Here is a 121,896-nt window from a genome sequence, read left to right as displayed (position 1 = left end):
TATCAACCCTTGAAGACCCTACACGTCTGTAGAGAGAAAGGAGCTGCAAATATAATATCATATTAGTTGGTTTAGGAAGAAAGGCAATAGGACTTCCAAACCAGTCTCTGACCATTGGGCAATTTGCTGTTATTTCGAATGAGTGGTGACTAGAATTACCAGATTTGAAAACTGAGAAAGGAGGACTTTTACACGGGTACTCTCTTGATGGCGTCACTTTTTCAGATTTACACAACAGATGACGCCACTATACTGAGAGAAAACATCATCACAATAATTTTTCCTTACTAAAACAGAACCGCTAAAATATCGACCCGTCTCTCTCGCTTATAAAGATTGTTCACAGAGTCTGGTCAGTTTTATTACTTTGCCCGGAGCAAGAGGGCGCGAGAGGTTTTTTTCTTTCTCTATCCCTTCTTTTTTGTTTTGGGAGCGTTGGTTGTTGTTCCGGAGGCAAATTCGAAACAGGAATCAGCATTGATTGTCGTTTGCATCTCTCCTGTAGTGCTGCCATCTACCATAATTTTTTTTAAAATTATGCATGAAAAGTAGCGATTGAATAGTATACCGTTGCAGGTCTGTTGCTCTCTGCGGCAGGACCTTTTCAACTGGAAGATCGGCTAACATTTGTGCCTCGAAGTTGGGAACCACAGAAAAACCAACTTCAGCCGTCGTCCACTGTGGCGACGGTGAGGTTCGGACCCGGATCCTCGCGATGCGAGTTCGTCAATATGACCACTCGACCACCACAGCGACTAATTGCGTGACTATATTTTTAGCCGCTCAAAGTTTAACATGCAAAGTTTTTTTAACAGGCTCAAACTTTTCCTTGTGGAAAGTAGCCATTTCCTGCGAAAGTATTGAGCACTCAAGGGTGCTCGTGCTCGAGATAAACAGGTCGAAAGAATGAACCTTGTGTACGTGATCCTCAATGGATATTTTTCATGAACTCCAAGCAAAGATTCTCGATCAACAGTCTATGTGTTGTCTTTACAGAAACACCTTGTATAGTTTAATGAATATTACGACCTATAACATTAGATTGGCACGTCACGAATGCGCATGCGTGTAAGTCCTCTCCGTCGAGTTATCGTCACATTATTCACACAGTATTCAGACATTTGACTAACTGCCACACGAATGATAAGCTTTGGCATACAACACATATATGTCGACCTCATACGCGAGGTCCCGTCATAAATATACACAAAATATATATATATATTTAATGAAATAATAAAAAGCGACGTCAATGGTTAAATATCACAACTATAAACATTATCGTAACTAATTAAGCAAATATATAAATGACTGATAATTAACAAATATAGGAAATTTTACGGGTTTTTTTTTTCCTTTGAAGTATAATCACAGTCTTTTTTGTTTACCCGATACAACGAGTCATTACGTATATTATTGTATTGAAGGTAGGGCGTGATTCCCACGGGGTGTGTCACGGCATTTCATGGGGGCAGGGGGGAAGTGCCTTCAAAGTTCCTCTAGATATGGCAGGGTGAAGTACTCTCAAAGTGACTGGGAGCAAAAAACATATTATGGAAAAATAAATACTTGAATTAATAAAGGAAATAATTAATAACAAAACAAATAATTCTGGATTTGATTGAAAGAAATGATTCTGGATTTGATTGTTGAAAGAAATTATTCTGGATTTGATTGTTGAAAGAAATTATTCTGGATTTGATTGTTGAAAGAAATGATTCTGGATTTGATTGTTGAAAGAAATGATTCTGGATTTGATTGAAAGAAATGATTCTGGATTTGATTGAAAGAAATGATTCTGGATTTGATTGAAAGAAATGATTCTGGATTTGATTGTTGAAAGAAATTATTCTGGATTTGATTGTTGAAAGAAATGATTCTGGATTTGATTGTTGAAAGAAATGATTCTGGATTTGATTGAAAGAAATGATTCTGGATTTGATTGAAAGAAATGATTCTGGATTTGATTGTTGAAAGAAATGATTCTGGATTTGATTGAAAGAAATGATTTTGGATTTAATTGAAAGAAATGATTCTGGATTTGATCAAAATTCGCTATTGATTTAGGAAATTGTATCAATATTATCGAAAGAAATAATTTCAGAATCAATGGATGAAAGAAGTGATTTGACAATTAATGAAGGAAAAATAATTATAGAATCAATGAAGGAAAAATAATTCCATAAATGGAAAAATAATTCCAGAATTAATAAAGATGATAATTTCGAATTTAATAAAAATTTTAATTAATAATAATTCTAACACTATCGAAAAAAATGATTTTATTAATTGATGAAGGAAAAATAATTCTATAATCAATGAAGGGGAAAATAATGCCAGAATTAATAAAGATGATGATTTCAGATTTAATGAAAATTGGAATTAACGAAAGAAATAATTCAAAGAAGAGATTTTTAAATTAACGCGCGAGGGAAAAATAACTAAAATTATTTGAAGGGGAAAAAAATAATTTCAAAATCAATGAAAATTCGAGTTAAAATGAAGGAATTAATTTCAGAATCAACAAAAATCCAGAATTAATGGAAAAACTAACAAATCTCAGAGATAATTAAAACTATGAACTAAAGAAAATCATTTCAGAACTATTCAAGATTCAGAATTGTTATCCACAGTTCCCAATCAGTGAGAGTCTTCAATGTATCTGCCGGGTTCCTGTTCAATACAGGGTCCCAGAACCGGTTTCGCCAATCCTCAGGACACCACTAATCATTGTTATTTCTGCCCAGCGCTGTCTGGAATCAGCTCTAAAAGTTTCAGTCTCAGTCTAAATAGACTCTTGTAGCAAAAAGGCGTGAGAGTTACACGAGGTGACACTTGAATACTTTTAATGGAATAAAATCGATTGGGGATTTTTTTCTATATTTTTGCTTCTCAAAGCTGATATTTATCAGATTAATCTCTTAAGAGTGGAAAAGTCCTCAGAACGGCATCATGGTAAAGCTGGAGAATAGGGAGTTATATCAGTTGAATCTAGTACCACCAGAATACGCCAGAATTGCTCACGACAGCATTTTTCTTTTCAGCCAATCTTACACGGGGAGTTCTGTTCCAGTTTACTCCGTTTTAGTACGTTATCTCTTATCATTACAGAAGAAGTCTTCACCCCCACCCCCCAGAACAAACTGCGGACGTAGGCTTTTTTTGCCCATCCATCTCTCTCCTGTTGAAACTTGTCTAGAAACGCATGGTGAAGATTTTGTCTCTTTTGAAGCGTGTTGCAGCAAATGTAAAGGCAAGGTATGATCTAAGTCTAAGATATCCGGGAAAAGCGGGCATTAGCGGAGCGAAATGCTTCGCTTGTCCATGCGGAAGTTAGAACCAGGTAGGGGGATAATGGCTCCTGCCAATGTAAAGCGTTTTGGAAGCTTATACCCCTCCGATATAAGGCCAATGTTATAAATCCCATTTTTGGAATAGCATGCGGCTTTTCTCAAAGGAAATTAATTAGCATTGCGTACATACAAGCATGCATTATACAGGGTGCCCATAAATTCGTAAACAGTTCGAATTTTCATCGACAGAGAGCAATGCGCGAAAGCAAACCACAGAAGTCAAAACCCAAACCTTTCTTCAATCTCCTCTGTGTCTAAAATGTTCGTAAAGCTTCAGCCAGTGATTCGTAGTTGAGGTTAAACAACTTTACCGACAGTGCTTTCTCCACCAATGCCAACATCGCGATGAAAAATTTATGTAAGCACCAGTAACCGGAAAATTCGGAAATGAGCTGTTTATCGTACACTCTGCATTTTGTAGGACTCTGATTTGCATTCCAGTGATTTCCTTTCTTTCAGCGGCCTCTATCAACAAAAATTTGAATTAATTATTTTCTATGTCCAAAAAAAAACAACTCACTCTTCGTGAGAATATCTTAACTTAATTAACTCTTCGTAAACCGCATTGGAATTCTTTAAATTACAACATTCAATCCCTTCCCTCATTCAATTCCTTTCAATTTTTGCGGTTTTTAAACTATTTACGAATTTATGTGACACCCTGTACATTGTTATGGGTGTCACAGAACTATACCGTCACAATGAGAGTTGCAAATGTTACGATAAACAATTTTTGGAATGGAACTTGGGGTCACAAATGACTATTTTTGGTCAGTGGGTGTTCACATGCAATTTAAGCCAATGGCGACAAAAAAAAGAGAGGAAAAGGTCTTAAAGTAGCTCTTCGAGTGAGAGAGACGGGGGAAAATATTTCCACCCACATACATATAGTATAATACCGTTGGAGATACAGCTCCTTCAGACCCCAGGCAGACTCATCCACCATCTTTGAGCGAAGCGTGACGTCAGTGTTATTACGCTCCCTTTTCTAGGCGCCTTAGAGATAAAAAGAAGGGACATTGTTTCTTTTATGTAATTGGTGAGGCTGGAAGGAAGAAATATCCCTGTCGCCCTTCATAGTGTGAGCAGGGTTGTCAGTTTTGGCAACTTCTGAAGTATGGCTATGCACGTAATCACCGAATAAGTGGGTTGTGACCTTAGGTTCCATTGGTAGTTTGTTTGTCTTGGAGTGTGTGCATTATTATCATCCCCCTCTCATTTTATCGGTAGAGTTCTGGGACACCTACCTATATATTTAGCGTGATACAGCTTCCTTATCCAGTCCACAGATACCTTCGAGAACAGTATAAAAGTACAAAAACCTATTCGAGATATACGTCTGTGGAATCACGAATCAAGTTCCTTGAAGGAGCGCGTCATTATTCCTGAACTTTTCACTGGATTTCCTACATGCTCTGTACTTGCGTGAGTGTATGGCTTGCCGATCTAAAGATCGACGTCGCAAATGTCGAACCATTTAGAAGGTACCAGGAAAGGACCGATGATTCTATTCGTTTTCCTCCTGTCCATCGGATTGAAGGCGACGTTTTCCCAGTACTTGTCGCCCTTGAAGAAGTACATCACTTTGTCCGTGTACGAGAAGTACGCCGCGTCTAGATGCGATGGGAGAGCCGATTTCTCGTTCACGCTGGGATACTCCTCGGTTATCGGCCTCGGGTACCCGGGCAGGCAACATCCTTGGGGCCCGAGAGACACGTCGTATGCGTAAACCTGTCGAGATACAATTAACGATATTATTTTAGTTGTATGATTCGGAATACAAAAAAAACTACATGAACCTCAACGTTTGACTTACGTGATTATTGTTTTCTTCAACAGTGACAACATTGTTGCAGAGACGCCACGCAAAGGTTTATAACACAGGTTATTTACATACCTCCCCTACGCTTCAGAGCAAATGGACATTCCCTTCTCACTATTTGCTCATGCGCAATGACGACCAGAATGAAGACTTCTGAGGGAATGCGGTCATGACATTTTCAGAGTAGAAGTGCCAGAGCTGAATAAAAATTGAATTTTCGAGAGGTTGTGCAGCCCTGCAGTGTCCAGCCCCACAGTATAAAGGACTTCTATAGATTTTCGGGAGTATCTGCATCACCTGGATAGTAACAAGTTGGGTGAAAGACATCAATGGAGTGGATTTACGGAAAATTCACAGCCAACAATTCACAACTAGGAAGATTCACCCAGTGGTAATCTAGTGAGTGACAGAATGAGTGACCTAGTGAGTAAGTTCTTGACCTGGTGATTGAGTATGTGTGACAGAGTGAAGGGCCTAGTTAGTGAGTGACAGAGTGAAGGGCCTAGTTAGTGAGTGAAAGAGTGAGTGATCGAGTGAGTGAGTGACCAAGTGATTGAGTGAGCAACTTAGTGAGTTGATGATAGAATAAGTGATCTAGCGAGTGAATGACAAAGTGAGTGAGTAAGTGAGTGACCTAGAGATCTAGTGAGAGTAAATGAACGACCTAGAGATCAAGTGAGTGATCGACCTACTAAGAGAGTGATTGAGTGACATGGTGAGCAACATTTTGAGTGAGTGGCCTGTGAGTGAGTGAGTGAACTCATTCACTCGTTCACTTGCTCACTCTACCATTCATTCAGCGGTTCACTCGACAATTCATTCACTCGTTCATTCATGCACTCAAGCACTCAATGGCTTATTCATTCACTCATTGGTTCAGTTGCTCACTAGATCATTAATTCACTCATGTCGAACTGTTGTCAATGAATTTTCCATTCGGTGAATTTTACTGGTGGTAAATTGTTGTTGGTGAATTTTCCGACTAAGCAACGGAGGACACTCGAAAAATCTCGGGTGCATGCAGCACTCTGGGGTTGGGAAATGCTCCATCACCTCTCGTACTCCCCGAACTCACGTCCATGTGATTTTAATCCTTCAAATAGTTTTGATGTGCCTTGGAAGTACTCGCCCGACACCTACTTTAAGCTCTTAAGATGGAGGAACCACATCGTGGTGGCCTCCTCAGAATAATTTTCACCAATCTTGCTGTTTTTTTAAGGTAATACAGTTGCACCCACAATCATTCTAGAGTCCTTGAAGCAAGGCCGGCCTAAGGAGCGAGTACCAAGTGTAACTGCGCGCGCACACACAGTAAAATACCACAAAGGCAGCAAAAATGAATATGGTGGGGGGGGGGAGGGGTTGCATAAAAGGTCAAAGAGAAGAGTCGTCTGAAGAGTTTAGGAATAGAAAGAATATTCAGCCCCAGCGCCATAATGTGAATAAAAATTTAATTTTACTTCCTTTCACATGCATCCCAAACTATGAATTTTGGCATTCGCTCCACGAATGTGATGAACAATCGGAAAAGGGAAGGCAGGGTGGGTTTTTGGTGCGCTCTGGTCTGGCACGCAAAGCACCAGGTCTATTTCACCAAAAATTAAAACAGGTTAAAAAGTCATTCACGGGGGTATTTCAGAAAGGACTCCCCTAACTTCAAAATGACATAACAGTGAGGGGGGACAGAAAGATGAAGCAAGTAGGAGTACGTTGAAAGAGCAGGTCTGTGGAATTTAAACCACGCCGGTTTGCGGAATTAGTTGCTGCTTTGGCTAACAGATGGCGCCTCAGTCCCCCGCAAAGTCTTTTAAACATTGGGAGATATTAGCCATTCTCAAGCATGGGTCAAATCACAAAACGATGGATTCGCAATAGTTAGCAATTGCATGACAAAATTGAAGGGTGGAGTTTGAAGCCACTTCCCCGCAATGTATCAAACGGACAATGGCTAATAGATAAACTATTCAAGCTGATAAAGCGTTTGAGGACTTATTGTATGGCTTCATAGAAAAAAAAGTAGTGAAATAAAACGACAGTGTCACTATCTATAAGCTCATATAGTAATTAATATTGCATATCTCCGTAGGTAAAATTCCAGGCCTACCCATTATGAATGGTGGTGGAGAGCTCCAAATCATGGTTTTTCATGCACACAAAAATTGGGACATAGACTGGCTCTGTCTTGGAGACACTGTAATGAGCAACGGAGTATTTATGGTCGGGGGGTTAGCGGGCTATAGATAATAACTCATAAATCCACTTCGACCTATGGAGTTTTGTATTCATGTGAGTAACTAAAAGAGTGTGCAGGCATGTGAGTGAGCAAAATAGTGACCCAGATTATCTGCGAGAACGTGAATGACAAAACAGTGACCTAGAGCATATGCAAGCACGTGAATGACCAAAAAGAGGGCCCGCAGATCGAGGGAATAGATCAGTGAGTGACTAATAGTGTGACCGAAAGCATGTGCATGCATGTGAATGATCAGAGAGATTGACCTATAAAGCAGGAGACCATATCAGTGAGTGAATAAAAGAGTGACCTCGAGAGTCTGTAAGCATGGGAACGCTGCAAGCGTGTAATTGGACAAACAGAGCGAGTGACCAGATCATTGAGTGACCAAACGTATGACCTAGAGCATGTGCAAGTATGTGAATGATCATAGAGTTTGGCATATAAAGCGAAAAAACTTGCCAGTGAGTGGCCGAAAGAGTGACCTTGGGAGTGAGTGCGTGTGTGCTTGGGAATGACCGAAAGAATGACCTAGAGCTTGTGCAATCATGTGAATGATCATGGAGATCGACCTATAAAGCCAGGGACCATATCAGTGAACGAGCAAAAGAGTGAATTGGAGAGTGTGTGAGCATGTGAATGTCCAAAAGAATAAAAGCATAAAAACGCCTTAAAATTCCTTTGCTGTGCAAGCAAGGGAATGACCAAAAGAGTACACAAGCGTGTGAGTGACCAAAAGAGTGACTTGAACACGCAGTCGTATTTGCAAGAGTGGGGGGCAAAGCGTTTTATAACACAAGGCGGCGAATTCGAGAAATTTGTGGTGAAGGAAATCAGACCAGAATGGGAGAATGGCGGCAAAATTCGCGTAGCCCACGGGAGGAAGAATCGTAAATCCACCTCTGGTAATGAGCCCTCCTCCCCCCCCCCCCATGCAATGGAAGGTTTCCTGGTAGCCCCCGTATGATCCCATGCGTTATGGCGAGTCTGGCAAGCTATGTAACTAACCTGTTGTATAAGCAACTTCGTTGCAGCGTTTCTGCAGCATTGTGTTGCCATTTCTGAAAAAAACAAGATAAATTGTACGAGTGACGGCCTTACCAAATCTTTCTTGAAGAAGTACAGGTTACCGTCTCGCTTATCGAAGAAAACGGTATCTATATGTCCCGGAATACTCGGGTAGTGTGAGCCAGGAACAGACCCGAACATTTCTGAAATATTCTTCGGAAAATCTGTATCGACCCTGTCCTCATTACTGTCGTACATCCAGACACGATCTCCTACGAAGGGTCATCAAATGAGATGATTGTCAGAATACACATACAATCGTAATCAAATGTGAATTCGCGTACAGATGTAAAGGTAAATGCGATAAATCGGTTATTATGCGTAATTACTAATCGTCTCGGTAAATTTAATAAATTTATCTCTTTTACCGGCGAATATGTATAACACCCAAGCGTCATTGGTAAAAATGAATGCTAAACAAACAGAGCTTTTACATACGGTCATGCATAATACCTAAACGTCATTGGTAAATCAGATAAGTACTTGAAATTTATCGCCTTTATCTGCGATTATGCATAATACCCTAGAGTAATTGGTGAAGTAAATAAATATGACAAAATTACAAATGAGTTTAGTATAAGGGATAAATATAGTCGAACCCCCGATATAATGATAAAAAATTTCACGATCGCGCCGCGATGGAATGATACAAAACATGCATGAATTATCATGTGTAGTATAATAAAGCAAGAGACCATGTCAGTGAGCGACTAAAAGAGTGACCTGGAGAATCTGTAAGCATGGGAACGACGCAAGCGTGTGAGTGGGGACCAACAGAGCGAGGGACCAGGGTCATTGAGTGACCAAAAGTGTGGCCTAGAGCATGTGCAAGCATGTGAATGATCATAGAGATTGGTCTATAAAGTGAGAAAACATGTGAGTGTCATGACCAAAAGAGTGACCTTGAGAGTGTGTGTGCTTGGGAATGATCATAGAGATTGGTCTATAAAGTGAGAAAACATGTCAGTGTCATGACCAAAAGAGTGACCTTGAGAGTGTGTGTGCTTGGGAATGACCGAAAGAATGACCTAGAGCTTCTGCAATCATGTGAATGATCATGGAGATTGACCTATTGAGCGAGGAACCATATCAGTGAACGACCAAAAGAGTGAATTGAAGAGTGTGTGAACATGTGAATGTCCAAAAGAGTGTGCAAGCATGGGAATGACCATATGTTGTACGATTTATAATGTTCACCAACGACGCGACGCTTGGGTATTATGCATAATCACCACTAAAAGTGGCAATTTTTTATAACTTATTAAATTTACCAACGACACTTATGTAATGTGCATAATCGCCGGTAAAAGTGATAAATTTAGTAAAATGTAATCAAACTTACCAAAATGCTCGGCGATTATATGCGTAACTACCGGTTAATATGTAAAATAACCGGATTTATCACATTTGTACCGTAACATGGATACTATACACGTACCTTTAAAGAAGAACGCCATGTCATGTATGTGGTCCCACACGTGCACGTAACCGTCGACGTTGTCGGGGACCCCTCTCCATTCTGGAGCGATGACTAGAGGGTCACCATACCGCGTACGATTCGCCCTGTTCTCGTACATCCAATAGTGGTGGCGCCGGAAGAAGTAAGTGTTGTATATGTTCTTGCCGTCTGGTCTTCTTCGTACCCAGTCGAAAACTGTATTGAATCGGAGCCTGCAGACACCTGAGAGAGAGAATACAGGCTCCATAAAAATAATAGAAGACGGATGGATAGACCGTATATTAACGCACAGTAAAATCCCTGTTTTACGGATAAATAAAAATACAACAGGGAAAAATCCTATTTAAATAATGTATTTCCAACCCCCCTGTTTAGCGGTCACTCCTCAGATGTGGCCACGGACACAATTTTCACCATTCGTTCCATTGGACTGAAACCCCTGTGCGGACACCAACAGCTAATATTGTGGTTCGAATTACGCTCACTAGATGGCAGCAAAACTTTTAATATTTGATCAACTTTTTTTAATATTTGGCTACTTTTTAATGAAATTCTGCTTTGGTGCTTATTAATGATCGGCAATTCTGATGTCAGTTTACAATCTGAAACTAAGTGTTTGTGCTCGTATATTTTACACATGATTCCACGCTGTTCAATATGGCCAGCTCTAGAAATCGTCACTCAGAGAAAAAAACTGATGTCTCGAATACGGGAAAAAATGTACAATTGAAATTCGTGCACTTGCAAATGAATTCAATGTGTTGATTGAATTTTCCAGTTTCAAATACTTTTCTGCGTTCTGTGATCAAGTTTTTTTTTAAAACTATACCAGATGTATTTTTTTAGCAGATTTGGATATAAACTGCTTTCAGGCATTATATATGCTCATATTTTACATTAATATGCTCTTTTCTCAAAACTGAGTTTTTTTGGCAGATTAGGAAAATTTTTTACAATGCCATTTGTCCAAATGTCTTGAAACTTGATGTGTGTGTCTCTCAACACTAAGTACTGGTGCAAGTACAACACACCTACTACCGGTGTTATGTATTAAACGAGAAAATTTCTCATAAAACAAATGACTCAAATAAATTTTACGGCGCAGTAGGAGAAAATTGCGGTGGATTTTTGAAAAAGCTGCATGTGGTTGAAGTTAGGGAAAAGAATACCCAACAGTTAAAATCCTAAACGCTCTTGTTAAATTGTATAAAAATATTGATACGTAGTATCTGAGGGAAAAACAAATTGTGAGTACCCAAGTGAATAGAAAATTTTTAAATGTTCCTTAAAGAAAGAAGATTTTTCCCTATAGGAAAGCATGGGAAGCCAAGATCGTGCACCAACCATCTTAAACCGGGTTTTCCTAGGAATAGGTTTGTTGCGAAACGTGAACCGAATTAAACTATTTCGCGCCGACAGAAACGTGCTACATAATCACGCTACGCGTTTGTGTTTTCCTAGCGAGGCGCATCAGATCAGGGCGGCTATATGAAGTATATGGCTTTGGCATCAGCTACTCTGTCGTCTGCATGCTCCGGTTTGAAGGGAAGGAAAAGAAAACACACAAGAGTGAAGAGAATATCGGCAAAATCGCGGCGCACGACGCATTTGACTCCTCCAGAAGGAGTCAGCCAATAACGCCCAACGTAAAGCGCTGTCGTGAGCCGTATTGCGCTGTGTAGGAAAACAGCCATGCTGCTTTTTTTACTGGTGAGTGGACGGCGTGTCGCGCTGGGTGAATCACGTTGCGCGCGGCACAGGAAACCTGCTCCTAGGAAAACCCGGCTTTAAATACATTTTCTTGTAAGCACGGTGACGGGAAGTCATTAGGTTCAGTCTCACAGCTTAAAATACATTTTGAAGGATTTGAAAGTAATACCCACCGAACACTGATTGGTCAATTTTAATAAAAGATGCAAGTTTTCAGCATGTAAACTTTGTTTAATGTATTTCTTTTGTAATTTTAATTTCGTAACTATGCAATAATTATTGTATTTCCAATGACTTTAAACGCATCTCATATTGTCAGAATTTGTATTCAAATAAAGAACCATTTCAGTTATTGCGCAAATACTATGTAATACATTTTAAACAGGAACCCCCGTCTGATACGGTCACCCCTACTTTACGGACTATTTTTAGTGTCCGCAGAAGAAGGGTGTTACTGTGCATAGGAGAAACAACGTCAGTAAACCCAAAATATGATTTCTTTCTTTACCGTATATGTCTTGAACAAGTTTCCTGTCTTCCCAACCAAGTTCAAAATTGCTCTTCGGAGCGACCTGGGAATAGATAGCGTACATGATAGAGTAATTCCTGGAAGTATGGTAAAGGCCCAAGGCGTGTCCAACTTCGTGGACAGCAACCTTCACTAGATTGGTGCCCTGGTCCGAACCGACGGTTAGATGCTCGTCATCGTCGACGTGTATCTCTGCGCTGGCCGCCATCTTGATCGCGTGTGAAAGCTGGCCTCCGAAACCATCGAAATGGTTCGGGCAGTTCATGTGCTCTCCTGTAATACACAAAAAGGGAAAAAAATATTTTATCCATGTAAACATGAACTCGTGTTAACTCTTTAACATTACTAAAAACTAAAAAAACTAAAATTGATATTAGACGAAACTATTGGTACTGTTCTATCGGAACACCTTTCACGGGCCGGCGGTGATCGGAACACCCTTCACCACCTTCCTTGGTGGGTCGCATTTGACCCGTATGTCGAAGGTTGTGAACCCGTGCCCTAGGGTGCGCAATCCTCCCTGTTCCTATGAAAGCGGACGTTTTTTTTTCATACGGGAACCATACGATACAATTTATTGTTTAGGCTAATGCGGAATGTCGGCAGGAATCAGAGCAGGACGAGGCAGTTCAGTTATGAAATAAATTCCACACGAACCGTCAAGCCATAAAGATTTGCAAAGAATGCAATAATTTCAACCAGGATTTGGCGCTATGAGATCAGATAACTAAACACCCCCAATAGAGTGAAAGAATGAATTCTCATTTGATTTGAGATCAGTACACTTCGCATTGACGTTGCTTGCCGCAGTTACAGCTGTACGTCTGCGGCTGTGTATACATAACCTCTGAACCACGGCCAAGAAGAAGGACTACGCAGCCTCTCTGGCGAAGGCCGTGGAAGATTACGCACGTCATTATTCGACGGGGACCATAAAAACTCATTGTATATACCGTCACTCAGACGAGCATGTCGCAGTACGTACGCAAGGGTGAAAATAGAACAATCATGCGAAAGATAAGTTCTTGAGAAGAACAGGAATCTCGCTTTATCTGTCTGCTTTTATAAAATAAACACGCACCTCAAAAAGATAATTGAGTCTTTTTTTTCTCTCCTTCCGTCTTAAGAAGTTGTGGTAGAAGAGACTTTGAAGTAATATTTTCAGAAGATGTTGCTAAAACATCTCGCCTTGTTGATGTTGGGAGTCGAGGGAAACAAAAAGGAGAGGTAAAAGAGGAAAAAAAAACCCTACTTCAAGGAGTTTTTGCACTTCCGTGTCAAGATACAACAAGAAGTGTCAAAGAATTCCGATATAGGAGTTGGTGAGAAGAGAAGAAGATAGAAGCAGAGAGAAGTGGGGCCAAATACATACTAAATCTAAAGAAAAGAAGCACGAAAGAAAGCTGAGGAAAAAAAAGAATATATTCCTTTGGAAAAGAAAAAAAAAATAGGAGGACAGAAAAGAGACATGGGACCATGCGACACACCACACGCTCTTGAGAACACCGAAATATTTACGCCTAGTATGCAAGTGCTTTTACCCCAAAAATGAAAAGGACGTTATTAGCATTTGGTTGATAGATTCGGCTGTGAAGCGTAGTTTTGGCGACGGTTTTAAAATTTACAACAATTGAACATGAAGTTGTGTTCACTCAACTTGACTGCGACAGTTTTATACAGATGCACACAATATCTAAAGCCACAACAGGCGAATAGCCCAAGGTGGCTGGGGGGGGGGGGGATGGAAAGAGAAAAGGTAAAACAAAACAAGACAGGTAAGAAAAAATTAGAATATAATAGGTAATACAGTAGAACCTCTCGATAACAAACACCCATGGGACAGAAAATTTTGTCCGCTAACAAAGAGTGCCTATTGATGGCTGATGGTAAAATACGTAGAGGCCCGTCGACATAATTAAAAAAATAAATAAATTTCCGTCAACGGAAGGTGTCCGTTATGGGAGGTTCCACTGTGCAAGTTTTATTACGAAATAAAATTGGAAAAAAACCCAATAAAAATATGGTTGTTGTAGCCGAAATACATCAACCTAAAGTTAGGAATAATTCAGACAAATCAGCTGATCGGAAATAACTACAGTCAACTAATAAACTCCAATTACGCTTATATTTTGTTTAAGAGATGTTTATCGTGGGGAAGGGGGTAGGGTTCACGGCAACCGAAGGTAAGTTATTGCATGCATCTACAACTCCGTTAGAAACTAACTCTGCGAACGACCTTTAGTTGTCCCTCACCAACCAAAACTGGCATCCCTGAGTCAGAGCATTTAAATGTCGACGTAACAATATTTTATGATTCATCATATCCATCCCATTGAAAACCTTAAGTATTTCGATCATATCATCCAACTCCTACGTCGTTCCAAAGACAACATATTCAATGAATCTCAAATCTCTCTTCAAAGCTAATGCCCTGCATGCCCATGTTCTAGTGGCCCTATCTGTACTCATTCAACTATGTCTATATATTTCTGAATACATGGTCTCCAAAACCGTACATCATATTCTAGGACAGGATGGACTAAGCCTCCGAAGAGTAGAAGGATAACTCTGTGGAAAAATGCAAAGGGAGCTTTTTGAGTGGAATGTGAGTTGTTCGAACCAAAATAAGCAACCATGCACTTGTCAGCACTGAAAGTCTATTCGTTAATCCATGCTGCAATCGTATTAAGAACGTCATCTGATAATCTGCTAACAATCCCATCAAAAGGATAATTCGAGATAAAAAGCGGAAAACAACATGGGACCTAAGATACTCAATTAAAGGACTCCACCTCTGACAATTAACGATCGTCGCCAAATGCCATGAAGAAACCAATTGTATATGTCGCCAAAAAAAAAAAGTGTTATCTAATAACGCTTGTTGTTACAACCCTAAACGTCTTTTGTTTTCTTTTTACACTCTTTCTCCCACAACAGCTAAAGTTAGTATATTTTAATTCGTGGAACTCACTAGATCTCTCAAGTGAATAACTTTGGCGTGTTAGATGACACAACACAACAACGAGACGCCCTAAGGGACTAACACTTGAAGCCATAAGCGTTAAGCCTCTAAAAAAAAACCACCCCGTGCCAAGCGTAACAACAACAAATACATGAGAAAAGAGATACGTTCTATAAATAAAAGAAACTGCGAAATAACCCGTTGCAATATGTAAAACACAAGAATAAAATGCAAACATCGGTAAAAAAGGTAATAAACATGTTTAAAAACATGTAATAAACCTTGTTTTTTCATTGATTCTAAAATTGCAAAAAAGTATTTATGCCAAAGTATTTCTCTGCGCAGAAGTATCGGAAAAAATACTCATATCACGAAAAATATGGGATTCCCTCTTGGTATAAGGTAACAAGTAAAATGGTAACAAGCTTGTTTACCTTTCTTTTTAGAAATGAATTTCTTTGAAATGGGCATCCAAAGGATGGCAACACCTAGGCAAGCGTGAACCCAGAGGAGGCCGATCGTCCCTCCAGAGAGGCAGATAGAAATAATGGGGAAATAACGGCACACTGTCCTGCACAAAATACTGGGCATGTGGTCATCTGACGACCTTTTCGTGTTCTCTGGCACAAAACCTAGTATAAATTATGTTGCCCCGAACATAACGTATCGATATGACTCCTGCTGCCACCTTTTAAATAAAAACAGCACTGTTTGCGAGGCCGTAGCCGGGGGCGGGGGGGGGGGGACGTGGAATGGGGACTTGGAGATCTGGTCCTCTGCCGAAATGTGAGAAAATGACTGGGAAAAAGGGGGGGGGGGAGGAAAGATGGCCAAATCTATTGTTGTATACGAAATGCAAGTGGTCCCCCCTCGAACGAAATTTCCGGCTACGGGCCTGACAATTTGCTTTAATTCATCAAGTAAAATTTATTGTGTTGGTTTTAACTGGTGTGCAACTTAAAAATCTTAAAAATGAGCAATACGTTGTTAGGATATCCATTGTATAATTTTAATTTCTATGCTCATTGTGCCGGTGTAATTCTAGTGTAATACCAGCTAATATGTTTTTACGTTGCCACCAAATGACTTTCTTTAAGTAACAGGAAAAACACATTAACTGCTGATATATGGCGCATAAAATTGCCACTAGTATAAACATAAAAATATTAGTATCACATCACATATTGTTAATTTTTCATGCTGTAAAGCGGTTTAATACCAACAAACAATTTTACTTCATGATTCATGCAGATCATTTTATTTTTATGTGTTAGGTGGCAGCACCTATCTTCTTTTTATTTTATATTTTCGTCATTTCACGAACTATTTATCTCATTTATGCTGGCCCGTGAAATTGTTCAAGTAACTTCACCGGTCCGCAGGTAATGAGAGGTTGAAGAGCATTGGCCGTATAAATTTTGTATCTTCCAAAAGATGTTGGTTTTTATTCACAGTTCTCTCTCTAAACTATGAAATAAACGTTTATATTTAAAAGCAGGGGGGGAGTTAGTTTGTCGAATTTGCGTGCAAATACGCTTTCACGATCACGTACTTAGGATGTTCTTATGGACATTAATCATTGATAACATTCTAATCCTAGAAACTTATGGAGTAAGGACTCATGGTACACGTACCTCTTCCAAAGGCGATCAAGATGTCCACGTCATCAACAGGTGACAAAGTGTCTTCTTGGAAGATCAGAGGAATCACTTCGCTCCACATCCGGAAGGCTAGGTACAGGGCAGTTCTCTGCGCGTTGATCGTCAACTGATTGCTGTAAGCTGATCCTATCAACCTCCACGTGACAACGTTCTGTAAAACCATGCATGAAACAAGTCTTTATGGAAATTGTCGCATCGATCAATCACTCAATCAGTTTCGAAAAGTATACAGGTAGTCTTAGAACTCTACCACCAAAATGAAGGAGATGATATATGTGCAATGATAAACAGTTTTCAGAACTTGGGGTTGAAAATGATTTTACTGTTTATCGGGTGTTAACAAGCAGTTTAAGCCACTAGCGCCAGAAAGAGAGGAGGAGGAGGAGGAGGAAAGAAGGTCATAAAGTAATCCTGGGAGTGAAAATAATCTTTTCCCTCTCCCCATGCCAACATAAGCCCCGTTTACATGTGCAATAAAATATCCCGGGAAGTTCCCGGTAACAGGGATTTTCGCTACAACCCGTTTACCTGCCGTTAAGTTTATGCCGGTATTCCCCCCCCCCCACCTTCTTTTCGAAACTCGTCACTGGTTACGTGGATTGAACGGAAGTGGTTGATTCAAGATGGCTGACGAAGGAGCTTACAGTAGTTTTCGCGAAAGCCCCGTTTACATGTGCAAGATTGGGGGTCGCTTTTTTGACTATTATGCATAACAACTTTTTTTCCTTATGGGGACGAAAGAGCTTACAGTAGTTTTCGGGGCACAAAGGATTATGGGAGAGGAGGTCGGATTCACCCACCGTTATTCCGCAACAAAGATCTAAACAAGATTCCTCAACAAGACTCTTTGACGGATCTTCGTCCCTCCTTTTTTTCCAGGTCTAGTCACCAAAGCGACCCCCCAATCTTGCACATGTAAACGGGGCTTTAGAGGGCGACTTTTCTCTCTCTGTAATTGCCCGTGACTGTAAGGAAGATAGTTCTGTGTCGCTACTGTGAAGATGAACTAGCGACGCAAATGACTTTGTTGGTCAACGGCATAGGCGGAGATAGACTTGGAAGTCTGGGGGGGAATGGCCATTATTTCTGGGGGGGGCACGATGCTAATGATGTCAATTCATATATGCATATATGTATTAGATCAGTCAATTTCACCTTTGACGCTGGGGGGGGGCAATGCCCCCCACGCCCCCTCCCGTATCTTCGCCCATGGTTCCCCCTGCTATTTTCTGTTATTGCCTGTGACTGGAAGGGAGAAGACGCTCCTCATAAAGTGAACAAGGGTGCTGTGTTTTGGCGACTTTTGAAGTGGAGTAACTCTTATGTCACCAAAATGTGTTTGTTGTGACCCTGTGTACCATTATAGAAAATTTATCTGTCTAGACGTCTACTATCACTCCTGTAATTTTGGTGGTGGAATTCCGGGATACCCCTGTTGAGTTGGATTCGGAGAGATAATAATAAAATCTGAATTCATGAAGGGACTCACCGCAACAAAAGCATGCCCTTCCACTCCATTGGCCGTCGAGCGCTTCTTCTTCCTCTTCTTCTTGCGGTGCCTGTAACGTCGACTTTTGGCGATCTCGTGGTACTTCTCGCGTTTCCTGTCGTGTTCGCCGCTCTCCAGATTGCCCTTGTGCATGTCGTACAGCTTGGCTCGTCTATCGATCGAAACTTCTTCTGGCGTCTGTTCCTCGACGATGGCTCTCTCATCGAACAGCACGTAGTCCGTCAGTCTGTTGGGATCTGCGGATTTTGCTGCGTATCTGTACCTGGAACTTCTACGTTGGCGACGGAGATTTTGATATTCACGATTCTTGCGCCAATCTAGAGTGGCAAGAATGGTCAGAGTCATGTGGAGAATTTTAAATGGAGACATTAATCGAAATGGGCAAAGATTTATTTCCAACAAATGAACCATGAACTGCTAGAAACAAATTGAATTTTTATGTTAATCATCAGTTATGTTGATGATAGTAATAACAGTGCTAAAAGAAACCGCATTCAAATATACAAGTTCCTTCAATTTCAAGGAATTTTCTGAGTATTTATGAATGTATTGGGCACCCTGTGTGTACTACATTCACGTTTCCCCAATCGCGTAGAGCAGGGGTGCCCAACATTTCTCCAACTAGTTCCAATTTTTAGCCGCCTTAAACCTTAGGCCGGTATTACACTATAAAAGTTTGATAAAAGATCTTTTAGGAAACTTGGGGAAAAAAAACCAACCAATAAGCGTATTGCTTACATTTTCTAGTATGTATCAAATAGGATTATTGGTTGAAATTTTCTCAGGATTGCAAAAGACCTTTTGCTTAAACTTTTACAGTGCAATCCTGGCCTTGAGGATGATACTTTAAAATGTATGTTACGGTAAATGTGATAAATCGGTTATTATGCATACTTGCTATTAATAATCTTCGTAAGTTTCATAAATTTATCTCTTTTACCCGCGAGTATGCATAATACCCAAGCGTCTTTGATAAATTTTATTACTACGGAAAAAATTACCTTTTTACCGTCGATTATGTATAATTACCAAGTGGCGTTGGTAAATTTGATAAACACTTGAAATTTATCTCCTTTATTTGTGATTATGCGTAACTCCCTAATGCAATGGTTCTCAAACTTGATTTTTCTACCCGCGGCGCCCTTTTTCCCAATTCAATGTTCATCTGCAAGCCTCTCATATATATTGGTTCAATCCAATTACAGTGTTTTACAGACGAAATTTAAAATGGAATTTCAAAAAATTCCCACGTACATTAACAGATTTGAGTGTAACTTATGAGCAGACCATAATCCTTTATATCTTAGTTCACAACCTGCATTATTAACAGCTGAACGTACTGTAAAAATAACAAAACATTCCATTCATAGAATTTTTTTGCAATCGCGTTTGGAATATCGCATGAAATTTGCTCAAAATGTGACTTAAAAATGACTTTTTTCATATAAAATGACACAGTTAGCCCAAAATTTATTATTGTTTTCATCACTTTGGAACACTTTCTGCCAAAAAATTTAATTAAAGTTCGCTCCGGAACCATTTTATGAAATTATGAATTTTTTTAGGAAAATTTGACCATCACTTGAAATACACACATGGGTATCAAATTAATGTTTTAGTTGCCATTTTAAGAAATGTTTTGCCCACAAAAAGTTGTCTTGAGGTATCATAATCAGTTTATGGAGCACATGCTTTTAGACACTCGAAGACTCGGAGTACAGATGGCAACAAGTGAAATTAGTTTACGGTGTTTTAACCCTTTATAGGGCAAAATACCAAGAAATAGGTATTTATCATTTTTATAGTGGAAAAAGATCCACGAATGCATGTTATTTTTTATCCTATTTAAAAAAAAAGTGGGAAATTATAATCCAGGAGACCTATAACGGGTTAACAGATGGGCCAATAGATCCCGAAGCCAGGGACCCCAAAGGGAGCTTGCCCAAATTAAAATTTCAAATTCTCATCAAGCCTGAACTTCAAATAATAGTTATTTAATGTCAAATTTTACTGAGATAATTTTCAGAATTTCTGTGTATTCTGCAATAATATGTCATGTTGGATGCCGAATTCTATTCGAAAATCCTGTACCTAAAATCATGGCGCAAGTGGACCGTGTCTGGGTCCTAACCCAGGCCACAGAAATCTTTGAGCCCCCCCCCCCCGAAACCAGTGGTGCGATACATTCCCCTCCCATATACACAAGGGTAGGGATGATGTGGGGCCCATGGTGAAACAAAAGGATAGAAAATTATATTCTTAGCAGAGTCGTACGACACATCTCAGAAGATGTGATAAATGCGAAATTTGTCATTTTAGTTGAACAAATGCAAAGATTATGATAACAAATTTTTCATTCGTAAATTTTTTTTGCGAAACAATCACAAAATTTTTGATTTGAAAAATGTCTTCGTGGATGAATGTTATATATTTTTGATTTGAAAAATGCCTTCGCGGATGAATGTAATATATTTTTGATTTAAAAAATGTCTTCGCGGATGAATGTAATATATTTTTGATTTGAAAAATGTCTTCGCGGATGAATGTAATATATTTTTGATTTGAAAAATGTCTTCGCGGATGAATGTAATATATTTTTGATTTGAAAAATGTCTTCGCGGATGAATGTAATATATTTTTGATTTGAAAAATGTCTTCGCGGATGAATGTAATATATTTTTGATTTGAAAAATGTCTTCGCGGATGAATGTAATATATTTTTGATTTGAAAAATGTCTTCGCGGATGAATGTAATATATTTTTGATTTGAAAAATGTCTTCGCGGATGAATGTAATATATTTTTGATTTGAAAAATGTCTTCGCGGATGAATGTAATATATTTTTGATTTGAAAAATGTCTTCGCGGATGAATGTTATATATTTTTGATTTGAAAAATGCCTTCGCGGATGAATGTAATATATTTTTGATTTCAAAAATGTCTTCGCGGATGAATGTAATATATTTTTGATTTCAAAAATGTCTTCGCGGATGAATGTAATATATTTTTGATTTGAAAAATGTCTTCGCGGATGAATGTAATATATTTTTGATTTGAAAAATGTCTTCGCGGATGAATGTAATATATTTTTGATTTGAAAAATGACTTCGCGGATGAATGTAATATATTTTTGATTTGAAAAATGACTTCGTGGATGAATGTAATATATTTTTGATTTGAAAAATGTCTTCGCGGATGAATGTAAAATTTTTGATTTGAAAAATGTCTTCGGATGAATGTAATATATTTTTGATTTGAAAAATGTCTTCGGATGAATGTAAAATTTTTGATTTGAAAAATGTCTTCGGATGAATGTAAAATTTTTGATTTGAAAAATGTCTTCGTGGATGAATGCAATATATTTTTGATTTGAAAAATGTCTTCGCGGATGAATGTAATATATTTTTGATTTGAAAAATGTCTTCGCGGATGAATGTAATATATTTTTGATTTGAAAAATGTCTTCGCGGATGAATGTAATATATTTTTGATTTGGAAAATGTCTTCGCACAGTGAATAAATGCGGAATTTACGACTTGGAATTTTTTATTTTGTGAAATTTGGACTTTTTATTCCAGAAATTTACCGTATTACTTAATATTGATCCAACTTACGCCTTTTGCGGACGTTAATCATCGACTTGAACGGTACAGCCCCGGTTTCGTCATCCGGATTACCGCACCTGGATTCACTCATGATCTTCAACGTCGGCACGTCAAGTCGTCCAGTTATCGGCATGTTATACGTGTGCTGATACTTCTTGATAGCCTTCCGGACTTCCTCATCACCGCAGCCCCTACGGCCGTGACGTCCGTGACGCTGGTGTGACGGGCCGCGTCTCCTGTGATGGTTGTTGTGACCGTTACCAGAGCACCTCAGATATCCATACCTCTTTAGCAGTTCCTGGTAAGGGGAAAATAATCGTGGACATCACACAAAACATATTCGACATAAAAAGCCATTAGTGACATACGTCCATAGGGTTACCATATATATATGGCAACCCTACATAATAAATACACGTCCCATATTTTAGAGGATATTCCCATATTTTCACGTAATTTTGGCCATCCTGACTTTCTTTAAAATAAAAATATCCTGTTTTTTATCCTGTCCACGTATTTTTAACGAAGTTAACTTGAATTTTTATTCAAGGGATGAATCTTCCAACTCATAAACTAAACTAAGGTAAGAAAATTCAGCCACATATTTTCCATGGCAAACATTTTATTCGGTGGAATTCATTTTAATCCACTGCAATTTGCAGTAATGTTTCATTTCTTGCCATTGGCGACTTTTCAGTGAGCAATATTTGGCAACCTTGCTTACGATTGGCGATAATTGGCAGTGTCGCGTATTTTGAATCTAAATGTCTCATATTTTTCTCGAGAAAATATGGTCAGCTCAGAAATGACCGGCAGTTATTATGACCTCTTATTTAACTACGACCTCTTATACATATAGGTTGTATAGGAGGTCGTGGTTATATACGCCACATGTAAAGGGTGATCATTCGTTTCGTATTCCCGTTTTTCACGTAATTTTGGACATCCCTACTAGTTTTTATCAAGATGTCCTTTTTTTTCATGCATTTACAACAAAGCCACCTTTAATTTTTATTCTCCGTTGAAATCAGGATTAATGTTACCAAAAACTATTTGTATTTGTAGTCTGACCATATTTTCGTGGGAAAAATACAAGACATTGGTACTCCAAACATGGGACATCGTCAATTATCGCCAAAAATGATGTTGAAAGTGAACAATGTTGCTAACAATTGCTGAAATCACTGAAAAAACGCTAAAGGCGGATAATTAAGTACTACCAGCGCTGTTTTAAGGCATCTGCCCACCCGAGCACGGCCCAGGGGCCTCAAGAGAAAAGGAGTTTCACAAAAATGAGATATGGTTGAAATTTTCGAAAATTTGTCTGGTAGGGCCTGAGAAAAATCACTTGGGCCGGGGGCCCATGATGCTCTTAAGACGGCTCTGAGCACTACTGCAAATTGCATTGGTTTAAACTGTATTTTACGAAATAAAACGTTTAAATGAGAAATATATGGGATGAATATTATAATTTTAGTCGTAATATAAAGTTCGTAAGCAGGGAAGATAATTTCATTCCTTGATTTCAATAAAAAAAAAACAATTCAAGTAGACTTATTTTCGTTCAAAATACGTGAAAAAAAAACGGGACATTGCTAAAAATGGTCGAGATGGCTAAAATTACGGGGAAATACGGGAATAACCATGAATAAGAGTACATATATATACTTACATATATTTCATGTTAAACGTTTTAGTTCGTAAAATTGATTATAAGCCACTGAAATTTGTAATGGTGTTTCATTCCCCGCCATTGGCGATTTTTCAAGAGATAGTTGGCAACTTTGCTTAGTTTTGGGCAAAATTTTTAGCTATGTCGAGTTTTTACCATATTTCTAATTTCAATTTCCCGTATTTTTATCGAGACAGTATGGTCAGCCTCATAGGCGTACGCAGAATTCTCAAGAGAGGGGGTTAGAACCCCAAACCCCCCCCCCTTTGCGTACGCCAATGGTCAGCCTACACGTGCACACTTCCCCGCGAGACATCTCGAGAACATATTACACATCCTTGAAATATATGAATATGATTATGCAAATGATGCGCATGGTATACATATATGTGAATTGCAAATATTTTTCAATCTTTTCCCCGAGTTTTTTCTACAAACAAACTGGAATAGGAAAAGTGTTTTCCTGAAATGTTTCGGGAATTTCGCGTTTCCAGGAAAAAAAAAAAAATTCTGCTCAAATCAAATTTTCAGTTCCGCTCACTTTGTTTCAAACAGAGTCCGGGAGAAAAATGGAATTTCCATGTTTTCATCTGGATCCTATTCATGAGGTAATATACTTTTTTAAAACTGTTTCAGATTTTATATTCCAAGTTCCGGGACGGGAAAATAAGAAATGGGAGGCAATGCCCTGGAAATATGTGTTGAAATCAGTTTTTTTTGGTTGGGAAGAATAGATATGGAGCCCATCCGTTCGATGGATAGAAATTACGGTTTTGTTTTGTTCGTGCGTTGTAAGCTGCGTGAGAATGCATTCTACTTTATTCCTTTCTTTCACTGATGAAAACCCCGTTTTTGCATGTGTTACGGTGGACACAAACCCACACACGCACACGCACCCATCGTTGGTGAATTTGATGATTACCAGAAGAATTAACACTTTTATCCGCGATTGCGCGTAATACTCAAGCTTAGCGCGTAAATTTGATAAATACTGGAAATTTATCGTTTTTACCGGTGATTATGGGTAATACCCTAGTCCAGTGTGATTAGTGAATTTGATAAATACTTAGAAAAAATCCGAAAGAGTCTAGTGTGTTGATAAGTATAGCTGGATCCCGATATAACGAATTCCCATTTAATGAATTTCATGATTAAAATCATGATTTTATGGTTAAAAATTCGTTAAATCAAAGCGTTTGTTTGTTAGGCGAGAGTTCGTTATATCGGGGTGTGATCGTAGAATTTACCAGATAGGAGTGATTAGTGATTATTAGAGTTATTTCGGGGATGTTCGGAAAAATTCGTTAAAACAGAGTTCATTTTATCCGGTTCAGACTCTGGCTCACAAGTGCGGTCATCTGATTGATAAATACTATCACGGCAATGAAACCAATTTATCACATTCGCTAACAGAAAATGGTGATTATGAATAGCAACCGGCAAATGTCATGAATTTAGGAAGATTTATCATGTTTATACCAACGACGCTTGGGTATTATACATAATCACCGGTTAAAGTGATCAATTCAGAGAAATTTATCAAACTCACTATAGTGATCGGCGATTATGCATAACAACCCAGATTTATCACATTCACCGTAACATATACAGTATGATATTCAGGACTTTTCGCCCCGACTGAGTAAGTGAGCGATTGAGAAAGTGACTGCATGAGTGAGTAAGTGGCAATATGGGCGACCAAGTGAGTGTATAACCGTGTGAGTGACGAAGTGGGTGGATGAGTGATAGTATGGGTGGCCAAGTGAGTGAGTGAGATAACGGGTGATCAAGTGAGTGAGTGAGATAACGGGTGATCAAGTGGGTGAGTGACATAACGGGTGATCAAGCGAGTAGTGGAGTGAACGTGTGATTAACTCACTCGCTCGTTTGTTCATCATTCACGAACTTCCTGAGTCGTTCGTCCTCCAACAAAACGCTGTTGCTCATTCACCCACGCGCTTGGTCACTCAGCCATTCACTTGGTTCGGTCAGGGGACGAAACGTACCGGAGACACAACGTACCAGGGGTGAAATGTCGAGGACCAAGTTTCCATAAACCTCATAATACATGGAATGCTTACAGGTTAGCATACCTCTAGATATCCTTGAGTCTTTCGTACATAAAAATGGCACAGAAGGCCAGTGCCGTCTTAAGGCATGGGCCCACCCGGGCACGGCCCGGGGGCCTCAAGTGAAGAGGGGCCTAAGAAAAATTAGACCTGGTTGAAATTTTCAAGAATTTGTTCAGTAGGGCCTCAGAAAAATCAATTGGCCCGGGGGTCCATCATACTCTTAAGGCGGCCCTGTGCAGAAGGCACGTAAAGCTTTAGGTATGTGTTGAAACTTCCCAAAAAGTGCGCAAGAGGAGTGTGCACTCGCTAAAAATGAATTCATGGTTGATAGGTTTGAAAGATAGATAATTACAAAGTAAAACATATTCTATTTGCAAGGCTTGACAAATGAAACCAATCAACTGATCAGTTGCAATCGCTCGAGTGTGACCGATGTGTCGCATTATTCAAGTTTTATAAAATAACTTTTATGAGACTTTTATAGCGTAATCCCCAGTTTGATAAAATTCCTTCTATAAAACTTGAAAAATTCAACCAATAAAACTCATAGGTTACATTTGTGCAAATGCAACCGATAATCTTATTGGTTGAATTTTTCAAATTCTATAAAATAACTTTTAGAAAACTTTTATATTGTAATCCCGGCCTAAGGCTGGCATTACACTATAAAATTCCTTTTTATAAAACTTGAAATCTGCTACAAATAAGATCATCGGTTGCATTTTCTAGAATGTAGCCAATAATCTTATTAGTGACATTTTTCAAGTTGACCTTCATCAAACTTTTATAGTGTAATCCCATGCTAAGACACTGGTTAAGAATTTCTTGAAGACCATCGGATATTATTCTGAGCATTCTGTATAAAAGTTCGGTTAGGCCGACTTTTCCAACACTTCTCCCAAGAAGAACAGCAATGATTCAAGATATGAATAAAAAAAAATGTCTTCAGAGAAAATTACATGCGTTTGAACATCTCTTGTTATATAGTAGAACTGTTCACAAAAGAGGATTAGGAGGCCCGTGTACAGTGTGCTCGAAAGTAGAGGATGTCCCGACCACTATATTCGAGAGCTCGGAATATGAAGATTACAGTTCGATAAAAAGTGCTTAATTTTTGAAGGGAGGATAAGCGTTTGAAATTTTATATAGTCTTTATATTTTAGTTTGGCCGGAATTACATTGTAAAAATTTTATAAAAGTTTTTTTTTCATACAAAACTTGAAAAATGTAACTGATAAACGTATCGGTTACATTGGAGGGAAGAATTTCAGAAAAATTTAGAATTAGTGAGAAAAATAGCATATTAATCAATGAGAGAAATAATTCAGTAATTTCTAATAGAAATATTATTTCAAAATCAATGAAAGAGTAACTCTTCATAATTATTGAAAGAAATAATTTCAAGATAAATTGAGTGGGAAAATAATTCCAGAATTCTGAAATAAATAATTACAGAATCATCTAAAGCGATTTCAGATTGAGATTAATCAGTAATCAATCAAAAACTTGATAACAAATTAACTTGATCAATTAAATTTTATCTTGAAATCAATTTCGAGAATTGGAGGAAAATATTATTTCGGAACTAAGCAAAATTGATTAAATCTGAAAAAAAAAATCATTCTTAAACTAATGTAAAATTATTTTAAAATAATGCAAAATTATTTTAGAACTAATAACAAAATTATTTTAGAACTAATAACAAAATTATTAGTTTTAACAAAACTAACAAAACAAAACTAATGCAAAATTATTTTAAAACTAATGGGAAATTTTTCTAAAACTAATGGGAAATTTTTCTAAAACTAATGGGAAATTTTTCTAAAACTAATGGGAAATTTTTCTAAAACTAATGGAAAATTTTTCTACAACTAATGGAAAATTTTTCTAAAAAATAATGGAAAATTATTTTAAAATTAGGAAAAGAGGAGAGAGAGAGAGTTATATTAAAATTAATGAAATAAACATAAATTCAGAATTAATGGAAAAACTCAGTATTTTTATGATAGAAATAATTTCAGAATTAGTGGAAGGTTTCGATAGTTTGGGGCCCTGGGCTCCGATGACCCCAACTTTGATTAAAGTCAGCGTGGGCTGGTGTGAAACAAGTTTCGTAAAATATACATTTTGTTAATCAGAAATATTTGATAAAAATTTTTAAATTAAAAATAGACCGATAGGCCTCCGAGTTGTTCCTGTTGACGATTTTGGGTCGCAGCTGAAAAAAGTTAAGAAGTCCTGGTTTATAGACATGAGCTATTGGACACGAATGAACTATTGGACAATAATTAGACACGAACGTTAAGTTCGTTATATCGGGATCCGATTGTGATAATACGGGGGTGTGTGTCTTTTCCCAAACCAACTCCCGTATAACGAGTTATTTCAGAAGTACGAGTATTTGTCTTGATCTTAATCCCGATGTAACGATTTTCCTCGATTTAATGAATAAAAATGTCGGTTTTTCTTGGATCGTTAAATCGGGTATTTATTTCGTATATAGTAAAATTTTGTTTGAATGGTGTAAATAAATATTGGATTAGAATACCCACCTCAGCTTTTTCCTTGGAGGTGACGAGATTCCTGTCATTGAGATCCCTGAACTCGACGTTGTCGCTGCGATCCCTCGTATGGAAGAACTGCTCCGAAGCGACCAAGGGTCCCAACAACAGTAGACAAACCACGGTGACGTAGTTCGTCGATGGATCAAGTCTCATGTTGGCATCTCCTTGATGAAGTTTCTAAAAAAGAAATAAAAATACAAATAACATTAGCTGTCCATGTGTTGTTTCCATGGCCCTAATGTTTTAAGTCGTTGATACTCCAATGATTATCAACATTTCATAATTCAGGATTGGAAAATTTATCCGATGGTTTTTCCTCCGGCATTTCGTACCCAGGATGTTTCCTATCACTACTGGCACTTTTCCACTCTAACCTCCACCCCCCCCCCTTCCCCCGAGCGGACATTTCGCCCCCTAACGTTTGTCTACCGACACTTTGTCCCCATGGGCGTTTCACTCCTGGTATTTTCGATCTTTACCTTCGGCTCCTGACGTTTCGTTCTCAGACATTTCACTCCTGACGTTTACCCGCCGGCATTTCGTCCTCAAAGACGTTTCACCCTTGGTATTTCTGCCCCCAACGGACTTTTCGCCCCTGACAATTGTTCTCCGACATTTCATTCCCAGGATGTTTCACTCCTGTCCCTTTTTGCCCCTGAAATTTCACCCCCAGAAATCTTTCAAGTTCCCTGACCATAGATGTGGCTCATCAGGGGTAAGTTCTCGACTTTTTCAACTGCCTCATGCCACTGTGCTGTATCTATTCTAATCCCATTGATATTGCCCAAATTTTGGGGCTTCGCAGGCTTGCGGGAAATGCTCACGATGACAAAGGGAGGGATCTCGAAACCTTTGCGGGAAGTTTCTTTCCCTGGATTCGAGCTCAATATGATGCAGGCAATGATGGTCTTGTTGAGGACTATGAAGTTATTGGACAGTTATTGGATGTAATTTCAGTGTATGTCGAGTATCTGGTAGAGCAATCGAATAGAGAAATATGCCGTTTTCTAGTAATTGAAGCTGTCCGATTTTTTAATAATTTGGATGGTTTTGATTGTATACATAAACATTCGCTTTGAAACAGATGGTAAATTGCTAGTAATTAGTAAAAAAGGTAGGCCTATACATAAAGCAAAATGTGTTAAGGAAAGTCAAAATTTTTTGGATGAAAATAGTGTTTTCTTAGTACCAAATTCAAATAGTGATACTAATGGTTGCCATTTGGTATGTCATGCTCAAACCTCAGTTTTTACTAACGGTTGTGTCTCTGTGGAGGATACTAAATCTTTGGATAAACATGGTATTTCTTCTATTAATGACACTAATAAATATAGTGATGCTAATGATCGTCAGTGTGTAATGCTCATATTTCTGAAGGTATAATTAGTGATGGTGCCACCTTGAATGTCACAAAATGTTTTGATGAAAATAGTGTTTCTATTGGTGATAATTGACATATATTGTGGCACAAATGTTTATAATTTAATGTGTGATGCTCGAACTTAGAAGATGTTCCTCAGGTCGGGATTACACTATAAAAGTTTGATCAAATCCCTTTTATAAAACTTGAAAAATCCAGCCAATAAATCTCATAGGTTACATTGGAGCAAATGCAAACGATTTTCTTACAGGTTGAATTTTTCAAATTTTGTAAAAGAACTTTTAGAAAACTTTTATAGTGTAATACCGGCGTAATAATAGTGCCACTCTGAATGGAAAAAGAAATTTGGATGTAAATTGTGTCTCTACTACTAATGATACTGATATATATGGCTGCTCTACTGATTTTCTCTCAGAGTGTAATGCTCAAACCACTGAAATTATTCTTAATGGTGTGGTATCACTTCGCACGATAAAACTGATGTTGTAAATGATTCATTGCATTCTAACAAAGATTTGTTGAAATATAATGTTTGTGCACATGTTGATATACGTGCTTCTGTGCACACTAATGCTCCACAGCACTGCGTTCATAGGCGGAGATAGACTTGGAAGTCTGGGGGGAGGCACGATGATGATGATGTCAATTAATCTATACGTATATACATTAGATCAGTTGACTTCACCTTTGATGCTGGGGGGAAATGCCCCCCCCCCGTATCTCCACCCATGATTGCGTTGCTGGCGTTGGCGGTACTGATTATGCTAAAATTCATAAAAGACTCCTAGAGTGAAATAATCACTGAATGTAATGTTCTTTTGAAAAAAAAAACTCATGTTGACAGTATACAATTGTCAGCTGACTCGAGAATTAGTGGCTATAACACAGTCTGCCACTTCAAACTGTTTCTAGAACAAGAATACGTACGCTAATGACAGGTTAGCTACAGCGAAAAGAGGTGGCCCCTCTGTCATAGCCGTTCTCAATATATCTGATTACCTTATTAGTCCTGATTCCCTGAGCAGTGGTTGCGGTTTGGACTGTTTAATATCTTTGGTATTAGAATTTCTAATGTCTTCTACTCCTCTGAGTACTTCTGATCCCATGAATGTTACAGAGAATGATGACGACATGGTGGGAACTCCTAAAAATTCTGATGCTAATGTCAATAATATCATAAGTGATGTTGAGTGTAAATCCTTCTCTGAGATGCAAAATAGTGTGTTAAAAAATAAAACGAGTGAAACTAGAAAAAATAGGAAATATCTAAGAAAAAAGTCTAAAAATAATTATTGTGATGAAAATCTTGTTAATGAATCTGTAATTGATTTTATGAACAGTGAAGATGCAAACGCTGACATTGTTGGTGATAATGCGACATTTAAAGCAAATAGAAAGAAAAAAGGGAAGAATATAAAAAGAAAAAGATCCCTACTTATATGATGCTGCTACTAGTGGACTTTCAGCAGCTGAGTTAAAAGGACAGATGGAACCTGTAAATTTTCCAAAAAGATGACAATAAGAATAAACTCTGACAAGCTCAAGTGAAGTTTTCCAAAAAAACTACGACCCATCAGCTTGGCAAAAGACATTTCTGGTGTCAAAGTGGACCCAAATCAACCCAGACAAAGTGGTTCTGGGTTCGAGTGGCGCCGTGGTAAGATGCTCGTCTTCCGCTGTGAAGGTTACCATCAAGGTATATGGGTTCGAATCCGGGCACATAGAACGTTAGAAGCAAGTTCTTTAACTACCGAGCCTAGGGCGACCACCGATAGATGGAGCCTTCATTTCCCACCCAACTCCTCCGGTTGGAAAGTGCCTTATGGCGATATATGACCGGAGTTGGTGTGCGTAAAGCAGTATGGGTGGTTCGCAAGCAGACTTTATTAGAATTAATTTTTTTTTAATCAATGTTTTTTCTTATGAAATATATTTTTTTTTTTGCTGTGGCTTTCAACAGTCCCTCATCCCCGACCCCCTCTCGCTCGGCAATTTCAGCAGTAATTATGAAATTGAATTTTTTGACTAAATTTAGCGATACCTCGTATTTTATCTCCATCCCGTAGGATCGCGATTTCCGGGGATTTTCCACGATGGTGTATGTTCAACCCATGTATGAAGGTATAATTTTTATTTGAATCCATGTGGACATTACTAAAACCAATTACAAAGGTTGAGTAATTTTATATTGTCGGAATTGCTTTTTATTAGAATTAATTTTATCAAGCAATTCTAACTCAATGAAAACTTACTCAACATTTGTAATGGATTTTAGTAATCCACGTGGATTAAAATAAAAATTATACCTTCATACTTGGGTTGAACATACATCATCGGGGAAAATGTCGGGGATGGCGATAAAATACGGAGTATCACTAAATTTAGTCAAAATATGTAATTTATTAACTTAAATGCAATTCCCTAATTACTAACTGAAATTGGTGAGCGGGCGGGGGGGGGGGATGAGGGACTGTTACAAGGCGCAGTAAAAAAATGTATTTCGCAGGAAAAAAATATTCAAATGGTCAGATGGCAATATTTCATTAGAAGAGTACTATCACGGCGTACTATAATGGGTAAAGTACTATCGGGGTTTAGCGGGCTATAGCCCAGGACGGCAAGTTCAGAGGGGTGACAAATTTGAGGAATGAATTGTCAAAAAAACTAGGAGAATGTCGGCGAAATTTGTATAATCCTCAATAAATCCGCTTCTGCCCAGACAGCAAGTAACTAGGTCAGTGAGTGACTTAGAGAGTGAGCAAGCGTGTGAATGACCAAAAGAGTGACCTACAGAGAGAGAGGGACCATGTTAGTCACTGATTTATAGAGCGTGTGCAAGTATGTGAATGGACTAGAACACATGTAAACGTGATCAAAAGAGCGACCTATAAAGCAAGAAGCCATGTCAGTGAGCGACCAAGAGCGTGAGCAAGTACCTGAGCGACAAAAGCAGTGTACAATCATGAGAGTAACTAAAACAATGTGCAAGCACGTGAATGACCAAAGGGTGACTTAGAGAGTGTGTGAGCGTGGGAATGACCAAAAGAGTGACTTAGAAACACCGGTGTACTAGCGGGGGGGGGGGGAAAGAGGGAAAGCGGGTTAGCACATGGTGGTGAACTCAAGGAAAGAGTAGTCGAGAAAGTTATACCAGAATGGGAGAAGGGCGGCAAAATTCGTTTAACCAGCAGGCGGAAAAACTAGAAACGTCTGAGTTAAGTTAAACTGGGATCTTAAATACGTTCAACGTTGAATTGAATACATTAAACGTTGAATACGTTAAACTGGGATCTTAAACAGGGTAAAATACGGGACATCACCGATTGTCATCAAGAACGTTGGAAGAAATAAGGATAATCACCAGTGTTATTAAATTTGCTGAAAAATCGCGAAAAAATGTTGAACCTAAAAAATATGTGAGATGAATATTTATTGTCATAATTGTCATAATATAATTTACATATTATGAAACCGCTGTACATTCATGACCTTAGAAAATGTTACAAATTCAATATTTATTGTATAAAAAAAAATGGGAACAACTAAAATTAAAGGAATGTCCTGTAATACGGGACACAAGAGAGAGTGGCCCGTCAAATTATTTCAGACATTCTACTAGACCAGTGATTCTCAACGTAGGCGTTAACGCCCCCCTGTCGGCGATGGAAAGTTCCAGGGGCAGTAGAAGCTACGGGTATAACATAGGATCCTATGGGTTTGATTGCGTTGGGGAGCGATGGGAGGAAAAATTTCTGAAGGGGCCGAGAGATTGGACAAAAAAAGTTGGGAAACTATGTACTAGACCAGCGGTTCTCAACCTTTCTTGACTCGCGGAGCCTATTCAGTTCATAATTTTTATGTCGGAGCCCTGTTTGATTCGAGGAGCCCTTTTTGTATATAATTTTGTACCCTGTAGGCCTCTTTTTTTTTCATTTATCTATCAAATTTACTTATTTATTTCATTTTCCTTGAGTCACCGTGGAGCCCCTGGGAAGTGCACACGGAGCACCGGTTGAGAACCGCTCTACTAGACCATAGTTTCCCAAAATTTTTCGTTCCAACGCCCCCTTCTTCATAAAAGTGTTCTTCTCATCGCCCCCCCCCCCAAACCCAAGCATAGGATCCTAAACTAAACCCAAAAATTATACTTCCCCCGGACCTTTCCATCACCCCCTAAAGGGATGATATTGCCCACTTTGGGAAACATCGTACTAGACCTCGGGTTCAGAGACGTTGAGGAAACGTTTCATCAGTGATTCGAAAGTAATCTTTTAAGATTGTGAATCGATCAGCGCTAAGTTTTGTTTGGTGGCCAACAGCTGATTATAACTTCGGGTAATCTCTGGTAGGGATTCGGATACACTCGCGGGCTTTGGAGACCCCCTGAATCCGCCCGAGGCCGTACTGGAAAAGGTACGCTTGACGCAGGTGTTCGAATAATAGGTTTTTGAGACGTTGAAACAGCCGATATAATTCTTCAAAAAAAAGAGGAGAGTTATACATGCATATGCATATAATGAGGGAGTGACAAAATCGGAAACACTGCATGAAAGAAAAATCACACGTGGTTATTTTTTTTTAACGTTCCATCTACCCTCGAAGCAATTCTCACATTTGCATCCGAAAACAGGTGCGTGGGAATATTTCTTTGAATATAATCCCTTGTGGGGTTGCTTACGGAAATGGGAATCGTGTTATTCAGATACACATGCCATACAGGCCGTCACAGATTTTTTGCCTGTCAAGGAGATCATTTTAGACTTTGAAAACACGTAATTCTAATTACAAAGCATTTTCAGTGCCTCCGTTTTAAAATATGGTACTTTTTTTAAGGGTTTATATGCGTAAGGAAATTACATGGAAGGCTTTTCGTGCAGTCGTTCTATGCGGAAACACCCAATTAATAAAATGTGGATCCTGTTTTGAAGAGTAATTAAAGAGAATATTTTCTTTAATGAAATATGTATTCTTTAGGGGGAATGAAGGTATAGACTTTTTTGGTGAGTTGCTATTGACTTGAAAACTCGATTTTGAAGTGTGGTGAGATGAAAGGAAGTTTTAGTAAATTGTTTTATATTACTGGATTTACATCATTTTATTATTTAGGTATTATTGTTGATTAGCATTCAGTTTTTTGTATTCTATTTCCTTCATTTGTGTGCATTTTATTTACTTCATTTTAAATACATTTTGCTTCCTTCATTTCATTCCTTTCATTTGTATACGTTATTTCCTTCTTTTGTATATTTTATTTATGTATATATAATTTGTATATTTTAATATTTTATTTCCTTGTGTTTATTTAATTTGTATATTATATTTCTACCATTTGTATATTTTATTTCTTTGATTTGAATATTTTTTCATTTCCTTCATTTATTCTGTTACTTCAGTTTGCTAATTTTTGTTTTGACTTGCTGGACCTTCCTATTTCAAGAGATGATACGCGAAAAAAGCTTATTGTACCTTAACCAGATCAAAATCAAGGGCACGAACATAGTGAACGCTGGTTTCCGATTTCCGGAATCATCAGAGTTATCGATTGGTTAAAAACCTGAATTTCAAGTTTTTCTAACCAATCGGCATCGACTTTGCAGAATTGAAAACCAGCGTGCACACTATATACATAAATATATATGTGTATTTGTGCCCTAATATGCGTATGAAGCTTGTTTAGCTTAGAAATGCGTATAAAGTATAAAGCTTGTAGAGAGAACATGGACAGGCGTATGAAGCTTGTTTAACCTAGGTATACGTAGAAACTTGCGTGTCTTAGAAAAGCGTCCGAGCGTACATGCAGAGTACCCACAGAAGTGCGTAAAAGGGGCACGTACCCTCTCTTAGAAGGCGTAGAATGCTTGCCTATTCTTGGAGGTTTAGTATGCCAGTTTAGTCCTAGACATGCGTATGAAGTTTGTGTATACCTTTAAATGTTTAGGAAGCTTCGACATCACTCGAAATGCGTACGAGGTTCGTCTAGTCCGAGAAATGCATGTAAGAAAGTGTTGCGTATCACACAAAAGTACGTAGAAGGAGCACATATCCCTTTTGATGAGTTATAACCTAACAACGGTCCAATCAATATTGCAAGAAATTTCTGATATAGGTCGCCATCTACCCCTTGATACCCCTTGACAGCGTAGGAAACTTGTCTATTGCTAGAGATGAGATGGGTAGAATGCTTGTTTAACGCTAGGCATGTGTATGAAGCTTGCGTGCTACCCAGAAATGCGTAGAAAACTTGCGTACCCCGAGAAATGTGTTGCGTACTTTCAAAAATGCGTAAAAGGAATTTTTATGCGCAAGAGACTTGCCTTTTCTCTGTATGCGTAGAAAGCCACTTAACCCAAGAGACGAGATGCGTAGGATGCAAGTTTACCAGACATGCATATGACGCACGCATACCCTTTTAGAATAGCGTCGAAGTCATGCGTACTCCTCAAATTTGCGTAGGAGGCTTTCGCATCCCGTTGAAACGTAGAAATTTGAGTATTGCTAGAGATACGCAGGAAGCTTGCTTATCCCTACAAATCTGTCAGAGGAATGTATTGCCCCCCCCCCTCCCCCAGAAGTGCGTAGAAGGCATTGAAATGCATATGAGATTCACCTGAACTTGGAAATGCATAGAGGGCTTACTTAGCCTAGATTTGAGACGCGTAGGACTCTGGTTTACTTAAGACATACGTATGAAGCATACGTGCCCCTAAAAGTACATACGTCGAGTCGATCTCGTGGGTACCTCTTGGAATGCGTAGGAAGCTCAAATATGTATTTAGAATTGCGTGGAAGTTCGTATTTCTCTCAAACGCCTTGCATATATGCATACAACAACCCCCCCCCGGCCCCCGAGGGACCGACATGCGTATGAGGCTCGCTTACCCTCAGGAAATGCGTGAAAGGTGAGCGCGTACCCACTCGATATGTTTAGGAAATGAGCAAGAGACTTCCACGCCGTGGAAGTGTGTGAACTCTTAGAAATTGCGAGCGAAGCTTGATTATATATTTTGCACGTTTTTACTACTTTGCTAGTTGTTTCCCGCTAATGATTATCATTTTTCACTTAACCGTCAGGGGGGTAGCGCGTACCATTTTCGGACAAAAATACGTTTCGAATCTTCAATTAATGATTATTAACTCAAAGCTCCTTCAAAAAAGTTTATAATAATTGTTTTCCGACATCTGTTAATTACTTTTGTAACCATTTTTTCTAAGGTTTTGATAGAATTGCTTGCCGTTTTTAAGCAAGTGTGAAAGTTAAAAGTTTTTATCTTTCTACGTACATTATTCAGTGACTTATTAAACTTTTAAATGTCAACTAACTTTAGGATCACTCCGTACCTGTTGACAGAAGAGTTAAGTACATGTTTATCTATCCAATAATACAATAAATTTAATTGATGTATCTACTCTGAAATTTCACATCTCACGGAGATTTCCTCATATGACAGCAGAGACAAAGCACGTCTCAAAAGACAAAAAAATTTTCTTCATATGCCCAGGCCTGCACTGCCAGGTCTGTGAACATTGTACTTTCACCCACCTCGTTGATCTTTATTTTCTTTTTCATTTGCAAAGCGCACTACTGCAACAGCAATTGGCAGAGTCATGATGAAGGGGGTTTGATGGGTTATAAGTACCGATTGGAACCCTGTCTCACCAATTATGGCTTTCGGTTAATTGACGTATCCCTATTCAGGACTCGAACTAGCGTACGGCTCCGTTAATAAGATGGGCTGTTACCTTACCAAAATACGATCTGCTAGCGGCCGCAAGAATCAGATAATGCAAATGAAATTCGAGATACTGTATAGGTGTTTCTTCGAATGTGCGCTCTCGAGAACGAGAAAAAAATTGGAGTAAGCTGTCATAGGCCAGGATTACACTATAAAAGTTTGATCAAATCCTCAACCAATAAAGTTCATAGATTACATTTGTGCGAACGCAACCGATAATCTTATTGGTTGAATTTTTCAAATTTAAAAAAAAACTTTCATAGTGTAATCCCGGCCATAGACACGGCCGCCAGATATGACGTGAATACATTTTTGTGCCTAGCCTCTCGTGGTAGGTAATGATTTCATGCCCCCACTCCCCACACAAGGGTGGGGCTGACAGGGTTCCGACCTGGGAGTCAGGGATAATTCTTGGATAATTCTTTTTTCCCACACTATAAATTACGAATCAAGGCAAACCATTAATATATATTATGGCGTTAAAACAGAACCAGCAACAACATAAACCCCGGCGAAGGATGCAGACAACGAAAGAAGATCTCAAGGGGTAAGTTAGTGCGCTAAAGCCGGGTTTTCCTATATAGAAGTAGAATTTCTGCGCCGTGTGCAGCGTAAAAACGCTGATTGGTTAAAATCTTGCAAATTCAGGTTTTTTTTGACCAATCACAGTTTTCACGCTGGACTCGCAGCAGAAAGCCTGCTCCTAGAAAAACCCGGCTTAACGGATCAGTCGGGAGGATTCCTGAAGATTTGCGGATGTTAGCGCACCAACCCCTTCGTGTGGCATCTTCTTTCCTCGTATGCGTCCTGCATCGGCGTTTATGGTGCTCCTGGTTCTTTTATAACGCCATTAATGGGTTTTCTACTGTTCCGATAATTTTGCAATGCATAAAAGGTAGTGTTGCCCTCCGAATTTTATAAAATTTTGTTGCCGTAACCGCATGGCGTTGGTGGTGGTTAGCTGTTGACTACCCCCCCTCTACTTTGTTTCATTTGCATTAGTTGATAATTTGCTTTAAGCTATTTTATGACCACCCAGTGTATTAAATAAAGATAAATTTATCATTCGCATTCCAAATTGCAAATACTCTGGTATCAATAATGCATATTTTCATGGCCAATGTCCACCGAATGGCTAGTTAAAATATTGGTTGATCAAACCCCGAAGTAATCCAGATTACGGTCAACTTCGGACTCTTAACCAAGACTTCACTGGCCTGATTTCGAACATTGGCCGTAACATGCAAATTGTTTGAACAATGAGGGATGACAATGCAGCAGCTTTTAGTCATTCATATCCTTGCACACTGTTTCGATCACTCACATGCTTGCAAACGCTCTAGGTCAATCTTTTGATGATTCGCATGCTTGCCCACGCTCCAAGGCATTCTTTTTCCTCACTCATGTGCTTGAACACTCTCTCGGTCACTCACTGACGTAACCTTCCCCTCTCTGACTCACTGTTTTGGTCACTCACTGACGTGACCTTTCCCCTCTCTGACTCACTGTTTTGGTCACTCACCAACGTGTCCCCTCGATCTCTGGTTCAAAGTTGTGGTCACTCACTGACCTGGCCACTCTTTGGTCATTCCCATGCCTAAAAATTTTCTCTAGGCTACTCCCATGCTTGCAAACTCTCTAGGTCACTGATTTGGTCACTCATTGACGTGACCCATTGCTCTTTAGTTCAATCTTTTTGTCATTCACATGCTTGCAAACACTCTAGTTCGCTCACTGATGTGACCCATTGCTCATTAGCTCACTCTTTTGGTCATTCACATGCTTTCAAATTCTCTAGGTCACTCTTTCGGTCATTCAGTGTCCAAGTCTCTCGCTCTCTGAGTAGAGGGGGATTTATTTTGTTGGCTAAACAAATTTCACGGCCATTCTTCCCTTTTACTAATTTTCTTGGCCACATTCATTCCTCGAATTCTCCGCCCTGGACTGCTTCCCCCGTAACTACACAATTGCATGGACTGGCCTGATTTCGGACATTGGCCGTGACATACACAATTTGTTTGAACGACGTTCGATGACCCTAATGTACCAGATATTGAAGATTCACAGGCCGTATTCACCGTGAGTAATGATCGGAAATTTCTAGAACGCGACGACGTGTTCCTGTCTATATATAACCTACATCTGTCGATATTTACTTATAGGTTTCGGATCATTCTGTGTAGCACAGGAAAGCGGTTATTTAAGAGCTGTGAACAATATCCTACCTTACAACATGAACAGCCGATAATCAACGGCTGTACATGGCCTGGCTCTTTCGGTTATCGCATACGACGAGGTGTCTCTTACAACGAACGCTATGTCAAGAAACATAGTCAAACGTCACGGAAACGTTTGTTGTAATGAACCGGGGGGGGGGGGTTGTGTTTGCGATTAGCATGATCGATTATTGGGATGACATCCCTCTCGTCGATCATCGAGATCGATCTTGTTGGAGCCCGCGAGGTTCGCCTAATTACGTTACCGTCCGATGGTGAGCGCGGGATACTTGAATGGATTTGTAAGCGATCGGAAGCCGCTTAAATAATTTTCAATTTATCGTAGGCCACAATGAAATTAAATGGTTCAAAAATCTCGAATACCACGATGAAAATTTCGAATGCAGAAACCACATGCCCACTTACTCATAAGTACACTGAACGGCTAGGCTCGCATGCTCAGAATAGGACGCGGGGAGGGGATAAGAGGGGAATTGAAATAGACCATCTCAGCTGCTGACAACATGATTTTCTTCATTATTTGGGGTCTCAGGATTACGAATCCGAGAATAGTTGCCGGTCCTCCACTTCTTCATGAACACAAATTGTATATCTGCTTATGTTTTTCACAGCTAGATTCAATGCATCAAAAATTACACTGTTTCTCCACTGCAAATTATTCCATCCAATACATTATTATCATAGTTTGAATTTTACAGACAAAACATCTTTGGATTTTTCTCTGCAATAATTTTTTTTTACCTCTGATTTGCCACCTTTCTTATAGCGGCATCCCCGTGCGGTGGCACTTGTCGAATAGATGCTCAAGGAATTGATTCCCGTTCCGATAGACTTCGCCGGAAGCTTTATTAAGCCAAGGCCACACTCGTGTCAAGGCTAGCCCATTACTCTCCAAGGTTTGTCATGGGCGAGTAGTGTGGCCACTCCACCATTGGCAATGGTCGTCAAATGTTGGAGGCTGGAAGGTATTGTAAGGCTGGTCGAAAAGAACGACCAGTAAAGCTTTCAACAAAAGTGAATGGGCCCGCCTTCTTACCAGATCTTCCGATCCGTCTGGCCACACATTAGTCGAAGAACGCCAACAGTTTAGCGTTGGAGTAATAAATTGTTCTGGAAGCAAATATTTGCCAAGGAACATTGGATCAAGTGTGACCAGCATATAGCCAGACTATGTTGCTGCTGCTTCTCTGCATCAAGGGAAAGCAAATATTGGAAGCGAATATTTGGGAATAACTATTGGGCCAGGATTGACACGAGTATGGCCCTAGCTAATACACATTCAGATACAAATACAGAGGCCACTGGCAACTTGCCCAACGAGGTGGCGAAAAGTACAAGAACAAGAACAGAACCGTTTTTTTCAGAGCATTGTTCGCGTTCTTCGACCAATATGTGGCCAGGTGGATTGGAAGATCGTGAAGGAAGACGGCTTCTTTGACTTGGAAGCTGGAACTCACTCGACTAGACTTCCAATACCATCCAACCTCAAACATTTGACGATCGTTGAAAATGGTGGAGCAGCCACACTACTTGCTCATGCAACATATTGGGCCAGCCTTAATGCGTGGGCTTGGCTCAATTGAAAAAATAATGTCCATGACAAACTTCAAGAGAAGTTGTGTGTGTTCGAAAAGGTAGTATATAGTGAGAGCATAGTACATTATCTTCGTCACTAGAAATAATTAACGTAAACAGTCTGTTAACCTGGAAGTCTTCTCTTGGAACCTCAAATAGAAATTTAGTTTAATGCACAGCATTTTTTAGTCGGGCAGCCGCACAAAATCACCTCGCGGCCCGCGGACATTTGTTGGCCACCCCTGAGGTATATAATCTGGAATTTGATCATATGTGAGACTGCCATCTAGTGTGAACTATATTGCACAGTTCGTTCTCGATTTGTGGGCAGGACACATTTATTCGATGCTGAATTTTACCACATATATCAATAGTTTTTAAACTATAGGTAGCGGTTCTCAAGAAGCGTTGCCAAATATTGAGAGACGCGTTGTTCCATGCCGAGAATACGAACCTGCGTACTGATTAGCAGAAGATTAAACAATTTCTTTATGAGAATATTATAACTTTAAAAATTTAGGATGTTGTTAACATTAACCACGCATCAAACGGCATCTACGGTAAATCCTGCCGAGATGGGGTCATTCAAGTATTACGTCAGCATCGGCGGTGGTTTGAATGTTGCTTACGTCATCAACCACCCCTTTTTGAAGATACGAAATATTCTAAGCTGCTGACGAAATTTTGCTGACAAGGGGGGGAGGTCAAAAATGGCTGAAAATCTGCTTACGTAATACTTGAATGGCCCCTATGTTTGAAGCTTTGCAAAACTAGTTTACATAGCAAAGGCAGGACTTGATAGAAGGGGCCCCGAGTTGTATTGGTTCGAAAATAATTGAAGATTTTGTTTGAAGTATTTCGAAAGTATTGTTTAATATTATCAATTTTGTTCAGTTCTGAAACTATCCCCCCTCCCCCCACAATTCTCAAAAAATTCCTGATTGAATTAGTTATAGTTAACTTTGATTTGAAGTCATTTGAAATGATTCTTTAATTGAGAGAGATAGACAGCTTTTTCAGCCCAATAATAAACAAATACAGTAAAAACCTCTCCCCTTTTTTACGGGCACCGGCGGGGGGGGGGGATTCTTCCGTTAAAGAGGAGTGACCGTTAATCAGGGGTTTGAAATGCGTACATTTATTATACAAGGGAAAATTGTTATTTGGCCGAGAGAGGGGGGTGATCGCATCTGAGGGGGCGTCCGTTAAGAGGGGATTTTACTGAATCTGTTCTCCTGATATACTGGACTGAGAAAAAGCTGCATCTCTCTGTCTACCGTCCCATACGGCCATTTTCTGAAGTTTAGAGAGGCTCTACTCCTCTACTTTGGCGTTGACAGGCCTCAACGCCAAAGTGCGTGAAATAAGGAAGGCAGGGTCGTGTCTCCGTACGGTGATGTAGATGCAAGAGGGCCTGCGTTCGAATCCCGGTGGAGACCGATTGACTTTTCTTTCCGATTTCAACTCGGCACAATATCCAGAAAGTATTTGTTTTCCTGATTCTTCAATAATTGATGAACCACCAAAGAAACAGACAAATAAATAATTAATAATTCTGTAATGAATATCCTTCTCGATGTATCTTAAAAGCATTTCTTTTCAATAATTATGCAATTATTCATTCATTAACTGTGAAATAACTTTCTGTCACAAATTACAAAAATTATTTCTCTCATTGATTTATAAGTTTTTTCCCCTTACCAATTCTGAAATAATTTCTTTCATTAATTCTGAAATAATTTCTTTCATTAATTCTGAAATAATTTCTTTCATTAATTCTGAAATAATTTCTTTCATTAATTCTGAAATAATTTCTTTCATTAATTTCCAAATTAGTTATACATTATTTAGCAACCAAAAACGTAGAGGGCGGACGGGCAATCAAAGAACGATCAAGTGGGGGATTCAGCCGTGCTAGCTAAAGCCCTTCCACAAGGCCAGTTACGGCCTTCACATCCTGCAGAAGGGTTCCTAGATGGGATCTTTGGTGTGCCCTCGTACAGATTTTTCACCAACTCTTCTGTAGTGAATTTATAGCGTAAAAAAAGATATAGAAATCATCCGCTGTCAGCCTCTCCCCCCCCCCACCTGCGGGAGCCATAACGCCCGGAAAACCATATTATCCATTTTTTTAAATGTGTTAATTCACTAGAAAATAAATGTATGGGGCTTTCACCAAAAACCTTAGCCTAGGTGAGCAGGACGCGTTCAAGAGACTGAAATGAGAAACAGGCCGGGCTGTCGTATTCATCCTGTATAATCGCAAAGGGGGCCTAGGCAGTGCCCGTCTTAACGCATGGGACCACCCGGCCACGGCCCGAGGGCCCGAAGAGTATGCGGGGCCTCACAAAAATGAGAACCAGTTACAATTTTCGAGAATTTGTCAGGTGGGATCTCAGAAAAATCACTTGACCTGGGGGGGGGGCATGTATTTATCCTGTAGTTTTTGTATTTTTCCTGTTCCAGAAAATGCTAAGAAGACATTTAATTTGATATCATACCGTGCACCGCCCAGGCTCTATCGACCATTGTCAATTTTAGCCATTCTCTGGGTGGTGTCGGTTAGAAGACAAAACCTCTCATTCCAATATGCAGGCTGCGTAGGCCATAAATCTATTTCAGGAGTTTTCAGACTTTTCTCTGGACACCAATCTTCATGGCCTCCAAATTTTTTTGAATTCTCATGCCTCTCCAGGAAACCATTCCTTATATTTTAGGAACCCCAATCAATTTGAATTATGAATGATTGTTAATTGTAAACTTTAAATGCTCGAAACTTGATAAATAGTTATTAAAAAAAAATTGAAATTAATCATATTCAAAGCCTAACCGTTGTTTGGGGGGCCTCCACATACAAAGCAGAAATTATGGGGGCTCCTGCAACTGGTGTCAAAAATGTTTGGTTTGATAGTGTATATCTTAGGCTAAATGTGATAAATCCGGTTATTTTGAAAATCACCGGCCATTTTGGCCTAGTTTGATAAATTTTGAAATTCACTTTTACCGGTGATTATTAATAATAACCAAACGTCGTTCGTATAAACGTGGCAAATCGTACTAAATTCATCATATTCGGTCGGTATTATGCATAATCACCATTTCGTATTGGTATGCGTGATAAATTGTTACTCTATTGCCGTGATAAGATTTATTATTTAGGTGACTGTTATTGTGAGCCGATCTCAACTGGATGTAATGAGCTCTGATTTAACGAATTTTTCCGCGAACACCCCCCCCCCCCCGAACAACAAATTCCGAAATAACAAATTTGCGATAGTACCCCCGATATAACAAACTCTCATTTAACACATTTTACGATCATGCCTCAATATAACGAGCTCTCATTTAACAAATTCCTTGATTAAACAAATTCATAGAAGTTTTTGTGCGTATACAATCAGTCTCCAATATAACAAACTCCTTTTTAACGTATTCTAAAATTTGACCCTGATATAATGAAATCCTTGAACCTTATAACTTTAACTTAACTATAACCAACGACGCTTGGGAGCATACCGACACATAATCGCCGGTAAAAGTGCATATTTCTTTTTAATATTTATCAAATTTATCAACGACGTATGGGTTTTTTTAACAGCGATTATGCATAATCACTGGTAAAAGTGATAAATTTACTAAACTTTTTTACCGAGATGATTCACGAAATTATGTATAATAACCAATTTATCCCATGTTGTTTAAATTTTGGCCAAAAAGCAATGGTGCCCTAGCAAAAATGCCCACTCGAATCTCCCTCGGTTATTTAAATCATAATAATAGCAATGACGATTATTTTCGAGTGTATTCATGGCCGAGATTCGTATATTTATTTATTAGTCTTAGAATTATAAAAGAGCACCGGAGAAAAAGGGGGAGGGGGCAATTGTACAGTCAAATAAATCCTCATTATTTTCCTATATGGATAGGGGGGCCCCAAGTCAAGGTTGAATATAGGAGTCTCACGTATTAATATAATGATGTCCTCTTCTCAAAGTCCTTGAAAGATGAATAGAGATGTCTTATGGTAAGAAAGCCAACTGACACGGGCGTCATATCGGAAGGGGGGGGGGGAGTACTAATAAAGGCTCCAATTTTATAGTATGATAGCAATTTGTAACCTTGAATATATATTTGTATGAGCTCATGGTGATATTTGTACCCAATACTACGTTCATACAAGGCCCAGCGCTGTCAACGGAGGCTCTGTTTGATTGTTCTCGTCGCAGTACAGGCTCTGTGTGTATTCTGTGTGTGTGTATATATTGCATATTCTGTAAAAGGAGAGGCAAACAAAACTGCCCAGCACTGTGGACGGAGTCTTTGTTTCTTCGTTTCCCGTCACAGTCGAGGCGCTGTATGTATGTAATTTGCATACATTTGTGTGTTTGGACCATTCTCAAATCTCTCCCACTTCAACATGCCAACTTCTTCTTTTTCTTCTCTCTTGCCCGCAAGTCTTTTCCCACACTTCTTTCGAAATCCCAGGCTGTGGTCTCCGGCCCTTTTTGACGTGCAATTTTTCTCCCTAGTCATTTCGTTCAGCTGTCCATTTCAGTCAAATGTCTTGTACGTTGCATCGAGTTGATGGCTGTCTTCGTGGGGAGAACGACGCGAGTGATTCGGTACTTGCGACTTGATTCGGTATCAACGGTTCCAGCCACACAATATCCGATTATGCGGGAAGCAATTCTGGTGTCATTTTACAACGTTAGCGTATTTAGTACATTGGAAATGGATGAAGGGTGAATATTAATTAAGCCCCCATAGTAAATCGGAGAGAAAAAAACGAAACTTATATTTAATTATGCAATGATCACAGTATCTATGAATTTTACATTCCATTAGAAAAGTTAGCGCCCTCTATTGGCGCATTATAAAACAAAAATAAAGTAATCAAACGTTCGTATGGAAGACAGATTGAATATTTTGCGGGCAGTATCTGCTCTCAAACGAATTTATCTTAACTTGTATAACATATTTTTCATTAATTCCAAATGTTTCCATTCAATAAAAACATTATGTGTATAGCGGTTGGGATGCGAATTAACAGTTGATGTGTGAAGTGTAATATTCGATTAAGCGGAGAAAACTCGTAGTTTAAATTCTCGTATTAAGTGGACAACTTTGGCATTGTTTCTATGGCATAAGTTTTGGTGTGAGAGGATATTATCCGTTTTTATATGTTATCCAATTAGCGGGGCTGATTCTATTACCATATTTTTCTGCTTTTTTGATATATAAGTGGGCTTAGGGTTTCCATCATTAGGCACTCTTCTGATATTTAAATGCGGTATTCTTCCCGCTCACAGAACAGAAACTAAATACAGGGAGGATGACCATATGACCTGGATTTTGCGGGGCATTCTCGTAATTTTGGCCGTATAATTTTTTCAAAATACAAAACTGCTCATTTTCCCTCGTATCTTTTCAATGAGGATTATTTGTATATTTATTCTTTACTGAAATCAAGATTATTTTCATGATTTATATGAAATTATTTGTCATATAAGTTTTATTATTTTTTTTGGGGGGGGGGGAGATTACATTTTGATGCATTGCGATTTCTAGAAACGTTTTATTTCCGGCTATTACCGAATAATTTTTTTTTGTCTATAATTAGCAACTTTATTTGTCTGTGATAATGTTTTGTCTAAAATTAGCAACTTCACTTGCCTCTGAAATTTTTTTTTTGGCTATAATTGGCCACATTACTTGATTCAGAAAAATTTGTGGCGATATTCCGTATGTAGATCCCGATTTCCAATATATTTATGAAGGTAATATAGACACTCAAGGAATTTATCGTCTTGCGTGTATTGGTACATTTCTACCGGGAATATACAGACTGGTGAAATAAATTAAGAGAATTTGCATATTTTATCGAATTTCATGAAAAGAACTGAACTGGATGTAAAACCACTGCTTCTAGACAAAAATGCAAATCTTGTACGTCAAATACGTGAGCGTACACGTGTGTGTAGGCGGAGCAAGTAGTGAAACAGGCCTTATAAGCGCGCGTAAGTTAAGACGCATTTCGTTCGCTAGCACACCTCGGCGAATTTCTTGGTGATATTTTGCAGCAATCGATTAATTTCAAATTGTAACAGTAAAAATGAGTAACCACCAACGTTTAGATGATGGAATGAGGTGGCGAATTGTGGGGAGGCTAGAAACAGGCCAATCTCAAGTGCAAATTTGTAGTGATTTCAATTTAACGCCCAGCGTCGTGTGTAACTTATGGGAACAGTTCCAGGATACCGGATCCATCGAGAGAAAGCCTGGGCAAGGTCGTCCAACAGCCACGACGGCCAGAGAAGATCGCCATTTGTCGATTATAGCGAGGCGTAACAGGAGTGCTACAGCTTCTCAGCCCTCTCGTGACTTGTATGCAGCCACAGGAACCCGTGTATCAAGGGTGACTGTTTCCAAAATACATCATGAGAGAGGGTTGTTTGCAAGAAGACCTGCTGTTTGCGTCCCGCTCACTTCTACGGATAGGAGAATCCGTTTATCATGGTGCAGAGAGCATAGAGATTGGATCAATGGGCGACCGTTCTCTTCACTGATGAGTCCCGGTTCAGCCTAAGCACCGATTCTCGCCGTACGTTCATATGGAGAGAACCAGGGACCCGCTACCTACCCTCCAATGTCCGCGAAATCAACCATTATGGCGGAGGAGGTTTAATGGTCTGGGCAGGCATCATGTTGGATGGCCGCACACCTCTCCATGTCTTTGAAAGAGGCACTGTGAGGTCTTGGAGCCCTATGTTCGCCTTTTCAGGGGTGTAGTTGGCCCTGAGTCCATTTTAATGGACGATAACGCGAGGCCACGATAACGTGAGCTATTCTGCTCGACGATTTTCTAGAGAGTGAGGATATTCGCCGGATGGATTGGCCAGCCAGATCTCCAGGCCTTAACCCTATAGAGCATGTCTGGGACGCTCTGGGGAGGGCAATTGCAACTCGCAACCCCGCTCCGGGAACCATCCAGGGAATGAAAACAGCGTTGCTGAACGAGTGGGACCAATTGCCACAGGAAATGATAAACTGCCTTATTTCACGTATGAAATCACACTGCGAGACCTGTATATCTGTAAGAGGGGACCATACACCCTATTAACCCATTTTTTTGTTTATTCTGCAACCGCTGTACCTTCCGACTCCAACGAGTGTTACGCACGATCATGCGTGTGTATTACACACAATTATTGAATAATTATTTGTTTTGTATTGTATCAATGTATGCAGGGGCGTAGCCAGAAATTTCGTTCGGGGGGGGGACCACTTTCATTTCGGGGGGGGACCAAAGTGACAGAACAATGGATTTGGCCATCTTTTTCCCTTTTTTCGGTCATTTTCTCACATTTCGGGGGGGGGACCAGACCCCCAAGTCCCCCCCCCCTGGCTACGCCCTTGAATGTATGTACATATCAAATTTCATTAAAATCGGTACAGTAGTTCTAGAGATAATCAACCAAGCCTACGAATTCTCTTAATTTCTTACACCAGTGTATATACCTTTCGCAAGTCGAATGGGAGCCATTAGCTGGCCATATTTGGCCCTCGGGCTGAAAGTTGTGCACCCCTGCTTCAAAGCATCTGGGGGGGGGCATTTTGAAGTTATTCATCACTGTTCTTCTTAGCAGCCATGTACCTGAAGGTAGAGTAAATAATATTACCCGACTGTGGATAATACCGCACTTCCTGTATAGTTATTTACAGCCAAACTCTGTTATAATGACCGAAAATTTGGTTATTATACATAGATGTTTAAGATAACTTTCAATCGTTATAAATCGGGCCTCTATAGCAGGGCTCAAATGAATTGAGTTTTATTTAGCCTTTATGCCTATAGTTTAGAGCATACCTGAAAAATGTAACAAATAATATGTCCTCCCGGTTATCCGACGATTACGATTACTCGTCATACCTCTGGTCCCGTAAATGTCGAATAATATCGGAAGAGTCTATACTGTGATACAATTCAAATTTAAATATTTCTGTAAATTTCAATCTCGGGTAAAAATTGATTAAGCTTCCTTAATTTAAATCTAATTAGCCGATCAATACGTTGCTGAAAGTTTCACTAAAAATTTAAATCAATTTAATTAATTTTCGTCCGTAACGGGATATTAATAAAAGCTGATTGGAATTACGATAATTAAAAACCGGTAGATGATGGACAAATTATGCAAATCACGAAGGGGTAAATTCAAATCGTATGGAACGACGCAAATTCCTCCCTTCCACCCTCCAGCAACAATTCGAGCGTTATACTCATTAGAGATTGTGTTCAATAACATTAATTTATGGGCATGACGGATGAGCGTAAAATTGAGAGCAACAGGTTCACAGGAATGGAAAGGCTTTTGGATTTGAGGCATGTAGGCATAATTTGTGCCGCCACCGACGCCGCCATTTTCCACCCACGCGAATTTCGGCTGATCCGGTTCTCAAGCCCTTCCATTCAAATCGAGACTCACGTAGAGAGAGAAATTAGTTTGTGAAGCAAATTCATGGGGCGGCTAATATGGCGTGTGAGATTAATGCGACCTTAATCATTTCCAAACCCAGCAAATGGTTCAGTTCAGGCATTTAAGGGCATCTTTCCACCCTCATTTACATAATAATAATATGCTTGCTATCCGGGAGGAATTCAACTTGTTCAGGGAATCGTGAAATTAGAAATTTTCATGGCATATATAATTTTTTTTTTTTTTTAAAGTATGAAAAGAAGTATTGATGTGAATAATTTCTGTAAGAATTTAAACATTGCTTCTCTCTCTCTAGAGAGGAAAATTTTCGATTTTAGTGGAAAAATATTCCAAATGAAGAACGAAAAAATTTCGCAACTCGTAGGGGGTGAAGAAATGCTATGAAAAATTCAACATGTTTTGAACATTGTAGTATTTTTTTGTTTTTTTCGAAACTTTATAGGAATTCAGGGGAAAAAAAGACGCAACAGAAGTTGAGGAAAGATAATGGGGTGTTAAGAGATATAAAAAAGGGAGACATGAATGAAGAAAGAAAGATAAGTGAGACAGAAACGAGAACAAAGACAATGGAGGCAGATATGGAAAAAGACAAAGGAGATAGAAATGGAAGAGAAAAGATAGTGAAAAAAAGAAGACCAGGAAGAAAGAAACGGAGAAAAAAGGCAGAAATTCAGAAAAATGGGCAATTGGTAGATAAGGATAGGAACAGAAATTCAGAAAGAGCAGGCGGAGGGGGGAGGGGGCACAAATTCAAGAGAAGAATCAATGGGTATATAAGAAGAGAATAGGAATTCAGAAATAGACAGGTGGCAGAAATTCAAGAGAAGGGAGCAAAGGGTAGATAAGAAGAGGGCAGAAATTCGAAAAAAGAGAGGACAGGAATTCAAAAAAGAAGAGAGGGTCAGAAATTAAAGAAAAAAAAAAGGCAACAGTTAGATAAGAGGACAGAAATTCAGATAAAGTACGGGGGGGGGGCAAAAATTCAAGAGGAGGGTCAATAAGTAGAGGACAGAAATTTAGGAAAAGGACTGGGGCGGAATTTCAAGAAAAGAAACAAGGGTTAAATAAGACAGAAATTCAGAGTGAGGGTCAATAAGTCGCTAAGGAGAGGAAAGAAATTCAGATAAAGAGCAAGGGGTAAACATTCAGAGAAAGGGCTCGATAAGAAGAGAACAGAAATTCAGAAAAAAAGACAGGTGGGGGAAATTCAGAGAAAGGGTGAGGGGGGTGATAAGAAGAGGACAGAAATTCCAAACAATGAACAGGTGGCAGAAATTCAGAGAAAGACCAATGAATAGACAAGAAGAGGAAAAAAATCCAGAAGGGAAGGGGGGAAGGGTTTGATAAAAAGAGGACAGAAAGTTAGAAAAAAATGACTGATGACAGTTATTCAAGAGAGTGCCCGAGTGGCATCGTGAAGTTTACCATCGTGAAGGTTAAGGTTGTTGTCAGGTTCGAACCCAAGGGAGGATATAGATAAGATATTTTCCCTAACGAACTCGATGCGACCACCGATAGACAGCGCCTTCACTTCCAACCCATCTCACTAATGGCAGTAAATTGTAATATAGCGATATGGATAGAGTTGGTGTTTGGTGAAGTAGTAGTTATTCAAGAGAAGGGGCAATAGATAGAAAAGAAGGAGGCAGAAATTCAGGTAAAAGACATGCGGCAAAAATTAAGAAGTGCAATGGGTAAAATGGGGAAAGGATAGAAATTTGAATAATCGATAAAAATTTCGATGGGAATAATTTCTATTAGAAATTAATCATCATTTATCTTTTTCTAGAGAATAAAATTTTATATTTTAGGGGGAAAAATGTCAGTTTAATTACACTTCGGGAGGTGTGGGGGGGGGGATTCAATAGCTCGAAGGAATGTGGGTTCAAGAGTAATGGCACGAAGACAGGGAACAGAAATTCGAAAGAAGAGCCGATGGGTACATAAAGAAGAAGACAGAAATTCAGAAAAAGGACGAGGGCAGAAATTCAGAGAAAGGGAATAGGTTGATAAGAAGAGTACAGAAATTCGGGAAAAAAAGAAGAGGGGGGAGGGCAGAAATTCGAGAAAAAGAGCATTGAATATGCAGACATTAAGAATAGAACGAAACGATGAACTTCTGAACTTCTCCGCTACTTGTACGAAGTACAGACTCTGTGGGGAATCGAACCACCAATCTCGTACTTTCTGGGCGCATGCTCAATCATCAAGCTACAGAGGACAGACATTCATTTCCTAAGAACACCGTGTTCCTTTGGGCTGAACGGGACTACGCAATAGATAGCCTTCACCAAAGAAAAAAAAAATCTTTCCAATTATCTTCGCTTGGTATCATCGCAGTCATTTGAAATTCGAATAATTAACGGACAGGTTCATCGTTTCGTTATATGCCGACATCTGGAGGCTAAGTTAGTTACGAGCGTTGCTGAGTTAGGAGGCCGTCTATTGCGCAGTCCCGTTCAGCTCAAAGGAACATAGTGTTCTTAGGGAGGAAAATAGCTGTCCTCTGCAGCGTAATGGTAGACTACATCCCCGGAAAGTGCGAGATTGGTGGTTCGATTCCCCATTGAGGAATGCGACTTTATCCCCCAATTATCTTCGCTTGGTATCCAGTCATTTGGTGTCGCAGGAAATGTTTCTCTAATAAATGGAATAGCTAACCTCCGGGGGTAGTAAATTCTAACGCAACTGACGCGTTTAAAAAAATACGATAAACATGTTATGGCAAATCGAAAAGCTATCCGTACTAAGAATAAGACAACCATAAGTATTCTTCATGGGCATTATATAATATTTTATCATGTACGTATATACATTGTTTATTTTTTAATTGGGTTGCTGTGTTTTAGAGAGATATATGGCATCTGTATTTGTTATGGGCATCTGCTTCTCAGCCACTTCGTTGGGCATTTTGCCTGTTGTGGTGTTGCATTTGCACTCGTATTAAGAATAGAATTAGGGAGGTAGTAATCTTCTCACCAGAGAAAATGTGTAGAAAAATGACGCAAAAAAATCAGAAATGAGGGAAAGAGGGGATGCAGATATGAAAGAAAGAAAGAAAAAGAGAGAGAGAGAGAGAGAGAGAGGTATAAATTTTTAAAAGTGAATCGGTTGCATTCCGGAACGCGCTGTGTGCATATATGCGTGATCAAAACATATTCAGATCGTTAGTTATGCTTGTTTTGTGCTACACTGGTGTTGTCATCTGTTTTCCATACATTGAAGCGAAAATGGTGAATGCCAGAATGTTCGTGTTGTATAAGCATCGTGTTGGAGGTTTGAGTGCTTTCTGTGGAGAGAATTTTCCAAATGAAAAAGACCGGCGTCACAAAATTGGAAAAAAATCAGAAAGTTAACTTTAGACATGCGTTTTTAACATTTTACCGCTAACGTGGTTTTGAACCTTTATCCTCACAATGAGAGTCCAGCATTATGTCATGATGCCCCATGACTACATAGAGGTGGTTACTTATCTACTGGTCATTCGGACACTTGGTGGTTAATTATCTATTGATAATCTATTGATAATTTTGTAATGGTGTTCTTTGTTCCCACCTAAAACTGTCGCCCCCCTAAATTTTTCCGCTTGGGGCAGTTGCCCTGCCCTCTAGCTACGGCCCTGGAGGTGGGATTCCTGCTGTCACCTATAAAGTAAAAATGAAACAACCTAAATGAATCTTCGAGTAAAATTGATTGATGGGTTTTAAACTGATGTACAGCCATTAAAATGAACAACACGTTGATACGATACCATACATTCTTATCCTGCATAATCGTGAATATTTCATGCGCCATAATGTCGGTTACTGTTTTTTTGGTGCTTTTTGTATCAGAGTTTTCCACCAAACTTTTTATTTCTCTTCCACTTCAACTTTAAATCTTTTCAACTTTTAATGATTGTTCTTAAGCAACCATTTTATGAATGACGGATCAATATATCTACCTCATTAGAGAAACCAAAACGAAGAAGACGAGAGCTGAGTGCTCCTTACCAAGCCCGTAGCGAAAGGGGGGGGGGTCTGGTCCCCTCCAGACATATGAGAAAATGACTGAAAAATTGGAAAAGATGGAGCCAAATCCATTATTCTATCACTTTGGTCGGTGTCCCCTCCGAAATGAAAGTGGTGCCCTCCCTCCCTTCCTCCGAACGAAATTTATAGCTACGGGGTCTGCTTCGCCCCAACTAACGCTAGCAACGTGCATTCTTTTCCACTTTCTATGTTCACAGAAAGTGATTTCAAGGTGAACGTTAAAACATATTAACCTAATACAGTATTTCACATAAGATTTACACCGATTTTGAGCACATGAGTAAAAAAAAGAAAAATATAGTGTTATACCAACAAATCCTCATTTTTATGTTGCATACTGCTTTTAAAATCGAAAATCAACTGCACCGGAAGAATTATTACAAATAGTTCTGTTTTTATTTGACAGATGGCAGTAAGGGGGTTCTAATATGTTCGCTCAATATTTATGTGCGTTTCTCTTCTGTACAAGAATATCGGAACCGGAAAGCGAATGTAATTCGAATTAATTAATCATGTTGAAGGTAACATCATTTATCCGTCTGACACACATAAATGTTTAAGAGCAAGCTTTGACAAACATCTTTCATTCGCACGCATCACACTAATTTATTCATACTATAAAGGAGCCCGCCAAAGGTACCGGCCTAGGGGACCTGCAACGGTGATCAAGTATTAGGTCGTTCAAGTATTACGTCAGCATCGATGGGGGGGGGGGGGGGGTTCGGGTTTGCTGACTTTTGGTGACAAAGGAGGGGGAGTTTGAATGATGCGTACGTCATCAACCACCCTTTATAAAAATATGAAATATTCTTAATGGCAACTTACTTGGTATGCCAAAAACGAGAAAAACCTTTCCTTAGTCTGTAGGCACCTGAACTAATATTTTCCCTATCGATATGTCCTCTACAGAGCCACTTTAGTGATATCTAAATGTTCCGTGAATTGTTCAAGTGATCTGGAAATGTGTCGCGGGCAGCTTAAGTGCTCTGGAACTGTGCCACGCGTCACTCAAGTCATCCGTAACCATGCCGCGGATCACTTAACTAATCTGAGAATGTGCCGCGGATCACTTAACTAATCTGGGAATGTGCCGCGGATCACTTAACTAATCTGGGAATGTGCCGCGGATCACTTAACTAATCTGGAAAAGTACCACGGGGTAACGTGAGGGATGTTGAACGGCACTGGGGGCCGCTTATGTGCTTCAGAACTGTTCCACATGTCACTCGAGAGATCTTTAAATGTGCCACGGACCACTTAAATGTTCTGGAACTGTGTCGCGGGTCACTTGAGTGATCTGCGAAAAAATGTGTCACTTTGATAATTTTTAAAAAATTAGGATTGAAGTTGCGGGCCACATCAGATAACCCCGAGGGCCACATTTGGTTCGCGGGCCATGGGTATAGCATTCGTGGCTTAGAGGGTCGGTCACCATGAAATTCTTAAATAGAAATTTTGAGTTAGTTTTCAACTTTACCTTCAAATAGTACTGAAATTAACAGAACTTTTTTGATTATAGCAACATATAAACGTATTTTCTTCCGAAATGCCAATTTTTTAAAATATTTTTGTACATTAAATAAGCAAATATATCAAAAATACATAAATTTTTGATCTTCTGCGGTGGGAGGGGATGCACGTGCCCCCCATATACCCCACTCCTCCCGCATACATCTCTGATCCCAATATACGTCAGGAGGTAGTGGCAGTGCTGACGAAATTTTGCTGACGGGGGGGGGGGGGGCTCAGCGTTTTGCTGACAAGGAAGAGGGGGCAAAAATGGCTTAAAATCTGCTGACGTAATACTTGAACGACCCCCTTCCGAACTTATCCGACAGTAGAAAGATCATTGCAATAATTGCAACGGCACGGCGTCATACTGGCAGGGCCGTCTTAAGAGCATCATGGGCCCCCGGGCCAAGTGATATTTCTGAGGCCCTACCAGGCAAATTCTTGAAAATTTCGACCTAATCTCATTTTTGTGAGGCCCCTTTTCTCTTGAGGACCCCGGGCCGTGCCCGGGTGGTCCCATGAATTAAGACGGCACTGCATACTGGTATGCAACATGAATACTTTTCCCACTCTTTCCAAGTACATACGAAATCAACCAAGTACAAAAGTATACGTCGTACATAGTAGGTAAAAAATGTTACTGCCCTGTCTGAGATTTGGAGGCTCGCCTATTTTATGCTCCATAGGTTTCCCCCTCGAATCGATATCTGGAAAAGGGCTCGCGAATTTCCAAATGACACGGTGCTCTGATAACTTGCTTCGAAACCCGCCTACTCCATCTGCCTGCCCAACTGCCCGTCACTAATGTCCTTGTTGTATTGTACTGCATTTTGTACGTGCGGGGTGGGGGGGGGGGTGCGGCTCAGCCGTACAATAGTCATACAACACCTTCCACAACGCATGTGTGTGTGTGTGTGTCAACAACATAATAAATAAACGGGAAGGTACGTAAAGCATTGGTGGTTATACAGCACAATACATCTATTGGCGTGGACAAGAATTTATTTTCCCCTCTGATAAGAACTTGACATCTGTTGTCCGAGAGATGTTTCTGTCAGGTCTTTACCGACTTGTCACCAAACACTTTTTTTTCATTTCGGTTGGCAGTTCCCAACTCGAGACGGTCTCCATCGTCGTCTCAACTCTATTCGACTGTCCCTGATCTTGACGCACTCACTGAGAATCCGTAACTGCAGTTATAGTTTTTAACCGCTCGTGGGATCTTCATGTTCGAAACCAAATTCCGTAGGAGATTCTGAACCCTTCGGAATAAATTGTTTCTCGCGTAGATTTTTCACGCCCGGTTAAAACACACAAATCTTGCTTTCTTTCCCTGTCTTTTCGGTTTATCGTCGTATTCCGAAATTATGGAAAGAAAGGAAGAAAAGCTTTAGGTTGAAAATAAACATTGCTGGCAGAAACTCGGTGATTTATCGCCCCCCTCGTCCAATTAACTATTTTTGGTCGTGGAGAAGCCCCACAAAAAAGCCAGATATAGGTTTCTACTGATTTTTCAGTTCTCCCGATGTCGGTTGAATACAGTGGATCCCGCTTACAACGTTTTTTTTTTTTTGTTTTTTTTTAAATACCGTGCGTATAAACGTTGTAAGCGGGAAAACGCTGTAAAAGGGAAATCTCGACGAGTATTAGAAAGGGTTGCGAGTAATGTGACAGAAAGACCACGAAACTAAGTCGTAATCGTCCTATTGGGAATGATATAAGCGGGATTCACTGTACGCAGTTTCGAAAACAAGCTAGTGTATTGAAGAACAAAATGGAATGAGTCGTAATAAGACTATAATTGAAATAATCACTATAGTCATAAATTCTTAGGACTATAAGCTAAGCATATCCGATTGATCTTAATGTTTTCCCGATGATTTCAACCAAATTAGACGAAGTAAGTATCACTGAACTCATATTTTATACTTAAAATATCCAGATACGCTTATTGAACAAGTATTTTTAAATTTCAACTCTATGTTTATGTAACAAAAATCAAATAAATTTAACTTGAAAAAATATTGATGCACAAATTATGCTCAGGATAAGAAAATCATACTTAAAGCTTGAATTAGTGTTTGATTAAGTCTATTAATAATATAATAAAAAAAACGGCGACTTGACCGCAGCAAAATATTGCTACCGCAGAGAGTCCCCCATCGAAGGGGTTAGCGCACCAACCTCTCGATGAGTATAAAAAACAAGCCTGTCGTTCGGAATCGGCAATAAATTGTAGGTCCCGGTCTAATTAGCCCTCGTGTGCAGAAAATGACCGTGGTGCGACAAAAATGATCACTAATAATAAAAAAATTAAATAAGTAATATATGAAAATTAAATAAATATTATATGGTAATTGAGTAAATAATATATAATTAAAAATAAATGAAATAGTTATTTTAATTAAGTTATAATTTAATAAACTTGAATTAGTTTAGAAATTTACTGATTTATTTACTTGATCGCTAATATGTAAAATTTCTTATATTCTATGCACTTCAAAATTAAACACTTCAAATAAATAAATAAATTATGCACTTCAAACTAATGATATTGTGTTAGTTATTTTTACTTGTTTTCCTAGGTTTTTACATATTTTCTTTTGTAATTTTTTTAAAAATTACAAACTGTAAAATTGTAATTTTTTTAAAAATTACAAACTTAGTATTTGAAATAAGTCGTACATTGAATGAAAATTCATAGGCGAAAGAGAATTGATTTAACACATTTTATAAAAATTTTAACTTTTCTTTCGGTTATTTTATAGAAATCTGAATTTGTTAGTTATATTAAAAAGAAATCTGAGTTATTAATTTGCTGAGAGACATCTAAATTTGTTTCTGTTTTCGAAGAAAACCGGAATTTCTTAGTAATTGGGGAAAAAAAATCCAAATTTCTGGAATGTCGAGAAATGATTTTTTTCAGGAATCAATCGAAATTTCCATTTCAATGGGAAACAGTTTTTTTCCTTCAGGTATCAAAGCAAAATACGAATTAAAAACTGAAGTAGAAAATCTTGAGAGAAAAACTTATGATTATAGAAAGATTTAATAAAGGAAATATTTATTGTGGTGAAAATTCAGTTTCATTAAAATATTCGTATAAAAAAAAGATTCTAATAGAAGTTAATAATTTGGTCTCTGGGATCAATCGATTGACAAATCATGTTGACAATTGCAAAGGTATTTCGAAAATCAACTTACCAATATTGATGGAAATTCGAATTTATTATATCCTTAGGAATATAGACGATGTCCAGAACGCGCGAACGTTCAAAATTCTTCAGTTTCGGTAAATTTCGGAATGAAAACAGGAGCACGAATCACAACAGTCCGTGACGAAATGCATGTTTCACACACGGTGCACGAAAGAGACACGTGAGAAACTTTTGACAACAGTGTATAATACAATGGAGAAGAGATGCCGAGGATGTCAAATATATAGTCAATCCTCTCGTTGGAAAATCAAAAGCGAAAAAAACTCGTGCCCCAGGATTACGCGTAACATCATGTTGTGGGCGTAAGAGCAAGGTGGGGAAGAGAGAAAAACGACCAATAGCAGCTCTCAAACTTGAACCCCCTCAACTTCTGATTGGCCACGCTTCCCACAGGTCACGATGACGTCACTCGCGCGGATCAAATCCAGCATCTCGCGTTTTCAAACATATTGAAACTAAAGAGAGTATAATTCCATTACACACTGCTATTGTTATCTAAACGTAAAATCGATTGACGATATTTTAATTGGAACAATATCAGTAATTACGAATTCGCGGGATTTCTAATTGGAATTAATTGAGTTCACCCGGTTCCGTTTAATTTAATTTTCCATTCAGCTGTGAATATACTCACTCATTTCTCAAAAATTTGCACAGTTGCTCGATTAAGATAACGTGTAATATGTTTTTGGAGAAATATTTCGTGGTTTCATAAGCTGTTTTAAGTAAATGCAGTAAAATCTGTTCGGAAAAGTGCCTCTCGCTCTCCTCTCCTCATTTCGAATACATTGACGTCACATGGCTTAATTACTGATCTTTATATGATGGGAATTCGAGTATTTTATGGTAATTGGCGTAATTATGCTTTACTCATTATTCAGAGATTAAGTTGTTGTGTCTTATATGGTCTCTTACGATCGCAAACGAGTATTCTATTCTTCTTTCAAGAAGATCATTTAAATTCCATTAATCTCTATAAAAAGAATCTCTTCAAAAAAAAAAAAAAAATTGTAAAGTTTATTTGTATTTCTAAATAAAATTTCATCTGGAATATATTTCACATTTAATTAATGAAATTTTGTTTATTATAAGAAAAGATTTAATTTTCTTTTTCCGTTTTGATGAATTTTTTGTGTGGAAATGGATATAGTGAATTTAATTACCGTAGTCCTCGCGTTAGCCGGCATGCCGGGAATACCCGTATTTCCCGGCATCTATCACTTCCATTTCTTTTTCGATTCTTTTCATTTTTTTCAATGAAAATAATACACTTTTATTTATGAATGAAATTTCATTTGGAATATATTTTGTATTTCTTTGAGACAATTTTAATCATTATAAATATGATATAAATTTTTTTCCGTCGTGATGAACTTTTTGTCTGGAAATGTAATAATGATTTTAATTTTCGTATTTCTTCGCGTTAGCCGGCATGCCGGGAAATTCGAGTCACGGATTTCGAAAAATTCTTAAATATCCTTATTCTAAAAATCAATTGAATTGACTGAATGCATATATATGTATATATCCTGACCTCTATTAAATCTCGCTTCTCCCTTCAATCCGGGAACGGACCAGACAGCAACATTCAAAAAGCTACTACACCATCTCTGGCCACATCGCTATATTGCAATTTTCCTCCATTAATGGGGTGGGTTGGAAATGAAGGCACCGTCTATCGGTGGCCGTCTCAAGTCTCTTGTTAGGGAAAATATATTTTCTATACCCTCCCTCGAGCTTGAGCCTGGGACCATAACAGCAACCTTCATGATGGTAGACGAGTATCTTACCACCACGCCACTCGGGCACTATCATTCAAAAAGCTGGCGTCCCTCGAGTTTTACGGCATGCAGGCTAGTGCGGGGGAATACAGTAAAATTAGCATAACTTATTTTTCAGTTTGCTCAAAAATGTTAATATGAGTTTATAAGTGCTGAAACCTACCGAAAAAAAAAAATAATAATTTAGAGTTTTATATCATGCAAGACTAATATTTTCTAAATATTTCAATTAACGGGAAAACATAATATTTTGTACAATTGTATTCAAGAAGAATTCTAATATACAAAAATATTTGTTCATAACATTTCTGGATTTCCATAATGGCATCGATTCAAATTATTACGCCATCTCGGACGTTCTGGACGAATTTCAGAATCAGTCATTGACTGAGCACCGAAATATGTTTTCATACTCATAAGTTTTCCAGCAAATACGAAAATACCACATGATTTTTTAAAATTTATTGCCATAATTATAAGCATTTTTTGGTCGCTTTCAAAACATTCTTGTACCCATAGACTTAAGATATAAATATAGTATTATTACTCTGTGCTTGTACCTAATTTGCCTGGTTCAGAGGGGGAAAAATCTCTATTGATGTGGATTTTACTGTGTGAAAAATTCTAAGCCACCAAATGCAATTCGAATTTATTTTAGAAATCGCTAATTTATTGAGATGTGGTGAATGTAATAAAACATCTTTTAATGTGCAATTTTTTTTTCGGATGACCAACGGAGAATGCAAAATTGGTATAGCAAATTGGAAAGTATGTAATAGGTCATAAACTCCTTATATTATTTTCTACACTGAAAAATTCTCGGATTTAAAATAGATATTTATAAGACCGTCGAACGGTTGATACACTTTCATTGACTAATTGAGAACCCTCATTAAAAAAAATTGAAAATAATGTCGAATGCTTAGGAACTTGGTCATCGAAAATATCCAGTGAAAAACGAACTTGGATAAGTCAGACAGGACATCTGAGTACTTTCAACTTTACGCGTTGCCATAAAATATTTATTTTATTACGCGAAAAATGCACATCAGCAGCTGAAACACGTGCCTGACAAAAACGCTGAGCTTTCAAGAGCATCCAACTGATGCTTATATTGATAAGAAAAAAAACACATTAAATAAAGTTGGAAAAACCTATTTTTGCGAGTAATTATTAAACTTGAATTGATAAATTATTTAATAATTATTTTTTTTTAAATAGAAAAATGAATTTTAAAGAACAATTTTCAAGGGTAAAAAGCGTTTAAACTGAATCCTTTTAACTACAAAATTCTCAATTTATAAATAATTTAATCAACATTTTAATTTTCTTTAAAATTAATGCTTAAAAATACTCTAATTCTGAAATAATAAAGAAATATTTACCTCCTGGAAATCACAATTAAACGTTATTGACAATATTTTTTCTTACCAATGATATTTGATGCATTAGAAAAAATAAATCAGAATTCAACAAAGCATTGATAAATTCAATTGAAAAATTATTTATGTGTGATGTAACATTACTTAGATAATTAAGTAAAATTGTGAGGGAAAGAAATTAATACATCAACTGTAATTTCTCAAGCTATTAAATTTGTAAGAAATTAATAAATTTCGGAGTATCATCGCTCAAACTTCAAGATTCAGTTTTTTTTTTAAATTTTCAAAAGTAATTGAATTTTTATTATTTATTTATAAAATTTGCTATTAATTATATTTATTTGATAAATGAAATTTTATATTAATTACATTTATTTTAAAAAAATTATTGCTTTCTATATTTATTTGATAAATAAAATTGATCATATTATCGACTGTTATCATTTCATTTGATATTAATTATATTCATTTGATAAATGAAATTGGCCAAAAATTATTAATTACCGCATTTTATTCATTTGATATATTGAATTATATTTTATCTTTTCGATCTTTTTTTAAAGACAACACCAGTCAAATATACAGGGTGCAATGCAAGTCCTAATGCGATTATCTCATCAATCGGTTATCGTAAAGGTATGGTTTCAGTTTGAAAAATGTTCAATATGTGTTCCGTAATCACACTGCATAAGTTTCGAGAGTGAAAATAAGTGTGTCACAAAATAAATTCTAATTTCTGAGTGCAATATTCAATGAAATATTTGAATTCAAAAATCGGGGAAAAAATTTGGGAAAAAAAGAACAGCATGTAAAACATATATTCAAATATCTAAGTGAATATTGCACTTAGAAACGCGGAATTTGTTGCCGGCCTCAGGAGAGAAAGGGCTTTTTAATTGGAAGTTAGAGGATGGGGAGGGGGGGGGGAAGGAGCGTATGGAAATTTAGACTTTTTATTTCATGACACACTGTGTTTTTACTCTCGAAGTTTGTGTAGAGTGATTCCTGAACACATTTTCAACATTTTCCTCAACTCAAAATATCTCTACGACGAGATAAACGCTGAATCAGGACTTACGAGACACCCTGTATATTAACATTAAACTTTGAATATTTTAAAGATTACAAAATATTTTTCACCACAAATAGAAAAATTAAATTTGAGACTACTCATTAATGGAAGTTCAAATAAAATTCTAAAAATATGTTACTGTAAAGGTTATTCAATCACTAATAAGTGGTTCCCAGGCATTCAAAATTTAAATTTGTTACGAAATTTTTCTTTAAAATATCGTTAGTAGAATGAGGAAATATTTTCTTATATATATATATTTTAATACCATTCGATTTAATGTCTATTTCTTTTACTTTTTTGACTCGACATGACCCTTCGAACCCTCGATGCAGGTCATTGGATAACATGTGCTCCACTTGAGAAACTTTATCAAGTCATTTCGATTGACCGAAGAGTGAAACGAATCAGAGATTTTTCTATCTTAACGGGGGTCACATTGGCTTTATTTTAATGTCGCGGGATCTCCTTTTGGTACTCAGTTAAAATAAACATCGCAAACTGCGCAAGAGAAATCTCAAGTGACCGCAGTTTCTAAGTGTTGTTATATACAACTACACACACACACACACACATACACGGACTGCGTAATCCAGATGCGGATTCTTTCACGCACAAGAAAGAGGAGAAAGAACGGAATCGAAATATATTTCATCAAGGAAAGGGTTAGAGTTCACTTCAAGAACTTCTGTGTGATAATTTCGATTGATTGATAACTGACATGAAAAATCTGTTCCGACCAATTACACAGGTCTGCGATGAAAAAGCTTTCTTGCAACTAATTAGTGTTTCTTTTTATAGTTGTTTGGATGGAAATTTATGAGAAAATAATTAAAAAGTTCCATCGCGTCTATAGTTTCTGAGATAAAGTGAAAATTGAATTTTAATAGTAATGCATAGGCAGCATACAAATCACATTGAAAGTGTGCGTTATAAACAAATATAGTAAATTATTGCCAAAGAATAATTCAGTGGTTTTAGGGCGATATCGGGGCGCTGATTCCGAATTAGGCGTTGGTTTTGTCATATTGGATCTACTTTTTTGAGAAAAATGGCTGCACAGCTATTGTTGGATGCCCAAGCGAGAAACCGAAGACGCAAAGTAACGAAAACATAGCAGCATTAAAGAGAATTATAAAAAAAAAGTTTAGCAGTCAATAGCGATGAAATGGTCACTGTGCGGTCGTGTGGGCATCGTGCTGGACTCCTAATGGGGTCCTTATGACCCCAGGTTCGAACTCCGTTCACGGCATAGTGGTGGTCGGCTGAAGGCGGTTTTCTAGTTTCAAGGCACTAAAAGCCAACCTCAATATGCCAGAAATCTGTACGTGATGGAGAAAAACTGAGGTTATTTTCGGTTTCAGCAACCCAAAAAACATACAAATCACCAAAAATATCCTATGCAGCTGATTTGTTTTTTTGCAGACTTACGCATCACGTCTAGTTTTTAAGACATAATGAAAATTAAATTTCAGTGATGATGCTTGGGCAGCCTACAAACCACATTGAAACCGTGTGCTATAATTCTGTAATTTCTTAAATTGTTTCTATTAGTTCTACATTGCAGTATAATATTTCATTCAGTTAATTCTATAACTATTTTTCATTAACTATAAGTTTTCATCAACTTGGAAATTATTCTTTCGTCAACCCTTTCAGAAACTTGTGCCACAAATTTGTGGGCTGCTTTTTTCTCACTGTAGAATTTTTTTCTTTTGACCTCAGGGAGTCAAGCACTGAGTTAAAGGATCGTGAAAGTTTTGAGTCAGAAATATGGTGAACATGAACTTCGTGGGCTTTCATGAGAGAGCAGAAATTGATGTTGAACTTTCAGGGAATGTTTAAGATGGGTTCCACGGGAGAAAGCGCTTCCGGGAAAAGTGTTAAATTGTGGAAAAAACTTGTATGTGAAGATGAATTTACCTCATATCATCTTGGCTGAAAAAAAATTGAACGAAGGGAATTATTTCTTTACAAAAAAGAAAAAGAAAGAAATTTTGGATGACATTAAAGTTTTAAGGGGCCGTACAAGTATTACGTAAGCAAATGTTTAGCCTTTTCTGACCCCCCCCCCTTGTCAGCAAAAGTCAGAAAAACGCTGACCATCCCCCCCCTCCCCTGTCAGCAAAATTTCGCCATCAGCTCTGCCCCTCTGAATCCTAACTCATATTTTCATAAAGGGTGGTTGATGACGTAAGCATTATCCAAACCCCCCCCTCCCCCCTTGTCATCAAAAGTCAGCAAATCGGAACCCCCCCCCCCCATCCATGATGACGTAATACTTGAACAGCCCCTAATGGATTTTTCAAGAATCGAAATTGAAAATCCGAAAAAAAATGAATACTCATGTCTGAAAGTGTTAAGGTGTTTTTCACCATTTCTGTAAAATTCTGTAATTATGTATACCTTTTTATATGCCGAACTTTGCCTCTCGAAATAATCGTATGAAGTCATGGGTTTTAGCTCCGGGTCTCCCACGAATTTGTTACGAAGGACCTTTTAATGTGTCAAATGCGCATCATTATTATTGAAACTGGAGAGTATCTCACAATTCTAAATACAGCACTACAGATTTTAGGGGTTCACACAGCGCTCTTAAACGAATATATATATATATTTTGTAATTTAATCGTTTATCGAAGTAACGTAGCTATTTTCACAAAATGGTCGGCGGGCCACAGCAAAAATCTCTGAGGGCCACATTTTGCCCACGGGCCATGTGTCAAAGACCCCTGGACTAGAAGAAGCAGAAAATGTATTAAATGCTCACGGGGAAGAAACTGCAGATTTTGGAAGTTTAGAAGCATCAGTTGCAGGGCCGTAACTGGGATTTTTGCCGCCCGGACAAACATTATTTTTCCGATCCCATAACTTTAAAATTCGATAATTTTTTAACGGTGTTCTTTGTTCCCGCCTGAAATTGCCACCCCGCCTAAATTTTGCCGACCGGACAGTTGTACCCCCCCCCCCCCCCCCCAGTTACGGCCCTGATTTGTAGAAGTTAAGAATCACGCACAAGCAGCTTTTGAAAGCTCAAAAAATCACTCGCAGTTCTTGTTCATCATGGGAATTAATGTGCAGATCCTGGAAGCTCAAGAGAAAAACCATACAGATTTCAGAAGCTCCTGGCGAAACCATGTTACACGCACGTCTCGGGAGCGTCGATGACAACGAGATCTGGCAAGGCAAAGAATGCGTATTGGCGCCCCTTGTAATGTAGAAGAAGCAGTTGCAGGGTGAATTCGGTGCCCCCTTCTGGTTCAGCGCCCGGGGCACCAGACCCGCCTGCCCCCCCCCCCCCCTCGACAGTTTCGGCTCTGCTCATGATGCTGTAAGGGTGCTTCTAGACCATAGTTTTCCCAATCTTTTTTGTCCCATCACCCCATCTTTCGGGAATGCTTCGATATCTCCTTGAGATGGGAAGCGGGATGTGTCCGGTCCTTCAATGTTCAATGTCCCATTGCCCCCCCCCCCAACGCAATCTAACCCATAGGACCCTATATTATACCCGTAGCTTCTACGCCCCCCCCCCCCCTGGAACATTCTATTCCATTCAAGCCCACGTTGGGAATCACTGTTCTAGACTGAAAACAACATGAAGATTTTAGTTCAGAGAACCGCTACAGCAGGAAATCCTATTAAATTTGCCAAAAACCTTCAAAATCTACTCACAATTTTTAATGGGGATTTATACTTACAAAAATTAAGGATTATACTATACTATAAGATAAATAAGGATTTCCATTTCAAACAACAAAAAAGGATTTTTAATATAATTTCCTAATTTTAAGTAATTTTCAAAATTTAGCATTAGTTATATCTTAAATTTTAATGAATTTCAAATTTCAGTTTTTTTTCCTTCAAAAAAAAGTTTTATTTCAGTATTAATAAATAATAATAAATGACAAATTTTAATCGTTTTGAAAAAGTCTGAGAAAATTTTTTCCCTAATAACGCAGCTATTGAGAAATAATTAGATTTACTCATTAAATTTAAATTTATCAAAATAATGTTTTCTTATCTTTTGTGTGTGTGTGTGTCTATTACAGTTTCCATGACGTGAGAACTTACATGATTTTTTCTCACATGCCTTATCAAAGTAACATTCTTAAGAACATCCATACAACTCAGAAAGAGAAAAGTTTGCCATAAAGAACTTACCAGCACCATCAGAGTTCGATAGATCGCTTCTTCCTATGCAATACATGATGATGATGTTCGGCCTAATGGCTTTGCTGTTGATGGCTCACCGTCCCATTCACATAGACCGTTTCTTCCTCCTCCTCTTCAGCAAGTCCAATATGTTGACCACCGATAAGAGAGAACGGCATATTGGAAAAGAAAAAAACCTTCAACGTCCTGTCTATTTTCGCTATCCAAAGAACAGCATTTATCCAAGCCTGCATGTGCATCATAATCGGGTAATGTCCCGTGGAATGCCCATGTATGTATCTATAGCCCATACATAATAAGGTGAAAGTTACAAGACGGGTAGGGAGCTGTGGGAAAATAAAAAAGAGGAAAAATATATGTACAGTGATTCTTGATACTGAAGCTCGTTCGCACGGGGTTGTTTAGTACTGACTTGGGGGGTATTTACCCATGAGTGAGATGCACGGGGCGAAAAACCGACAGGGACAAGCGACAAAGATAAAGCCGAACGTAAAATAAAGATAGAAGAGTGCCGTTATATAGAGGAGAAAGTGAAGATATATAGAACGTGGCCGTACTCGATGTAGGGGGCCCCTAACGTGTTGGATAAGGGGTATAGTATGCATTAAAATGGAGGGATTCTATATCTTTGGGGGCGTATACAAATTTTTATACATTCAATTTTCAATATGTCCCTCTCCAATCTTGTTACAGCAAATAAATCATCATAGGCAGTGGGTGCACAACCATCGGCCCACTGGGCTAAAGGGGTTCCATCCCGTTCGCGAAAATTTTTCTGGTTGAAAAGTATCAATAATATCAGGATATTTCCAGAAAAGTTATTAAGGCAAGTGAAGTTGCCAATTGCAGCCAAAAAAAATTATCAATGGCAAGTAAAGTTACCATTTATGTACGAAAAAATTTTGAAAGGTAACAACAGTTGCCCTTTACATCCAAAAAAAATTGTCGAAGACAAGTAAAGATGCCAACTATCGCTGAAATTTGCCGAAAAATTATCAATCACCGAAAATGATGGGTACTGTTAGTTAAAATGCAATTCACCAAAAAAAGTGTAAATACTTGAGAAATACATGAGATGAATATATTTACAGTCGAATCCCGTTTTAAAGAATGCAGTTATAGCGAAAAATCTCGTTTTAACAAACACGTTTCTAATCCTCCTGATAAGTTTACATAGGAACAATGCAAAATCCTGAAATTTCTTTATAACGAAAAATTTCATTACAGCAAAATGATTTTTCTAGTCTCTCTTAGAGTTCGTTATAATGGGATTCGACTGTATATGACTATAATTTCTTCTGGTAATTAGCGTCATAATCACCATAATATAACTTATATGTGATGAAAATAATCTTAATTCTAAATTTCAAAAATATAAAAAAAGTTGGACGGTCAAAATTACGGGAATGTCCTGCAAAATACGGATGGAAGTTTTTGATCCTCAAGCCTCCTCCGTATGGACTTGAGTCCCGTATAAACGGGACCAGCCAACCCCCATAATTTTTTTTCCATACCGGTGCCCCTGCTCAGCATTATGAGCTGAGACCGGCAGTGCCGTATTAACAAATGGGAGCCCAACCAGGTACGTGGGGAGGAGAGGGTGGCCCATGAAAAAGATCTGATTAGAGGTTCGACATAAATTGCTTGGCAGGCATTTCTAACCTGTTTGACTCAAAAAATTCACTTTTCCGGGGGATCCTATGATGCTCTTAAGAATGGTCCTGGACGACGCGGGGGGGGGGGGGTTCTAGCCTGCGGAGATGGATGAGTTTTATTTATTTTTTTTTTAAGTTTTAATTTACTAAAACGATGCCCTGTGGAGAATGGCGATAATATGCTAATTTTTTTTTCTTTAATGTAAAATACTTTTTGTAAGCCCCGGGGGCACCAAATTGCTGCTCGCGAGATGTTGATGGTGATGTCTGGGTAGGATGTATATGTATTGTATGTATGTATTTTTTTTCATTGAGAAAATAAATGCTCTCTCCGGGGAGCCCCTGTATGGCGAATCATTTTCGCCGGGCCGGGGTAAGTTACTCATATATCCAGGGTTTTTTGTATGGGACGCGATTCAGACTTGATCCGCAGGGGCTTCCGAGACAGGTCGTACAAACCCACTTGCAGCCAGTGACTCTTGAGCCATGGGTCGCAACCTAGAATTGATTCGCATGGGCTTCCTAGATGAGTCGCACCAACCCACTTACAGTACTGTTAGTAATGCAGTTATTGCATCACCGGTTTTACAAATTTAAAAAAAAATAAAGTCCCGTGGGTCGCAAAGCTGATCTTGTTATTAATTTTGGATGATGGGTCGCTGCTGCTATAGTATGTGGGGGAATCTACACACATGGATATACTAAAAATCTTGGCGAGTTCCTCTAAACGCCATCATGTCAATACAACGACGAAATTTGTATTAAAAAAAACAATCATTAAAAAATTAAATGAAAATTAATTCTAATTAAAAATAATCAATTAATTTCTATTAAATTAGAAATAAAATATTCTTTTCATATCGTTTGAAATAAATTCAATCTTGAAATGTTTATAGTAGTGTATAATATCACAATGACACCGTAGAACTCTTACATGCGGCTGACATCCATGTCTAAATGATGACTTTGGGATGGCCCCTTTCGACAGATAATACGGGACGTGAGGAGGAGAGAATGGCTAACTAATTCCCAAACCGTGTGTATTTGGTACTGCCCGATTGCAGTCCATCACTTACTTGGCCGCCGAAGATAAATATAGGCAACAACATCCTGATAAGTTCCATAATATATGGGTGTAGTGACTGTACTGTTTCGGGTGGGCTCGGCTTCCCCCCCCCCCCCACAAAAAAAAAAGCCCTGTGCCCTCCTTTTGTGAGTGTAGGCCTGTATGTGCTGCTGCTTTTGTTTGGAGAATGAGTCAACGCATCTCGTGGAGCGATCAATTCCCACAAATTTCCGTTTGTTTGCTGTCGTCCTTATATAAATGGCACTGTCCTTTTACGTTACTTTCAAATGCAGTGCCGAGAACGAGCTTCATACACGTGCAGTATAGCACTGCGAGGCCATTGATGTATCAGCCTATATTGTGTACCATTGATATAGGTTGTTCATTCGATTTGATTTCTAGTTACGTACTCATTTTAGTGTGCCGTATTTATCGGAATATGCATCGCATTGAGCGTACGCACCTCCATCTAGGAAAAAAAAAAATGTTGGAAAGTGTTATGGGAGCTTAACGTAGGCACCGCCAAATTCCATGTAAAATTTAATTTTCGTGTATTTTTTCTTCTATCTGTGGTTTTAAGAATGTTAGAGCTTTCGGTGCTTACGTTAATGTTTGTTTAAAACAAAATTGAAACTGCAAGAAAGTGTGAACGTTTTTAGAATTATCAGATCAGGCTTTCTACTAACAAACTACGGCACCCAGGGATATCTAAACGGTAGCCTAGAGACCAAGGCAAGAGTGACTTAGAGCCCCTTGTCCAGCAGATATTCTAGGGCCAAAACATAGCTTGAAGCACTTCCTTACCAATTTAAAAGACCCCCAAAGGCAGTTCTTGTTTTAATCTTATTGCTTGCTTTTTTTTTTTTTCAGCGGCCTACCAAGTTAAATTTCTTATAAAATAACCTACACTGTGAACCAGTGCTTTTTAACCTAGGGTCTGTGAACCAGGACCAGAAGTAGTCCTTGACGATGAAATAGGTGGTGCGCAGTGAACCTAGGTAATTCAATTCTAACGGAATGAATCATCCAATCGCGTAATTGATATTAGTAACATTATTATGAGTTGAAACAAAAATTACACTTTTATATTTATTGTCATCATATCTCATTGAAGGGAAAAAGAGAGGAAATTATGATCCTTTATATACGGGAAATTGTTGATTGTGAAAAAAAAGAGCAATTTACGGCAAATTTTTCTAATTATTGCTAAAATCACTGAAGAGTAGAGGAATATAGTGCTGCGCCAGCAGTAAACAAACATTTGCATGTAACATTTGCAGTAAACAAAATGCATTTCCTTTGAAGCGCATTCATCATGACTACGGTAATCAATATTTCATGAAGAAAATACAGCTAAATACGGACATCGTCAATGTCACCAAAAAAGTTGCCAAAAAAAGTCGGTAAAATCACAAATTGTCGCTAAAATTGCTGAGAAATTACCAAATGGAGGGGCTACTAGAAACTGCCGCGAGTGAATGTGTAGTTCGGGTGGAGGGCGGGGGATATTGAGCGCATGGAAAATTTTGCAAGATGAATATTTGTACTTATACTCATAATTATCACAATTCTTAAGTTGTGAAAATAATCTTTATTCGCGATTTTTTGTGAAATTCAGCAACCTTCGTCAGAAGAGAACGGGAAAATTGTATAAGAAATGTTGGAACCGTGTCAAAAATACAGGAATGTCACGTAAAATATGAAAAAAACCCCGAAGCTGTATGCAGGGCTGGACAAATCTCCAAAACTTTACATGCCCAGTCGGGCACGTGTCTTAAAAACCAACATGCCCGAGAAATATCATCGAATATAATAAGTGGGCTTACTTATTTCATTATAAAAAACCCCACATCGTTAGAAAGAACTCATAAAATAGCTTCATTTCATTTATTAGACCGCATATTCGTACATCATATATCACACATTTCCCATAATAATAATTTCATGTAATAATTATTCACATAATGCTCTTCAAAAGAAATCGCACTGGGTACACGAAATTTTTAACATAAATCATCATCTGAATCTACCTAACCACTACTGTGACTATTGATATGATGAAACTATCGCATGGGTTTCCCAGTCTTACATGTCTAACCACTCTTTGTCAAATTTTTTTTTTCAATTACCTCCAGCACTACTTCAGACATTAGTCGAGTCCATGCCACGTCGTGTTGCGGCACTTCTGCGGGCTCGTGGGGGCCCTACACGATATTAGGCAGGTGCACCAGTTTTTTTGGCTCTTCAGTGTATAATTTTCCGCATTTGTGTCTGAAAAAAAGTTGGTAAGGGACCATTCAAGTATTACACGTCAATATCTATGGGGGAGGGGTTTCAGATTGGCTGACTTCGAAATTTTTTTAAAATGTTTTTTACATTACAAAAAGTTTTTTTTTTCCGTCTGGGGGGGGGGGGATAGGGTGCACGCACCCTATCCCTCCTCCCGCGTGTTTTGCTGATCCGACCAATATGCGTTATAGAGGTAGGGGTCAGTGATGACGAAATTTTGCTGACGGGGGGGGGGGGGTCAAAAATGGCTAAAATTTTGCTGACGTAATACTTGAACGGCCCCTAAGTTGCTGTTCACTTCGCTTTTGGAATCATTGCCGGTTTACGTTCCAGGACCGGACTGGGCCAGTGAGGGACGCAGCAGCAGCTGCAGGCCGCAAAATATTAAAAGCCGTAAAAATAAAATAGATTGAAATGTGCATTGAGAGACTATATATATAGTCGCAACTGGCTAATAAAGTTCTACCAGGAAATTAAGTAATAACAATTAGTAGTTCGTAAATAACAATTATTTTAGCATCGAGCATGTAGTTGAGGGGAGGGGGGGAACCACACCCAGTAAGAATTTTTACATGCCCCGTGCGTGTCAGGCAATAAATTTGTCTAGCCCCTGGTTATATGTATTTTATTCTAGAATTCATATATATGACCCGTAAAATGTGGGACTTGTGGGGGCAAAATACTCAAGTGATCCTCGAAATTGTTTCAGCCATTTGACTAGTCCTTGAGTTTAGAAAGTTTTAGAGATATGCTGCCATATATGCTAATTACTTCATTGGAAACTGACTCCAAATCGATTGGAAGATCCTCGGATTTCGGACTTGTTTATTGATTGATACAAGTCCGGTAGCTTTTGATACGCCGATACGCGGAGGCGTTTTTGCTGCTGTGTGTGAGTGTTGATGATAAAATTGATAAAAGACACTTGAAATTCGAGAATCCCAGTGAAAAATTTGCTTCTCTTTTTTTCCTTCTTACCAATTTGTATCCGTTTTTTTGGCACGAACTGTTAAAATCGGACACACGATATCTCCAGAAGTAAACAAACTACCGATAATCACAAATTGCGGTTATCGGAAGTTCTTCTGGGAGAAGTGTTAGAAAATTTGTTAAGCCCCGACGACTTGTGTTGCATGTTTTGCGTCTGTCTTCACTTACCCAAGCAGCCTTTGGGTTTTTTTTACACGTGTCCAGTTTATTTACTCTCTCTACCGGACCTCGTTACATCCGTATTGAATGACATAACGACATGTTTTTCTAAGCCTCGTGTTATTAGATGACGTATCGACATTCGCGATCAGTAAACATACGATTTCAAAGTCCATGATCTTTTACTTTGTATTTAATATAACGTGATTTTATTTTTGATGGAAACATCTAGAGGTCAATTGACATCAAGTGCGTGTACGCCATTGAGAAATATGACCATGTTCCTAATTAAAATAACATCTGTAATAGCCTGTGTTGGGTAAAGTCCGAGAGCCTTGTTATTGGTTTCAACTCCAATTATTTGAATGTTGTGTGGAGTTCCCTTTCTCTCAGCATAGGGGGAAATAATAATTGAAATATTATCATTATACTAGTGATTGATTTATATCGGCAGGAGTGAAGGTTGGACTGCGCGGACGCTATGATAGGAACGTAATGGAAACTTTTCATGTTGCGTATATACAGGGTATCCCATAAATTCGTATATAGTTTAAGAATTCATAAAAGTGGAAGGGATCGCTATATTTGAATGTAGTTTATGAGAAAGTTGTTTTCACGAAAGGAGTTTTTTTTTTGGAACATAAAGAAAAAATTGGTTAAAATTTTTTTCGATAGAGGACGTTGCAAGAAAGAAAGTCAGGAGGTGATTTGAACTGAACCTTTCTTCACAATCTATTCTGCGTCAGAAACGTTCGTAAAGCTGCAGCCAGTGATCTGTGGGTGACGAAAAACAACTTCACCAATATTGCTTTATCCGCAAATGCCGATGGAATCAATGAAAACCTTGTGTGAGCAGGAAAATTCTAAAATACAGTAACAGGAAAATTCAGAAATAAGCTGTTAATCGTATGCCCTGTGCATTTTGTAGAGATCTGATGGACACATTTCCAGTGATTTGCTTTCATGCAGCGTCCTCTACCTATAAAAATGAGAACTATTTCTTTCCGTGTACAAAAAGATCCTCCTTTGTAAGAATTACTTTTACGTAAACCGTATTCAAATTCTTTCATATTTAATGAATTTTCAAACTATTCACGAATTTATGATAATGCAGATAATACAGGGTGATTGAGTAAAATGGGGAAAAACTTTAAGAAGTGATAGTACACACCAGTACAAACAATTGTCATCAAAGGTCTAATATGAAATGCAAACGCACTAGCGTGCCCGGCCGCTCCGCAAACGTTAAAACGGCATTTCTGTTGAAATTTATCGCGGGAGAAAAAGAACACCATGTATGCAAATGTAAACCTGGGGGAAAAAGTAGAAGCCGTATGCAAATCTCCGTCACGGTGAATAAAAAGCGCGGACGCCATCCCGGTGAAGTTATTCCAGCATGCAACCGTTCTACCAGCTCTAACGTACGGGATAATGGCGCAATTTATTTACTGTGGCGCAGATTTGCATACGCTTTCTTCTTCCCCAGGTTTACGTTTAGATGCGTGGTGTTCGTTTTCTCCCGATATACTCATCGAGAGGTTGGTGCGCTAACCCCTCGATGAGGTCTCCCTGCAGTAGCAATTTTTGCTGCGGTCATGTCGCCGTTTTTTGTTGTACCCCTGTGTCAGGAAAGTTTTCTGACAAGGGCGAACCGAGTTTATTTGGCATGTATTTGAAGTTGAATCTTTTATTAAGGGTAATGTGTAGGTATGTACTTTGTTTGAGTTGATGGCACGATATCCAGACGTCCTATGCCAGCGGTTCTCAAACTTTTGTCACCCGCGGCTCTCGTACTGAATCAATGGATCACTCACGGCTTCGTATATAAAATAGTTTAATAGATATTTTCACTCTTCTAAAAAGACCACATCGAAGCGTAAATAGGCATCTGTCGCTGCTCCCCTTTGAATGAATTTCATGCCGCGACCCTTTAGTATGTCCCAGGACCACAAGGAAACCACGCATAGGCGGATAGATAAACTTGGAAGACTGGGGGGGGGGGTGCACGGATGATGTCAATTCATATATGCATACAAACATTAGATCAGTTGACTCCACATTTGACGCTGGGGGGGGGGGGGCAATGTCCCCCACATCTCCGCTCATGAAACCACGTAGCCCTCAGGTTGAGAAACATTCCGAGATCTTTGAGGGCCTCTATTCAGAAAAAAAAAGTAAAAAAAAAAAAAACCACAAAATTTAGTAATTAATAAGATTCATTTAGGGCCTCGTGGGAGCTACCGGCGTTAACCGTATGGCGAACCCATACTGTATCGAATGAACAGATGATTGCCTAGACCAGTGTTTCTTAACCTTTTTCAGCTCATGGCCCCCTTGGATCGCATTTTTTTCTCGTGCCCCCCCCCCTCCGCCCTATCCAGGGACCCCTCTACCCTCATCCAAGAGTGAGATACTTTCTATTTTTTTTTATTATGAATAGAATTTTAATAAATCAGATCAATCTCTGGAATCCTGGGTAGGCACGGATTCAAATGGTTGATTATTATCTCAGTAAAAAACGGTCTATGTAAAATACGGTACGATCCAGCAAACCTGCTCGATAAATCGACCCTCTTAACACATCAACCGTTACTCTGGCGGCCTTCCATACATAGCTGGAAGTAACAGCTTACGTATGAAAATAATAGTATCAGATCCCATATAGTGCAGTCCCCCTCCCTTCATTATGGACATGAAGACCCCGGTCATGCCCCACATAGACCCAAGGGTTAGGATGCCCCTGGTTCTATGGACGGATCTGATAGATTCTGAAAGTTGTAATATTTTTCAACCATGTTTCACTTTTGAAGCTATTTTTTCTCTTCACAGCTCTCTCTATGACTCCCTTCACCCCCTCGTCGTGGATCACCTTTCTTCTGATTTTCTCCCTTGGGCCCCCCTAGAATATCCCAGGACCGCAAGGGGGCCATATGGCCCCAGGTTGAGAACCACTGGCCTAGACCACTGTTTCCAAAAATGGGCAATATCGCTCCCGGTAGGCGATGGAATGGGTCGGGGGGGGGGTGATAAAAGCTACTGGTTTGACATAGGATCCTATGAGTTCGCTCGAGTAGGGGCCGATGGGAGAAAATTCTGAAGAAGGGGGTGATGGAACAAAATGTTTGGGAAACTGGCCTGGAGCTCTAGACGAGGTGACCGTTAAATTTATCGTGCAAATCATAAATAGGAGTTTTACAAATATCTCAAAAGTGACCCCCCCCCCCCCCCTAAGCGGAATCAAAGAGACTTATTATCCGTAGAGTTTTGTAAAATTATAACGTCATATAGGATATACTCAGTACGTATTTTCAAAAAGTGACCAGGTAAACGGAATGACGCATTATACGGGTGATTGCACTGTGCTCGTATGTAATAATAATAATAATATATGATTACTAGAGACCAGGTTTTAGGCACAAAAAATGACTAATACCTACATTATTAAAGCCTGAAAAACGGGCGGAAACGTTTGCTGATAATGACTGCATTATCGGCCGAACTAAGTTGATATTTTCATGCCAAAAAAAAAGTGTTTGTTGTCTTTCAAAGTTAGTTCAAAAGGGATTCAACCGGACACTTAATACTTAATTATCTAACATACAAAATAATGCTTGCTGAAGAATAACGATTATTATAAAAACAACGCGCGCTTTGATACAAATTTATACGTAACCACCACAGGATTTTCAAATATTGAACTTATATTGGGATTTTTGCATGTCTAAAAACATTTTTTCCCAGTTGTTTCCATTCGAATGTGTTAAAAAGTAAATTCAAATTCGCTCAGCAAACAATTTGGGACAGTCTGTACGTGTACCTATTGTGTTTACTCCCAAATTGTTGAATTGCACTGTACACTGTACATTGTAATGCAATAGCAGTCCATTTTCCATGTTTGTGTGATGAAAAATTCAACAAAAGATGACGCTCGTACAGTATGCTATCTCCATCGAATAGAAGTCTGTTTTCAAACAACTCATTTGCCCGATGCGTGCACTGAAATAAGTTAACCCCCAACTAGCTGAAAAAATGACTGTAATTTAAAAAATAATAATAATTTATGGAGCTGTTCTCGAATTTGTGAAATTCTTCAAACATGGTTGATAACTTTTCAAAGTAAATTTATATAGGTAGTAATATTAAGCTAATTGCAATAGTCTGAGTAGTCACAGAGTACCTTCTTTTCAGCTCGTTCCGCAATGAATTGGAGCGAGTTAGTGCAGTGTTTCTCAACTTACGGTCCGCAGGCAGCTTGATGAAATCATGACTTTAATAATCAAAAATTATTCAACCGTCGTAATTAAGATTAATAATGTCCATACGAATTCAAATAAAATTATTTGCCCTCACAACTTTAAAATTCGTTAATTTCATAACGTTGTTCTTTGTTCCCATATAAAACTGCTGCTCTCTAAATTTTACCACCCGGGCGGTTCTTCCCCCCTCCTTGTGCCCTCCATTAGTTCCGGCCCTGCTCAAGGGGCCCTCGGCACATATACAAATCACTCAACCGTCCTGTGGCACATTTACCGACAAGCGCGATATTTACAGATCATTCGAGTGACCCGCGACAGAGTTCCACATCACTTAAGCGGTCCACAATATATCAAAAGATCACTCAAGTGACCTTTGTCGTTGCTCCAGAAAACCTAAATGTTTCGCGACACGTTTTGAAGCTAGTGACGTGGCCCGTAATCTCTTGCAGGTTCAGCACCCTTGTTGCATACCATCGTATAAATCTGAATTTAAAAACCACACAGTATGACTTGGTAAGACCCACGGGCTTCATCGAAAATTTCAATTTTGTCCGCGGTGTCTGAAAGGTTGAAGGTTCCCCCCTAGGTTACTCTGAACAGACCTACTCATTTTATTCGCACCCTATATATAAGGATTTGATATATAATATAGGAAGTGCTGTATAGGGGAATATAAGAATATATATTTTTATATAAAATAATCGCTGATGCAAAAAATAAGCAACATATAGCTGATGCTATTGCGACATAAATGACTATTCTAGTCTTTTGTTTTTTGATGGGCTTGCTAATGACATCTTGTGATTTCTTTCTCAAGTAAATCGACAAGAAACCTCTTTGTTTTGGACGTCATCGGTTGCATTCCTTTGAGAAAACAAAACAGGAGAAGGGAAAAAAAAAATCTCATTGTGTGTAACACCATGTAGAGAGACCGTAACACTCACATTAAATCTGATACCGATTTTCGACGAAATCACGTGCAAAATGCACCCTTCAGAGCATGTCACGAAGCTAGGCCAATTGAAGTGTTAGGCAGGCAGGAAGGACTCTTGTGCAAAGTAATCAATCACTTGCAATTAAGCAACTAAACGGAATGATGGACTTGTACGAAGGAAAAGAAATGTCTGGATTCTGATTGGTCAAGAGAGGAAGGAAGGAGAAAACTCTGTTGATGTAGTTTAACTCTTTAGGAAAACTCACTTCTTGCATTAGGTCGACCTAACATTGCATCTACTGCTTCGCAATTGTTATTTCAAAATGGCGATTGATATTACAAATTGTGTGGATTCATAAATTACAGTCGGCTCCGCTTAGAAGGATACCATCGTTGTCAGAACATAATACCCGATTAAGCGGGGAACAATTCAATAGCTGTTTTTCAGCGTTAATATAGCTAATTTATCCTATGAAGGATCAAAATTAGCAAATTAGTAAAACTGAAATGAAAATTATATTGAATTGCGACAATTATATACAGGGTGGATACTATCGACCTCCAAATACGCGTGGTTCCTTGCGAAAAACTAATACAGAAAAGTGTTTTTCATTTTAGGATCGGACGGGAGCTATAACGTTTCAAAATTCTGTGACGTGTCAGTTTTCTAACGGCCAGTAACGTGCCAAACACCAAACACCAAAAAAAAAAAAAAAATAATAATAATAATAACAATCCCCATGCAGCTGATTGCCCCTAATTCAAAATGAACTGAAATATTCAGTCCCGCTAGAAAAACGGTTAAAAACGAGACGATCCTATGCGCTTACACAATAAATCGCTTCTCTGGCACATCGTCCTGGATTCACCTGCCTCCGCTCCGTTCGAAACTTGAGATATGTGCCTCGGCTTCATTAGCACCTGAAGATATCTGCCATCCTTTTATTTAAAGCTGAAGATGTCTGCCTTCGCTCCATTCGCAGCTGAAGATGTCTGCCATCGACATAAATATGCGCGTTAGGACTACACTCAGAACACATATTCCGGCATGTACCGATTCGTTAGAAATTCCGTACGAGACTATGTAAAAGGTGCATGTACGGTTAAATTGTTAGGTGCAAAAAATGACAATTTTTTATAAAATTCGCTCAACTGAAGATCAGCCTACTACATTACAGATGATGTCTGCCTTCGCTCTATTTGAAGCTGAAGCTTCCTACCCCCTACCCCCCCAGCACGCTTCATTCGCAGCTGAAAAAGTCTGTCTTTGCTCGATTCGAAGCTAAAGATGCCCGCCTTTGCTTAGGCGCGGATTCAAAGGAAGGGCAATTGGAGCGATCGAGCTCTCTCAATTGAAAACAGGACATAATGCCCAAGCATCGTTGGCAAATTGAATACGTACTGAAAAGTTATTACTTTTACCGGCGATTATGCGTAATACCCGAGCGTCGCATCGTTAGTAAACACGAAAAATCGTACCTACTATATGATTTCCTTTTCATGATAATTTATACATGCATTGCATCATTATATCGGGGTGCGATCGTATAATTTGTCATCATTATATCGAGATCTGACTATATTCATCACACATACTAGGCTCATTATGAGTCTTTTCATTTTTTTCATTATTTTTCATTATGTACCAAATTCACCAATTACACAATTGGTGAAAGAAAAAATGGTACAATTTAGCTTTATTCTTCGATACAGAGGCATACTGTGCTCGAAGAAGCATGTTAAAGTCGGAATGCAACGGAGAAGATAATGTAAATTTTCAATGGCGCGTGTCATTTTCCGGTGAAGTCTATCTGAGTCAACTAACTCTGCGACGGAAACGGGATATTCATAACACATGCTCGATATCAGCGCAATCCCTCTCCCCCTTTTGCCATCAGGTAAGGGACTAAGCTTAAACCGGGAGATCTTTCCATGTGATACGCTCTTCCCAGCTCCTGTAATTTAGATCCTCGTTTGATTTAGTTCAGGGAACTTCCACATAATTTTTCACACGAAACCCATTACGACTCTGAAGGTTTTTTCATATTTTCCTTCCAGGGCTGTCTCAATTAGTTCCCAAGCATTTTCTGGAACCGCCCATCGAGCCACAATTGTAATTATCAAAATTCTTGCGTGTCAGAAATGTGTCGTTCATAAAATCTGGAACGCATGTGCCGCGGGCAACATGCGGCTCTCGAAGCTATTTGCAGTGGTCCGCTGACGAAAAGGCTCGATTCATATATGCCAAACCTATGATCCGGTGGTCATATGTGGCCCTTGGAGTCATCCAATGGGGTCGGCGACCTAATATCTAATTTTGTAAAAAAATCGACTAAGTGGGAAATTTACAGATCACATAAGTGATAAGTCATTTCCACATGACTTGAGTGACCTGCGATGCGGTTCCATGTCGCTTGAGTGACCTGCGATGCGGTTCCATGTCGCTTGAGTGACCTGCGATGCGGTTCCATGTCGCTTAAGTGAGATGCGGTGCATTTTCACATCACTTAAATGATATGCGCTGCAGCTCCATATCGTTTAAATGACACGCGACGTATATACAGATGATTGAGTGACCGGTGGCACAGTTCCAGAGCAATTGAGAGACTCGTGACGCATTTACAGATCATTCAAGTGGCCCATGGCACACTTCCACATGACTTGAGTGGCTCGAGATACATTTACAGATCACATAGGTTGCCCACCATATATTTTCAGATCACATAGGTTGCCCGCCATATATTTTCAGATCACTCAAGTGGCCCGCATTCTTCTAAAGCATTTTCAACAAGCAGTTCAATCTTTTTGTCGCGAGCACTGCCTGTACCCATCATCAAAAGAAGAGCACCCTACTTTTATTTAATATTTTGAATAACTTTTAATTTTTGATATACATTCATTGCCATAAAAATTTGCGCACCAAGAAATAATTGTGGGATTGAAACGAAAGTTGGCCTGAAGGTACATGTCGGGCAGATATGCAAATGATTAGAAATGCAGCGTGATTGCGCATTGCGTAATGCCACTAGAGGGCGTTGAACTTCGTTCTCCTTGGAGTATAAAACAGGTAAGCAGAGCTTGCTGGAGTGTATTTAATCGTTTGCAAAGGAAATGCTGAGGTAGACCATATGAGCAGTTGTCAGAGTTCGATAGGGGAAGAATCATCGGGATGATGGAAGCTGGGTGGTCAGCTCGGCGAGTAGCTCGTCAACTAGGCCGTTCTGATTTTACTGTGAGGAGGTGTTGGGACCAGTGGACAGAAGAGGCGTCATTTACACGGCGAACAGGTTCAGGACGCCCTCGACAGACCAGTCGTCGAGAAGACCGTCACATCATCCGAAACGCACGCGTAGTGCCAACTGCCTCATTGGCCGCTATCCAGACACAGGCAGCAGCTTCACTACGGGCCCCTGTGTCTTCCCGAACCATCGCAAGGCGCCTGGCTGAAGGACATCTGGTATCGCTGCGTCCATTACGTGTGCTGCCAATGACTTGGACTGCAACGGAATGGAACCAGGTCGTCTTCAGCGACGAATCGAGATTCAACTTGAGCAGTGATGACAATCGTGTTCGTGTGTGGAGGCCCCGTGGTGAACGCTTCAATCCTGCCTTCGCTTTACAGCGACACACCGCTCCCACAGCTGGTGTCATGGTATGGGGTGTCATTGCTTACGATACACGGTCACCCCTAATATTGATCCAGGGCACAATGACAGCCCAGCGGTACGTCCATAACATCCTTCAGCCACATGTATTGCCACTCGTGGCAGGGCTCCCAGGAGCCATTTTTCAACAAGACAATGCTAGGCCACACACAGCAAGGATGTCACAAGACTGCCTCGCCACATTACCACCCTTCCCTGGCCTGCTCTATCCACAGATTTGTCACCAATCGAGCATATCTGGGATCATTTGGGACGGCAAGTTGGACACCCTACGAGGTTAGTCGAACTAGAGGCGCATTTACAGCAACTGTGGAACGAGATGTCTCAGGACATCATATGGAACTTGTATGACTCAATGCCCGCTCGCATCGTGCATTCGCGCTAGAGGGGGGTCCAACAGAGTACTAAAACTTACAGAGTACTAGTTCATCTGTACTTTTTTCTGCAATAAATGTTCCTTTTTCTTGGATTTTCTAATCACTTACTTATATCAACGTAGTACTTACATGTGTAAAATTTCGTTTCATTTTGACGACTTCTTCTGGGTGCGCAAATTTTTATAGCAATGAGTGTATTTTTGAATTTAAAAAAAAAATTAAATTTACGTCAGTAATTAAAGTTACTATTTCTCACGCGCAATATCTTTTAACCACATGCTAATTTTGTCAGGATGAAAGGAATTTTTCAAATCCAATTTTCAAGTATTTTCGTTAAAGCAGGCCACACACGTTACATGGTGATCTTTGCTTGTCAAACAAATGAACGCTTCAACAAACGTACTCAGCTGCAATCATCGTGTATCGAGTGTTAATCCTCCGTGGAGGACGCCGTTCTCCAAGTGGCTTCTCTGCTCATTCAAACTTGACAAAGAAAACTTTCTTATTTAACTTTTCTTTTCTGTCATACGATATCATGTCCATCACGCGTTTCATCGAGTACGGGATTAGATGGAATTGAAATCACTTTGTCATATTCCGAAATCTCATAAACACTTGAGGGGAAACAGAACAGCAAAATGCTTGTTCCGTCGTCAAACGTACATATTTTGCATATTCGAGTGCGTACACGTGGCTACAAATGACTTCCGACGCAAGAAGTGCTCTTTCGATGAGTCTGTCAATGGAATTCGCATGATTGTGCCGGATATGTATAAAAGAAGAACTGGTGAGGATCCAAAAATATTGAGGAAGAATAGATTAAATATATAGAAAGGACAATTGAAAATATAGAAATATTAATTAAGACCTCGAAAACTCAGAAATAACTAGAAAAAATCCAGAAATATTTTGGACGAACTTGTAATTTTGAATATTCAAAGATAGTAAGGAGACGCTTTCTTAAGCGAGGTTGAAACGCTTAAGAAAAGAAATGAAAATGAGTGCCGTTCACTTTCTTAATAATGGAATTATTCACCTCTGACGGCTCTTCACCTCGTAGCAAATACTTCAACGCTGTATGAGCTAAGACAAATACAGACGAGAAGCCCTATTTGCTACCGTATTTCTTTAGAGGGGCTCATATCTTACATTTCCTCTTTTTCTTTTCCTTACAGTTCTTTCATCATTGGAGTTGGCTTCTTGAATTAGCCCCAGCAATATTTCACAAACTGAGTAAACGTCTTCTTCGTCTGTTTGCTCGTTGCCAGATCTCTTCAAGTGATGAAAAGTGAAGCTCAAGTGAAAGAAAAGAAAGAAGTTCTCGTGGGAGGTTATAACACTCACGTCTGAATTTATAACTAAAGAAAGAACCTAAGAAGAAAAAAAAATATGTAAGTCCCAGTCAGTTTTATTCACTTTCATGGAAAGAGCAATGTAGTAACACGTTCTTTCCCCGTTAATAGAGGATTTTCCCTTTTGTGTAACTTGTCGCCCTCTATCGGAGGTGAGCGTTGAAACTAGTTTCGGAATAGAGTAGAACTGGTATATTTTGTGAGAAATGTTGATTTTTTTTGTGAACATTTAAAATATAATAATGACATAAATTTCTAGGCGGAAGGCAGAGAGGAAAAGGAGATTCAAGGCTGTACCGGGACCTTCGAAAGTGACCATGGTGCTGGCCATGAAGAAATTACCTGACACAACTGGAGTTATTGAACGAGCCATTGGAACGCAAGCAGCCCATATTATTCCGGAAGTTGAAACTTCTCCTGAAAAAGATGGAAATCAAGCTGATCCTGTAAACAAGCTTGTTGTAAACATCAATGAAACTATCAACGACATGTTTGATTATTCCCGTCGCACTTTTATAGTATTATAGTAATTTTATAACCTTAAATATTTCTATGAGTTTATGGTGATATTTGTTCCCAATATGTATTACCTTCATAGTAATGTTTATGTACATTCCCAATGGTATAAAAATGTGAAATTTTTGTAATGTAAATAATGTATGCGAGTAATTCAAATGTGAATGTCCAGCGCTGCCGGCGGAGGCTCTGTTTGATTATTCCCGTCGCGAGTGGAGGCTCTGTGTGTTTGCTGTGTGTGTGTATATTGCATGTTCTGTGAGGGGAGGGGGAGGCAAAGCTGCCCAGGGGGCTTTGTTTCTTCGTTTCCCGTCGCAGTGGAGGCGCTGTATATATATTTTGTACATTGTGTGTTGGACCATTCTCAAATCTCACCCACTTCAACATGCCAGCTTCTTCTTTCTTGCCCAAAAGTCTTTTCCACATTTTCTTCGAAATCCCAGGCTGAAGTCTCCGGCCCTTATGTGCCACTGAGCGCACGTGCAATTTTTCTTCCTAGTCATTGGGTTCAGCTGGCCATTTCAGTCTTGTCCGTTGCATCGGGTTGATGGATATTTTCATGGGGAGAACGACGTGAGTGATTAGATACTTGCGAGCACGGGGCAAGGGGGAGCCACCCCTATAATAAGTGCTAACTTTTAGTTATTTTGCTAACTTTTCCGGAAGTAAGGTGCTTTGCATTAGTCCGGGGTTGTGAGCGGTTCTATCTACCTATCAACGACATCTCTATAACTCATCTCCAATATCCTGAAGAGGTTGCGCAGAGACTAATAGAAGCTATCAACGAACACGACAAATATTTTAACTCGCTGCAGCGAGCTGTGTCGTTGATCATGATGAAGTGATTTTTTTTTTTTTACCATTTGAGGGGTTTTTTGAGTTACAGTCCTCCCGTGCTGGTCTTTTTCTCCCCCCTCCCTTTTCTCTCTGTAGGCAGTTATTTGAACGGATCCCGTTTGGCCATGTGAAAAACAGGTACTAGCTCTACGTGGGCTACTTTAATAAAGGCTAAATTTTGTTTTTTAGTCAGAATTTTTCTTAATATAAGTGCAAAGAACAGAAGCCAGAGACTGGAAAAGATAGAGAAGAAGGATTGACAAAAGGTTAGTGGTTCATTCAGGAATCGATTCAGTTGGTGGAAATGAGAGGGAGGTGCGGGAGTTCTCAAATAGGTTTTAGGGCAGTAATCCAAGAAACTGTAGGAAGGGCATTAGTTCGGAAAGAGAAAAGGGAAAAATTCTATGAAAGGGAGGAGTCGGAATAGCACAAACTGAGACAAAATGCTGGAAGCTGCAAGACGAAGTGGAGGGGGGTGGGGGGTGGGGGAGTTATTAGTCCACAATAGAAAAGGAGTCAAAATTCCAGGAAAGGCTGGATTTTCGTATATCCAATGAAAATTCAGAAAACTACAAGAAGGGAAGGGAGTGGCTTAAACATAGGTTTAAAGGGTGAGGTTCTACCGGGCCGCAGATTGTAAGGAGTAGTAGCCTTGACTTTTGTTTAGATAGAGACACATAAATTTTTTAAATTTCGAATAATAAAAATTCACAAGACACCAGCTCTGTCATTTTGTTTGAAGCATATCTTGACAAAAATGATGTTAAAAAACTTTAAGTATCAGACGGGGCCCAGAGAATACGAAAAACAAGAATGAACTCTATCAAAGGGGCAAGCGTGCATTTTTTAGTGCCCCACTCTGAAATTTTTTTTCTGAAACGGTCAAACTAAAGCAAAGGAAAGAACTCATGTTCTGACTTGTCCAGGGCCTGGAGCGCTAGAATCCAGTCTTAAATATTGTCTTAACTTATAGTGCAGTGTGACAGTCATAAAAACGAGATCGGATCAAAAAGTTTGGGAGTAAGCATACAAATTAGCAGGAAGGCATTACTAGCCAGGTAGAGAGCCTCAGAAAAATCACTCACATGCTCTTAAGACGGCACTGCTTGAACCTCTCTTACTCCCCTGGGAACTCACTTGGCCATGGAGGGGGGTATTTTGGAGTTAACGAAGTTCAGTTCTATGCTGGCGGTTTGAGCATAACTAAAAAAAACTGAACCCAAAAGGGGGGGGGGGGTCTCCCCCTTGCCCAAGGGGGGGGGGACAGAAATTCAGAAAAGGGACCTTGGGAAAGTGGGGCTAATTATGTAATGGAAATGAAAGGAGGGGAAAGTTCGGGAAAGGGCAGTTAGAACTCAGAAATTCGGAACAAGAAAAGGTCGCGGACTATGGCAAAGCAAAGAGTTGTTGGAATAGCGCCTGCTGAAAATCTAAGAAACCTAAACTGTGGGCACTCACAATGAATGCCATGAATTTTTGTGAATTGTATTATCGCCATCTATGTTCCACATCGAAAACTAAATACAACGTTCCTCCTGCAATATCGCCAGAGACGCTGGAAAACTGAAGATATGGACATTAATAATTTTTGAATTCCCATTTTTATCATATAAAATTAACTTTTTTTAAAATTATATTTGTTTTCAAACATTCCAAATATTTTAATTTAGGCTATAATGTATACCTAAGATTGAGTGTGTGCTTTCATCTCACGCCTAATTTATTATAACTATAGATGGCAGCACAAAGAACAACAAATGATTTCAAATACAGCGGAACTTCGGTTAACGAGCTTAGTTCGTTCCGCCAACGTGCTCGTTATCCGAATAACTCGTTATTCGAATCAAACTTCCCCTCAGGAAATAATGGGAACTCGGATAATCCCCGTTCCCACAATTATTCATTCACATAAAATGACTAATAAAAACGACATTCACTACCGTTTTAGGGCAGACTTTAGAGGCAGACAGACAAATTTACATACTCCTTGCTGTTTGCAAACTTTTTTTTCGCATGACTTTCAAAAAGAGCTGACTTCTAGGCATTTTCCACCACCAGTTCTTGAATGCCATCCTCCTGCACCTCTAGTCCATGGTCTTCCCCAATCACACAATCTCTTCGACAAGTAGCGGCTCTTGTTCATGAGCTAACCCTTCAAAGTCACGTTCAATAATTCAATCAGCCCAGTTTTTTCAGAGCAGAATTTGAAGGGAAAAAAAAACTGCAAGCGCACGTACGCATGGCTACCATGCTACATCTAGTTTCGTACCGTAAATATTCATACTTGCACGTATGTTAATTTTCCGAGTGAGGCACGCTTCCCGGACACTTTAGGGGAGAATATCATCCGCAATTCCATAACACGTGTGAGGGGGAAGCAAAAAATCATCAGCTCAGTTGTGATAATGTGAAAATAGATGAACAAAGCGCAAAATTTTTACTAATAACTACGCGACGATTCGCGTAATGCGGAATCGTCGCTCGTAAACCGAGTCAAAATTTGTTCGTTCAAAATTCTCGCTCGTTAACCGAAGTTTCACTGCATTTTCTATTCAATGGTAACGCGGTATCCTCATATAGTATTTTCCTACCTATAGATAAAAAAGTTCACTACGAAAAAATTATTTATAACTTCATCAGTGTGTGTGTTTATAAGATAAGCGAAGTTGGAGTCTTTTCTCGTAGGCGTAGGTTCCCTAGGACTGGGGTAGTTTTGTGGGTGGGAGAGAGAGAGATCATTAGTGAGCTCTGTCAAAACACCAGGACCCAGAGCAGTAACTATGATTTTTCCATCTCCACAACTTTAAAATTCGATAATTCTGTTACGGTATTCTTTGTTCATACGTAAAACTGTTCCCCCCCCCCAAATTTTTTCACTCGGGGCAGTTGCCCCACCACCTCCTCCTAACCAGATCATGGACCACCGTTCTATCGCAATGATCAGATTTTAGCAAGCGATCGAAGAAGACCTAGGCGATGCTTGAAGCTGTGCATGTATGTGTTGAGGACCTTACATGAAGTTTGTGCCTGTGTAATGCTTGTTATGTGTAGTGCTGAAATCTGTCGTCAATTTTTCTAACTGTAAGTGAAGTAAATAGTTGATTAGGTTTTAGCGGCCATCATTTGATGAAAATTGTCTGTTCGGGTTCGAAGACCGTCGTCCGCTTGAGTTAGTTCTCAATGTTTCCTCTAACCAGGGCCGCGCAACTAGATGCTTGGTCACCCGGGGCAAGTGCAGATTTTGGCGCCCCCTTGTAATGTTGAAGATAAGGTTTGGGAATGAAATGTTCGCCCCCTCTGGTCCAGCGCCCGGGCACGAGACCCACCTGCTCCCCACTAGTTGTTGGCATCTTCAGGACAAGTGATGAATTCGGATCAAAAGTGAAGTGTAATGATTCAATGATTGTATCTTTGAAGGCCTGCTGCTCTCTGTGGCCAGACTCTTTAAGTGACCCAGTGAAACGCTGTTCCACATCATTTAAGCGGCCCGTAAGTGACTGCGATGCTGTTCCCGGTCACCACTTAAGTGACCTGCCGCACGTTTTCAAACCAATGAAGTGGCCCACACTCTCCTACAGGTTGGGCACCCTCATTTTATATCAAAAAATTGACATTTTTCTTCATGAAAGTTTTTGATTTCTTTCTGAATCAAGAGATGGCAGCACCAGAACGGTAAGCAGAATTGTGTTATTGTTTACTCTGTAGCGTTTCCCAACCTCTCTAAAAAAAACCTCAAAGAACCAGTAAAATGTCTGAATCAAAATTCGACTGACCACTTGTGTCCCGTATTACGGGACATCTAACTATTTTCAGTTGCTCCGAATTGTTTCATACATTCGTCCAGTGAACGCTGCTTATTCAAGTTTGCATTGTTTACTAAAGTCGTGAAGAAACACCGTTTTCATAACAATTGTGATAGTTATGGGCTTGTGGCTATATAAATACACAGTTGCGTCGGATCCGGGGATGCTCAAGCACCCACGGTAATTTGTGGCATGGATCCGAGCCCCACCAGAATTGATTCCGAAATTTCCGATGTAAAACTAAAGACGAGCACCCACAGTTTCTAAAGATTTCCGACGCTCCTGTAAATGCAAATGTTCATCTTACGTATTTGTCGGGTTCAACATTTTTTTTTCTCTCAATTTTTCCGCGATTACAACAACAATTAGGGATTTTTTTGAATTGTGGCAACGTTTTTGATGTCAGTTGTCGACGTCCCGTATTTTACTGTTTTTAAGAGATATCCCAGTTCCCCTTATTGTTCCCAAATGAAATATGGTTACCACAATTCATTTTTGGTCAATTATATTTTTTGTTTACTGCGATTTAATTTCCCCACCCTTCACCTATTATTTTTGCAGTAATTAGTAAGTTTGTCGTAAAGTACAATCAGTACAATTTGCTTGGCTTGTGTTTTTTTTTTTTTTTTGCAATCCAATAACGGATCTTCTCTCACTGACGATGAAAATTTGACTTCCTTAACCTTTTCCAGCTTTTAGACGACGAGTACCACACACACAAAGCTGGCATGATTCAAAATAGTGTTTTGACTATTCTGTTTTACAAATACAAATACAAATACAAATACAAATACAACACCACAACAGGCAAATGTTGACTTTGATGACACTATATTTATATCGATTTTGTTCACCGGCATCGACTTTTGGTAGTGATTTTACTCACCGATTCTGTTCTTTTTATACCTCACCGGTATTTCAATTAGCATCGATTGTTTAATTAGTGTTATAAGGGGACGTCGCGTCGGAGTTGCGTCTCTTTTCCGTGAGGTGGCGGAACATCCCCAGACTCTTGATATTGGAGGGGTGTCCAATTAAAGCATGAAACTACGGAACTTAACGAAGAAGCCTTTATTTCGAAGCACACTCAAAACAGACAACCTTACAGGACGGAAGCCACATTCCAACTCACGTTCTCTTCTGTTGGAAGATAGATTTTCTCTTCTCACCTTCTTTTAACAACGTATAAACAAACAAAGAATATTATGTGGTATAAGGCCACAGAGTTAGTAAAAATGTCCACACTGGAGAAATAGATTCGTTACAATCTCCCCCCTCTGACTCCGACGACGTCTCGGTGAGGAGCGAGTAGGGAGTAGTTCCTGACGGACACAGCGGGAGGCTCTGGGCAACTGCCGCCTCTCTTATGTCAGGTCGAAGTTCGGTCCTTGAATCGAACAGGTTCTGAGGACGTCGACTAGGGTTAGCTGTCATTTTGGGTGGACGGCCTCTTGGTTTCAGTGGGGCCACGGGCGTAGTCTCAGTGACTCGGAAAGGCGTCAGGGCCGATATATGGTAGGTTCCGATAGGTTCGGTGGGTTTTTCTAGACTTGAAACCACATACGATGTAGGAGATTTCTGCGTCAAAATGAGATAAGGGCCATCTCTCTTCGGCATGAATTTGGAGGTTCTCTTTTTCTTAGCATTTCTGGCGGAATGCAAAGATACCCATACTTTGTCACCAGGGTCTAAAAACAGCTGACGACGATTCTGATCATAACATTTCTTGCGCTGGTCTTGCTTCATCTCGACCCGATCCCTCACATAGTTTGTAATCGATACGAAACGCTTCAAGTAAGGAGTGATTTCAGACACTTCCCACCACCGTCCGCAAATCTTGAACTACGTCGTCCACGGTCCTCATTTCTCGTCCAAATTGTAAAAACGCAGCAGTACAACCAGTAGAGTCACATTTGGCAGTATTCATGGCAAAACGAATGACTGGGAGTTTGGAGTCCCAGTTATCGTGTGTATCCCCAACAAGAATTGCTAGTCATGGCTCCAAATCTCGATTCTTCCTCTCCACCGGGTTAGCTTGAGGAAAGTATACTGGGCTAATGTTGTGGTCTATCTTTAACGTGTAGCACACTTGTTGTAGAACCGAGCTAACGAATTGTGGTCCATTGTCACTTATAATCCGCCGTGGTATCCCATACCGCATGAACACTTCTTCGATTAGGACGGAGGCACACTCACGAGCAGTAGCTCGTTCGAGGGCAAACAATTTAACCCACTTAGTGGCAAAATCTTCGACAATGAAGATCCACTGTTTACCGGTTTCGGTCTAGGGTAATGGTCCAAACAAGTCAATAGAGATGATCTCAAAGCGCTGGGAGTACACGGGAATTCGAAGTAGTCCAGCCGGCTTCTGATTGGTTGCTTTGTAACGGGCACATTGAGGACAGTTCTTCACATACTCAGCGATGTATCTTCGCATGCCAGTCCAGTAGTAGCGCTTTGCAATCCTATGATAAGTTCCTTCTTCTCCATAGTGTCCAGCTGCTGGATCATCATGGTGATACCGAAGTATGGATTCACGCTCGTTGTTCGGTATGACCAATTGGGTCTCTTCTGAGTCGGCATCTTGTGCATATCTGTAGAGCACTCCTTGGTTCAACACGAATCCACGTTCTGTCCAGTTCGCGTAATCTTCAGTTTCCCGGGTAGATTCAAAGCTTTCAATAATTTTCCTCAAATCTTCGTCGCCAAGTTGGGACTCTCGAATAATTCTAGGAGTTCTTGCTGGTAGGTCGGCCACAAATATATTCAAAACTTTGCGAGAATTCACTTCAGCACAGACTAGGCGTGACAACATATCAGTTATACTATTTACTTTTCCAGGTATATACTGCACTTTCAGGTTGAAAGATTGTGATTCCAGCGCCCATCGTGCAAGTCTTCCCAATGGCGATTTGAGATTGAGAAGCCACTTCAATGGTTGATGGTCGGAGGCTACCGTTATTTCCGCTCCTTCAACATAGCCACGAAATTTCTTTAAAGCTCAGACCACAGCGTCGTAGAGTCCCTCTCCGTCGTAGAGTAGTTTTGTTCCGATGCTGTGAGAAGTCTGCTAGGGTGTTCAAGCTAGGGTGTGCTGATTGTACTTTACGACAAACTTACTAATTACTGCAAAAATAATAGGTGAAGGGTGGGGAAATTAAATCGCAGTAAACAAAAAATATAATTGACCAAAAATGAATTGTGGTAACCATATTTCATTTGGGAACAAGAAGGGGAACTGGGATATCTCTTAAAAACAGTAAAATACGGGACGTCGACAACTGACATCAAAAACGTTGCCACAATTAAAAAAAATCCCTAATTGTTGTTGTAATCGCGGAAAAATTGAGAAAAAAAAAATGTTGAACCCGACAAATACGTAAGATGAACATTTGCATTTACAGGAGCGTCGGAAATCTTTAGAAACTGTGGGTGCTCGTCTTTAGTTTTACATCGGTGTTCAACTCAATAGGGTGTTCATCCGACCCTTGCCTTTGGAGTAACACAGCTCCGAGGGCATAGTTGCTTGCATCAGTGCGAATAACATATGGTATGGTTCCATCAGCCTGTTTCAACACAGGAGGGATGGTCAGCCTCTTTTTGAGGGTCTCGAAGGCCTGTTCCTGGAGGGTTTCCCAGTGCCACCGAACCTTTTCCTTTGTCAGATCACTGAGTGGACGAGAAATTTCGGCAAAATCTCGTATGTATCTACGGAACCAGGAGCATGTCTGAAGGAAGGACTGTTTCTCCTTGATGTTCCTTGGTGAGGGGATTTTTTGAATTGAAGAGACTTTGTCAGGATCTACTTCGATACCCTCAGGAGTAGTCCAAAATCCTAGATATTTTATACGAGAGCACGCGAACTGACATTTATCTCTGTTCGCATGAAGTTTGAAGACAAGAAGCCTTTCAAAAACAGCTTGCAGATCTGCGCAGTGTTGTTCAAACTTTTCAGATACCTTTGAGCCTCAAAGGTATCTGACAAGATTATGATGTCATCAAGATAAGTGAGTGTAAGAATGTCTCCAACACTCTGAACTTCTGAATCGATCTATTAGCCTCTGGAAGGTAGCAGGAACATTTCGCAATCCAAACGGCATTCGTAGATATCGGTAAGTACCGAAAGGACACACAAAAGTCGTTTTGTCTCTGTCAGCGCGATGCATCTTCATCTGGTGATAGTCTGATCGGAGGTCAATAGTTGTCATGAAGGATTTAGGTCGAGCCTCATGGAGCAGGTCGTCCATTCGTGGAAGAGGATAAGGCCATCCTCACACATGGAAACTAAAGTCCGGCAACTGATAAGAGAAACCGTTTCCAGAAAACCAGCATGCATATTTCAATAGATGCCCTCACACGAGGAAATTGGCGTCTTGGCGACGAAATATCGAACGCGACTCAATCACTAGGCGACTGGCATGCTAGTCGCCGCCAACTTTTGTTGAAGAAACCAAGAAACCGCCTCTAGCATTCCTTCATATTTTCGTCATTCGAGTAAATTGAAAAGCAATCCAGAGTATACATATTATATGCAATAAATTATCAGTTGAAAGGATATGAAATTTTGACAAATTTCAGCTCACAGGTAAATACGATGTCTTAAATTGATACTCTTTTGAAATTATAATAAAATCAGGGGCGTCGGAATTGTTTAGAAACTGTGGGTGCTCGTCTTTAGTTTTATATTGGAAAATTTAATTTCTGAATCAGTTCTGGGGGTGCTCGGATCCATGCCACAAATTACCGTGGATGCTCGAGCACCTCCGGCTATGACGCCACTGAATGAAATAGTAAACCTGGCCTGCCATTTCAACTTTTTCCGGGGAGGGGGGGGGGACAAACATCCAGAAAATGTTCTTTTACTTCGGGTGGAATCCTCTTCTTCATCTGATCCGAAATCATCAGATCTTTCAGCTCGTCAAAGTTTCTAATGTTCAGTTCGGACAGTCAGCCTTCGAAATAACTTTGGATCTCAAAGTGATAACCCTTCCAGGTGATTTTCTGTGAGTAGAGAAGAGCTGCCGGAACCTTTCCGCACTCAGCTTGAAACGGCGTAAGAGAACCTCTCGGATGTGGTTGTAATCATGGGCCTTATCTTCAGGTTCTCGAGCAATGAGTTTAGCAACTTCATTCGGAAAAACTCCCAGCAGATACGCAACAAAGTTCCCCTTCTACACTTTCAAGAATTTTAGCTGTCTTTCAAACAATTTTAGGAATAGCGACATATCATCTTCACTCGGATTGAAATTCGGGATCAACCTCTTCACGTCGAACTTGGGCTGATCGATGAGAGCCACGGATGACTCTTCTGCCGGTTGCGAGAGTCGTTGAAACTCGAGCTGCAACCGCATCTTTTCAAGTTCAAACGAACGTTCTAGTGCGATTCGTTCTTTCTCTTCAGCGATTCTAGAGCGATTTTCCCCTCTCTCTCTTTCTTCGGCTATTCTGGCTCGTTCTTCTCCTCTTTCTCTTTCTCCGATAATAGTAACCAGCAGGACCTTTACGAATTCTTCCTCATAACCGGAGGACTTTGTTATTATATGTTTGAGATCTACTACACGCGAATCATTCGGAACTTCCTCTCCTAATTCTAGAGCGAGTAGGATCAAATCACGTTTCTTACCTTTGGCCAAGTACGCCATTTTCGATCTTAGGCGCTATCAGGAACCTCACAGTTGAGATCGAATGTCCGTTTCGTACTGCCTTGAGTTCGAGCCATGACGTTGGGTGCCAGTTTTATAAGGGGACGTCGCGTCGGAGGTGCGTCTCTTTTCCGGGAGGTGGAGGGATATTGGAGGGGTGTCCAATTTATACACGAAACTACGGAACTTAACGAAGAAGCCTTTATTTCGAAGCACACTCAAAACAGACAACCTTACAGGACGGAAGCCACATTCCAACTCACGTTCTCTTCTCTTGGAAGATAGATTTTTCTCTTCTCACTTTCTTTTAACAATGTATAAACAAACAAAGAATATTATGTGGTATAAGGCCACACAGTTAGTAAAAATGTCTATACTGGAAAAATAGATTCGTTACAGTGTTAATTTTACTTTCTTCATTAAGTATCTGTTAATTTTATTTTCTTTCGTAAAGATTTTACTCAGCCCATATTGATTTTTTTTTTCAGCGATACCTAGTTTTTTTGCAACAATTTTACTGCAAAAAAACTAGAATGCTTCAATGGTAACCAGAATGGTTTTCTCCAGAATCAACGGTTCTCCAGTAAAATGCCATACCCCCCCCCCGTTTTCTATGCACCCTGTATATAGTATTTTAATCACCGATATCGATATTTAAGCGACTTTAATAATCGATATCGATTTCTTTTAACGGTGTTACTAACCCATACCGATTTGCTCTAGTGATTCAATAAATAATGTATTTATAGATTTATTCAATAGAGTAACTTGATTTGCATGCAGTTCCGACACTGTAAGTGTTCAACAATATTATCCTCGCTCATAATATCCAACGCACTTGCATAAAATAATCATTAATGTAATGAAAGAGAAATTATTATAATGAGATAAACAGAAAGTTCAATGAAATAATATCTGTTGGAAGATCTCGCTAATAGGAAATTTTTATAGTCGGTTTTTAACGGCTCTGTATCATTGATTATAATGTATTCACGGGCATAATAAGTCACTCCATTCATAATGCCTAGGATGGTTATTATTATGCATATTACGAAAATATTGTCCGTATCTTATCGTCTTTATTGTGGTTACGAGCATTGGCAATGGATGCCGTGATTCGGTTACGCTTCGCTTATTGCGTTATTGTCACACTGTCAGGGTCATTATCATCGCAATAAACAACAACTTTATTGCTTTTTATTTTTTCAAATTGCTCCGAGTTTATGCAATCGGACAACATGTCGAAGGCCTGTGTGTGTGTGGTTTGGTCACCTTCCACTGGTAATGTCATTGATATGTACTTTCGCTATACTTGTGACATTTGACGACCGACCATTCAACTAGATTTTCCCGTAGGGAAGGGGGAAAAAAACCACAAAAATAACAATCGTTGTGTTTTTTTAAATTGGTTTTCCGATTAATACGAATTGTTGGTCGTTGTCCTTTTTTCATGTCGTTTTTCTTTGAATGTTTTATTATTATTATTTCCGATGGTTTTTTTCTTTTGCTGTTTAAGAAATCAATATTCAAGGAGAAAAATATTCGAAGTTTACTTCATTGCGTTACTGAACTCTGCCGGTGGACAACAATTTTGATTGTCGTACAACTTGATGTTTCCTGGATATTCATAAAGGTTAAGATACTTCCATTTATCGACAAAATATATTCAGGGGAATAAGAAGGTCAAAAATCTCGAATGACCCGTAAATTTGAGAGATTAACGTGTTTATATGGTCATGAGCATGAAAAATAGTTGCATAAAGTACGATCGAAAATTCGCCGAGTTTTGCCCTCAAAGTCTTATCCTTAGAATTATACAGGATGGTAACTATCGACCGCCCTATCGTGTTTTGTTAGAAAAGGAACATTTTTGCGAACACCACTCATTCAAATGTCTGCGTGTCTCTCTCGTACTATGGTATCATATACTTTAAGACGAGCTTTTAGGCCACAATAACCTTTTTGATTGTTGGTTATTTCTTTCTTGAATTTTAACTTTAACAACATGTAATTAAAAAAAAAAATTCTGAATTTTTTTGTGAAAAGAAAAATGCAGGTAACAGGGGATTTATAATGAAAATATTTCCCAATAAAAAAGGTGTTATTTCCAGCTGGGCGATGTGCATACATGCATGCTACGTCTGTGTGTGTGAGTCCCAATGTTGTCATAGATACAGCCTGACCCTATCACATACGTCCACCAAACTCATCAGAAGGTTGTTGGACTTATGTATACATATATATATTGATTTTTTTTCTCCTGGCCGGCACGGAATTTAGTTTCGGCAGGTGGCGTTGTTCACTTCTTATTTTGTGTATGTGTTTTTTAGCTTTCCTGATGATCGATGAAACATATTAACTACTTTCTCTTTACTCTCGTCCCTTTCGGTTTTTCCCACAAAAATTTCGTGTAAACGTTCCGATTCAAACGCTATCGCACCCGTTCATTAGACCATCGCGGACTTGGAAAAATGGACGGAAAAAAACATGACATTCATTTCTCATCCTGAGATGAAACTTACTGTCACTCTATTCGTAAACGCTACCATAAGTTTCTGGGAAAATCCTCTGACGAACAGTTCCGGAGATATCCGTCGTGCAGCGATCACCGTCCTCGGAGTTTTCACCTCTGTGTCTTTCTTGCTCAATGTCAGTGTCGCCGTAGCCGTATGTAGCAGTTACAGCCTGAGACGATCCGTCATCAACCTGTGCGTCTTCGGGATAGCGATAGCATGCGTCTTGGAGACTGGATTGAACGCTCCTTTGTCCATCATCATCAGCGAGAATCGTCTCCACCCGGATGCCGAGTCCAAACTGTGTTCAGTGCACGTCGCCTCAACGATTTTCGTCTCATTGCTCATCTCGTGGGAGGTCGCAGTATTATGCAAGGAAAGACACACGGCGTTCTTCAAAAAGACTCAGTCGTTAGGATACACGAGTCGGCAGAAAATCTTCCGAGTGGTAGTCTTCCTGATAGGAGGAGCGGTGGCGGCACCCCTTGCGTTCGGAATCACTTTGAATATGCCGTATAGGATATCATGTTGCATGATTAAAGCCAAGAACTTCTACTACATTACATTCTTGTTTGTTCTCTTCACTGTAATAAATGTGTTTTCCGCGGTGGCTCTCGCAGCAACTGCCTTGAAGGCGTTCAAGGAGAAGCGCAGTGTCGAATCGCAGTGGCATGAGCTATCGTATACGGAAAGATTCTTTGAGGAATCATACTTGAGAGGGGAATGGCTAAATTTGAAGTTCGTTTGTGTGGTGTATTCCCTATTCGTTCTGCTTGAAGTTCCGTTCATCATATTTCAGTTCTACCTCCCTGTGTCCTCCGCTTACTTCAGTGGGTTATTGAGCGTAACGTTGTCGCGCATATCATTCCCAAAGTTGTATCTGTGTTCGGTTATCCTCAAATTCACTTTCCCCCTTGTCTTTCCTATAGTGGTTCTGATTGAGCGGAAAGATGTACTGAGAAGGTGCCAGTCCATCATCGCATCTATCAAAGGTAAAAATCTATTGTCCAGTTCGGATTTTGAGTGTAGATCTATAGAGGAGCCATTAACTGACATGCATGAAGAAGTCAGGCTTCCTAGGCGTCGGCGAAAATCGACGTTGACTTATTTGACTTCGTTGGGCCGCTTCGGTCAGTCTTTGCAGGAAAGCAGTTCTGCCGATGGTGTCGGTCGAACCAGGAAAGGAATATACGAAATCCAAAAGAAATTCCGCCAACGCGGCCTCCATTCAAGCTTCTCCATGGATGCATCATCCGCGGATGTGCCTTACAATTCGTCACCGACTGGCATTTGCACCAGTGATCTCAACAACATACAAGACAATGACAGCGTGAGGTACCACGACATCACTGAGGAAGAACTGGATTCCTCTCACCCCATACACTTCATGCCAGGGAGATCTCCGCTACGGGAAGTTGCCGTCCAAACTCTTCTGAGTGCCTCCAAAGTAGTCCTGCCGGACATCGAAGAAAAACTTCGAGAGACTAGCGACAAGAAATGCAACGTCGCTAGCAAACGCACAGAGGTAGTCTTGGCTCAAGATACCACGACTGAAAACGGCGGCAGCTCTAGCTCGTCCAAGAGACCGCAACGGTACCGAACATATCCGAATTCCCATACACGGCAGTCTGACGATAGTTACCATGTTGTCGGGCTCCTCAGCGTCCTTCGTATGAAGAGATCAGGAGAGACGCCCTGTGTGATACTTCCAAGGGGCACTGCTGAGGTCTTGGACGCAATATCTGACAACCGGGACGCTGTTAGCTTGTAATAATTAATCCCTTACCACACTCCGCTTACGTGTGGTATTCAAGCCTTAAAATTTCATTTCTTGCTGTGCATACAAATAAATATGATAAGCGAAGACCATAACCATATTCCATGCATACAAAAATAGTGTAAATTAAAATATTTTCAAGGTAACGCAGTAATAAATTACGAAGAAAATTACTCATCGATAGCATTCCTTCCAAGTTACTGTCAAATTTCCATTGAAAAAGGCTTTTATTTCGTATAATTTTACATTGAATGCGTCATTATGATCGTGCAAAAAGAATTCAAAATGCCTAAAAATAATTAGGCATAGGGTAAGTAGTGAAAGGTATGCAATTCTTATGGCACATGAGGGTATGACATAATTTTTGTAATGTAAATTCAAAATCATAAGCACGTAAGTATTTTGACTACAGCTCTTTTCCGAAATTTTCTTCCGTAAATTCTGAAATAATTATTTTTCTTTCATAAATTTTTTAATATATCTCTGGAATGAGTTCTCTCATTAATTCTGAATTTTCACTAACTTTTGTTTAGTGTGTTCATGTTTTCGTATGAATATTTTTCAGCATTTCTGTGTACATTCGGTAACAATATTCTAATTATGCATTCTTAGGTCCCGACAACTCAAATATTCTGTCTATGAAATCATTTATCAAGAGGGGGATCCCAAAAAATGTCCGAGTCCCAGTCCAGGTCGCAGAAATCGTTAAGATACAGCTGAAACCAGTGGTACAACATCTATATATATATATATATATAACTAGCTAAAATAATACTCAATACCCTACCTGAACGGGTTTTCTTCTCAATGAGGCTTTTTGGATCACGTGATATCTCCCTCTTTCTTTGAGGGTTATACAAACCGTGTCTAAGTTAACCAATACGGCGACTTCCTGCGTGAATCACGAAATAAACAAATCTACATTAAAGAAACATAGAAATGAATAGTTTTTTTTTCTTTTTCATGGGGGCGCTAGGTATTTCGAATCCCCCCCCCCATTGAACTTCAAATTATCCATCTGCCTGTTTCAGCTTTAAAAAATGCTTAATTAAAGCTGTGGAATTTCTTCAATGCACTTTACGGGCCCATAATTAATTTTAAAGCAACCTAAACTATATGTGAATTTATGCAGTTGAATTGCAAAAGACAATAAGAAGACATTAATTTTCATGCTTGTGAAGATATAAATAAACGGTTGAAATCAGTGTTATTGCATGAATATCCAACTCAAAAGTAGGTCCGGCTAATTACTTCATATTTAATCCCCTGGGCTTCGTATATCTCTAAGCGAACTTAAAATACTTCAAAAATCGAGAATTCAATACAATTTTTAAAATTATTGATGTGTCAGAAAACCCCACTAAATTTCCGCATTTCTACAGTAAAATCGACAATTTTAACACTGATTTCTATGGGGATCATTCTTCGCCTGACCCTGAAAATGATGCTGATGATGATTCTGACGGCTATTCAAAAAGCCTCGTTATTGGGAGGATTGAAAATTATTGAATATATATATAAACGCATTGCTAGGGAACCACGGTAACCAAAGTAAACGTTCCGAAAGTAATTGTTGAGGCCCAAACAGTTTTGCCCGAATTTTTTTGCCCATTCGGGGCATTTGCCCTACTCTGACGAAATTTTAAAGTAGCCTATCATTCATGTCGGGTCCTATTTGGCATATATATATATATATGGTATGGCCTTTAGCGCCGGGTCGCAACTAATTATGACATATATATATATATATTTTGCGTATGGTCTCCCATACGCAAAATTTGGCGACGATCGATCTAAAATTGTAGATTTGTATAGAGAACGTACACACACACACACACACACACAGACATATAGAAAATCAATTTTATATATATAGATTGATTTTCTGTGTGTGTGTATGTTAGTGGGGTTTTCCGCCACATCAATAATTTTAAAAATTGTATTGAATACTCGATTTTTGAAATATCGAGTTCGCTTAGAGATATACGAAGCCCAGGAGATTAAATATGAAGTAATTAGCCGGACCTACTTTTGAGTTGGATAGTCATGCAATAACACTGATTTCAACCAATAATTTATATCTTCACAAGCATGAAAATTAATGTCTCCTTATTGTTTTTTATAATTCAACTGCATAAATTCATATAGTTTAGGTTGTTTTAAATTAATTACGGGCTCGTAAAGTACATTGAAGAAATTCCACAGCTTTTTAATTGAGAGCTTTTTGAAGCAGAAACAGGCAGATGAATAACTTGAAGTTCGGGGGGGGGGAAATCGCAATACCTAGCGCCCCTCAAAGAAAAGAAAAAAATACAGGGTGTTTTAAAAAGAATCACCAGATTTGAAATGCGTATATTACGGAAAATATTGAACATAGAGACTTAAGATTAATTTTATATTGCATGGCTAATCATAAGGTTTTTTTACAAACCAAATTAAAGGTGGTGCTCAATATGTCCACCTTGGGATGCATGGCATATGTCTATACTCTATAGCATAGTTTCCCAACCGTTTTTATCCCAACGCCCCCACAACGCAATCTAACCCATAGAATCCTATGCTATAAAAGTAGCTTCTACCGCCCCCCTGGAACATTCCATCGCCCCCCAGGGGGCGTTAACGCCCACGTTGGGAATCACTGCTCTATAGTTACGGTAGTCAAACTCATCCCAAACTTTTGCGAACATTTTTGCATCCACTGCTTCCACGGCTGCTGTTATGCGTATCTCCAGTTCGGCTAATGTAGCTGCAAGGGGAGACACATAAACGTATTATAAACCTCATAACAAGAAATTGCACACTGTGAGGTCCGGCGATCTTTGAGGCCAGTGGTGTTTAACTGAATCGTCAGGTCCCGTACGGCCGATCCATCGTTTAGGAATGCGATTGTTCAAAAATTCTCGAACGTCCGAGCTCCAGTGTGATGGTGCCCCGTCCAGCTAGAAAATGAAGTCATCCTAATCTGTTTGTAACTGTGGGAAAAGCAAATGTTGACAAACACTGACGTGGCAGCCGAAGGAAGAGTGTTAGCGCATGCCCGTCATGGACAAAGTTGAAATGACAGCCCTATGTTAGCGCTACCTGTCGGCAACTATGTGAAACTCAAGATTTCCTCTTTCTACCTAGACATCGATCAAAACGGATTAAAAGCTGAATAGTTATGATTTTTTTTTTAAATCGCATGGTTCTTTCTGAAATACCCTGTATATTCATTTCAACGTTTCTTTAAATCTGGATTTGTTTCTTTCAGGAGTCGCGCAGGAAGTCACCATGTTGGTTAACTTAGACACGGTTTGTATGTTCCTCAAAGAAAGAGGGAAATATCACGTGATCCAAAAATCCTCATTGAAGAAAACCCGAGCAGCGCCGGGTATTACAGCTAGTATAGATATATAACCGGATTGTAAAGTGAACGTCTACGACCCATTTCAGGAGTTCCTGCGAGCCATAGGTTAAGAAACCCTGCACTAATAACTTCGATGTTCTCCAGCCAGGCACATCTCACTGTTTGAAAGCTTAGTATTGAGTAATTTTGTGTATGTGAGTGTGAAGATTCGAATCATCTCGTGCCTCTCCTAGAAAATTCGACACTCTCCAGCGAGGCGTGCCCCACGGTTTTAACTCCTTTACTATCGCAGGCGTAATATTACGTCCAGACATGCGTGGAATAAATTCAAACAAGTTGCCTGTGTTTCCGTTCCTCTTCCATCACCATCGCGAAGCTTTATAGTAACCCTACCTCTACGGAAAAATAGCTTCTTCTTTCCCTCCCTTCTTTCTATACTCCTGCTAGTGCCCCCTCGGTTTTAGGGCTTATCACTGAGTAGTTTCGAAGATTCGGAAGTTCTCGCTACTTTCTTCAGAGTCTTCGATGCTCCTCGATGGGGCGCGCCTCATAGTTTTTAGAGCTTATCAGTAAGCAGTTATGGATATTTGGAAGTTCTCACGCCTTCACATAGAAATTCGATGCCCATCAGTGAGGCGCGTCTCACGGTTAGGAAGCTCACTACTGAGTAGTTTTGAAGATTATAAAGAGTTTTTACGGCACCCTCTAGAGAATTTGATGTTTCCCTTTGAGGAGCAATTCACAATTTTGACATCCTATCACTGAGTAATTTTAAAGATTCGGAAGTCCTCACGCTTTGCCATTGCAGCTCTGATGCTCCCCCAGTGGGACGCAACCTCGCAACTTGAAATACTCATCCTCGATGGAATGTTGATTATTTTAGAAGTAACTTTGATAGGTTATGTAGTTATTTATTCATTTTTGGAATCAAGACATCTTTGTCCGCAGATGTAATGTCACTTTCCGCTATGAAGGTTTTGAAAACTTCGCGTAAGACACATCTTTCGTAACATATTTCAATGCATGCAACCTGGTACTGACATATCTGAAATCGAAATGCATACAAGTGGGTGCGTAAATCTGACCACCTTTCATAACCATCATCTCCCCCTCTCCTTGTGTCTAGGTAGGCACATTATAACTTACTTGATTGCAATATCGCGATTATAAAAACGATAGAAACCGAACTAATCAGACATTTGAATAGCTGCTCGGGGTCATGGTTGGCTTACCCATTGCTAATGAGACAGACATTACTACAGCACATATCCCATTTTCTGTCCTTTTTGCTAGCAATACCTGTTGGTCCTCTCTTCAAGTGTCACCATGTTTGTAATTTTTTCCTTTTAAATCAGATCGAATCGAATAATGACAGGCTTCAAAAATAAACGATATTCAATCTTATGTAAAGGTTGAAACACGATATACAGACATAATAGTTCATATGTAAAAGTTCGAACTCATTCAGTTTCATTATTATACGTATACTTACTTTACCAGACGCATAAATTATTTGTTTTAGTGAAAATTATCGGAGGGGAGGGGAGAGAATCAAATATTGTAAGTCTGGAATTATTTCATGCCGGGATACTGATCGAACTGATAAAAAAAGTGTAATTACTATCAATCGAAAAGGGAGGAAAATAATATGCACGCCTCAGAATGCGCATTATGTCCAATATTTACATATAACAATAAGAAAATTGATAATATCAGTAAGAAAATATATTCATATCAGCGATAAAAATCATTCCCGGAGTCACACACCAGAAGAAATTCTGGTTTCTTGATTGCTAGAAGTTCTTTACACGGTCCACACACAAATAATTTAATATCAATTTAAAATATATAAAAAAATCATTAAAATTCGAAGAGGAAAACAACCAAATTTCAACTTTATGTGTTCGCATATTTCGTGCATTAAAAAGAAATGTTGATATTTAATTTTTCACTTAATTTCAGTGTTTCACTATCACATTTTCTATCGGTTTTGATTGTTAGAAGAAACGACAGCACAAATGATTTAAATTCAATGGAAATACTGCACAAAGAATAATGAAACTTTGCAAATTTGAAGACTGAAAATTTAAATTTCTTCAAATATTCTGAATTGAAAAGAAAATGCATTTTTAATTTTAATCAATTTCAGGGTTTCCATAGTACAGTATTAGGACATCGCCAGTTTCCTTACAGAGCATTTTCAATAATCTCATATTTTATGAATATGGTGGGCTTAATTAGACTGTGACCTAAATGTTTTATAAAGCTGAGCTGTATTACCGATAAAATTTTCGTTCACTCATCTGGGATTTTTACCCAAACCTATTGATTATTGATACAGTCGAATCCCGTTACAACGAACGCCAAGAGACCGGAGGAATCACTTCGTTAAAACCAGATTTCGTTGTAAAGGAATTGCAGGTTACCTAGCATTGTTCCTATGTAAACTTATTTGGGGGATTAGAAAAGTGTTCGTTAAAACGCGATTTTTGCTATATTGGTGTTCGTTGAAACGGGATTCGACTGTATTATGCTTTGAGTGAAAAATCCAAAAACATGCATTTTTGGGTTTCCAAATTTTTCTAGCGAGGAGTCCTCAAGCCCTATTTCAGCCAATATGTAATGCTTGAAATAAGTTTTTTTTTTTCTCAGAACACTTCAGTACCTCTCCAGGTTGGCTCACCCTGTACTTTTGAAAACCCCCGATGTACAGTAACACAGTTGATAGAATGCTATGGCAGGGGGTTTTAAAACTGTTTAGTCGCACCCATTCCTGGAAATTCATCAATTTTTTCTCAAAGGAGGTGTGAGAAAATTACAAAAATTTTAAAAGCACTCCGTGATTAAAATTTTTTTTCTAGATAACTTAATACAACAGGGTGCATAGGTAACAGGCGTATGGTATTTTACTGGTGAACCACTGATCCTAGAGCCATACTTCCAATTAGAAAAAGTATCCAAATAACGTGTAGTACTGACATGTCATGCATGTTGAAAGGGGTTGTATAGTTATTAATTTTTTTCTTTTTTACTCAATTTGCTACTAAAATGTCTGCTTCGACAAACGCTGATTTCAGTGATGTGTTGCAAACAAAATGACTAAATTTCCCCTGAGCTACATCACGAATTTGGTTTATTGTAAGCTCTTTCAGAAGCTGGTGGAATGGACAATTTTTTGGTAAATTTGACAGATTGTAGCTAGCTAGAAGGGTGTTTGCGAAATTAGCGATATGCGAAATTTTGGCGACAATTCCATTTCGAACTTTACCAATATTTCAGTGCTTGTAGCTCGTCATTATGTAGTTTTTTTACCGACAACCGTGTTACACCGAAATCTCTCTACCTTAGGGTATCACTGAATAGTAATTTAGGTTCTTGTGCATCATGTTTTTTTCATACATTTGTGGTTAACAGCTTTGCTAGAGTTGTTGTATGATTGTTTTTTCATTGGCAGTTATCAAAATTTTGAGTCAATTTGATTGTCTGATACAACTCTTGGAATATTTTAAAAATAAATTTGACAATTTTTAGGAAATATTTCATTTGAGGTTTTTTTTCCCAATATAATACATTTTTTCTAAATATGAACTTCATTTCATTATGTTCTGGTACTTGGAAAAAAATATATGAATTTATGTGTGTCAAAATACTGAATCTTGACCACCAGTGTCTTAAATAGGTTGTAAGTTTGAGATACCTTAATTCTCTTGTCTCTTTCACTGTTAATCAGAAACTGCTTATTTTGGTTACCTCGAATTTCTTAATCATTGTGACCCTTAAGCTTGATGTTCGGAAGGAAACTTGTTGATTTGGCTATTTATTTGATTCCACAAACGCGGATTTGTAAAATTTACCTTTTTTTTTAAAAAAATAAAATAACTACCACTCTCGTCCTGTCATTTTCGTACATTGTGTTGAACAATGGAAAAATATAAAACTCTCAGCATCTAGTTTTTATAGTGGTATAAATGGTTTGATCTGGAGGAACGATGTTATGTATGAAAGGAATAAAGAGATTCTCTACAGTCGCCTAAAGTAGGCCATACATACATCTATTTTTTCTCACATCATATACTTAATTTACTTGAGAAAATGCTTTTTTCCCCACCTCGTGTGTGTTAAGTAAAGATTAGTCTGTGACTGTGATGGCTCTTTGATCAGGGATGGTCAACCTTTTTCCGAACCGTGCCACAACCAAGATTATTTCGGTGCCCGCCACTCTGCGTATTTTGACAATCAGACCATACATACCGTTTTACGGGACACGAGCATTCTTACTGTTCCTGCACAATACTGTTCGGCTGTCCTCATATTTTCGTAAAAATACGATGCTTGTCACTCTTTACTTCTGAATTGGTTTTATTTTTGAGTCATAAATGCGATTATGGCTATGCAGATTGTGTATGTACGTATATCGGTAGAAGTGCATCTTACCTACACCAGGTTGGACGCAGACACATGAGGACACCACAGGAACCTGAGCATTCAGGGTGCTTGCCCACCCCGCTCCCAATAAACTTTCTAAGAAGAGCTTCCAACCCCCCCCCCCTCCCAGAATTAATGGATGTACAATGTAGTTGTATTATACAATGCATGTCCTCCATGTGTACAGTTACCAGGCGTGCTCCGTTAGGAGGACATGTCTTCCTTTTTGATGTCATTTCAAGCGTCCTCCTACGTTTTCAAAATTCGGGAAATTCGTCATTTTGTCCTCCATTTTCAGGTTTCCGGAATTATTTTTCTTAGGAATTTTCTTTTTTCACTTTGAAACGTGTATCTCTTTATCGACATGAGTGTTTTGTGTTTTTTTCCATTGACAGATATGTATGCCGTCAAAATTCCTAGACTTTTTTTGTCTTTTTTAGCGGTTCTGTTTTAGTTGGAAGAAATTATTGTTGTGGCCGGTTTTATTCGTCAGAATAGTGGCGCCGTCTGTTGTGACAATTGGGGAAAGTGACGTTATAAGAGTTACGCGTGCGGGCGTCACACTTTCTCAATTTTTGAATCAGGTAACCTTGCCCACGTGGACGATCTTGAATCACGTGAGCATGTATACTTACGTTCAGCAACTAGAAAATGATGGAAAAACCGAACAGAATTGTATTGAATAGAAAGTCATCACATGATTATAATTTTAAGAGTGCTTACTATTCGCTCGAATGTAACCGATTCGCTTATTGGTCGAATTTTGTCTAGTTTTATGAAAGAACTTTTATAGTATAATCCCTGCCTTTTTATATAGAAAGAGATTGTTTAAAAGTTCTCGAGATATTCCATTTGAAAAATGGAGTAAAATTTGTTTACTTTTTTTTTAAAAAGTATTCGCGTGCCACTCCTCATACCATGGCGTGCCAATTGTGGCAGGCGTGCCGCGGGTTATCTACCCCTGCCATAGAAGAACGCGTGAGACATGTTTATATGCAGGGCCACAACTGGGGGGGGGGGAGCAGGCAGGTCTCGTGCCCCGGCGCTGGAGCAGAAGGGGCAGAAATTTTATTATCAGATCTCTCCTTCAACATTACAAGGGGGCGCTAAAATGCGCACTTACCCCGGGTGACCAAGTATCTAGTTGCGGCTCTGTTTATATGTGATTCTTCTTATTTCTGGAACTCTTGAAAAAGAACCCGTAAGTAGTATGAAAATCACAGTTCTGGCACAGGGTGAGGAGCGAGACGCGCCTCCACCTTACTTACGCCAAGTTGGCGTTTACCGCGTGTATGAAATTGCTCCACAAAAATCAAATTTTACGTTGTTTGGCACGGTGCATAATGTAATTGGTTGGATTCCCTTATAACGCGGTAAACTAGGGTGATAAGAGGAATGAGGTGGAGGATATGAGGCGCGTGAGGGGGAGGGTTTGAGGTGCGTGAGGGAGAGGGTTTGAGGCGCGTGAGGGAGAGGGTTTGGGGAGGGTTTGAGGCGCGCCTCTCACCTTACCCTGTGCTAGAACTGTCATTTTTATACTACTTGCATATAATAAGTTTATACGAGACACAGGTCTTATATTTTGAGCTCTTTTTTTCCCCCTTTTTTTTCGAAGATTTTTTTTATTTATTTCTAGTGCTAGAATAGTTCTCTAGCATATGGAAGTTTCATCGTCACCATCGTAGGAGTCATAAGATGGATCCGTGATGTTTCATCTGATAAGGCTTGTGTACAGGCGTCAATAGCCTCTCCATAATGATCAATGAACTTAATATTTCAGTCATCATCTAAGAGCTGGACATCATCTTCTCCAGGAACATTGTTTAAGATCTCGTCTGCCCTTGTCTGAGCCATTTCAAGGTTTTTTTGATTTCTCAAAACTTGGTCTAGTTTCTCTTGAATCATGGCCTACAAACACGGACGTAATAAAAAACAAACAAATAAATAGTAATAATAATAATACATAAATAAAATAAGCACTCCACAGAATTAGGCAATAAAAGAAAACTGGCCAGAAGCATGCTGAGAAAATATATGTGAAAGTACACAAGTGTGGCTAAACAACTTAAGTGAAAAAAAAGAAGTGGCCAAGAACATAATGTTAACTTTCTAATAAGAACAAAATATTAATGATTATAGAAAAGAAAACGGGTTAGTAATGGAAGAGAAAACTGATGTAAAAGGCATGCATTAAAAAAAAGGGAATTCATTATGAATAATAATTAAAGAGTTAAACATACAGAATTTGATAAAGGGATCTGTATTGACTGTTTAGTACAGAACCGATCCATGCTTTGCACAGATAAACCTCATCTTTTGGATAGTGCATGTCATCACCCCCAACATGACATGAACATCTCATTGAGGTCTGAAGCGACCAGCCCTTTCCTGTCTCAGAAATAATTCCAAAAAAACCAAATAGAAAGAAAACCTCTCCAATCTATATTTCTGATCTGATAAAATTACTCTAACACTTTTTTCTTGATTTTCACCTTCTCGTTAACTTTTGTGTATGTACCGTAATAATCTCAATCTTTTTCAGCCAATGCTGTTTGATGGAACTCACCAGCCAATACGGTGAGACCCAGCAGGCGCGGATCTAGAGAGAAATGCGAATATGGTAATATTACACTCAATAAACCCGTTGAAAATTATTTGTATCAACGTTTTTGACTAAATAACAAATTCAAGAAAAATTCCGACTAAAAAACGGAAAAAACCGGGACATTAAAAAAAAAAAAAAAAGTCGGGACGGAGAAAAAAACGGGACTGTCCAGGAAAAAAACGGAACGTATGGTCACCCTATCCATAACAATTTGAAAATCACCCTTCCCAACGGCGAACTCTAGATCCGTTCCTGGAGAGACCATGGCGAAACGATGCGACGTCACCAAAGCAGAACACTTGCCCGAATTATTTAATAATTAATAATACCAACAACTGTTGTAGTTCTTCCCTGAAAATTTAATCTATTGAGCGAGACAAATTTTTTTTCCCGGAATTGACAAAATTTCTCCTTTTCAGACACATAAGCACTTACATACTTACGACATACATACGACCTCACCTTTCCCTTCTTATGGGTATAAGCTGTCAAATAGCCCCGGATAAGGGCTAGGCCGCCGCCCAAATTTCCCATTGCTGTTGTTGCATTCCGCATCAGGTTAGTACATTTGCCATGCCAGTGAGATCACCATGGTAAACATTAATACCCGAGAAAATATGTTCCGGCATGATCCTGCACGATTTCAGTGAAGAAGAACTCCTCAGAACGAAATATAGTAGAGTGTAAAAGTATGCATGGCTGTAGACTTGGATCCAGCATGATAGTATATAGAGAACTATAAACTAAGAAGTTCACATAAAATTATCGCAGTCACATGAACGCAAAACCTTGAAATTTTCAAAAATAACTACCTTATCATGATTACAAAAAAAAATTTCTCGTGGAGATATATTTGGAAAAATCAGAATGCAAGTAGAAAAAACTTTTTACTACTTGATGTCGTCAAAAATTTGTGAAAGATACAAAAGAATTGAACGGGTTGGTGCGCGCAAATTTTCCAAAAAACACATTTTTCAATTTTTAAATACATACTATGAAATTTTTTGTGTTTAACTGAGTCAAGTTTTTGTTCTACCTGTGATCACATATTTTTGAAATATTTTATAATAAATATTTTTAAAATATTTAAAATAATGTAAAGTGGGGGGGGGGGTAATGTGGGGACGGCAGCAAGAGTGAAAAATAAAAGCGTCGAAGCATCATCAACCCCCCCCCCCACACACACACACACAGAGTCATCATCATCATCAACCCCCAGGAGAAAACGAAAGGGCTGGGAGCGGAAAGAGTTTTCCCTCTATTCCGCTATCAGCGCCCCTTGCGGAATTTTCTGAATTTTTAGCAGCGCCATCTAGCACCGAAAGCAGGTTTGACTTGGCGGTGGACTGTGGGTCGTATACTACTCATGTCTTAGCTGACCATATTTACTCGAAGAAAGTACGGGATATTGGGTTTTCGAATACGGGAAAATACGGGGCATGGTCAATCGTCGCTAAAAATGATGCCAAAAGTGAGCAATGTCGCAAAATATTGCTAAAGTCAAAATTTACTAATCATGGGAAATGAAGCGCTACTGCAAACTGCAGTGAATTGAACAATGACATGACAAATATGTGAATTAAATATTGTTATTTATAGTCGTAACTATCGTAATGTAATTTCTAAGTTAATTTTAATCGTTGATTTGAAGAATAGAAAGTCAAGTTGGCTTCGTTAAAAGTAAGTGGAAAACCGGGAAATTTGTTCAAAAATGTCGGGACGGCCAGAAAAAACAGAAAAAATCCGGGTCTGCCCCGGGAAACCCGGGAGGTATGGCTCCCCTACTCATGTCGCAGTTGGGCTCGTCTATCATCCCCTTCCGTTTGGCAGAAGAATCTACGACAATTCACGAGAGAGAATTCAGTGCAGACAATTCAGCACTATCACAATTATTCAAAAAATGTTAATGATAATGATATAAATGAAATAAATAATATGATTAATACAGGGGTGAATCGCAAAAAAAAAAAAAAAAAAAATCCGAGCACCAAAAATCTGCAAGAAAAATGTTTTTGGCACCAAAAAAGAGTTCTCACCCGAAGAAAAAGGTCCAATATATACAGTCGAATCCCGTTTTAACGAATACCGCTATAGCAAAAATCTCGTTTTAACGAACACTTTTCTAATCGTAAAAAAATAAGTTTCCATAGGAACAATGCTAGGTAACCTAGAATTTCTTTACAACGACATTTCGTTTTAACGAATGATTCCTCCGGTCTCTTGGCGTTCGTTATAACGGGATTCGACTGTATATATATGGATTTGTCTTGTCCTTGATTAATATTATAGTTCGTATAAACTCTCATTTTTTTATTATTATTATCTCTAAATGTTTTGAATAGATGGACTACAAGTTAAATGTCCGACAGACAGTGATTTTGAATTGAATATTAGAAAATTAGCTGCATTAGCATTTATACCATCCAGAGACGTAGTTGAAAAGTTTGGAGATTTGTTATAGATCGAGAACTACAGAGACAATGAATAAGATTTACATAAGATTGTAAATTACTTCGAAGACACCTAGATTGGAAAGCCAACACGATGAAATCATTGATCCAAAATTTTCTATACACCTATGGAATCAGTTCGACGCCACTAGTGACATCATAGCAAAAGCCAATTACAATGTTGAGGGCTGGCATAACTCGTTTAGTAGTACTATTGAAGTCCATCATCCCAATACTTGGAAATTCATAACGGCTCTGTGCAGGAAGAGGAGAAGCTAACCGAAATTAAATTAGAGCATTGCATCTTCGGTGAAGAAAATTTTAAGCGTCGTAGAAGAGGATTTAAAAAGCAAAATCATTTCAAAGCATTTTGAACGTATGCCAGACCTACGTCTGGAAAAGTGGGAAGGGAATAGTTATTTAAAAAACATAATCACTTCGCTGGATCGTCGGTGCTGAATTGTCTCACGTTGCATTGTTGTGGTGCTGAGCTGTCTGCGCTGAGTTGTGGCGGTGCTGAACTGTCTGCGTTATGATAATTATGACTATATCTGAATGATCATCTCACACTCTCTCATAATCAACGTTTTTTTTCCGTGAACTACATTTAAAAAGTTACTGTGAGTTCCAATATTCATTCATTGCACAGATTCATAATTTTCAGCCATTTCAGAAACAATTGGGGATTTTGACAACTTGTAGCAATGTTTAAGGAAACAACTGGCAATACCCCGTATTTTGCCGTATTTCAGATCACAGTTTCTCGTACTTTTCCTCAATGGAAATGGTCTCCACTCATGATGATTGCTTTTTCATGGAATGCATTTTATTTAACTGCGATTTTCTGCAGTTCTTTATTCCCCCCCCCACACCCCCCACGTACTCTTAAACAATTTTTTGGCAATAACCAGCAAAAATTTGCCGTAAATTACATTTTTTTTGGCTGAAATTTACTCCGTATTTAGTATTGTGATAAACAGTATGTTCCTCAATTAGATATGGTTACCCTAAATGTGAAAGCCTAATTTCTATTTGAACCCGTAAGAATGTTACTAAAATCAATAAAACTTATTTCCAAAATTGAATAAGAACATTTTTTATTTAGGGGCCGTTCAAGTATTACGTCATCATCGATAAGGGGGGGGGGTTCCGATTTGCTGACTTTTGATGACAAGGGAGGGAGGGGGGTTTGGATAATGCTTACGTCATCAACCACCCTTCATGAAAATATGAAATATTCTTAATGGAATCTTACTCGGTGAGCCAAAAACTAGAAAACCTTTCGATAATTTGTGGGCACTTGAAATAACATTCCACCCCTATTGATAAGTGCCCTACAGAGCCACTTTAGTGATCTCTAAATTTTTCGCGAATCCAAGTGATCTGGAAATGTGTCAAGGCCGCTTAAGTGCTCTGGAACTGTGCCAAGCATCACTCAAGTGATCCGTAGTTATATGCCGCGGATCACTTAAATAATCTGAGAATGTGTCGCGGGTAACTTGAGTGATGTAGAACCGCACTGGGGGCCACTTAAGTGCTCTAAAACTACGGCACATGTCATTCAAAGGATCTCTAAATGTGTCACGGATCGCTTAAGTGATCTGAAAATGAGTCACGGGCAACTTAAATGTTCTGGAATTGTACCATTGCCACTTGGTTAATTTTTACAAAATTTGGTTTGAGGAGGGCAGGCCGCATCAGATAACCCCCAGGACCATATTTCCTTCGCGGGCCAAGTGCCTTTATGCGATTTATCATTATATGGCTTAGAGGGTAGGCCGTAATGAATTTATTAAAGATAAATTTTTTGAGTTCATAGCCTTCACATAAGATTGAAATTAACAGAAATTGATTATTATAACATATAAAGGTATTTTCTTCCGAAATTTCAATTAAAAAAAATAAATTTGTGATCGTGGGAGGGGACACGAGCCCCCCCCCCCCCCCCACGTGTACGTCACTGATCCCACCAATATGCGTTAGGATTCAGACTGGCAGAGCTGTTGACGAAATTTTGCTGACAAGGGTGGGTGGGTCAGACTTTTGCTTACTTTTGCTGACAAGGGGGGTGGAGGGGGTCCAAAATGGCTAAAACTTTGCTTACGTAATACTTGAACGGCCCCTTAGTTGGAATTAAAATTATAGTCTGCCTGTGGACCGACCGCCTGTACTATTGTCGCGGACCATATATTGAGAAACGCTGGTCTAAGTGGATAGTTAAATGACCACGACATAGCAAACGCAAGGCTAATTACACAAAAGAAAGCATTCGGAATACGCACGTAATACCCGAAACTCCATGCGAATGACACTTAAGAACTTTCTCACGGCCGTGAAAAAGAAAAGAAAATGTTCCAAGAGACGAAGAAAGGAATCAGTAGAGAAGAAAGAAAGAAAGTCCAATACACTTTGAAAGAGGTATCCGCACCCAATATATGCTAAACAGTGAAACTCATCGGCGTGATTCGAATGCCGATTTTCGGGTGCTTTACGATCCATTCATACTCGGAATGATAAATGGCCGTCCTTGCACTATAATAGTGGAGCCGAAAATCGAATATGAAACTGTAATTCTTTGGCTCCCGTTTTACAAACGTGTCCCTAGTAATTTCGTTTCGGAACTTGCGAAATTGCCCTCGGCCGCTAATTGCCTTGCGCAATGTCAATGATTAACCTAATATATGTCTACTTATAGTAATGTATAACGCTATCGTACTAAAGGTGATCTTTGTTCCTCTTATTTTGGAGGACCTCCTGTGTGGATTTTTATTTACGTAAGAAGGTCAATATAGTGATGTAAGCAGAGGTGAGTCACTTAAATTCTCGATTGTTCCGAGGCCATGGTCACGATAGGGTTTTAAGATATTCCAATTTAAGGGCGGGAGGATTTGGATTTCTCCGATTAGGAATATAGTGTATGAGGCAGGAATTGTATTACTTGTAGCTATTATGAAATATGCACCGTATTCCCCCCCCCCCTCTCTCTCCATTGAACTATATCGAAAATAGGTTTTAAGTTCAAAACTTTTATCGTAATTATTTTGTGTAAGCTATTAAGATCAATTACAATGGGACCACGGATTTCTCATGATAATTTACGAGCAGAAATCAAATTTCAGTGAATGAAACTGCCTAAAATGTTATTTTACGGCCTGGGTTGAGTTGTATTATCTCCTCAAGGGCTTGGTGAGAGAGAGAGAGAGAGGAAGGGACGCTATATAATGGTAATAATTTCATTTTAAACATACTGTACTTACCTTCGTATAATCCAAGGATTATGCGCTAAGAAAAAACGTTGGAATTTATTTGTTAATGATTTAGAAATAGCATATTGATGTCAATCGATATATTTTATACAAGGATGTGGCAGTAACCCCTTACAAAGATGTGGCAGTAACCCCTTACAAAGATGTGTGTAACCCCTTCAGTATTTTTTTAAGATTTCATTTTGATGAATTGTATTTGCGTATGTAGATTATACGATATTTTTTCCCCTCAGCGTAGCGAAATTCGCCTTTGCGGACAAAACACCACTGTGGAGTTCTTTGTAGAAAAACAAACGGTACTTTTTCAAACACGGACTACAACTGGTATTGAACCACACCTGCATGAACTGAACATGCTGAAAAAAATGTCCGAAGTGGCGTGTAATCCACATGTGGAAATTCCATTTATTAATGATGAGATATTGAGGAAAGGTAATGGCATTTCGTCATGGTTTTTTGGAAAAATGTCGATTTTTCTACTCGTACAGAAACTTGATCAGAAAACAGAAGAGAAAATCTAATTTCGACTGTGTGTGTATGTGTGCTGACTACCGTATTTTCCTGTGCATAATCCGCGGTGACGCATAATCCACATTATTTAAAAAAATAAATAAAAACTTACCTTGTATATGTGTTTCAATAATCAATGCATTGTGACACGCTAATTAATGAAATTTATTTACGAAACAATAGCATTATTTACACACTGAACGAAATTTACAGTTCAATCAAAGACCATCAGAATCATCAGGCTGATAACGTTATTTCCCGTAGATAGTCCGCAGCGGTAGATAATCCGCATTTTTTAATGTTTAACCACGTTTTTAACAGATACTCCGCGGATTATACGGAAGCAAAATACGGTAACGTGTATTTTGTAACGAATGAACGCCAGAACTTTGCCACTGGACTTATGCCGTTGCCGAGATTTCTTCCAGCCCAGCTTCGCGGTGGAGTCCGGAACAATAATTTGAATTGCAATCGTTTCAATTCCGAAAGGGCATGAAATGCATCCATCCACGGTGCCACGATTAGACAAAAAAGCAGAGGAAATCGCCAAAGATTTTGAAAACTGTAAGAAATTTTCAGCTTCAAAAGGATGATTACATAGAGGGCACCACAAGAACTATTTGATGTTTAAGACACTGCACACTATACTAACGGCAAATGAATTGTTCCTCACCTTCGATTGTTCCAATTGAATATTTCGCTTAATCGGATATTATGAACGGGAATCATTGATGCCCGTTTAAGCGGGTAAGTTTTGAATTCACTTACAATGTTTGTTCGATTTCAACTTCTTCGAGTTCTTGATATCATTTAGTGAGTAATAAGGGCTAAACTTATATATCAAGGGCATAGTGAAGAGGGGAGAGGGGAGACTTGGGGGTCTGGTCTCTCCGGAAATGTGAGAAAATGACAGAAAAAAGGGAAAAAGATGTCCAAATCTATTGTTCTATCACTTTGGTCCCCCCCCCCCCAAAATGAAAGTGGTCCCCCCCGAACGAAATTTCTTGCTACGTCCCTGTTATAGGCCTATATATTTTAAGAAACAAACTTAAAATGCAAAAACTTATCTTTTTCAGCCGTCAAATTGGGCAATTTGCCTATTGTGGTCTTTGTGTTTGCATTTGTATTTACGTATATCAGTTGCAAGAATTCTAGTGAAGTACAAGTATAATTTTTCTCTTTCGCCTTTTTGCGACGTATTTTTTGAAACCCCGCTATGTCGAAAATAATGAGAAAGTGACTATTTACAGCATCATAAATAGAAAGAAGAGAACAAGGAATATATATTGCAGATCTAGTAACACCGTAGGACGTCGGGTTCAATGACATACAAAAATTAATGTTTAAAATCACTGGTCCGTGCACTCAAACTCAAATAGATTCACATGGACCGTTGCGAAAGTGAGAAAGGATTTTGGTGATTATAAAGCACCTTGTGATGATTTATGTCTGGCATTATAACGAGTCAAAAAACGTCATTGGAAGTAGTTTTATTACTATAGAGTGACTCTCAAAAAATTGAAAAAAGTTTCAAGGCAATTTCACAGTTACTTGTGCTCGTCAAGGATATGTCATTCACCTGTGCTTGTTATGGTTTACTAGTGAGGCTTCGGCTCAGGAGAATCTGGATCCGGGAAATCGGTATTGATAAGAATCTACGCCATCCACGTGACTGTGTAGCTTGGAGCAAACCTTGATATAGCATACTTAGATTAGCCACTGTGGTGTGGTGGTCGAGTGGTCGTAGTGACGGACTCGCATCCTGAGGTCCCGGGTTTGAACCCAACCGTCACCACCACAGTGGTGGCTGAAGTTGGTTTTCTGTAGTTCCCAACTTCAAGGCTTCAAAAAGTCTCGCCACAGACAGCAGCTGACTTACAAACAGTACAAATGCGATTCAATCATAGCGCATCACTCACTTCACTTCCGAAATATAGATGGCAGCACCGAAAAATCAAACAAAACACTACATGCGCACCCAGACTGTTAGGTACACACACAGTTACACACTTCCAGAACAACTCACTAGGTAGTAAATCACCCATAGATGGTGTTAGACTTGAGTTGTGCTTGGTTTGAAAGAAAGAAATTACACTTAGATTGATACACTATACTACTACTAAACCGCACATGCAACTCGTTCGCATTTCTCCGCGGAATTTCTAACGAATTGGTACATGTTAGAATGTGAATGTACGTATAAGTGAATCTGTCGTGAAGGTTTTTTTTTTGTGTGTAATGCTTGTATGCCGCCATGTGTTATCAGTTTTTCTAGCTATGAGTGAAATGCAATGATTGTATTGCTGTAAGCCTGTTGTGCTCTCTGTGGGGATTGGTACTGGACCAAACACACCCTAATTCAAATTTCATGGAAATATCTAAGCTTCCCCGTAGACTCATGTTGTCGTTGGATTGATTTCTCAGGTTAGCCCTCACCAGCAACTGACGTGTTCGGAGCTCGGACTTTGTACCACCGTGACTTATCGTCCCATTCACGTTACTCTCGGGCTCAGTGTGTCACGCAGGAGTAGAGTAGGATTTCTGCATACGATCACCTGACAGCCGAGTTGCTAACGAGCCCTCGAAAGAATTTCGGAGAGTCTCTGGGGGCCCTCCTTTTCAACTTAAGTAAACGAAATTCTTTCAGTGATAAAACCTCAAATGGAATTGAGAACATCAGAAAAACCTGTCTTTAACGGAACGTGTAGTAATAGGAAACCCCTGTCTTCAACGGGGGAAGAAATCCTTGGTCCAGTGAATTCAGAAGAGAGAGAGAGAGAGAGAGAGAGAATACCAAAATACCCATTAAAAAACCTGGATTATACGGAACCCGTCTAACGCAGAAACGGAAAAGAAAGAAACTGCAACACCATTTTTCAGGAAAAACAGTTTTTTTCCTGCGGGAGAAATCACTTACAAGGATTAAGTTTCCGAATTATATAAAAGACTTACAAAATTGTATATGCAAGCTGCTTTCCGTGATCGCAGTGACCGAGCAAGGCCCGGAATCAGAGGGAGTCGAAGGGGGGGGGCAACCAGTCCCACACCCCGCTTCCCATCTCAGAGAGATATCGAAGCGTTCCCGGAGGCAACTACTACTACTACTACTTCACCAAACACTAACTCCGGCCATATCGCTATATTGCAATTTACTGTCATTAGTGAGATGGGTTGCAAGTGAAGGCGGCAACTCGCCTGGGCTGCAAATTTTAGATCTGGGAACGAAAACACCATCATAAAATCATCGAATTTTACAGCAAAATCATGTCTCCCACCCCCCAGAAAAAAGTAACGGTCCTGCTGCTAAGGATTGCATAAACATAGACGAAAATGTCTAAACTGAACTTGGCAACCTCATTGAAAATGTAGAGAAAGGAAAAAAAAGAACGTAAATGTCATCAATTCAGAAGTGTGTGATGTTTTTCATGCGCATGCTGTGGTAACCTGCATATTTAGTAATTAGTAGAGCCCGGAAGTTCAGGCAAAATGCCATAAATGCCTTTTGCTTTTTGCCTATTTTCAAACTTTTCTGGTAAAAATGCTTGTTTTGAAATTTTCGTGCCACAAACGCCTATTTTACCGTAGTTTTAAGTTTATTAGTGAATTTCCGAGGCCATAATCTGTAAAACTTGGATATTTTGAGCATTGAGACTTCAAAAAATTTCCCTTTTTAAAATTTTCCAACTGTCAGTACTTATTATCATCAGAAAAAAGCCCCCCCCCTCTAAAGGCCCCATTTAGGCGGAAACAAGTGTTCTGAAAGATTGGTGTTGCCATGCATTAACTTTGCTTTGATTAAATTTGTTTCACATGAACGCTGCCCGAGTTAGAAAAGCAGAGGAAAATTAGAAATTTTTTGTTTCTCCACATGCTTCACATGAACATGTCTCGCATTGGACTGCATTGCATGTGTATAGTAGATCGATGATTGTCCCAAGAGGTCATGAATTGACGTTATGGCTCACACGAGGGGGATTGGAGAAGACAGGGCTCTGGGGGGGAGGGGAGGCATGTTGTTTTGATCTTGTTTTTTGCACCATAAATGCACTGCAAACACTCATGGCTATTTATCAAACATACATATTCAGTTTTTCGATTAAATTGACCAGAGTCGCCCTCAGGGGTTTGTGACACATGCGGCCACACGGGGCCCCGCGCTTGAAGGAATCTCGCATATGTTTTAATATAAAAGCAGTTAATTTTTTTTAAGATGTGTTATGATGTGTTATGATTTTGTTAAGATGTCCATCTTTCAACTATAGAAATGATTATTTCAAATAATACAAAAAATAAACCGGAATTATTGCCCAGCTCGAGGGAGCCCCGCAGACATTTACTCTACCAGTTTCGAGTCTGGTAATGGTGGCCCTGGATCTGATCTAATCCTGAAGGTCTACTAACATTTTATCTTGAGCTTGAATTAAATCTAATTTGGATAACAATGCAATTATTATAAACTATAATTAAAACAATGGACGGATTAAGTGCAACCAATTTTTAAGCTAGTTTTTGGACTCTTAATATCTTTTTGTCTTCAGTTATTTCCCCTTCCTTCCAAAAATAATAAATGCCTTTTTTACTGCTTATTTTAGGCATTTTTGGTGCCTTTATGCCTGCCTATTTCGACGATTTTTAGTGCCTGATTACTTCCGGGCTCTAGTAATTAGTATATAATAAATGATGCACACTTATTTATTTCACACCTAATTTATTATTTATATGTAAATTATTAATTGATTTTATTTTATCTCTCAATTATGGCAATTGAACTTCTATTGAACAGAAACCTGTGTTCAACGGAAACGGTCCCTTGTGATTCCGTTGAAGACAGGCTTTACTGCATAATGAAGTAAGAAACTAAAAAAAATAATAATTTTAATTTAGTATGAATAAAAATTTTTTTTGATGATTTTTCATGATTTCGACTCGGGGACCCGTTGTCCCACCTGTTAAGACTTCACCTTCAGAAGAAGAGTGTGTGTGTGTGTGGGGGGGGGGGGTTGATGCTGTTGAAAGAAGTAGAAGATGACCTAACGAATATTAACACGTGGCTAATAAAACATAAACTAAAACTTGACATACAAAAAACAAAATACATCTATATGATATACATGATGATATACTATATGATATTCATACAAGAAACATGAATATCAATGAAAAAGCATACACCTGAAAATACATAATCGTTGTCGCCGCCAAGATAATGGTGATTGCTATTGCCAAGAAATAGAAAAAGTTCATGAGTACAATTATCTGGGTATAACAATACAACATGATCTTAAATGCAACTCGCACTGCGATATTTTAATTAAAAAAAATCAGAAAATATGCAATAATCATATATAAAATGAAAAACTTAATCGATGAAAATTTTTTGAAAGACTTATTTTATGCATGGATTCATTCAATCATTAATTATGCAATTTGTGTTTGGGGTGGAGCATACTACGACAATATCCGGAAATTAGATAGCATGTATGATAGAATAAGATCTCAAATAATAACAGATAGTACGAAAATAGAGTGCCACACTATATCTCTAAAGACAAAACTACATATATATAGGATGATAAAATTTTCACAAGTAAATGAAAAATATTTGACAAAAAATCGAAATAGAACCACAGGTAGATACAATAGAGTATATCAAGTACCAAAGCCTAATATAAAACACTATAAAAAGAGCTTTCTCTACATAACCCCTAAAGTTCTAAACTTATTTTATACTGAAAATCAAATTATCAATAGGAAAAAACCATAAATCACTTAGTTACATGTAATGTACTAACTGATATTCATAATACGTATAATTTAATTATTTAACCGTGATTATGACTCTCAAAATGAGAAATCTAACATCTTAACGTATACCGTAATCGTAAATATATAAATAGAAATACAATATAAAACATGTCTAATCGTTATGAAAGCTGTTGTCTGGAACATGTGTGATTATAACCCCCCTTTAGACCTGATGGAAGGACTTTTAAGTCCCTTGGGGTCACAAAGTGTATGTATTTATGTGTTTTTATGTTTGTACCTATGTGTATGTTTGTTTTGTATATAAGCTACATATTTAGTATCTTATCCCTGTGTGACACGGGGCCGATTGAATTCAGAACTCAGCCACTGTACATATCCCGTTTCGACATGCGGATGCTGAAACTACCGCCGAACTTATCCCGTTTTGGCATGGGGACCGATGAACGTCAGATCTCTGTCAAATATACAGACGCCTGCTACCGGAGACATCTATCACACGCCAGAACATCTGCCACTAAACCTATCCCGTCTGCCACTGGACCTACCCTGTTTTGACATAGAACCGATGCATACCAGAACTCTGTCACAGGACTAATCTTGTTTTAAAATGAGGACGATTAATGTTAGACCTCTGAAACTGAGCAAGTTAAATAAGTAGTGACATGGGATCTATAAACGCCAGACTGTCTCTCATGAGGCTTATCCAGTTGTGACATGGGAAGGGGAGGGGAACCGATGACCAACGACAGAACTCAACCACAGGACTTACCCAGTTTTAATGCTGTGTTCGTTTAGACGTCATTAGCAGACCACATCAACATCCTACAGTTCTGAGTTCGAATCTTTTGGAATCGGCATTAAGCTGCACGTTCCCTGGAAAGTTTACG

At 39.0% G+C, this 121,896-nt stretch overlaps 1 protein-coding gene across 1 annotated transcript; it reads right to left on the bottom strand.

Annotated features, from left to right (window-relative positions):
• Window positions 1-2,311: 2,311 nt before the first annotated feature.
• On the bottom strand, window positions 2,312-58,645 carry LOC149083939 (matrix metalloproteinase-21-like). The gene is made up of 9 exons (XM_089234314.1): window positions 58,389-58,645; window positions 28,209-28,397; window positions 21,922-22,210; window positions 18,287-18,624; window positions 16,771-16,948; window positions 12,154-12,447; window positions 9,915-10,157; window positions 8,510-8,688; window positions 2,312-5,084 (listed from the first exon to the last, which is right to left on the bottom strand). The coding sequence occupies exons 2-9, from the start codon at window positions 28,371-28,373 to the stop codon at window positions 4,800-4,802; spliced, it is 1,971 nt and encodes a 656-aa protein (XP_089090440.1). The 5' UTR covers window positions 28,374-28,397; window positions 58,389-58,645; the 3' UTR covers window positions 2,312-4,799.
• Window positions 58,646-121,896: the final 63,251 nt, after the last annotated feature.

The sequence above is a fragment of the Pholcus phalangioides genome, unplaced genomic scaffold (genome assembly GCF_987345545.1).
Source record: "Pholcus phalangioides strain wild (caught in Gottingen) unplaced genomic scaffold, Ppha-v1.0 ptg000008l_1, whole genome shotgun sequence".
NCBI classification, from domain to species: Eukaryota; Metazoa; Arthropoda; class Arachnida; order Araneae; family Pholcidae; genus Pholcus; species Pholcus phalangioides.
Note: the sequence above shows the minus strand (reverse complement) of the source record. Positions and strands in the feature narration are given on the sequence as shown.

Coding starts and splice junctions, on each gene's coding strand:
- LOC149083939 (XM_089234314.1), bottom strand. CDS start 28,373: ATGAGACTTGATCCATCGACGAACTACGTCACCGTGGTTTGTCTACTG. Junction 16,949..18,286: donor AAGGGCATGCTTTTGTTGCG/GTGAGTCCCTTC, acceptor ATGGTTTTACAG/AACGTTGTCACGTGGAGGTT. Junction 8,689..9,914: donor CATGGCGTTCTTCTTTAAAG/GTACGTGTATAG, acceptor GACCCTTCGTAG/GAGATCGTGTCTGGATGTAC.